The 144,179-nt window shown below is 49.2% G+C and overlaps 1 protein-coding gene across 1 annotated transcript; it reads left to right on the forward strand.

The window, feature by feature from the left end:
* The first annotated feature begins 379 nt into the window (after positions 1–379).
* thbs2a (thrombospondin 2a) lies at positions 380–85,397 on the forward strand. The gene is made up of 22 exons (XM_072513149.1): positions 380–516; positions 948–1,025; positions 1,181–1,728; positions 2,326–2,404; positions 24,388–24,584; positions 24,755–24,895; positions 35,248–35,341; positions 37,099–37,269; positions 38,653–38,829; positions 41,109–41,282; positions 41,609–41,736; positions 41,831–41,983; positions 45,341–45,559; positions 50,420–50,527; positions 50,659–50,818; positions 57,528–57,646; positions 59,712–59,946; positions 62,168–62,395; positions 63,316–63,587; positions 74,245–74,342; positions 79,929–80,068; positions 83,259–85,397. Exons 2-22 carry the CDS (start codon positions 953–955, stop codon positions 83,264–83,266), a joined length of 3,522 nt encoding a protein of 1,173 aa, XP_072369250.1. The 5' UTR covers positions 380–516; positions 948–952; the 3' UTR covers positions 83,267–85,397.
* Positions 85,398–144,179: the final 58,782 nt, after the last annotated feature.

Below are 144,179 nucleotides of genomic sequence, written 5' to 3' on the forward strand. Positions count from 1 at the left end.
CGGTTGGGAATTCTCTGCCAGTCATGTCTTTCTGTTGTTTAATTTACAATTGATGTCAGAATGTGTGCCTGCCCCTCACACGCGAGGGGCTCTCCCTTGTCCAACACTGTGGTGTCCAGGCCCGGGGGTGGTGGGGGGGGGGAGATGGAGACAGGAGGTGGTGGGGGTGAGCTACAGGAGGCTGGAACCCAGGGTGTCCCCGCAGGGAGGTCCAGACAGGGTGGGTTGTGTCTGGGGCGAGCAGGCTGGGCGGGGAGCATTATGTAAGTTGGCTGAGAGAGGGGGTTGAATGAGGAGCACTGCCTCTCGGGCTGATTGACAGCAGCCTGACATCCAAGTGTGTATAAAGAGGCGGGCGAGGTGCGGTCCCGCCACTTTAAGCTGCTTCAGCACAGCAGCGCCTCACCAGGACTGGGAGTAACCAAATCCTTTCCCACTCTCCCTCCTCACTGTCACAGCACAACTGCACTGCAACAACTGGATACAAAGCTGCTTCTTAAAGAGATCCGACGCCAGGTGAGACAGTTACATCTGTATGTATGTTATATAGAGATAGATAGATATGCAGAAGGACTTTATACATAAACTAATATTGCACTCTACTTTTTTGTGTTTCCAATTTTGTTTTTTTGTCCAGCTCACTGAAAAAGTTTTTTGCAAAATAATAACCTCCAATAATAACCTGTCCGCCGTTAATGTCTGCTCTCTAAAAGTCCCAGCCAGATATTGCTGAAGGATTAAAATACCTCTGTAGCTCTGAATTTTCGCTGCCCTATTCCAGCTGGATTACTGTCACCGTCCCTGGAATATATATTTTTTAAAGTGCAAGTTTCAAAACACACAGAATTGTAGCTCTCGTGGTCTTGGTTGCTTCATGTTGTCTGCTCCTTAAGCCGGGTTTAAAGGGTTTCTCTGAAGATCCCCTCTCTCTCTCTCTCTGTCTCCAGGGCTGATGTTGCTGAGGAATGGACTGTGGTGGTTGCTGTCTGTGTTACTGGCTTTGGGAGTCAGGAGTCAATCCCTCGGTAAGGAACAACCCCCCCGCCCCCCCTCCTGTCCACCTCTTCATTTACAAATCTCACCCCCCTGTGTGGGGTGAGCACAACTCTGACTGTCTCTTGTTGGGATTTTTTTACTGTTCCTCTCTCTTTCTCTCCTCTCTTTCCCGTTATCTCTTAAGCTCGGGAAGAGGAAGCTGTCTTCGACCTGCTGGCCATCAGTAACGTGAACAGGCAAACGGCCGGGGTGAAGCTGTTCCGAGGTCCCGACCCCTCCACTCCGGCTTACCGCTTCTCCAGGTTCGACACCATCCCCCCTGCCGCGGGGGACAAGTTGCGGGACATCGTGCGGCTCATGCAGTACTACGAGGGCTTCATCCTGGTGGCTAACCTGCGGCAGGACAGGAGGAGCCGGGGCACCTTGCTGGCCATCGAGGGCCCTGGCTACAAACGCCAGCTGGAGGTCATCTCCAATGGGCTGGACAACACGCTGGACTTGCAGTACTCCGGGGAGCAGTCCCAGAGCCTGGTCTCCTTCCAGGACGTGGACATCGCTGACTCGCACTGGAAGAATATCACCATCCATGTCAATGGGGAGAATGCTTACCTGTACGTGGGCTGTGAACTCGCCGACAGCTTCATCCTCGATGACCCCTTTTATGAGCAACTAAGTGCGACCAACAGCAGACTGTATGTGGCCAAAGGATTAACACCGGGGAGGAACTTCAGGGTAGGTGAATTCTGAATTCGCTCTCTGTGTACCTGAACAGGCGCCGGAACGTGGCGACTCGGGGCTTTTCACAGTAACTTCATTGCAGTGTTAATGTAAGCCTACTTGTGACACTAATAAAGATTATTATTCCCCCCCCCCCCCCCCCCACACACACACCATGGGACCCTTTGACTAACAGAGTTAGCAACAAACTAACCTCCAGAAATCAGACGTGTGATCACAATAAGCAATGAGAATGTATTAGTAATTGGTGTTGAATCCTGATAATTACACATGATAGATTTGTCCATTATTCAATCATTCCAAATGTTTTATCTGACACTCTCCAAAATTGGCAATAATATACAGCTGGCTGAAAATGAAATGAAAATCGCTTATTGTCTCAAGTCAGCTTCAAATGAAGTTACTGTGAAAAGCCCCTAGTCGCCACATTCTGGCGCCTGTTCGGGGAGGCTGGTACGGGAATTGAACCGTGCTGCTGGCCTGCCTTGGTCTGCTTTCAAAGCCAGCTAATTAGCCCAGTGCTAAACCAGCCCCTGACTGATTTGGTTTATTCATATCCCACCACTAATCGGTATGAATTGTTGTCCTCAGGGCTTCCTGCAGAATGTCCAGTTTATATTTGGTACTTCCATCGTGGATATTCTCCGGAATAAAGGTTGCCTCCAGACAGGTAGGGTTGTATTTTCAGTCCGCTCCTAAGATCTGTTTGGTGATGGTGGTTTTGAATTGTTTTGCAGTTCCATCATGTTAACCCTACCCTCACGTCTCAAAGGGTGGCACGGTAGCACAGTGGTTAGCACAGTTGCTTCACAGCTCCAGGGTCCCAGGTTCGATTCCCGCCTTGCGTCGCTCTCTGTGCGGAGTCTGCATGTTCTCCCCATGTCTGCGTGGGGTTCCTCCGGGTGCTTCAATTTCCTCCCACAGTCCTAAGATGTGCAGGTTAGGTGGATTGGCCATGCTAAATTGTCCCTTATTGTCCACAAAAAAGGTTAGGTGAGGGTTACTGGGTTACATGGATAAGTGTGGGTTGCTCTTTCCAAGGGTTGGCGCAGACTCGATGGGCCGATTGGCCATCATCTGCACTGTAAATTCTATGTTCTGATCTGAAATGCACCAGGAATAACATACAAGACACGGGGGGCACGCGGGGGGGAGTTAGTAGTATGGACTCTGGGAGGTTGTCCCCCACTGGATAGCAAACCTAGAGCATGGGGGACACAGTCTCAGGATTAAGGGGGGGGGGGCGATCATTTAGGACTGAGCTGAGGAGAAAACTCTTCACTCAAAGGATTGTGAATCTTTGGAATTGTTGATCCCCGAGGACAGTGGTTCTCCATTATTGAATGCATTTAAGGCCGGGGTAGATTTTTGGTCTCTTGGGGAATCCAGGGGTACGGGGAGTGGGCAGTGCCTAGGATCAGCCCCAAATAGTGGAACAGGCTCCACACCTGCAAAACGAAAGGAGTTCGCTGCCTCCAGATCAGAACGAACGAATATTATCGAAGGTCTCACTTGTTTAAGTTGCTTGAGTAAAAGACGTTTGAATTGTTACATTTTTGCTGGTGGTTTGATCGTTGCAAAGAACTCGATTGGAACAATATTTGAGAAAAAATATGTGGTTTGCTAACTGGATCATTTACATCAGAGTTTTTTTGATAATTATGCCTGAACAACGTTAATGGCAGAATATAGAATATGGATGTATTGCAGAAACCTCCAGCTGTCTTAGGCTTACACCTTGGAGAACAATCTCTGCAGCCATAATAGCTTTGCTTCTGTCTCAATAAGGGAAATATTAGCAAGTCACATATGGTGAGGTAATGAAGGATCAGCAATGGTGACGGGAGGAGAGAATGATGTGGAGGGCAGGATATTTATGTTGTTTTCAGTTCAGGCAGCTCAGATAGGTCCTTGAACAGGAGCTTGCTTGGACTTATTTCACCTCCCGCCTCTGAAAACGAGGAACACAATCATTAATCTTCCCACTGGCTCAGGAATTAGGCTATTTATTGTTTTTTTTAAAACTGCTTTAATCATTCCCTGCGCTAGGTGGCAGTCAACTCCATAAAGACAGAGCAAAATGCTGCAGCTGTTGGAAGTCTGCAGTTGAAACACCCAACATCTGTGGCATGGGAGGGTAGGGTTAACATTTCAGGTCCATTTCTGATGAATGGTCATCGACTTGAAACACTGACCCTCTGTCTTTCACTCTAATGACACTGCCTGACCTGCAGGGTGCAGCGAGCGTTCTTCTGAATAGCTCAAACCTTCATTAGATTCTATTGATGTCTGATTGGTACTTTCGGGTGGGTATCGTTTCCAAAACCTGAACCATGTTGTCCTTTTTGGGATTTTTAAAATCTTTCCCCAACGCGAACAAACTTAACTTCCTTTATTCGCACAAGTACACAGCACCGAGGAGGTCCATCCTGTCTGTACCGGCTCTTTGAACACATTTCCACTCTTTTGACTCATTTTCCTGCACTTTCCCTACAGCCTTGGAATCATTTTAGAAACAGTTGAATGATGTGAGGAGGGCCTGGTGCTCTTCCAAGGTCAGAGGTTGGGAATTCTGCGGTGAGTAACTCCCCTCCTGACTCCCCAAAGCCTGTCCACCATCTACAAGGCACAAGTCAGGAGTGTGATGGAATACTCTCCACTCGCCTGGATGAGTGCAGCTCCTACAACACTCAAGACGCTCGACACTATCCAGGACAAAGCAGCCCATTTGATCAGCATCCCAGCCACCCCACCTTAAACATTCACCCTCTCTACCACATGCAAGGTGCATTGCAGAAACTCACCAAGGCTCCTTGGTGGCACGGTAGCACAGTGGGTAGCACTGTTGCTTCACAGCGCCAGGGTCCCAGGTTCGATTCCCGGTTCGGGTCACTGTCTGTGCGGAGGATGCACGTTCTCCCCGTGTCTGCGTGGGTTTCCTCCTGTCTTTCACTCTAATGACACTGCCTGACCTGCAGGGTGCAGCGAGCGTTCTTCTGAATAGCTCAAACCTTTCCGGTTTCCTCCCACAAGTCCCGAAAGACGTGCTGTTAGGTAATTTGGACATTCTGAATTCTCCCTCAGTGTACCCGAACAGGCGCGAGAAAGTGGCGACTAGAGGCTTTTACACAGTAACCTCATTGCAGTGTTAATGTAAGCCCACTTGTGACAATAATAAAGATTATTGATAGCGACCTCTACCACCCAGAAGGACAAGGGCAGCATGGGAACATGACCCCCCTGCAAGTTCTCCTTCGAACCAAACACCATCATGGCTTGGAACTATATCGCCGTTCCTTCCCAGCCGCTGGGTCAAAATCCAAGAACTCCCTCCCTAACAGCACAGTGGGTGTACCTACACCACTTGGACTGCAGTGGTTCAAGAACAGTTGAGCGGCTCACCATCCCCTCCTCAAGGGAAAAATAGGGCGGGCAACAAAATCTGGCCTTGTCAGGGATGCTCACATTCCATGAAAGGACTGTTAGAAATGGTGGAATTCCCTCAGCCTATACACATACCGTGTGGACTTGTGATTGGAAATATTTAGTCTTGTACCTTCTCATAGGCTGCATCATCGATTGTCACTAAGTTTGAAGATGGCAAGATGGGGAAGGGGTCAAGCAGAGACTATCCCCCAGGCTTCAGGGGCTGAATGGCCTGCATCTTTAAAATAGTGTGAAATTCATTGATGGACTTTTCAGGGTTAACCAGGAAAACAAATCACCTCAGAGATTGAGTAAAAACAGAAGATGCTGGCAATACTCAGCAGGTCTGGCAGCATCTGTGGTGACAGAAACAGGTTAACATTTTGAGTTGAATATGTAACTCTTCACTTTAGAGATGGTTTGGGGTATGCCAAGAGTTCAATAATACACAATTTATAATCTCAACTAAATCCATTAAGTTCTCAACATTCTCAAAACAAACTCCCAGCTGTCTGTTATTCTTTACTGTAGAATGCTGTGTTGGTTCTTTACAATATAATTGAAAAAGATTCCCGATTGTATCACTGTAGTCACACTTGATGCCATTATTTTCTGGGTCAATGTCACCAATTGCTGTATCTGTGTTTATATCAGTTATATTTCTGCTAAGTTCACTACAGTAAAAGGAGCAGACACTATAATGCTCAGTCAGGGAGATTTTAAAAATCACCAATGACCTCCAGATATCCTCAAGGACTTTCAACGTTTTATTTTTCTTGTGAAACCAAGGTGACACCTGACTTGCAACACATGAAGCAGAAAATCTGCATGACCAAGAAACTGCTGTGGGCAGGTCCTCGGTCAAAACAAATGACACCAGATTAAAGTCCAACAGGGCAGCATGGTAGCACAAGTGGATAGCACTATGCTTCACAGCGCCAGGGTCCCAGGTTCGATTCCCCGCTGTGCGGAGTCTGCACATTCTCCCTGTGTCTGCGTGGGTTTCCTCCGGGTGCTCCGGTTTCCTCCCACAGTCCAAAGACATGCAGGTTAGGTGGATTGGCCATGATACATTGCCCTTAGTGACCAAAAAGGTTAGGAGGGGTTATTGGGTTACGGGGATAGAGTGGAAGTGAGGGCTTAAGTGGGTTGGTGCAGACTCGATGGGCCGAATGGCCTCCTTCTGCACTGTATGGTCTATGTTCTATGTTTGTTTCAAATCACTAGCTTTTGGAGTGCTGCTCCTTCAGGTGAATCACTCACCTGAGGAAGGAGCAGTGCTCCGAAAGCTAGTGATTTGAAACAAACCTGATGGACTTAAACCTGGTGTTGTAAGACTTCTGACTGTGCCCACCCCAGTCCAACGCTGGCACCTCCACATCAAAAAGAATGACAGAAAATAGCTGAATAGGTCTGTGATCATCCCCAATGTGGACAGTTGCCTGTTAGTTAGAAAATACAAAGACTTGGATTTGATTCAGGCTTAGGGCCCATTCAAACTTGGACACTCTTTGATTACCATTCAATCGAGTGACTCGGTGGGCCACCATGTCGGAGGACAAACCCTGCAGGAGTTAAGCCCTGACAGCAGAAACCAGCGAAGGGACATGGATGATTAAGTGAATGGGCAAAACTGTGGAAACAGAGTTCAACGTGGGTAAGTATGAGGTCCTCCATTTTTGGCCCCGGAAAGGGTAGGTCAGGTTAGGCAGTAGCTGTGGCTGATTATCTCTGAGCAGATTATTTCACACTCCCTCAATCCACAGTACTTTGAGTCATAGAGTTTTACAGCACAGAAAGAGGCCCTTTGGACCATCGTAGCTGCGCCGGCCCATCGAGCACCTATCTATTCTAATCCCATTTTCCAGCACTTGGTCCATAGCTTTGTATGCAATGGCGTTCCAATGCTCATCTAAATAGTTGCGGAGAGTTGGGTCAGAGTATTTTCTAAAAGGAGGTAATGGGGAGCTGTAGAGGAACAGAGGGATTTTAGGAGTACAAGTACAGATGTGATTTCAAGCTAATGGACAGCTACAAAAAAAATGAAATGCCTTCATCTTACGTGGGCTGGAAAACAAATAAGTGAAGGTTGTTTAATCTAAAGCTCTGGTTAGACATCCACTGGGTTACTGCGTCCATTTCTGGGTGCTGCACCTAGAGAAGGATATACTGACCTTAGAGGGAGTGCAGCTACTGGGGCTGGGGTTTTCTAATGGGCTGTTTGCAAACCGCTACTTTACTTGTCTCAGGGGTCATGTGAGTATCCCTCATGTTAGCAGCTGGCTGAGTTGCTTCATGAGTTCTATCAGTCTGTGCCTGGGATGCATATATTTATTTTCCTTTCTTTTGCTGGTGCTATTTTGTTCTTTTTTTCCCACATTCTGTTCTTCCTTCAGTGATTATACTTTGTCGTGCTCCCCCATCTCCTGTTTTCCCCTTTGATTTCCATGGCCCATGGTTCCTAATCCTGAGGTTTGACCCTCCAAATCTTCAGTGCAGGACTGAGGGAACTCAGCAATGCCAGAGGTGCTGTTTTGTGATTGAGATGCTAAACTGTCTGCGTTCTGGTTTGGACATAAAGGGCTGGATTTTCCGATTTTGAGGCTATGTCCGGGGGGGAAGCGTCTGGTTTTACGCCGAAAACGTTGGCGCCGCCCCGCACTGATGTTCCGAATGGTGAGGGGCTAGCAGCCACGCCACTTAAAACACATGGCCTCCCCGATATAAACGCCTGGAGAATTGCTGGGTCCGTGGCCACGCTTGTGCACGGTGATGACATGCAGCGGTCGTGCCATACAGCAGGGCGCCAGCCGCGCGCGGACCTGACGTGCCATATAGTGCCCCCCTGGACACCCCTTCGCCACCCCTGGCCCACTTCCCACCAGTCCCCCCAGCCCTCGCCGAAGTCCCCCCCACCCCCAACCCCCCAGGCCAGCAGCATGGCTCCCCCCACCGCCTGATGTGGCCGCTCTGGACTCAGTCCCAACGGTGTGTAGCGTGCTCCTTGATGATGTCGTTTTGGAGGGGACGAAGCATCCAAAAACATGCACCTATTTGGTCGTAAATAGGGATTCTTCGCCCGATCACCAATTACGATATCGGCGTTGGGCAACAGAGAATCCTGCCCAAAAGATTCCGGGGAACTATTTTAGCGAAGAGCAGGGGAGTTGGGAGGAATTTAATGGAGGATGATAAACAATTGGAAGATTGCTGTGAAAGACAGCTGAGGCCAGAGTATTGGACATCCAGGTAGAAGGTAGTTAATGGGAGGAGAGCATGCTTGATATTGTGGAAAGATGTGGTCAAATGGACTTTGGGCCTTCCTGATTCAACCCATCCTGAAATCTCACTCACTCCGCTCAAACGCTGTGGAACAAACCGGGAAACGGCCAGGTCCGCAAAGCTCAGTTCCCCGTTGGGTGGTGTGCTCAGCAAGTGAGCTCAGTGACGTTCCTGAAACCCACCGAAAACAAGAGGGTTCGAACCGCCACCCACAGGCAGTAATTAGACAGCTCTGCCTGAGCGCGATTGCCAGGACCCCATCAGGCACATGTGCATCTGAAAGAGACACCAGTTGTGGCCAGCGATTACTCAGAGTGTCATTCTTTGCGGAGATCAACAGCAGTTGGTTACCAGCTCGTGCCTCAGCTGTGGTGCCCGGGAACGCTTCACACTGCGAATTGGAGCGCGTGCTCACCACACTTGCTGAAAGGGGGGCTGTTCTTGTGGCAGTGTGGGAATGTAAGACAATACTTTACGATGCTGTTCGTGGGTTCCAGTGATGGAGCTCGTGCCAGGAAGAGAACAAAGCTGTCTTGTTTTGTGTCTTTTTTTTTTGCACTATGCCATACCAGCCTCTCCCTCTGGCAGAAGATAGGCTGCTTCAGTTCAAAAGGTCAATAAAAGGAAATTGCTGCCATTACAGGGAGGGAAAGCCCATTGGCCCTTCCTCCCAAACAAGTACTGACTCAAGTCACAAGATTATCTCCAAATATGTGACCTTTTATTTTGCGCCAGGCAGAACTTTGTCAAATGCCTTTAGTAAGTCCATATAGACAGTGACCAGAAATACTTCCCTGCCCATTTGTTAGTGATGTCCACAAAAAAAAACAGACATGGCTCTACGTGTCACAAATCCAGGCTCAGAACAGAGTAGAGAACCAAGCCAAACACAGAAATAGAGACGAGAGCTCAAGGAGGAATCAAGAAGGGAGGAGATAGTATGCAAGAATAGATCAACTTTAAAGGGAATCCCTAAATCTTTTATAAATATATAAATAGTAAAAGAATGGTCAAAGTGTGACCAAAACGAGATTGATCTTCTGGTGGAGGCAGAGGTACAAACTGAATACCTCACATCTGTCTTAATTTATTATTTCACGGGCTGTGGGCATTGCTTGGTAGGCCAACATTTGTTACCCATCCCTGAATCACATTGAACTGAGGGCAGTTAAGAGTCAACCAGATTGCTGAGAGTCTGGAGACACACATAGAATTTACAGTGCGGAAGGAGGCCATTCGTCCCATCGAGTCTGCACTGGCTCTTGGAAAGAGCACCCTACCCAAGGTCAACACCTCCACCCTATCCCCATAACCCAGTAACCCCACCCAACACTAAGGGCAATTTTGGACACTAAGGGCAATTTATCATGGCCAACCCACCTAACCTGCACATCTTTGGACTGTGGGAGGAAACCGGAGCACCCGGAGGAAACCCACGCACACACGGGGAGGATGTGCAGACTCCGCACAGACAGTGACCCAGCAGGGAATCGAACCTGGGACCCTGGAGCTGTGAAGCGATTGTGCTAACCACAATGCTACCGTGCTGCCCCTTAACATAGGCCAGACAGGGCATTAGTGAGGCAGATGGGCTTTTACAACAATGGATTTGTGGTCACCATTACCAAGACTAGCTTTTAATTCCAGGTTTTATTCATTGGATTTGAATTCCACCCTGGTGTGACCTGAACCCATTTCCCCAGAGCATTACTCAGTCTCCACATTACTAGCTTCACAGAAGGAGATGCTGCCCGTGTCGCATTAAAGGAAGAATTAGGAGAAAATTGGACAAGATAAAAAGCGATACAAGAGGTTGTGCTTATAAGACAGGGAGTACTCAAGGTAGAAATGTTATCTTGATGCGATCTATCCTAGATTGGAGGGGTAAATAAAAGTTGACGGTGATGGAAGCTTGAGCAACAATTTTCCACATCATTGTTAGGTACGGGAGCAGTACCAGACAACCAGATAATTGCAATGTAGCACTGCTACTGGTGAATCGGTTACTACATGGTCACTAAGGTGATTCCATATTAAATTTGTGAGAATAGTGTTTGGAGACAGCGAAATGAGCATCCCAGTGAATTCTGATCATGGAATTCTGAAACAATTAGAATTCCTTTGTGTGTGACGCATTCGAAATGGAAATCTTTTAAAATCTTAACCAGCTCTTCAAAGCCCAATCAGCACGGGCACAATCCTAATTTTCACACGAGCCCAGATAATATTGGGAAAGAGGGGATCTGACATTCGAGAATGCTGAGTTTGAGTTCTGGCTCATCAGAATTTCTACATGCACATTTAAAAAAATCTATATTTTTATTAAAATCTACATTCACGTTTGCCCAGGTACCAGGGCAGGGGCGATTCACCCAAGTCCGACCCCAGGGATCATGCGCTCACACAGAGCACACACGATTGGCTTGGCCATCGAGACACACTGGACACAACCTTAGAGGCAGTCGGAGGTTATAATGGGAAAACAATAGAGTTGGGATACCAGCAATTGGAACAAATTTAGCACTGCTGTCAGGAATAACCTATTAACTCAAAGATCGATCAACATCATAATGGTCCTCTAACTAGGTTAGCGATAGCAAAGGTTAAATCAAGATCAAACAGATGAGCTAATGGCACTGTGCAAATTTGATCTTTATGATAGATAAATTGGACCTGCAATGTCTCATCCTGTAAATGGACTAAGCCTACCTACTGGACACCCAAGGCTTCAACCCATTGCAATGATTTATGAATGTCAAGTTATACTCGTATACACAGGGTACTTTCCTCTAGTATACTTCCTTAGGTCTTTGAATACCAAATACGACTGAGCTCTGTTCAGTAATCGAGGCTTTTTGAAGACGAATTCAGCAAAGTTGCACTCTTGGAGACAGAAGTACACATTGGAGATCAGCCTCTAATGACAAGAGACCTGATTCTCTGAATGGTCCTCCCAAATGGGAGACTTTGATCCAAGAGCACAATATCCCTGAACTAGCTGTTTGTTATTAACTTGCTTCATATGTTAACTGCTCTTCAGTGGTTTGGTCCCCTTACTTGAGGAGGGATGTAGAAGCATTAGCAGCAGTTCAGAGGAGGCTCACTAGATTGATTCCAGAGAGAAGGGGCAGGATTCTCCCTTTTGGGGACTTAAGCCCCCCTGCGATGGCTGCAAGCGGGTCCGCGCATGCGATCGGGGGCCACCGATTGGCGGGCCATCGCGATCTGGGGGGGACCTGCCTTCCTCCGCGCGGCGGCCCACTTTGGCGGGTGCGCCGCCGACATGGCGGACCCAGACAGCGGGCCCCTGCGGATTAAGGTAGGTCCCCCCCAGATCGCGATGGCCCGCCGATCGGTTGCCCCCGATCACGGGCCTGGCCACTGCTGAGGTCCCCCCCCCCCCCCCCCCCCCGGAGTCAAATTCCCCCCGCCCCCCCCACCAGGCCCGCCACCGCGGCCGCAGGTCTGAGCTCCCGCCGGGTGGTACCAGGTGCGAACAACGCCGGCGGGAACTCGGCCGGTCGACCGCGGAGAATCGCCACAGGGGCCTCTTCCAACGGCCCCCAAACCGGCGCCGCATCGACGCACACGACTGGCGGGTCCGCGGGGAGTTCGAAACGTCGTCGTGCCGGATTTCCGGCGGGTATGGCTATTCTCCGCCCCCGCCCCGGGCACGATTCCGCACAAGGGATCTTATGAAGAGAATTGCAGCAGATTCGGCCTATACTCTCGAGTTTAGTCAAGAGATCTAATTGAGGTATCTAAGATGATAAAAGGCATGGATAAAGTACACGTGGAGCGCATGCTTCCTCTTGTGGGGCAATATAGAACGAGAGGCCATAGTTTTAGGAGCAGGAGTAGCAGATTTAAAACAGAGATGAGGAGAAATAACTTCTCCCAAAGGGTTGTGAATCTGGAATTCACTACCCCAAAGTGCAGTGGATGCTCGAACAGTGAGCACATTTAAGAAGGAGATAGATAGATTTCTAATTAGAAATGTTATGGAGAACAGGCAGGAAGGTAGAGTTGAGGCCAAGATGGGATCAGCCATGATCCCATTGAATGGTAGAACAGGCTTGAGGGGCTGAATTTCCTAATCCTGCTCATAGTTCCTATGTTCTTAAAAAACATTGGGCAGGATTCTCCGATCCCCCGCCGGTCGGAGAATCGCCAGGGGCGGCGTGAATCCCGCTCCGATGCCGGCTGCCGAATTCTCCGGCACGGGTTTTCGGGCGGGGATCACGCCGCGCCGGTCGGGGGCCGTTGGCAGCGGCCCCCCCGGGCCCCAATGGGCTGAGTGGGCGCCCGTTTTCGGCCAGTCCCGCCGGTGTGGATTAGACATGGTCCATACCGACGGGACCTGGCTTGGAGGGCGGTTAGCGGAGTCCTCGGGGGGGGGGGGGGGGGGGGGGATCCAGCCCCGGGGTGGGGGGAGGGTGGCCTGGCCCGCGATCGGGGCCCACCAATCTGCGGGCGGGCCTGTGCCGTGGGGGAACTCCTTCCCTCTGCGCCGGCCACTGTAAGGCTCTGCGATGGCCGGCACGGAAAAGAAACCCCCTGCGCATGCGCAGGAATCACGCCAGCGGTCGGCGGAGGCCCTTCGGAGAACTTCCGGGCGCCCGACGCCGGAGTAGTTCACGCCGCCCTTTGGTGCCGGTAAGGGCCGCCCCGCCAATTCCGGGAGAATCCCGGCCATTATTTGTTGAAAAGTAACATATTGGGCAGGATTCTCCCAACGGGAGTCTAAGTGCCGACGCCGGAGTAACAACCGGAGTGTTTTACTCTCGTGTCGGTGCCTGTTCCCAGACCCCATCCTGGGGCCCCTGTGGGACTGGCAGGGGCGTGGTGCGATTTGCGGGGGCGGGGCCTCGGTGCGGCGTCGGAGACCCAGCACCGCGTAAAAGATGCGGCGCTTTGGGGCCCGCGCATGCGCAGTTGGGCAGGCGGCAACTAGCGCATGCGCAGTGGCCGTCCTCCCCCAGGCCGCCCCGCACAAAAATGGCGCAGGGATATAACATTGCCGGCGGAAGAAAGGAGGCCCGTCGACAGAGAGGCCGGCCCGCCGATCGGTGGGCCCCGATCGCCGGTCTGACACCATCGGAGACCCCCCCCCCCGATTAGAGAGTCCCCCTCCCCACCCCCTCACAGGCCGCCCCCTGAGCGTTCCTGCAGAGTTCCCGGCACCGACCAGGGGTGAACGGCGCCGGCAGGACTCTGTCGTGTCAGAGCGGCCGCTCGGCCCATCCGGGCCGGAGAATCAGCGGCCCCGCCGATTCCAGCGGCTGGCGCCGTGCCAAACACGCCAGCGCAAATGGCGCCGATTCACCGCACCTCAGAGAATCGCGCGCCGGTGTCGGGGCGTCGTTGCTCCGATTTTCCGGCCCGGCGCGGGGCTCGGGGAATCGCCCCCAAGGCATGTCCAAAGAGGTATGAGTGATAACTTTTCTTGGGAATGGCAATATCTGACCCTTGTGCTTGTCTGATGTTTGCTTCATGCCCGGCCCAGAAGACAATCACCTCGATTGTTGCCCACTAACTTCATATGAAACCCAGATTGTTTTGGTGAGATTGGAACAGTTGCGAAATTAGGATACCTTTATCTGTACGCTGTTTATAAACCAGTTTACAATTTCATTTCAAGTAAAACAAAAAGGGATGTTCCCCTGAATGTTATTGTGACATTAGCATTATCTCAGGATTTTGTGATGTTATCAATACCCCAGGATATCATTGGGATTTACATAGTAAAAGATGTTACAACATGGAAGCTGGTCAGTAGATGAAGCTAGTCCATGTTTGATTAAATAGGTCCGATCACGCTTACTCAGTTTCTGTATCCTTTCAACCCTTTTTCCTTCATCTACCTGGCCAATCTTACCGTCGGTGTTGGAAGTTTCCTTGGTTCTGTATGAGTTCCACAGGCGGAAGCAGTCTGCATTTTTAATCTCCGAAATCGGAAACGCTCCCAGGAAATTCCGTCACTGTGTTTCCCCCCTCAATAATTAACCCTGGAAGTGAATTCCAGATTTTCAGAACACCATCCGTAACGTCCTCTGAGCCAAATCTCGTACATTTAGTCTGGTATCCATGGTGATTCATCCTACACGCCTCAACATCTGGAAACAGTGTGCTCTTAGCTACCCTGGTGAATTCTACCTTCTTGCTGCAGAATTTGCTCTAATAAAAAAGACCTATGTTGGTGTTTCAGCTCATTACTCTTATAAAGCCTTGGTTTTCTCATTCCCCCGGGTTATCATTGTGATAGCAGCATTGTGATTCAATAAATGGCCCGAATATTGACCAGGGCCGATCACTTCTATTTCAGTCCATGCCCATGTGTAGGAGTACCCAGATACCTGTAAGGGCAAAGTCCAACCAATCAAACCCATGTACCAGCGCCCTCCCACCTGATGAAACCCTTGCTGCTCATGTGCACTGCATGGGGTCTTCCTAAAGCAACACGCTGCTCATTTGACTGGTACACCCTGGCTGCCAGTCCTCAGCTCATCGTCATCAGAAATCCACTCATACCTAAACTCATAAGTATTGTGCTTTATCCTGTTAGCACTGTTATCTGAATATAGGAGGGTTAGTAATGTGCATTGTCCAATCTCATGAATGTCAGTGCTGTGCATTGTCCTAACTCAAGAGTATCATAGAACCCCTAAAGTGCAAAAGGTGGCCATTTGGCCCACCGAGTCTATACCTACCCTCTGATTGAGCACCCTACCGAGGCCCATTCACCTGCCCTATCCCCATAACCCTGTAATTCCACCTAACGTTTGGACACTAAGGAGCAATTGAGCACGGCCAATCCACCTAACCTGCACAACTTTGGACTGTGGGAAGGAACGGGAGCACCCGGAGGAAACCCACGCAGACACGGAGAGAAAGTGCAAACCCCACACAGGTCCCTGACATTGTGAGGCAGCAGTGCTAATCACTGTGCCACCATGGTGCCCACATTAACAAACTGTGTACTACATTGTTAGTTAAAGAACAAAGAAAAATTACAGCACAGGAACAGGCCCTTCGGCCCTCCAAGCCTGCGCTGATCCAGACCCTCTATCTAAAACTGTCGCCTATTTTCTAAGGATCTGCTCCCTGCCCATTCATGTATCTGTCTAGATACATCTTAAATGACGCTATCGTGCCCGCCTCTACCACCTCCGCCGGCAATGCGTTCCAGGCACACACCACCCTCTGCATAAAGAACTTTCCATGCATATCTCCCTTAAACTTTTCCCCTCTCACCTTGAACTCGTGACCCCTAGTAATTGATTCCCCCACTCTGGGAAAAAGCTTCTTGCTATCCACCCTGTCCATACCTCTCATGATTTTGTAGACCTCAATGAGGTCCGCCCCTCAACCTCCATCTTTCTAATGAAAATAATCCTAATCTACTCAACCTCTCTTCATAGCTAGCGCCCTCCATACCAGGCAACATCCTGGTGAACCCCCTCTGCACCTTCTCCAAAGCATCCACATCCTTTTGGTAATGTGGCGACCAGAACTGTTAATGTGGCGACTAGAACTGTACGCAGTATTCCAAATGTGGCCGAACCAAAGTCTTATACAACTGTAACATGACCTGCCAACTCTTGTACTCAATACCCCTTCCGATGAAGGAAAGCATGCCGTATGCATTCTCGACCACTCTATCGACCTGTGCTGCACATTGTACCTTCAGGGTACAATGGACCTGAACACCCAGATCTCTCTGTACATAAATTTTCCCCAATGTCATTAAACACAGCCTATTAATAATCCCCCACAGTCCCATTGTGTTAAGTGCATTCCTTAAGCATATTATTGGAATATTTACAATACCCCAGCATATTATTATGACTTTGAATAACATTGAATAATTCATGAAGGCTCTGCCTTCTCAACCTTGCCCCCTCACCTGAGATGTGGTGATCCTCAGGTTAAATCAGCACCAGTCAGCTCTTCCTGTCAAAGGGGGGAGGTAACGTATGGTCATCAGGGACTATTGCGACTTTGCCTTTACGTGTTATGACATTATAGCTCCCTAGAGTTTTTGTGTTATATTACTTGGGGCAAAGTATCATTGTGATATTTTCAATTCCCCCAAGTATAATTATTCTTCATGCAAAGTTGACTTTTCCTGATTTATTTGTAAATCTCAATATATCCGGTCGCTACCAGAGACACGGAAACATTTCTCTGCCGTCTGATCTGCTGCTATTGAAAATCCTGCATGTTACAAAGAGAGAGAGAGAAAATACTCTTTTTTTTCAGGTGCAATAGTGGACATTAGACGCCTCTATTTGTTCCATACAATTCTTTCAACATTCCCGGCTAACCGACTAGAAGCCGATGAACAGAAATTGGAAAGACCTTGGCAGGAAGAAACTCCAGCTCTATAAGTAACACTGAAAAATCTGCATTGTAAAATCTGCAGGAATCTAAAAGGGACAAGAAAGTCCGAGGGCAACATGCAGGGAATGGCAAACAGGATGGAAGGACTGGATATGGCAGCACAGTGGTTAGCACCGTTGCTTCGCAGCTCCAGGGTCCCAGGTTCGATTCCCGGCTTGCGTCGCTGTCTGTGCGGAGTCTGCACGTTCTCCCCGTGTCTGCGTGGGTTTCCTCCGGGTGCTCCGGTTTCCTCCCACAGGTCCCGAAAGACGTGATTGTTAGGTGAATTGGAAATTCTGAATTCTCCCTCCGTGTACCCGAACAGGCGCCTGAATGTGGCGACTAGGGGATTTTCACAGTAACTTCATTGCAGTGTTAATGTAAGCCAACTTGTGACTGGATTTGATGAAAAGGAAACATTATTGAGGCGTGCAGTAATGGGAAAACACAACCGCTTCAGCCAAGTAACATAAGAATATAAGACATAGGAGCAGGAGGAGGCCACTCAGTTTCTCGAGCCCACTGCGCCATTCAATATGATCAATGGCCAGTCCTCTACTTTCCCTTCCTGTACTATCCCCATACCCTCTAATGTCCCTATCATGTTGACCCTGGTCTTGAATATATCCAATGATCGAGCACCCACAAGTGATAACGGAAGGTGCTTGGTGCGATGTCAAAGCAGGAAGAAGGATTGAGATAGCCAGGAGTAATTTTGTGAAGATGAAGGATGTTTGAACAACTGGAAAGTTGAAGCTTGTGACAAGGGGGAAACTCGTAAGATGCTGCATTCCCCCCACTTTCCAGTCTGCCTCAGAAACCTGGACAATAAATAAAGATCTGTGGAAGAAAATAGAAGCCACTATTGGATGCTTTGACGGATGCTAAAATGTCCAAATACAGACCAGAAGACCAATGAAGAGGTGTCTGAAATTGCACAAAGAACTCTTTAAAACGTGACATCCAGTGGTGAAAATGTTAGTGTTTTGGCCATTTGATCGGAGGTGAAAAGTTACAAAGATCTCCTAGAAGGAAAAATGGAGGGCAGCAGAAAGAGGGATCAACTGTGGTGTAGTTGGATGATGAATGTCAGAGTGGCTGTAGCTGAGCTACAGTGGATATGTGACGATGCGCAAGACAGACGAGTGTGATATACGATGGCGCGATTCAGCGAACTTGTTAAACTTCTTGACAGGCGTGTTTAGCGGGGCGTTTCTTGGCGCCTGCAGCACTGGGACACATCTCGCTATTCAACGTCACTTAGCCATTTATTTTGGCCTCAGAGAGATTCTCTCCACTTAGGCCGCACTTAGAGGGATTTCCTGTGGGCAAACAGGAAAGGCTCCTGGCAGATCAGGTCACCATTTTGGAAGGCTGACCCAATCGCCCAACCTCTCTCCTTTCAGACCCCCTCCTGTTTTCAACTCCCCAAGCTTGGGGAGGCCCTTGGGAACCTCCCCTTTACCTAGTAAAACGCCCCCTCGACCCGATCTCAGGCACCCTGGCACTGCCAACCTGGCACCATGACAGTGGCCCTGCCATCCTGGCAGTGCCATCCTAACACCCTGGAAGTGCCAGGGTGACACTGCCAGGGCTCCCAATGGCGCTGACAGGGTTCCAGGCAAGGTGCATGGGTGCCAATGGAAGAGCCAATATGCCACCCTGCCAGGTACTCGACCACCCGGGGGTATCCAATGTCCTGGGAGCCCCCCCCACCCCAGTGACGTTACACCTGGTCCACTTTTGCATGCCTTCGCAAGGTCTCCCAGTCGTGGCCGGTTGAATCCCAATGGCTCATTTAAATATTCTGAACTGGATCACGACCCGTGAGGGCAAGATCCAGATTGCAACGATGTTTTGAGCGTCGCAAATCTCGCGAGGGGAGAGTCAGCGGCCTTGTCCTGACACCAAGTCGGTCGCGACGATGCCGCTGAATCACAACCCATGTCAACAGATTGACCACCATACAGGGTAAGGAACGCCAAAGATCCACAAGCCTTTGAATGAAAACATTTCTGTCATTTTTGTGCTAAAAGGCTGACCTCTTGTTCTGAGAATCCAGGGTATTGTTATGCTACTATCATTCCCTAGAGTATCATTGCGATATCATCATCCTGCAGAGTATCATTCGGACATTAATAATGCACCAGGTTATCATTATGATATTACCAATTCCTTAGAGTTATATCCTCGAGTAACATTGAGATATTACCATTCATCCAATTCTCCAGAATATTATTGTCATTCCCCAGAGAATTACTGTCAGATTATCATTCGCCAAAATTATCATTGTGACATTCACAACCTATCATTGAGGTATTAACAATTTCCCAGAATGCCATTGTGATATTCTTATTTCCCCAGGATATTATTGCGAATGTGCCAGTTGCCTCGGTTGTTTAGCCGCAGAAAAGAAAAGGAAGAAAATCTGTGCCCACAGTTTACACTTTGACTTCTCTCAATGCTTTCACACCTTTTTTATTTGTACAAATTTCTTTTATTGTGTTGAGGAAGTCTCATTAATACAACACTTATCAATAAGACAAGTGCAAGTCAGTGAGAAACAACAGCACCACTTTAACTTAACACAGGTTGCGGGATCCATAAGGACCTAAGGATATAAGAAATAGGTTCTGAAGGACACCGATCGGCCTGTCAATACTGCTCCCGATTTAGTATGGTCATGGCTCCCTAATCTTCAGTTTCATCTCCACTTTCTCACCTGCTTTGCACATCAATGTCAGCCCCCCTAAGATAGTAGCCAACCCCCAGCCTTCCTTCCTACATGCCTGCTCTCCAAAGCCCACCCATCCCGACTGCCCGCCCTCCTCCCTCAGCTGACCAAACCCTTCCCGCCCAATACCCCAGACTTGTCTCACTCCGGGATCCATTGGGCCTTCTCCTTGGGACTGGGTTGTAATCCCAGCAGCGGCCACTGATGTAGCGTTGGCGCTGCCTGAACTGCTGGATCTGATGGCCAATGGCAGAGGTGAGAGCGCGACCAGTTGAGCCGCAGATGACAGACACAGGAACAGATGTTAATCCAGCTTTAGGTTCTGCTACGTTGGTGTCAGTACAATGTTTGCACCAACATGTCTAAGCGTTGGGGGCATTATTTAACCAGTTATAAACCTACCTGGACTCACCCAAATCTCCAGGAGGGAACAACCCATGGCTAGTAGATGTTGAGAGTCATTGTGGATTTACACTTGGCCTGCAGCTTGACACTGGTGGACCCCGTTGCAAACAGCTCACAGACACCAATATGAAACTCGCTTCTGACTCAGTCAACCTAATCTCTCTGTCTACTTTCAGCTACAGGATGAAGGCCAATTCTTCAGCAATAAGTTGGTAATAATAATAAAACAATAAATAATAAAAATCCTGAGGGACCTTGATGGGGTGGATGCTGAAATGATGTTTCCCCAACAAGGCCCAGGATTCATGGCCGCTGGTGAGGCAGGTCCACTCTCCCACAAGGGGTGGTGGTGGGCTTTTCAACTTCCATCCACCCCAGCGGGACCGGAAGGTCCCACCAACAGGAGAAGCTGGAAAATTCCGGCCTGGAATTAGCTGTTAAAAATTAGGGGTCTCCCATTTAAGATGGAGATTAGAAGAATTTTTTTCTCTCAGAGAGTTGTTAGCCTTTGGAACTCTCTTCCCCAGCGAGCAGTGGAGGAAGGACAATGGATCGTTTTAAGTCAATGGTAGATAGATTCTTGACTGACAAAGGATTCAAAGGTTATCGGGGGTAGGCGAAATGTGGAGTCGAGGCCACAATCAAATCAAACGTGATCTCATTGAATGACGGAGCAGACTCGAGGGGCTAAATGGCCAACACCTGATCCAAATTCGTATGTCAGCATTTTTTGAGGCCTTGCCTTCAGGCTGTCTACTTACATCATCAACTTGGCAGATAAGTTTCACTCACCATTGGGATAATGGACTTATACCGTGCTGCATGTTTTCCATTTAGCCTGTTGAAGTTGGCTCGATAATATATGGAGAAGGGAGCGAGTCAACGAGTTCACAATCACATGACACTTCACATCATCCTTCAGAAGATGCATAAAGAGGAAGACTTACATTTATATCAGACCTTTCACAACCTCAGAAAATCGTAGAAACATGTTGCGGACAGCATAGTGCTTCATTGAAGTGTAGCCACTGTTGCAAAAGAGGAGGCACAGCTGCCCAATTTGCGGACAGCAAGATCCCATGAACAGCAAAGTGATCATGGGCAGATACTCTATTCTTTAGTGATGTAGGAAGAGGGATCTGTGTTGCGCCAGGCCACCAGGGTGAACTCCTCGATTAGCCAAATATTGAGATGGAATCTTTTATGGCTAGTTGAGGGAGCAGACAGGGTTTAACGAGGTTAGATGTAATGTCGAGAGGAGACTGAAATTGTGCGAGATAGAGAGAGAGAGAGCTGGATGTCGTGCTGGGTGGACCTGGAACCTTTTCTTGTGGGGATGGATTGAATGCTCCTCCTGATCCATTTTTAAAATCTCGTGGTTTCATTTTCGCTCTGGTGTGGAAGTGGCTCAAAAATAATAACCTTAGCAAAACAACAATCCCTCTAAGTAAAGAATTTGGTGGTGTTCCTTCTCTCCGAGGGGGCCCAACAGCAACAGTGTAATATTCTGTCAGTGGTAATATTTCAGATTTAGCAAGGGGACTGTAGTGTCGAAAGGATGGTGTGTGTAGGGTTTCCAGCCATTGGCAGCGCGATTGTCTTCACATCTGGGCTGCACTTACCTGCCATCGTTTTTCCAGCATCGTTACACTTTCCAGTCCCCGGCCGTGATTTACTTTGGATGCATGCTGACTCTGGAATCTGTTCCCTAATGATTCGACGCCTAATGTGAGAATTTTATTTGTGAAGTTGGCGGTTTTGAAGGCCAACGAAGTTTTCGCCACATATTGGTCCTGCTGAGCCCATTAAAATTCTGCTGATTCGGCTCACGAGCATGCCCCTTAAAGCAAATCGCCTAGCAACTGGGTAGGAAACACCGACAACTGTTGCCCGGAGACCATTTTGAGGATTTAGAAGATTAATAATTTTTAAGATGTGGCAAGACAAACATCTATTGCTCGTGCCTAATTGCCCTTGAGAAGGGGAGCCACCTCCCTGAGCCAGGGCTGTATTTTGTAACAGTTACAAGAGTATTGACAGTCAGAGAGATTATCATAGATTATCATAGAATTTACAGTGCAGAAGGAGGCCATTCGGCCCATCGAGTCTGCACCTGCTCTTGGAAAGAGCACCCTACCCAAGGTCAACACCTCCACCCTATCCCCATAACCCAGTAACCCCACCCAACACTAAGGGCAATTTTGGACACTAAGGGCAATTTATCATGGCCAATCCACCTAACCTGCACATCTTTGGACTGTGGGAGGAAACCGGAGCACCCGGAGGAAACCCACGCACACACGGGGAGAATGTGCAGACTCCGCACAGACAGTGACCCAAGCCGGAATCGAACCTGGGACCCTGGAGCTGCGAAGCAATTGTGCTATCCACAATGCTACCGTGCTGCCCCACAATGCTACCGTGCTGCCCCTAGGTGTACAGGTCCACAGGTCACTGAGAGGGGCAACACAGGTGGAGAAGGTAGCCAAGAAGGCATTCGGCATGCTTGCCTTCATTGGCCGGGGCATTGAGTATAAAAATTTGCAAGTCATGTTGCAGCTGTATAGAACCTTAGTTAGGCCACACTTCGAGTACAGTGTTCAATTCTGGTCGCCACACTACCAGAAGGATGTGGACACTTTAGAGAGGTGCCAAAGAGATTTACCAGGATGTTGCCTGGTATGGAGGGCATTAGCTATGAGGAGAGGTTAAATAAACTTGGTTTGTTTTCACTGGAACAATGGAGGTTGAGGGGCGACCTGATAGAGGTCTACAAAATTATGAGGGGCATAGACAGAGTGGATAGTCAGAGACTTTTTCCCAGGGTAGAGGGGTCAATTACTAGGGGGCATAGTTTAAGGTGCGAGGGGCAAGGTTGAGAGGAGATGTACGAAGCAAGTTTTTTACACAGAGGTGCCTGGAACTCGCTGCCGGAGGAGGTGGTGGAAGCAGGGACGATAGTGACATTTAAGGGGCATCTTGACAAATACATGAATAGAGGGATACGGACCCAGGAAGTGTAGAAGATTTTAGTTTAGACGGGCAGCATGGTTGGCACGGGCTTGGCGGGCCGAAGGGCCTGTTCCTGTGCTGTACTTTTCCTTGTTCTTTGTACAGATACAACTGGGTGGTTTACTGGGACATTTCAGAGTCAACCCCACACACAGCTGGATGGTGCCTGGACTGCGTCATTTCAATTGTGATGACAGGCTGATTAGGCTGATTGGGGTTGTTCGCCTTAGGGCAGAGAAGGCTGAGAGGGAGGTGTTTGTGGCGTACAAACATTATGAGGGACATAGATAGGCTGGATAAGAAGGAACATTTCCCCATTGTAGAGGGGGGGGGGGTGCTGGGGGGGGGGGGGGGGGGGGGGGGGGTGGGGGGGGGGGCGGGGGGTGGGGGGGAGGTGCATAGATTTAAGACTTGGAGGCGATTTGAGGAAAGACTTTCTTCGCCCAGGGGGTGGTGAGGATCTGTAACTCATTGCCTGAAAGGGTGGTCACAGTAAGAAGTCTTACAACCCCAGGTTAAAGTCCAACAGGTTTAGAACATAGAACATAGAACATTACAGCGCAGTACAGGCCCTTCGGCCCTCGATGTTGCGCCGACCTGTGAAACCACTCTAAAGCCCATCTACACTATTCCCTTATCGTCCATATGTCTATCCAATGACCATTTGAATGCCCTTAGTGTTGGCGAGTCCACTACTGTTGCAGGCAGGGCATTCCACGCCTTTACTACTCTCTGAGTAAAGAACCTACCTCTGACATCTATCCTATATCTATTTCCCCTCAATGTAAAGCTATGTCCCCTCGTGCTAGACATCACCATCCGAGGAAAAAGGCTCTTACTGTCCTCCCTATCTAATCCTCTGACCATCTTGTATGCCTCAATTAAGTCACCTCTTAACCTTCTTCTCTAGCTTTCGGTGCACTGCTCCTTCCTCAGGTGATCTCCACATCAAAGGGTGGTAGAGGCGTGAACCCTCACAACACTAAAGAAGCATTTAGACGAGCGCTTGAAACGCTATAGCATTAGAATAGATAGGTGCCTGATGGCCGGCATAGACATAATGGGCCGAAGGGCCTCATTGTGTGCTGTAAAACTCTATGGCTGCTGTACCCTGGAGTTACATGTAGGCTTAACCAGGTACGGATTGTAAATTTCCTTTTGGGTAAATTTCCCTAAATGGTTTTTTAGAACAATCCAGTGGTTGAATGATCATTATTAACTAGACTAGTGCTTATTCCAAATCTTTAAGAAAATTAAATTAAATTCCCCCGGCTGCCATGGTGGGATTCGAACGCCTATCACCCGAGCGTGAATCCACAACCGTGCCACCATCACAACCTCCGATCTAATTTTGAAAACGGCTTCAGTGCGGCGCGTGGTGATAATTCTGTTGTTCCGTTTCCACCGCACAGCCGAGACAGCGGGCAGCAAAGAAAGCCAAGAGTTTGCCGGTGTTGGCCCCGCCATCAAGAGCGATTTCATCGGCCACAAAACCAACAAGGTGGTGGATTTCTGTGACCACTCCTGCAGCGACATTGGGGAAATGTTCAAGGAGCTGCACGGGCTGAGGGTTCTTGTCAGCAACCTGGCCGACGGACTGGTCAAGGTGGTACGTGTCACAACACTTATTTATAATTTATAATTTTGTACCTCGCACTGTTGGCAAAGGGAGAATCAAACGCCGGGTAATATACCTCACAGTAAAGTGTCATGAACTTGAAATGACGCACGTGGACAACTTAATAACGCTGCAGTACCGGGAAACATTTTTTTTTGCAGACGGAAGAAAATGCAATCATTCGTGATACCCTGGATGCCACCATAAAGAAGATGCCGCCAGGCCAGTGCTGGCACGGTGGCCGTCTCTTTGACAACAAGGAGGAGTGGACGGTCGACAGCTGTACCAAGTGCACCTGTCAGGTGAGTCCAGTGTCTACAGGGCCCCCCTGGCTTTTGAATCCATTCTGTGCAAACGATTAGATTATTGATACGTTACTTTGCTTTGACAGTAAATATTGTATTGCTGAACAGGGAGGCATGCTGCCAAAGTTTCCCATCTTGCACTCATCAGGACAAACACAAGAATGCCAAATTTCATACAATCTCGACAATTTGTACTGCAGGAGGAAAAGGGTGCTGATTGGTTGGCAAGTCACCGCTTGAAATTTGCCATTCTCGTGTTTGTCCTGATGACTGCACGATGAAAAGTTTTGACAACATGTACTGTTCAGCAAGATTTGAGTTCTGCACTTCCCAAGTGACAATTTGGGGAATTATAATTACCAAAATTGACTAGGTAGGAATTGTTCAAAGTTTGTGAACAACCACAAATGCAGTTCATGGTGTAGGCAGGAAAAGTAACTATCTTGTGCAAATTTTATACAGTCATTGCTAAGCATTCGTCAGTGTTATTTCAAAATTATTCAAAGGTGTTATTACCATTGGGTCAATTATTTTAAAAAGAGTTTCTTAATGGAGATCTGTTGTCAGGACGAAAGCGTTTAACTCGGTTTCTTTGGTTGAGGGTGTTCAATTCCTGCCACTATGCTGAATTAGCTGGTCTCAGCTGAGTTCGTCATTGGGCTCAGTGTCTTTAGGCAGGGGAAGAGGAGGCAATGGGAATAGGGGTTAGGGATGCGGGGGGGGGGGGGGGGGGGGGGGGGGCGGGGGGAGAGCGGGTAAAGAAAAATCCCTTAGATTTGTTGGAGAGTGTATTTTTGTGCAGATCAGGTGGAGACGCAATTAGGCTCAGCTGTGATGCCCTCCACATTAGACCATAAGACATAGGAGCAGAATTAGGCCACTCGGCCCATCGAGTCTGCTCCGCCATTCAATCATGGCTGATATATTTCTCATCCCCATTCCCCTGCCTTCTCCCCATAACCCCTGACCCCTTAATGATCAAACGCCTATCAATCTCTGTTTTAAAGACACTCGGTGATTTGGCCTCCACAGCCTTCTGTGGCAAAGAGTTCCACAGATTCACCACCCTCTGGCTGAAGAAATTCCTGCTCATCTCTGTTTTAAAGGATCGTCCCTTTAGTCTGAGATTGTGTCCTCTGCTTCTAGTTTTTCCTACAAGTGGAAACATTCTCTCCACGTCCACTCTATCCAGGCCTCGCAGTATCCTGTAAGTTTCAATAAGATCCCCCCTGATCCTTCTAAACTTCAACGAGTACAGATCCAGAGTCCACAACCGTTCCTCATACGACAAGCTCTTCATTCCAGGGATCATTCTTGTGAATCTCGTCGGGACCCTTTCCAAGGACAGCACATCCTGGGATCATTCTTGTGAATCTCCTCTGGACCCTTTCCAAGGCCAGTCAACAAGTATCGCCTGGGCTCGGTCATGAAACAGGGTTACTGGGACAGGCCCACATAACAAAGAGGTAACAGTCCAGGGAATGTCCAGGGAATCTCAATAAAGCGTGGCGCATTAACAACTGCAGAGAAATGGCATTCGTATGATCCCAATGCATTTTACCAGTCAAAGGGGAAGTGGGCAGCAGAAAAAAAAAAATTGGCAAACATATTTTTTCATATCAGCCAGAATGCTCCAGGATCATTGCTGAAATTCAGGGAGCTGTGACACGAGAAAGCCACTGAAACCTCATCCCATTTGTCAGAATATGACCCAGCTTGGTGTCTGACACCCTTTGAGATCCCTTCACATCCCTTCACATTGCACTGGCCCTAAACTCTCAGCTGTAAAATACTTGTTAGGAGACTCATAAAATGCAAATAATAACAAATTACAAGCTATCATCCCTGGACTGGATTTGATTAATGGTGCTGTGAATGATCATTCTCCTGTAGATTTCAGCAGTTTCTTTCAAACTAATGTGAGAAAGTTATTTATCAAGATTTTTGCTTGGTATTGAGGCACTCCAAATGAAGATGAATTCTGAATGACAACCCAACTGTTTGGGACCAGGGCCACCATTTTCCCGTCTCCAATGCAGCCCTGTTACTAAAGCTCATCTATTTCTATTTACTGCGTTCACATTAAAAGGCATCGTAGACTGCCGTTATTGACACAGCAAGAAGTCTTACAACACCGGCTTAAAGTCCAACAGGTTTGTTTCGAATCACTAGCTTTCGGAGCACTGCTCCTTCCTCAGGTGAATGAAGAGGTGGGTTCCAGAAATAGGAAAGGATGTCCCGAAGTGTGGTACATTGGCGAGACCATGCAGACACTGCGACAACGGATGAACGGACATCGTGCGACAATCGCCAGGCAGGAATGTTCCCTTCCAATTGGGAACACTTCAGCAGTTAAGGGCATTTAGCCTCTGATCTTCGGGTAAGGGTTCTGCAAGGCGGCCTTCAGGATGCGTGTCAACGCAGAATCGCCGAGCAGAAACTTATAGCCAAGTTCCGCACACATGAGTACGGCCTCAACCGGGACCTTGGATTCATGTCGCATTACATTCACCCCCCACCACCTGGCCTGCGAAATCCTACCAACTGTCCTGGCTTGAGACAATTCACACCTTTTTAACCTGTGATTATCCCTCTCTCCAGTTGCTCGACCTGGACCTGTAAAGACTTAATTACCTGCAAAGACTCTCATTCAAAGTATCGTCTTGCATCTTTGACTTTGTCTATTTAGGGGCAGCACGGTAGCATTGTGGATCGCACAATTGCTTCACAGCTCCAGGGTCCCAGGTTCAATTCCGGCTTGGGTCACTGTCTGTGTGGAATCTGCACATCCTCCCCGTGTGTGCGTGGGTTTCCTCCGGGTGCTCCGGTTTCTTCCCACAGTCCAATGATGTGCAGGTTAGGTGGATTGGCCATGATAAATTGCCCTTAGTGTCCAAAATTGCCCTTAGTGTTGGGTGGGGTTACTGGGTTATGGGGATAGTGTGGAGGTGTTGACCTTGGGTAGGGTGCTCTTTCCAAGAGCCGGTGCAGACTCGATGGGCCGAATGGCCTCCTTCTGCACTGTAAATTCTATGTAATATATGTTTCTGGAACCCACCTCTTCATTCACCTGAGGAAGGAGCAGCGCTCCGAAAGCTAGTGATTTGAAACAAACCTGTTGGACTTTAACCTGGTGTTGTAAGACTTCATACTGTGCTCACCCCAGTTCAAGGCCAGCATCTCTACATCATGGGTATTGACATAGCATGACTTACAGGCAATTCAGCCCAACAGGGCCATGCTAATATTTATGGTTCACATTAACCTGACCTCACGCCTATTCATCCAACTCCATCAAATTATCCGTTATTCGCTTTCTCCCTCAGGACTTTATCCAGCTACCTAAGTGTTGTGATGTTATTTGCCTCGATCATTCCCTGCGGTACTGATATCCACATTCTCAGCACTGTTAGGGATAGACAAGTGAGAATGTGGTGACAGAATGATAATGCCACTGAACTAATTATCCAGAATAATGTGCTGGAGAACTTAAATCCAAAGAATTGATAAATCTGGAATTGAAAGTTAGTAATAGTAACCATCATGAATCTGTTATCAGAGAAAACTCCATCTGGTTCAATCGAGTCCTTCAGGGAAGGAAATCTGCCATTTTTACCTGGTCTGGCCTACATGTGACTCCAGACCAAAAAGGACAAGCAATGTTGTTGACTCTTAACTGCCGCTAAATTTGACTAGGAAGCCATTCACTTCAAAGTCAATTAGGATGGGCAACAAATGCTGGCTTTGCCAGTGATTCCACTGCCCGTGTGGGACAGTTAGACACTTATATTCTAATTAACATGCAACTTCTCTATTCCAACTCCCAGTTCCTGCAGATGTTTTGGCATAACGTGACAAGGAATCCTGTACCTTCTCTGGCCTGTGCGAAACCTGCAACTGATCCACTCTGAGAGATTCCTGTACCCTCTCCACTCCGAGAGATTCCTGTACCCTCTCCACTCTGAGAGATTCCTGTACCCTCTCCACGCTGAGAGATTCCTGTACCCTCTCCACGCTGAGAGTTTCCTGTACCCTCTCCACTCTGAGATATTCCTGTACCCTCTCCACTCAGAGAGATTCCTGTACCCTCTCCACTCAGAGAGATCCCTGTACCCTCTCCACGCTGAGAGATCCCTGTACCCTCTCCACGCTGAGAGATTCCTGTACCCTCTCCACTCTGAGAGATTCCTGTACCCTCTCCACTCTGAGATATTCCTGTACCCTCTCCACTCTGAGAGATTCCTGTACCCTCTCCACTCTGAGAGATTCCTGTACTCTCTCCACTCTGAGAGATTCCTGTACCCTCACCATTCCGAGAGATTCCTGTACCCTCTCCACGCTGAGAGATTCCTGTACCCTCTCCACTCTGAGAGATTCCTGTACCCTCTCCACGCTGAGAGATTCCTGTACCCTCTCCACTCTGAGAGATTCCTGTACCCTCTCCACTCTGAGAGATTCCTGTACCCTCTCCACTCTGAGAGATTCCTGTACCCTCTCCACTCTGAGAGATTCCTGTACCCTCTCCACTCTGAGAGATTCCTGTACCCTCTCCACTCTGAGAGATTCCTGTACCCTCTCCATTCGGAGAGATTCCTGTACCCTCTCCACTCGGAGAGATTCCTGTACCCTCTCTATTCTGAGAGATTCCTGTACCCTCTCTATTCTGAGAGATTCCTGTACCCTCTCCACTCTGAGAGATTCCTGTATCCTCTCCATTCTGAGAGATTCCTGTACCCTCTCCACTCTGAGAGATTCCTGTACCCTCTCCATGCTGAGAGATTACCCTCTCCATGCTGAGAGATTCCTGTATCCTCTCCACTCTGAGAGATTCCTGTACCCTCTCCATTCTGAGAGATTCCTGTACCCTCTCCACTCTGAGAGATTCCTGTATCCTCTCCATTCTGAGAGATTCCTGTACCCTCTCCACTCTGAGAGATTCCTGTATCCTCTCCACGCTGAGAGATTCCTGTATCCTCTCCACTCTGAGAGATTCCTGTACCCTCTCCACTCTGAGAGATTCCTGTACCCTCTCCACGCTGAGAGATTCCTGTACCCCCTCCACGCAGAGAGATTCCTGTACCCTCTCCACGCTGAGAGACTCCTGTACCCTCTCCACTCTGAGAGATTCCTGTACCCTCTCCATTCTGAGAGATTCCTGTACCCTCTCCGCGCTGAGAGATTCCTGTACCCTCTCCACTCTGAGAGATCCCTGTACCCTCTCCACGCTGAGAGATTCCTGTACCCTCTCCACGCTGAGAGACTCCTGTACCCTCTCCACTCTGAGAGATTCCTGTACCCCCTCCACGCTGAGAGATTCCTGTATCCCCCTCCACGCAGAGAGATTCCTGTACCCTCTCCACACTGAGAGATTCCTGTACCCTCTCCACTCTGAGAGATTCCTGTGCCCTCTCCATTCTGAGAGATTCCTGTACCCTCTCCGCGCTGAGAGATTCCTGTACCCTCTCCACGCTGAGAGACTCCTGTACCCTCTCCACGCTGAGAGATTCCTGTACCCTCTCCACTCTGAGAGATTCCTGTACCCTCTCCACGCTGAGAGACTCCTGTACCCTCTCCACTCTGAGAGATTCCTGTACCCTCACCACGCTGAGAGACTCCTGTACCCTCTCCACTCTGAGAGATTCCTGTACCCTCTCCACTCCGAGAGATTCCTGTACCCTCTCCACTCCGAGAGATTCCTGTACCCTCTCCACGCTGAGAGATTCCTGTACCCTCTCCACTCCGAGAGATTCCTGTACCCTCTCCACGCTGAGAGATTCCTGTACCCTCTCCACTCCGAGAGATTCCTGTACCCTCTCCACGCTGAGAGACTCCTAACAATGATAGCAGACCTGAGACGATACACTTACTAAAAAAAGAAACTGAACAAGCTCCAACGCTTTCTTCATGGTCTTCAGAATAAGAACGGCAGCTGATCGGATCGACATCCGTGAATTGTTTCCACTTGTCGGGGGAGACAATAAACTCGAGGCCAGAAGTATCAGATAGTTACGAATAAATTCAGGATAATCCTTATCCGGAGAGTGATAAGAATGTGTAACTTGTAGTTGTGGTGAATAATATGGATGCATTTAAGGGAAGGCAGGATAAATACATAAGGGAGAAATCAATGCCAGGATATGCCGGCTGCGTTTACTGAAAATGGGACAGATAAACGTCAGTTGGGCTGAATGGCCTATTTCTGTATTTTAGACTCCATGTAATCATACACAATGACATTCCCAACCTCTGGCTCTCGAAATGACTTTCCCTCTTCTTGCTACCCAAGCCGGGTTTCCTACACATGTTTCATGCTCGGTTCTAATTTCAATAAATGGGCAAGAATCGGTTTCATCTGAATCATCGGCCGCGCTCCTCGGAGTTTTGAAGATTCGCTGTGAAGCCGGAGCTGGGTGGCAGAGTGGAGAGTCTCGTGCAACACACACACCAGCAGCTCCTGGCCTCGAACGGAAAACCACACCAAAGAGTGGTGAATAATGACTTTTAAAATCAGATTTGTAACAGATGTAATTGAAGCCTGTGAAAGGTTTCAATCACGATGGTTCGAATCAGTCTTCTCGAGAGAGTTCTGGAGGAGGCAGCCCCTCGATTGACTGTGCGCTTAATCATTCCTGGGGTGGAGATCTAAACGCATCTGTTCCCCAGTGTCTCGGACAATATTTATCCTTCGACCGACAGATGATCTGGTCCATTATCTCATTGAAGATTGTGACAGCTTGCTGTGCACAGATTGGTTGCTGTGTCACTTCACTTCAAAGGAGTACTTCATGCACTGAAGCCCTGAGGGGGCCGACTGAGGTTATGAAAGGCGGGTTATAAAATGCAATTCTTTCTTTCTCTCTTCTTAGCCCCCTGTGCATTAAGGCCGGGTCTGCAGTATGGACGGGGCCCTCCAGCCCTGTAGAACTGACAGACATCATCTGTTCTTGCTTGAGGTCTCGTAGTTTCAAGCAGTGCCAGAAGTGATGGTAAGTTGCTCCTCTGTGGTTTCATCCACGAGATGGGCGAGCAGCCAGAGCGAGTGCTGATATTTTCTTAGCCCTTGTCCATGAACATGTGGAAACGGACTCTCATAGAGAACTATAAAAACATTACAGCACAGAAGGAACCCTTTCAGCCCGGTGCTGGCCCTTCAAAAGAGCTGTCCAACTCACCCCACTTCCTCCTGTTATTTCCCCCCATAGCCCTGCACATAGAATCATAGAATTTACAGTGCAGAAGGAGGCCATTCGGCCCATCGAGTCTGCACCGGCTCTTGGAAAGAGCACCCTACCCAAGGTCAACACCTCCACCCTATCCCCATAACCCAGTAACCCAACCCAACCCAACACTAAGGGCAATTTTGGACACTAAGGGCAATTTATCATGGCCAATCCACCCAACCTGCACATCTTTGGACTGTGGGAGGAAACCGGAGCACCCGGAGGAAACCCACGCACACACGGGGAGGATCTGCAGACTCCTCACAGACAGTGACCCAAGCCGGAATTGAACCTGGGACTCTGGAGCTGTGAAGCAATTGTGCTATCCACAATGCTACCGTGCTGCCCCAAAATGTTCTTATTTTAAAATGTCCCCTATTCGACTGAACAGCAAGACATTTGGCCCAAAGAATTCATGCGGCCATTTACCATCAGCGATTGCAAATAACCTGCCATATTCTCACACGTGGCTGATCCAGAGGGCAAGTAAAAAACCTCGGCCATGGATTTCCCAGCTTTCCGCATTCCAGCTCTCTCCCCAGGTCTTCACCAGATGGAGCCTTGAGCGCACGGTCACCCACGCGAGTGCATGGCCTCGCCAGTTCCGTTCTCCTCCTGTCTCATCTACGTCAGGTTCGCTGCCCACATAAGCTCAGATTCAGTCCATGTGAGTTGTACCACACTGATCTTCGCCCATGAGCTGACAGTATTATCGCACCTTATGGCCAGGAGTTCAACTGCAGACTTCCAATTGTCCAGTACAGAACTTGAGTATTGCTGACAACTGAGACAGGCTGTTGAAACTTTTTGTCTTGCACTCAACAGAACAGATTCACAAAAATACCAGATTTTCCTCTGAAATTTGGTGTTCTTGATGAGTACAACATGAAAAACTGCGACAACATGTCTATTTATTTAGCAGACTCCAATTATTGGATTCAGCTCCTTTATCCACTGAGCTGCTACTCCCTTAAGGCAGGTAGTGAAGGTCTCAATATTTAAGCCAAATGCTGTGGCCTTGAATTTCATACCTGGGAACATCCCAGATGTTGAACCATTCTCAACAGGCACTGTCAAACTACTTAGCCTGAAAGATGGGCATACATTAGGGAAAATATTCCGGCTCCCGGAAAAGTGCCGAACTCACCGAGTCTAATTCTTGTTCCCGTGTGCAAGCGGAAAATTCCAATTCCTTCAACTGTCAGTCACACAGATTAGGCACCCCGCATGTTTGAGAATCGGGGAAGCGTTACAATTTTTTAATGTGTCACGTACCGACACCATAAAAATCTCATTGAAAGAAACGGATAATACGGAGCAGATCTCAACAGGGCTGAGTTTGAGAGAGAGAGAGATCTTGTTTCCTGTCGGGCCTGAAAATCTGGTGATAATTTCAGGAGAGACTCTGAGTGAGTAAAATTATAGGAAAGCAGAGTATGCGACTCTGTACTCCGGGGTAGGGAGAGTTTAATGGGCAAAGATGCATTAGGATGGGGGGATTGACAGGCAGTCATTGATGAGATTTAGGAACAGTATACTTGCATACACAAAGCACAAATTCCACGATTTTCTAAGTGGCATATTTGATTTGGAACCTGAATGTACTTGTTTCCGCGCTCGGCTATATCAGAAATCTGGGCCTCTCTGGTTCTACAAAGATCGTCTACATTTCTTCTTCTGAGATTGTTTTGGAAGTGGAGCTCTTCCCATTACAGCCAACCCATTTCAGCATTCCCCCTCTGGGGAATAGCAGAGTCGGATGCAGACTGGAGCTCCCCCGAGCTTGCCCCAACAACAAGCCTGTGCACCAGCGTCAGGAGCACGCTGGATCGCACAAGCGTGATGGATTTCCCTCCGTTTCCCACACCAGCCATCCTCTGGGCTCTCAACAACAACAACAATGGCGACTTGCGTTTGCATAGCACCTTTACCGAGGCACTTCACAGAGCCGTTATCCAGCAAAATTTAACGCCCGAGCCCCATTTTCTTTTATTCATTCTTGGGATGTGGGTGTCGCTGGCGATGCCAGCATTTATTGCCCATTCCTAATTGCCCTGGAGAAGGAGGTGGTGAGTCACCTTCCTGAACCGCTGCAGTCCACGTGATGTAGGTACACCCACAGTGCTGTTCGGAATGGAGTTCCAGGGTTTTGACCCAGCGACAGTGTAAGAACCAGAATGTATTTCCAAGTCAGAAGTGTGTGTGTGGCTTGGAGGGAGACTTCGAGGTGGTGGTGACCCCGTGTGTCTGCCACCCTTGTCCTTCTAAGCGGTAGAGTTTGCGGGTTTGGAAGGTGCTGTCGAAGGAGGTATTAGGACAAATGACCAAAAGCATAGTCTGCGAGGTGCATTCCAAGTCCTTCAGATGGAGAGGTTTAGGGACGAAATTCGAACGCTAAGTCTTTCGGCAGCCAGTGGTGGTGTGATGAAAATCATGGGTCGGCAAGAATCCAGAATTGGAGAAATGTGGATATCTTGTTGGGCGGCACGGTAGCACAGTGGTTAGCACTGTTGTTTCACAGCGCCAGGGTCCCAGGTTCGATTCCCGGCTTGGGTCACTGTCTGTGCGGAGCCTGCACGTTCTCCCCGTGTCTGCGTGGGTTTCCTCCGGGTGCTCCGGTTTCCTCCCACAAGTCCCGAAAGGCGTGCTGAATTCTCCCTCGGTGTACCCGAACGGGCGTCGGAATGTGGCGACGAGGGGCTTTTCACAGTAACTTCATCGCAGCATAAGCCGACTTGTGACAATAAAGATTATTATTATCTCAAAGGACGATAAGGCTGGAGGATGTTATTGGCGGGGGGGGGGGGGGGGGGGGGTTGTGGGGAGTGGTCTAGGGAGCACAAATTCATGGGGGCTTTTGAACCCCAGATAAGAACTTAAATTGGGGCAATATGAGGTTAGCGAACATGGTGGGGTTGGGGGGGTGCAGGGGTGATGGGTGAACGGGGCTTGGTGCGGGTTAAGACTCGAATAAAACATGAAGTGCTCCCCTCAAGTTACAGTGTGGCCAGAGAACGGTGATGTAAACGGCTTTCAAAGCTTCGGAATAACAATGTTCAAAGACTCACATTCAGGATAAAAGTGTTTCTCAAGCTTTCGTTGAAAGTTTTATTTTCCCCCCCTTGGCAGGATTTCAGCATCATCTGTCGGCGGATTACCTGTCCGCCTGTCTCCTGTGCCAACCCCTCATTTCTCGAGGGTGAATGCTGTCCCTCCTGTCTCCGTAAGTATACACTTGAAAGATTTGCATTTTCAAATTGTGTTGCCATGTCTCATGCTCTGCGTGCCCGGGGAGGGAATTGAAGCAAATACCTCAGTTTGGGGTGAGCCGCGGGGGAGCAAACTACCAGTTCAGTCTTAACAGGGAGCTGCCCAGTGACGTGACCTTGCTAGATGTGATTCTAAATCCTCCGCACTGTCAGGTTGGATGTAATAAATTCCATGACAACATCCGCAGAGCATGCACATGACCCGCAGTGTCCTGATTGTGGTATTATCATAACAATCAGCACTGCAAGGGTTAATGAGGTGTAGCGAGTAGCCACTAGAGGGAGCTACAGTTACAACTGTATAAGGAGTGATGCTAAGCCTTGGGGGAGAGTGTGCAGGAGGTAGCTAAAGAGAGTCAGAAGTACAAATAGTGTGAGTGCAGATCATAGTTTATATCAGTCGTGAGATTAGCTGTAGATGAGTGTAGTTTAGATGTTATTAATCAACTGTGCATTCTTTAGGAGTACGTGTCGAATCCAAGTTAGTAGTGTTAATATATTTATAGCTTTGTTTAAGTTGAAGCTATTATTTTGTGGTCTTTGTGAACACTACGCCAACCATCCTGAAATAAGCAACACAAAGAACACCACACTGATCAATATTTATCCCTCAGTCATCATCATTAAAGTAAATTATCGGATCATTTATCTGTGCAAAATCCTCCCCCACTCTGTGAGGCTCAAGGAGCTTTTAGCTTTGGCATTTATTCCATTAAAAGTTTCAAATTGCAGCACATTTGCAACTTGAGCAATGCTGTTTGCGCTCTTGTTACAGATGTCAAAGTTTTCAATAGGAGTTTATTTTAATTGCAATAATAAATGGTTTCCAGTGGTGGTGGTGGTGGTGGGGGTGGGGGGGTATTTGTTGTTTGCAGGGGGGGAGGTGGAAGTCAGTGGAAGTCATGAGGGGTCCGTGGAGAATGTTGCTGTGCTGGCAGTTTTAGAGGTTTTTAATTTCTGAGCGCTGTCTTTGAGCCAGGGCGAGAGTCACAGAGAGCTGGTTACGCCTGCAGCATTCCTGTGTTTTATCAACTCGGGAATCACAGGAGTAGCAGACAGCTTTTTGGATTGGATTTGTTTATTGTCACATGTACCGAGGTACAGTGAAAAGTATTTTTCTGCGAGCAGCTCAACAAATCATTAAGTACATGAAAAAGAAAATAAAATAAAAAGAAAATACATAGTAGGACAACACAAGGTCCACAATGTAAATGCATAAACACCGGCATCGGGTGAAGTATACAGGGGTGTAGTGTCAATCAGGTCAGTCCATAAGAGGGTCATTTAGGAGTCTGGTGACAGTGGGGAAGAAGCTGTTTTTGAGTCTGTTCCTGCGTGTTCTCAGACTTCTGTATCTCCTGCCCGATGGAAGAAGTTGGAAGAGTGAGTAAGCCGGGTGGGAGGGGTCTTTGATTACGCTGTCCGCTTTCCCAAGGTAGTGGGGGGTGTAGACAGAGTCAGTGGATGGGAGGCAGGTTCGTGTGATGGACTGGGCGGTGTTCACGACTCTCTGAAGTTTCTAGCGGTCCTGGGCCGAGCAGTTGCCAGACCAGGCTGTGATGCAGCCAGGTTGAATGCTTTCTATGGTGAGTTCAGGTGGTGTCTTGCACTGTGACCACTGGCCTTTCACCTTAGTTTCTCAATAATAAAATGATGTTGAGTTGTTGTTCTGTCATTGACTACACAGCATTGTTTTGTCTTCCCTCTCTAGTTAAGGACAGTGAGGATGGGTGGTCTCCTTGGTCTGAATGGACGGAATGTTCTGTGTCCTGCGGCACTGGAACGCAGCAACGTGGAAGGTCATGTGATCCCACCAGCAGCCGTTGCGAGGGCCCATCCATCCAGACTAAATCTTGCCAGTCAGCGGAATGTGACAAACGGAGTAAGTTTCACTCGGTAGATGTCTGAGATGCCTCTCGGGCAGTCAGTCATGCCCACTGTAACAATTAGTAAGGTGTAGCAGATTTTGCAACTGTGCTAACCTTAGCTTCTATCAGGACAAAATCGATATGTCATATGTTTACCATAAACATATCACACGCAAACTATAAGTGGTGAGATTGCCTATGAAGTTTGGCTGGGAGAGGTAACATTCATGGCATCGCTGAAAGCTGCAACTTCTGTCACTTACAAGGATGAGGGCAGCAGATGCCTGAGAAGACCATCACTGCCCAATTCACCTCCAGGTCAAACTCAATCCTGACTTGGGAGTATATTGATTGTTTCTGGGTCAAAGTCCTGGAACTCTCTCCTGACGGTGGGAGCACGGTGATTCAAGCAGGACGATGACCACCACCTTCTCAAATGGCAATTCAAGGCAGGCCATAAATGGCAGCATTGCCAGTGGCGCCTACATATATAAGTTTCTTTTCAACTGAACCATTCAAGCCACGAGTTCACATGCCCAGTTGCTGGTCTTGCCGTGTCTGTCACCCGAGGTTGGCAGCCGGACCATGGCGATGAAAGATGGAAATTTCCCAATTGGTTGGCAAGCTTGTCTGGGCACATCCATGAGAATTGGTCACGTGGGCAAGCGAGTGCCTGACATTCTCAAAACTGCACCCCCGCGAAGGGTAGTCATGCCACATGAGGAAGATGAAGAAGAAAACGATGGGATGATATGAGATTGAAAAGTGTCTGGGGGAGATCTCAACTTTGCGCAGTGGTGCGAAACAGGTGATAGTGAACTTGTACAGCGCTTGCAATTTTAATATCCATTAACGTCAAGGTAGACAGATGTGAATCATACTGCTGTTGTCTTGCTCCTAACAGTTTTACAGTTTTGCCTTAAGTCTAAGAGCCACCCCCTCCTGTTTATCCTCAATGTTAGCTCCTTACCTTTGCTCTCAGATATAATTGGTGTATCTGATGAATTTGGATAGTGTGGAGTCCCTCACTTTTGAATTTTTGTATAGAGCCCGAGGCGACACTGTCAGACCTTCAGGCCTTTCACATAGCTCTCAGGCTCTCGTGGCAGAGCTGATTTGGAGTGTGATTGAGTCCTGTCAGAGAGGAGTTCCAGGATTTCTACCCGGCAACAGTGATATATGTTCAAGTCGAGGCAGGTGTCTTCCTACTCATGGCTGGGATATAACCCTGCGTGTGAAATAAAGGTTTGGGGAGTTTTAATGATCAGCCAGTTCCCATTGTCTATCGGTCGATCCGTTATCAGCCCCATTTCTTTCAATTAGGGGGGTGGTGTGGGGGGCACTGCCATTTCTCACCGTCTGATTCCCTCTGCTGATGTGAATTTTTGCCTCTTCAGTTCGTCAGGATGGCGGCTGGAGCCACTGGTCACCGTGGTCTCCGTGTTCGGTCACTTGTGGTGACGGCATCACCACCCGCATCCGCCTCTGTAACTCGCCCGTGCCACAGCTCGATGGCCAGGACTGCCAGGGTAACGGACGGGAGACAAAGCAATGTATGAGGACTCCATGCCCCAGTAAGTTCACTCGCCCGGCTCCTTGGCTGGTGTCCGCCTGCCTCTTTACACATTCGTTTGGAACTAACAGATTGGTTTTAAATAGTCGTTTGGTAGCACAGAACTTGAGCATCGCTGAGAAAGAAGCTTTTCGCCTTGCACTCGTCACGAATACCAATAAAAGGGGGGAAGTAACAATTTATACTGGCCAGAATTCTCTGGCTGTTGGGATTCTCTGTTCCCGCCGGCCCCGCTTCCTTAGCCGTGAGTTTCCCGGTGGCGTGGGGTGGCTTAATTGGGAAACCTCGTTGACAATCGGCGGGAGTAGGGAAACCGGCCGCCAGCGAATGCCGCTCTGCCGAGAAACACACGGGTGGGGGACCGGAGAACCCCACCCACTGTACAAGAAGAGAGTGCTGAATGGTTGGCAGGTGGACTCTAATTGGTAGAGTCATGGAGAATGCACCATTAGATGGTAACTGACAGTTAACTGCCAAGCATTCTTTGAAATTTAAACCAAGCAGCTTGACTCTGATTGGTTAAGGCATTCCCCTGGGGAGTGAATCAGCAAATGGTTGTTCCTGATATAGTTTAACTGAAACAGGCGCAATGTGTGTACATGTTCTTTCTGCCTGTAAAGAACAGGACCCTGTGCATTAATATATGTAGCTTCCAATACATGTAAATGCAACACACTGCGAGCCTGATTGATAATCTTTTGTTCTGATGTTTTCTGCCATGGGCTGGCAGTTACCCCTACCACATAAGAGATGACCTTATTAGTTATGGGCATCATGGTCTGTAAATTTGCTCATGGGCACACTGACACAATTCCTGGCACCACTCTTCTTAAAATATGTCAAGACCTGGGTGTGGGTGCAGGGGAGATTTACCGGAATGGTATTCGGGATGAAGAACCCCTTTTATATGGAGAGACTGAGGGAGTGCAGCGATTCCAGGCTGATTCCTGGGATGGCAGGACTGTCATATTTAGAAGAGTGAGAGGGGATCTCATGGAAGCTTACAAAATTCTAACAGGATGCGACAGGGTAGATTCAGGAAGAATGTTCCCGATGGTGGGAGAGTCCAGGACTAGGGGGTCATAGTTTGAGGATAAGGCGTAAACCTTTTAGGACTGAGGTGAGGAGAAATGTCTTCACCCAGAGAGTGGTGAATCTGTGGAATTCACTCCCACAGAAAGTAGTTGAGGCCAAAATGTTGTGTAATTTCAAGAAGGAATTAGATGTAGCTCTTGGGGCTAAAGGGATCAAGGGATATGGGGGGAAGGCAGGATCACGGTATTGAACTTGATGATCAGCCATGATCATAAAGAATGGCAGAGCAGGCTCGAAGGGCCGAACGGCCTCCTCCTGCTTCTATTTTCTATGTGTGTTTCCATGTAAGCCGGGGTGTTCTGCTGAGAGCAGAGTTTGATAGACGTATCCAAAATTAGGGGGCTTTTGATGGAGCAAAGCGAAGCCTCTGGCAGGAGGAGCAGGAACAAGAGGGTACAGATTTAAGATAACTGACGGGTGATGCGGAGCGGAGATGGCAGAATCTGTTTATGCAGCGAGTTATTATGGTCTGGAATGTGGGTCAGGGTTTTCTGGTCCAGGCACCATTGTGGGTGCGTCAGGAAAATTTGGAGAGTAGCACAGCTGCCTCACGGCGCCGAGGTCCCAAGTCCGATCCCGGCCCTGGGTCACTGTCCGTGTGGAGTTTACACATTCACCCCGTGTCTGCGTGGGTTTCGCCCCCATAACCCAAAAATGTGCAGAGTAGGTGGATTGGCCACGCTAAATTGCCCCTTAATTGGAAAAAAAAATTGGGTACTCTAAATTTATTTTTTAAAAAGGAAAATTTGGAGAGGTGTCGTTTTTTTCCCCGTACTTTTTGAAAGGTTGATGGGAGCAGATTCAATAGTGATTTTCAAAGAGGAATTGGATAAGTATCATCAGGGCTGTGGCGGAGCAGGGAGGGTGGTACTATTTGGATAGATCTTTCAAAGAGCCGGAACAGCTATAATGGGGCCGAATGGCCTTCTTCTTCTTTGCCGGAACGTTCTATGTTGGAAAATGCTGCGAACACACAGCAGACCTGCCAGCGTCTGAGAAGAGAAACCTAGAATTTTGATCATGTTTCTAACATTTGTCAGAAAGCAACATTTGGGAAAGATTCAGGTCAAGGCAAGGGCCAACTGAAGATAATGTTAGCCAGGCTTTAATTTGAAATGCTTCACGAGCCCCTTCCCCTCACTCCTTTCCCATGTCCGGCTGACTGACTGCCATGTTCCTTTGCAGTTGACGGCAACTGGAGTCCCTGGTCTCCGTGGTCATTCTGTACGGCCACATGCGGCGGCGGACTGCACGAGCGCAAACGAAACTGCAACAACCCAGTGCCCAAGTACGGAGGGAAGAAATGCCTGGGGGATGCCAAGGACATTAAAATATGCAACAATGATCCCTGTCCGATCGGTAGGTGGAAGCACCTGAGATGTTAGTTTTTGTGAGGGAACATGCAAATTTTTTTGTGCGGTTTAACTTGATTTATTGGAAGGCATCGAAGGCCTTGATTCACTTGCTCAGCTGAGGCCAGTAAAGAGTCAGTCACGCTTACGTGGGACTGGAGTCACACCAAGGCCAGGCTTCCTTCATGAAACGTGATTAGTAAACCAGTGCCTTCCAACAATCCGACACGGTTCGGTGGATGAACCAGTGAGATGCTTGTAACGATATGGTTCACTATTGTTAGTCCTGATTACTGCACTGTCACTCGAGCTTTTACCTATATCTATTGGCAGATGGGTGTCTGTCCAATCCATGCTTTGCTGGGGTTGAGTGCAGCAGTTCTGCGGATGGCTCCTGGGATTGCGGCCCATGTCCTTCAGGTTACCGGGGCAACGGCACATTCTGTGAGGACATCAATGAGGTAGGAGCAGATATTAGCTGCACAGTTTGGATTCTAAATATATCGGCCAAAGGTCCCTTGTCGGAGTACTGATTTTGCCTGTCTGTTTTGCCAGTGTCAAGAAGTCCCTGATGTCTGCCACCAAGTAAATGGAGTTCAGAGGTGTGTCAACACCGAGCCTGGGTTTCACTGCCTGCCCTGCCCACCACGCTACCGAGGGAACCAACCCTTTGGTCTGGGAATTGAAGCAGCCAAGACTGACAAGCAGGTATGGAGCACATAAAATGAGACTGTTAAGTTTGATCTTCAGTATTACTGTCGGGGAGATTAATATGGCCTAGAAACTGGGTCGGTTTTTCAGGCCACTAGGCAGCTGACAAAGTCCCCAAAACGGACAGTGATGTTGTGCATACTTCAGATCAATCGGATATGGATTTCCCGTCATATTGGGCAAAGACAAACGAGCTGTCACTTTTTTTTTGGTCGTACTTCAGCCTCACTCTCCAGGCACCTGGTGCAGGGGGGCGGTGGGGGGCGGGGGGTTGGCAAGGATGGAGCTGGACCTCCTCATGGGCCTAGCCAAGCGTCTATTAATAGGCCCAGGCAGCGAGCGGTCATGTGGTCATCTGACCCCACTGTCTGCCCTTCTTCTGTGGCTATGTTCGCTGTAAAGGGAGCATGTGGTGTTTGCTGGCACTATCGAGGCTTTCTCTGCCCAATGGACACTGCAGGCTCTGGGTGTTTTCTCAACCTCTTTTTGTCACAGTTTGTTTTTCTGTATTAAGCTTCCTTTGAGATTCCGTTGACTTTGATGCAGTTTCTCTTTAAGAGGCTGCTTTTTAATTTATCCCTCAGTTTGTTGTTTTAGTGTATGTGGTTACCCCAAAAGAAACAGCTCTGATGTCTTCAAGCTTTACCCCTGTGTATAACTGTTCTCATGTGCCTAGTCTTAATAAATGAACCCACAATGTGATTTTGATTGACCTGAATAATACGCTGCCCACAGCCGTGGCACTTGGCAGGCCAGCTTTTGGAGCCTAAATGAGAAAGGGTGGCACCGGTAGGGGCATTTCATTTGGAGGGTGCCCTGTGCACATCAGGGGCAAGTTCGCCAAGACACCCATCTTCCTTGCCACCTTCCCTACAAAACCCAACATACCCCACCTCTCCCCTCACCCTGGGCACTAGGATGCCCCACCCCACTTAAAACGCTGGAACTTACCATACTGGATAGCCGTGTTCATCTTCACCATCCTTCCTGCAGTCCCAGCAATGCCCACTACTGAGCTCTGGCACTGCCAGGACATCAGATTGGCTAGCATCCCCCGAGGACGGGTCCTCCGCCTACCGAAGGGCAGAGTAATAGAACATAGAACTGTACAGCACAGTACAGGCCCTTCGGCCCACGATGTTGTGCCAAACTAGTCTGAAACTAAGATCAAATGAACCTACTCCCAATCATTCTAGTGCACTCCATGTGCCTATCCAATAACTGCTTGAAAGTTCCTAAAGTGTCCGACTCCACTACCATAGCTGGGAGTGCGTTCCACGCCCCAACCACTTTAGCCCACCTGCAGTGTGTTATGGCCGTGGGGCAGGCTCTTCGGTGTGAGTCGACTTTTCGACTGGGTGGGTGGGGGGGGTGGGGGGGGGGCGGTGTGGGTGGTGAGCAGCTTCCTCCTGCCCTGTGAAATGCAGTCGGATGTGTCAGCCTGGGCTCGGTGGGTACAGTCACATCTCTAGGGCTGAATGTTATGTGTTCAAGTCCCACTCGGCAGGAGAAAGGGACACTGATTGGTTGATAAGTCAATGCTGATTGGCCAAGATGTTGCCATGGAGTAAGTGATGGGAACTATAGGCTCCCAAACCTTCGGGTAATTAAAAAAAAAAGGAAACAAGGCTTGAACATAGTCTTTTTATTTGCAGAGAAGTAGTCCCTGCCTATGAATAAGTGTCACTTCTAGCAAGCATAAATTAGCCGTGTTCGGAGCTCAAATGATTAGCTTACGTCAGTTGTCAATGTAGCTATTAGCGCACACATGATTGTTCAGCAATTGCTGCCCAATTGCCTGTTTTTAATTACCTGGGAGCTTGGGGATATGTTTCCCCAGTGCTTTCTCCATGGCAATATCTCAGCCAATCAGAACTGACTTGCCAACCAATCAACACCCTTTTCTCCTGCAGTGTAACTTGTGAACTTTTGAAACGTGGCATTCTTGTGTTTGGCCTGATAAGTGCAAGATGAAAAACTTCAGTAACATGTCTCTCTTTTCAGTAATGTCGAAGGATGGGGACGTCATGGGTGAAAGGTCAATTCAGGGTTAATGTCAGGAAGATCTTCTTCACACCAATATGGCTGGCCCTTTGGATAATGTGGTGAAAGCAAAACTTACAGATCCATTTACAATCCAGGGGGGTGATATGAGGAACAATGTGAGGCGGGTGAATGTAAAATGGCCACTCTCCACCCCAGCTCTGACAAAGAGTCATCCGGACTTGAAACGTTAGCTTTGTTCTCTCCCCACAGATGCTGTCAGACCTGCTGAGGTTGTCCAGCATTTTCTCTTCTTATTTCAGAATCCAACATCCTCAGTAATTTGCTTTCACTCTCGACTTTACTTGGATTGTGACTTTATTACCTCCAGAATCAACTTAGTCGTGCCCTTCTGTCCAGCCTTCCATCTAACATCAACCATAGTCTTGAGTTCATCCAAACCCATGTTGCCTATATCTTATACTGGAACCAAATCGTGTTCACCTCCAGGCTTACTGACTGACGTTGGCTGGCAAGTCTTCTATCTTAAAATTATCATCCCTTTTGCTCAGTGCCCTTCATTGTTTCATTCTCCCCTATCCCTACAACCCTCGGAGATATCTACACTCCTCTAATTTTAGCCTCTTGGGCATCCCCAATTTTTTTCCTCATTGGTGGCCATGCCTCCCGTTGCCTGGGGGCCCAGCTTTGGAAGTTTTTCCGTAACCTCTACGCCTCGTTAACTCCCCTCTCCTTTCACTTACTCCCTAAATCCCACCTCTTTGGCCACGTGTGTGCTCACCTGTCCTGCTATCACCTTACATAGCTCTCCTTCACATGAGGATGTGAAGGCAGAAGAGAGGGTGCAGAAAAGATGGACGAGACTGGTTCCAGGGATGAGGAACTTCAATTATGAAGGTAGATCGGAGAAATTAGGACTGTTTCCCATGGAGAAGAGACGGTTGAGAGGAGATCTGACAGAAGTATGAGGGTTCTGGATAGAGTAGATAGGGGAAACTGGCCTCACTCGTGAAAGGATTGAGAACAACAGGACAAAGATTGAAGGCGAAACCTTTTCACACAGGAAGTAGTTCGGGTCTGGAACGCAATGCCTGAGAGTGTGGCGGAGGCAAGTTAATTGAAAAGGGAATTAGACTGTTATCTGAAAAGGAAGAATGTGCCGAGTTATTGGGAAAAAAAGACAGGGAATGACACTCGGTGAGGTGGTGCAGACACAGTGGACCAAATAGCTTCCTTTTGCACCATATGATTCTGTGTCAATTTTCATCTGACATTGTTCTTTATGACCATAAAGGCTCGATGCAAGTTGTTGCTACTGTTTGTGACCCTGCATGATTTGACCCCCTTTAGGTGTGCGAGCCCCATAACCCGTGTAAAGACGGGTCACACAACTGCCACAAGTACGCCAGGTGTATCTACCTGGGCATCTTCAGCGAACCCGTATACAAGTGCGATTGTCGGATAGGGTATGCCGGGGACGGCATTGTTTGTGGAGAAGATTCCGATCTGGACGGCTGGCCTAATGAACAGCTGACGTGCACAGCCAATGCCACTTACCACTGTCAGAAGGTAAGGGAAGGAACAGTCAGTATATAAGAATAAGATGTCTCAATAAGCACGCGGTGGTTGCATTGTAGAAGGAGGAAGAAAGAAGTCTCCAACTCCACGGATAATAAAAGTCAATGGAGCAAATGGTTCTAGGGCGATGGTGGGAAACCTGTGGCCTGGAGGCCACATGCATCCCATCTGGGTTCAGAGTGCGGCCCACCAGACATTTTGTTGATGGCTGTCCACCCTCAGGTCTGCCAGTTCTGCTGATTTCTGTTCACGTAGTTTTTTTTCCTACCGGTCTGACTGAAGTGATTCACAAATAAAGCGAGGGTCAGGGACGTGAGGTGTGTGCTGATTGCGCACATCATTGACTGAGAGAGTCGTGCGCTCCCTCTGCGTCCAAAGTGTAAATATTTATTTTGCTTTTACCACTTGGGGTTGATGATAGTTCTATTAATCTATGAATGATTGAACATTTTCGATAATTCATTTTGAAATAGTTGGTGTGTATTAAATGTATTTAATCTAATTCACGGGGTCATGGGGCGTCATTCTCCGACCCCCCGCCGGGTCGGAGAATGGCCGTTGGCCACCGTGAATCCTGCCCCCGCCGAAGTCTCCGGTACCGGAGATTGGGCGGGGGCGGGAATCGGGCCGCGCCGGTTGTCGGGACCCCCCGCTGGATTCTCCGGCCCGGATGGGCCGAAGTCCCGCCCAGGAATTGCCTGTCCCGCCGACGTAAATCAAACCTGGTATTTATCGGCGGGACCAGGCGGCGTGGGCGGGCTCCGGGGTCCTGGGGGGGGGCGTGGGGCGATCTGACCCCTGGGGGTGCCCCCACGGTGGTCTGGCCCGCGATCGGGGCCCACCGATCCGCGGGCGGGCCTGTGCCGTGGGGGCACTCTTTCCCTTCCGCCTCCGCTACGGCCTCCACCATGGCAGAGGCGGAAGAGACTCTCCCCACTGCGCATGCGCGGGAAACTGACAGCGGCCGCTGACGCTCCCGCGCATGCGCCGGGAAACTGACAGCGGCCGCTGGCGCTCCCGCGCATGCGCCGCATTTCCGCGCCAGCTGGCGGGGCAACAAACGCCATTTCCGCCAGCTGGCGGGCCCTCAATGTTGGGGCTAGGCCGCCAAAGATGCGGAGCATTCCGCTCCTTTGGGCCGGCGCGATGCCCGTCTGATTGGTGCCGTCTTTGGCGCCAGTCGGCAGACATCTCGCCGTTGGGGGAGAATTTCGCCCATGGTTAGTGAACAAGCCCGATTTCAATCTTGCAGCCCACTGAGATGAAGGAGGGCCATTCATGTGGCCCACTCACCGGCCTCGGTTGCCCATCACCGTCTGGGAGCATGGATGCACAAACCATTAAAAGCAGTGAGACAGGTTATAAAGGTCATAAAAAGTCAAATAAAGCTCTGAGGTTCATCGGTAGGTGGGGGTGGGGTGGAGAGAATTGAAAAGCAAAAAGGTTTTGCTGGATCTGCACAGTTTTGGTTGCACCATATTTGGAGTCCTGTGCACAATTCTGGCCTCCATATTGCCTCTTGAGACACTGGAGAAAGTGCAAAGATGATTTGCAAGCATGATATCAAAATTGAGAGGTTACAACTGTCAGGAAAGAGTGAACAGGCTCGGGCTCCTGACAAAAGACCGAGATATGACCTCTAAATTACCAAGTGGGTAGATACAGGGTAGATATAGAGATGTTTCCACTTGGGGGCAAGATCAAAACTCTCGGTGATGAATTATAGTCACAAGTAAACCCTATGGGTTCGGGAGAAGCTTCTTTGCCCAGAGGTTGGTTAGAATGTGAGACTCACTACTGCGTGGAACACCCGAGGGACATAGAATAGATGCCTTTAAGGAGAAGTTGGATAAAGACTCCAGGGAGAAAGGAATAGAAGGATATGTTGAGGGGTTTAGGTGGAGATGGGTGGGAGGAAGCTTATGTGGGACATAAGTACCAAAATTCACCAAATGGTGTCCACTCATGGTGGCGATCCGTTACAACAACAGACAGAGTAATTACACAAGAGCGCATTCGGAGATTCTGCCTAGCCCCAATTTGATGGTGGCCATCAATGGGCTGCTGCACACACTACACAATCAATATCGTACTCGGTGTGTATTTTGGAATTGGAATTATATTCACAGATTGACTTCAAGGTAAGACATTAACTACAAGGCACCCCCAGTGACAATGGACATGCACACACACAGCACGCAATCCCGACTCGACTATCGGGGTTGAATCCTAAAGAGCATTCATAATTTATTGTTTTTCATCGTTCAACTCTTCTGTTTTTGGAGAAAACGTGCCTGGGGTTTGAGAAATTGAAAAGAAAATTCACAATTCCTTTTGTAATCAGGGGAAGGTCGAAATATGTTTCCAATTTGAATGGAGCGTTTTGACCTCAAACACATCACTGGAGAATCTTACAGACGGCTCACAAATCTTCCTCAAGCAGTAATCTTACACCCAGCAGTTACATCAGAAAAAGCAAAGTGTATGCACAAGCATGATTTAAAAAGAAATCCCCACTAGATTTTTCATCTGTTAATGATTATGACTCTCTCTCTTGCTTTCTCCCTCTATCTCTCTCACTCTGTTTCTCTCTCTCGCCGATACCCCCCTCACTTTCTCTATCTTTCTCTCTCCTACTCTTTTACCCATCCCTCTTACCTTTTTTCCACCTCTTTCTCTCTCCCGCTATCTATTCTCGCAACTCCGCCCCCCCCCTCCCCCCGCTCTCCCCCCGCACCCCCCCGCTCTCCAACTTTCCTTTCTTTGGTCGGAATTTTCCAGCTGTTATCGCCAGCGGGATCTTCCAGTCCTGCCAATGGCAGACCCGTACCCTGGAATTTCTGGCGCTGGGTGTGCAGAGCATGGGAAACCCCGTTGACAACGGCCAGAATGGAAGATCGCACCACCAGCCAATGGCAGGCCGCGAAACAAGAGCGCGGAGCGCAGGAATTCCCGTGTCTATCTCACTTCACTCTTTTTCCCTGTCTCCCTCGCGCCCTCTATCTGTATCTATTCTCACTGCCCCTTTCCCTCTATTTCTCACTTTATCATCTCTCTGGATGGCTCTCTTGCACTCTCTTTATGACTTTGATTACCCGCTCCTTCAGGCCGGTGGGATTTTCCGCTCCTTCAGGCCAGTGGGATTTTCCGCTCCTTCAGGCCGGTGGGATTTTCCGCTCCTTCAGGCCAGTGGGATTTTCCGCTCCTTCAGGCCAGTGGGATTTTCCGCTCCTTCAGGCCAGTGGGATTTTCCGCTCCTTCAGGCCAGTGGGATTTTCCGCTCCTTCAGGCCAGTGGGTTTTTCCATTCCTTCACGCCGGCGTGATTTTCCATTCCTTCACGCTGGCGGGATTTTCCATTCCTTCACGCCGGTGGGATTTTCTGTTCCCGCTGTAGTGAATGGAGATTTGGCTGAGTGCCAAATTCTCCGTCCCCGCTAGCAGCAGTAGCGAGGCAGTCTCGCAACGGAGAATCCCGCCCTTTATCTCTCACAGACTCCCTCTCTCTGTCTCTCTCTTTCTCTCTTTATCTATCTCTCTCACACGCCTCAAATTTATTTAAGCAAGTTTAGCTCCCCTAATTTACTAAAATGAGAGGTTAATGCTGGTGATGTCCTCTGGATGTTTAATGAATTTACATAAGACCATGAGATGTGGGAGCAGAAGTAGGCCATTCAGCCCAATCAAGTCTGCTCCACCATTCAATGAGATCATGATTAATCTGTATGTTCCTCTCTTTGAAGCCACATTGCATATTGATGGTGACCTCTACCTTGTGGATTTTCACAGTTAATATCTACAAGGGGATTAGAGCAGATGTTCCCAGTTCAAGTTCCAACTCGGACATCAGAACAATGATCTCAGTGCTAAATTTCTATGAATTCTGCCATATGCATTTCTCCAGTATAAAAAATAAAATCTTGCCATTAAAATACTGGGATCCACGAAGCTGTCGATTGTTGTAAAACCTCACATGGTTCACTAATGTTCTTACCTGGTCTGGCCTACATGTCACTCCAGACCCACAGCAATGTGGTTGAGTCTTAACCACCACTCAGTTGTATCTGGGGGCACCACAGATGGGGCAATAAATGTCGACATTTCCAAAGGGTTCACGTTCCCAACAATGAGTTTAAAAAAATACTTTGCCAATGGCTCTCAGTCAACTGCCTCATGCTAATGAGTTTTATGACAATTGTTACTGTCCAGCATTAAGCTTTGAACTTTAACTAAGTGGATGGGGTCTGATGACTGTCAGCTGCAGGAGGAAGAGTCAGAGGAAAAGGATTTTACATTCAGCTGTTCTGCCAAATAGAAACACGGCTGACACACTTCATTGATGGGTGAACAGAATCGGTGTTTCTGCGAGATTGATAGACTGCCACATTTTCACATTTGAAGAAGGGAGGATGTTTATGGATTGTATCAAAGCTGAGGGTTCAGATTCTGATGGATGGGCCTTGGCTGTGCATTGGGACTAAAGCCCTCCTCAAGGCATAACAGCGAGCACTGCAGATAATGGCAGCAATAATCATCCATTAAAATGTCCCCAGTGCTGGAAAAGCTCCCTGAAGCAGGCCCGACCGATGCAGAAAACTCTTACAGTGCAAGGTTCCCAAGGCAGTTTTTTTTCCCTCTCATTGAGCTTTCCAGAACATTTTGGGCAAATCAGCTGACGGGCCTGCAGAACTTCACAACTTGAAACGTTCACAATGAGACAATGTTTGGGCTATTTTCCCAGCTGCTGATCGACAACGAACCTGTTTTTTCTGACACGCGGGTTCTTTGTGTCAATACAGTCACCCATACCTGATGTCCTGGTAACTATCCTTTTTTTTAATCCCGTGAACAGGATAATTGCCCTCACCTGCCCAATTCTGGACAAGAGGACTTCGACAAGGATGGAATGGGTGACGCTTGCGATAAGGATGACGACAACGATAACATAAATGATGAGAGAGTGAGTTCTGGAACCCTTTTGTTTCCCCCCCCCCACCCATCAAAATAAGATACAGTAATTGTGATGTGCCTGCCAATGCGCATATGTGGGGATAAAATGGGGACCATTCCCTCCATCTTTTTTTCTTCCAGGACAATTGCCCTCTGCTCTACAACCCACGGCAGTTTGATTATGACAAGGACGATGTGGGTGACAGCTGTGACAATTGTCCCTACGACCATAACCCGGCACAGATCGACACGGATGGAGACGGCGAAGGCGATGCCTGCTCGGTTGACATTGATGGAGACGGTGAGTGTGGTGGCAAAGCATCTCTCTCGGAGCTGGGTCGAACCTCATCCGGGTTCTATACACCGGAATGGGACATCATTGGGTGTTGAGAGAAAGTATATCTGATTCAGCCAACTGATAGCAGAATTGAAGGGTTATCAAGAAAGAATAGGCATCCTTGCTCCAGAAAAATAAATGCCAATCAGTGACTTGATAAAAGTCTTTAAGATTATGGAAGAATTGTATAGAGTAGACAGAGAGAAGGTGTTCCAATTCCAATTCTCTTCTCACACTTCGTGGTGCACTAAAGCAGACTTTCATCTGTTTCCATCGCTAGTAATTCCTGGAAAAGGTTGCTAGTCTGTCGCCAGAGGCTTGTAGCTTGATGGGCACCACTCCACATCAAGCCTGGCTGACCAGGAGTGTATCCCGCTCTTACCACCAGCCACTGGCATGTTTGGAAGGATTTTGAAGGTTGATGCTCAATCTGTTTGACTGCGTTATGCATCCACGTTCCTTGGCCATCAAGTGTTGGGCTGGGACAAGAAGCCAGAGCTTCTGGCACAGAGGTAGGGATGCTACCTACTGTGCCACAAGACCACAGAGAAAGCGTAACAAAGAGTATAATAAAGGGGGCCATAAATGACCCGGGGCGAAATTCTCCGTTATCGGCGCAAAGTCCGCCGGCCGGCGCCAAAAACGGTGCAAATCCCACCTGCATCACATCGCCCCAAACGTCGCAAAGTCTCCGGCCCGGAATGGGCTAGCAGCAACGTGACGCTATCCGCGCTGGCTCACGTGGTTCACGCCGTGCGGCATCATACACACCGCACGGTGTGACGGCTCGTTCAGGACGCGCTGCTCCCCCCACCCGACCAGAACACCCGACCGGATGGCCGCCCGCCGCTCAGCCCCGAGGTTCCAGTCTCGTGACGTTGAGGCGCTCCTGGACGCAGTGGAGCAGAGGAGGGAGGCCCTGTATCCCGGGTACGGCCGCAGAGTTGCCCCACGCCACAGCCGGCGTCTGTGGAGGGAGGTGGCAGAGGCCGTCACCGCTGTGGCCCTGACACCACGGACAGGCACCCAGTGCCACAAGAAGGTGAACGACCTCGTCAGAGCAGCCAGGGTGAGCCTCCCCCCCCCCCGCCCGATATCCAGATCCCCCCTCCCCCAGATCCCCCCTCCCCCAGATCCCCCCTCCCCCACATCCCCCCCCCCCATACCCCCCCACCCCCATATTCCCCCTCCCCATATTCCCCCTCCCCATATCCCCCATACCCCCATATCCCCCCTCCCCCATATCCCCCCTCCCCATATCCCCCTCCCCATATCCCCCCTCCCCCATATCCCCCCTCCCCCATACCCCCCCATATCCCCCTCCCCCATATCCCCCTCCCCCATATCACCTGATCACTGCCTGCGTGTCTAACCATGCATACTTCATTGTGTATCGCAGGAGCAAACGTCAAGGTACCCACCCCGCAGATGCAGACCGCCCGCATGATGCCCCTCGGAGACCACGGGGGACGGTGAGACCCGGACCCTCTGGCATGCGACGCCCGCAGGATGCCCCTTGGAGACCACTGGAGATGGAGAGACCCGGACCCTCCAGCATGCGACGCCCGCAGGATGCCCCTCGCACACCACGGGAGACGGCGAGACCCGGACCCTCTGGCATGCGACGCCCGCAGGATGCCCCTTGGAGACCACTGGAGATGGAGAGACCCGGACCCTCTGGCATGCGACGCCCGCACGATGCCCCTCGGAGACCACTGGAGATGGAGAGACCTGGAGCAACAGGGAGACGACGCCCCCGTCTCGTGCGGGTGCAACGACGCAGGCGTGTGCCACCCAGCGACGAGAGGGGCAGCCACAGGCCCCCGTCACACCCGAGCCACAAAACCACTACCCAGGACACCACTACCCAGGACACCACTACCCAGGAAACTGAAATACAGGACAGTGACACAGATTGGATGGGCGGAGACGAACTGCCACCCCAAAGTGCCATGGACTCAGAGTGGGACGAAGAGCACGACACAACGCCACTGCTGTCACCAACACCCTCCACCATCGCAGAGCCGCTCACCTCGGTTGGGCACTTTAGTGATGAGGCGTCTGGTACACTCACTGGTGCGCACAACACAGCTGTCCCGGTACAGCAGGTGGAGGTAGGAGCAGCAGAGGGGCCGGGCGGTCGGAGGGCAGCCCAGCCCAAGCGAACATCTGCCGCCCAGATGGATCCCGGGTTCCTGGAGTTACCACACTCACCCATAGATCCGATGCAACCACCGAACCGGAGACGAGCGAAGAGGGTGACGGCCGGCTTGCGGCGGCTGCAGTCGCAGGTGGAGGAGTCCACCCGCGTCCAGGAGCTGGGAGTGGTGCCGGTCATGCGTGCCACCCAGGCCGACACCGCACGGGTGGCGTCCGCGGTGGAGGCAATGGGTGCGACGGTGTCAGACATGGGGAACGGTTTGCGAGGCCTGGGGCTTTCCGTGCAGGCGGCGTCTGTGGCCCAGGACATGGCTGCCCTCTCACAGGAGGCCATGAGCCAGTGCCAGCGCCAGATGGCAGAGGCGCTCAACAGTCCATAGCCCAGTCTCTGCAGGCCATAGCCCAGTCTCTGCAGGCCATGGCCCAGTCTCTGCAGGCCATCGCTGAGGGCATCGCGCCATTGCCCAAGTGCGAGCCGGCGTCGCACTGTCACAGACAGGGTTTGCCAATCCCCTGAGCTCCACGGCTGCAAACCTGCAGACCCCTGTCGATACCAGCACGGGCCACCAGGACTGGCAGCGCCAGGTGTCGGGGGGGCGTCGGATGGCCAGTCCGTTCGCATACCCCCACCCATGTAGAGGCCTGGGGGCCATCGGGCACCCGGAGGGAGGAGGAGGTGGTGTGGTCCGTCCCGGGTCCCCCTGTAGGGGAGGTCCCGGAACACCGCGACACCTCGGACTCCCCCCCTTCCGTCCGAGGTGCATCGGGTGAGCAACGGGCAGGACAGGCTGGCAGCTCGCCATCCCAGTTGCCCGGGCCGCAGCCTGGCCCATCTAGGCCAGGACGCCCCAGGAAACGACCGCCAAAGGGATCCCGTGTCGGAGGGCAGGAATCACAGGAGGCCACCTCCAGTTCTGCTGTACCATTTGGGGAACCACGTAGACGTAGTCATAGGGTCCGTAAGGCCAAACAATTAGACACTGAGTAAGTTGGCACGGATGCAGGGCACAGAATAGTTTTAGGGGCTAGGGCACGTGCATGAACTCCTTTGGTTATTAAAGTCAATGTTACACCTACAGAAGCTGCCATTGTTCTTTGTCCAAAGTGTGCGGGGGTGTCATGTACGTTGAGCGCAAGTGTGTGTGTGAGGGGTGGTCTTACCTCAGCCCCAGGTGAGTCTGCCCCCTACCCCCTGGGCCGCCATCAACATCCCCCCGGGCAGAGGATGGGACCGTGCGCTGCAGTGTCACAGCCGCATGGAGGGATGGTCCAGGTGGATGGTGGTACTGTGGCCATGGGTCAGACATAGTCCAACGATGTGGAGCCAGGAGCTCATCGCAGGGCGGGTTGTCATCATCCTCCATGGCCTGCAATAGACACGCGTCCACCCGCAACTGTGAGCCCGGCCGTTGTGCCGCAGGTGGATCGGCGATGGGGGTGGGGGGTGGTGTGCATGCGGGTGGGGTGGGTGGGGTTGGGGAGGGGGTGAGTGTGCTGGGTGGGTGGATGGGTGGGGGGTGTGGGTGGTCGTCTGTTGCCATGGTGTGCGGTCTTTGGCCATACTACCCGATTCCCATGCCCATCTAGTCAGTGAAGCGGGCGGCTATCAGCCTGTCCTGTGCCCGCTGGGCCAGTCGGTGGACAGCCACCCGCCCGTGTCTAGCCCGTCTGCCCTGACCATTGCCCCCATCCTCCTCATCTGGGGAGGACTGGGCCTCTTCCTGCTGCTCCTCCACTCCGCCCTCCTCTGCCTGCGGCACATCGCCCCTCTGCTGGGCTATATTGTGCAGGACGCAGCACACCACAATGATGCGGCCGACCCTATCTGACCGATACTGGAGGGCGCCCCCAGAGAGGTCCAGTCACCTGAAACGCATCTTCAGCACGCCAAAGCACCTCTCTATCACTCCCCTTGTCGCTACATGGGCATCATTGTAGCGGTTCTCCGCCTCATTGCGTGGCCTCCGTATAGGCGTCATCAGCCACGATCGCAATGGGTAGCCCCTGTCGCCCAGCAACCAGCCCCTCAGCCGGGATGGCGTCCCTCGTACATGCCGGGTATGGATGACCGCGACAACACGTATGAGTCGTGTACACTGCCCGGGTAACGGGCACAGACGTGCAGGATCATCATGCGGTGGTCGCAGACCACCTGTATGTTCATCGAATAGGTCCCCTTCCTATTGGTTATCTGCAGGTGGCCGCACGGCGACGTGCATCCCATCAATCGCGCCCTGGACCATGGGGAACCCGGCCACGGCAGAGAAGCCCACGGCCCGGGAATCTTGGCTGGCCCGGTCCACAGGGAAGCGGATGTGGTGGTGCGCCATGGCATATAGGGCATCTGTCACTGCCCGATGCACCGATGCACCGATGTCTGCGATATGCCGGACAGGTCCCCACTCGGTGCCTGGAATGACCCCGTTGCATAATAGTTCCGGGCCACCGTAACCTTGACGGACACGGGGAGAGGGTGTCCCCCGCCAGTGCCACGCGGTGACAGGTGCGCCAGCAGGTGGCAGATGTGTGCCACGGTTTCCCGGCTCATCCGGAGTCTCCTCCTGCATTCTCGGTCCGTGAGGTCCTGGTATGACTGCCTGGGCCGGTACACACGGGGCGCCCTCGGGTGCCTCCGTTGCCGTGGGGCCGCGACGTCCTCCTCCCCCTCCTCGTCCTGTCGGTCAGGTGTCCCTCCAGCCTGGTCGGCTGCCGCCTGCCCCTCTGCGGCAGCCTGCGCCGCCTCTCTGGCACGCTCCTCCTCCTCCTCCTCATCCAGGGCAACATGGACATTAGCGGCTGCCGCCACGGCAGCCAATATCGCTGGCTGATCGGAAAACATATGACGACCTGGGGGTGGGGGGGGAACGACGGCATGTCATCATTGCCCATACCCCCTCCTCCCCCCAGCCAGGTGGCATGGACCGCATGGGTCCGACTGTTGGAGGCTGGCACCTGGCCAGGTGGACCAACTCACTTGCACCCCCCCCCCCCACGTCCCTCCCCGGCACGGACCCCGTCCCCCCAACCCCCTCCGTGGCACGGACCCATCCCCCTCCCCGGCACGGACACCATCCTCCTCCCCGGCACGGACCCCATCCCCATCCCCCTCCCCGGCACGGACCCCATCCCCCTCCCCGGCACGGACCCCCCCCCCCATCCCCCTCCCCGGCACGGACCCCATCCCCATCCCCCTCCCCGGCACGGACCGCATCCCCCTCCCCGGCACGGACCGCATCCCCCTCCCCGGCACGGACCCCATCCCCCTCCCCGGCACGGACCCCATCCCCCTCCCCGGCACGGACCACACCCCCTCCCCGGCACGGACCCCATCCCCCTCCCCGGCACGGACCCCATCCCCCTCCCCGGCACGGACCCCATCCCCCTCCCCGGCACGGACCCCATCCTCCTCCCCGGCACTCACCACCCCCCCCCTCCCGGCACTCCCCCGGAGCCCAGCCCACTCTAACCACCCCCCCCACCGCGCACACACACACAAAACCCTACACACACCTCTCCCCCACACATTCAGACTGCGGCCACGCCATCGCCTCGCCAGCGGCCAACCCCCCAGGCCGTCACCCACCTCCACGCTGGTCGGCGTAAACCTTGAGCACTGATTGACGCCGATTGAAAGGAGGTTTGATTTACGCCGACGTGACCCGTCATCACGTCGGCGGGACTTCGGCCCATCCGGACCGGAGAATATCGGCAGCCCCAAAATCCATTGCCTTGCGCCCACCCATGCCATTCTCCGAGGTGTGCGGCGGGCGGCGGGGGCGGAATTCACGGCGGCCAACGGGTCGGAGAATCTCGCCCATGATTGTCGTTGCTGAACCCAATAAAGAATTCAGGAGCAGCTCCTTTTCCCGGGGAGTGGGGAGAATGTGGAACTCGCTAGCACAGGAGTAGCTGGTGTGAATAGTGTGGATGCATGAAGGGGAAGCGAGATGAGGGAGAGAGGAATAGAGAAATGTACACATCTGGGTATCTGAAGTAGGTGGGGAGAGGCTTGTATGGAGCTTGGGTCAACCGGCCTGTATGTCCTCTGTCCATGTTGTAAATTCTACATAAGTGTTTGATAAGGGTGAGGAGTGAAGTGCATTCCCATTTGGGACTGCATGTCAACATTTGACACTCTCAGGCCAGAGAGAGCACACAAAGAAATGCTCTTGGCACCATAGCCCAATAATGTGCCAGTTGCCCTCCCTCAGCAGGGTACTTTCTGTATGTGTCCTCTTGACTAATTCTTCATCATGTCAAGATCTAAAATAATTTGGAATGGATCTCCAGATGGATTCCTGCATACGTTAACCCTGGAAATATTTAAGATATATTTGTACAGAGTGGGAGGTTGATGAATGGGCCTATAGAATTGATGGGAGGGCCGAGAGGTCTTCCTCAGATGCATGCAGTCAATCTGTGACCAAAAGGTATATTAAAACCTGGAGCTGATTGAAACTTCATGTTGAGATGCTGAGTGCTGTTCTTAATAATCTTGTTCTGACGTCAACAGATATCTTGAATGAGAATGACAACTGTCCTTACGTTTACAATACTGACCAGAGAGACACAGATGAGGATGGGGTTGGGGACATGTGTGACAACTGCCCTCTTATGCATAACCCTGACCAGGTAAGAAAGAGCATTTGCTGCTATTGTTGTTGTACCTAGAATAGAAGTGTAATACATTGGTGATGTGACAGGCATCAGCAGTGTAATGGGCATCAGCAGTGTAATGGGAATCAGCAGTGTAATGGGAATCGGCAATGTAAAAGGCATCGGCAGTGTAATGGGCATCAGCAATGTGATAGGCATCGGCAGTGTAATGGGCATCGGCAGTGTAATGGGTATTGGCAGTGTAATGGGTATTGGCAGTGTAATGGGTATCGGGAGTGTAATGGGTATCGGCAGTGTAATGGGCATCGGCAGTGTAATGGGCATCGGCAGTGTCATGGGCATCGGCAGTGTCATGGGCATCGGCAGTGTCATGGGCATCGGCAGTGTCATGGGTATCGGCAGTGTAATGGGCATCGGCAGTGTAATGGGCATCGTCAGTGTAATGGGCATCGTCAGTGTAATGGGCATCGGCAGTGTAATGGGCATCGGCAGTATAATGGGCATCGGCAGTGTAATGGGCATCGGCAGTGTAATGGGCATCGGCAGTGTAATGGGCATCGGCAGTGTCATGGGCATCGGCAGTGTAATGGGCATCGTCAGTGTAATGGGCATCGTCAGTGTAATGGGCATCGGCAGTGTCATGGGCATCGGCAGTGTCATGGGCATCGGCAGTGTCATGGGCATCGGCAGTGTAATGGGCATCGGCAGTGTAATGGGCATCGGCAGTGAAAGGGCATCGGCAGTGTCATGGGCATCGGCAGTGTAATGGGCATCGGCAGTATAATGGGCAGTGTAATGGGCATCGGCAGTGTAATGGGCATCGGCAGTATAATGGGCAGTGTAATGGGCATCGGCAGTGTAATGGGCATCGGCAGTGTAATGGGCATCGGCAGTGTAATGGGCAGTGTAATGGGCATCGGCAGTGTAATGGGTATCGGCAGTGTAATGGGCATCAGCAGTGTAATGGGCATTGACAAGATCCCACTACATGGTTGGCTCTTAATGCCCTCGGTACAAACAGGGGTTGGCAACACAAACTGGTGTGCCAGCAATGTCCACATGACAATCTCAAGTAAAATCTGCTTTACTGCTAAACCTGCACCAGACCCGCTGTGATTCCATGTCAGCTGTGGGTCAGTTGATAACATCATTGCCTCTGAGTCAGAAAGTCATGGGTTTGTAAGCTCAGTCCAGAGTGTAAACATGTGGGCTGACACTCCTGTGCAAATCTGAGCGAGTGCCGCATTGTCAGAGGTGCTGTCTTATTGAACAAGTCATTAAACTACTCCTTACCTCTCCTCTCAGTTGGGTGTAAAATAATTTGACAAAGAACAATGGAGTTCGGCTGGATTGGGCAGCATGGTAGCATAGTGATTAGCACTGTGGCTTCACAGCGTCAGGGTCCCAGGTTCGATTCCCTGCTGGGTCACTGTCTGTGCGGAATCTGCACGTTCTCCCCGTGTCTGCGTGGGTTTCCTCTGGGTGCTCCGGTTCCCTCCCACAGTCCAAAGGCGTGCAGGTTAGGTGGATTGGCCATTCTAAATTGCCCTTAGTGTCCAAAACAGGTTAGGAGGGTTTATTGGGTTACGGGGATAGGGTTGAAGTGAGGGATTAAGTGGGTTGGTGCAGACTCAATGGGCCGAATGGCCTCCTTCTGCACTGTATGTTCTATTATTCTTATCCCCCATACTCTTGGGGCTTTTTCTCATGCGTCCCTGCTGCGTGTTTCTCGGTGGTGGGATGCGGCCCACTGTTGGCCGGGAACGAAATCTTCTGAACGTACCCTCCAACACCGGGAAATCTGCAGCGAGGGTTTGCAGGCGGTGGGACCGGACATTCCCGCTGGTGAGAATGGCCGGAATCCCCCCCACCCCGCTATCACAGATTACAATGTCACTGTCACATTGCTGTTTGTGGGAGATTGCTGTGCGCAAATCGGCTGCTGAGTTGATCACACTTTGGAAATGCATGGTTGCTTCTAAAGTGTCTTGGGATGACCTGAAGTTGTGAAAGGCGCTATATGAATGCGAATTGTTCCATTCTCTGTAACAAAGGCTACTCATGTAATATTGTCCTGTAGGAAGACTCTGACTCGGATCTGGTGGGTGATCAATGTGATGACAATCAGGATATTGACGAGGACGGGCACCAAAACAACCTGGATAACTGCCCGTACGTCGCCAATTCCAACCAGGCCGATCATGACAAGGATGGCAAAGGGGACGCCTGCGACCCCGACGATGACAACGATGGGATCCCCGACGGGAGGGATAACTGCCGTCTCGTCCCAAACGCTGACCAAATCGACTCTGATGGTAAGAGGTTCCTTTTATTGGTCTGACGGCGGACCCAGTAACAGTCTCAGGAATGGTGATGGTAGATGAGAATCAACGTGCGAACGCTATGTTGGGGGCCACCTACTGGTGGGTGCCCGAAACAACTGCCTGTTTGAAGTGGTGGACCCCTTTAAATATGCAAATGAGGCTTCTACACCATGTGGGGAGATGATGGGGTAGCGGTAATGTCATTGGAGTCGTCATCAAGAGGCTGGAGACACAAGTTCAAATCCCACCACAACGGCTGGAGGAATTTAAAATCAATTAATAAGTCTGAAATATCAAGCTTGTCTCAATAATGGTGACCATGACAACTATTACTTTTTGTGGTCAAAGCCCATCTGTTTCATTAATGTTCCTTTTGGGAAGGAAATCTGCCGTCCTTACCTGGTCTGGCCTACTGGTGACTCCAGAGCCACAACTAATGTGGTTGACTCTCACTGAAATCGCCCTCTGAATGCTCCGCGCCTGGGCCCAGGTGTGAGGATTGGCCACATAATAAAAGTATTGAATCGAGTAAATTAATTAAGGATAACTGCTTTGAAGGTGGCCATTCAGCCCATCGTACCTGTGATAGCTCTTTGACAGAACTATTTAATTCGTCCTCGCTCACTCATTCTTTTCTCGTGGTCCTGCAATATTTTCCTCGTCAAGTATTTATCCAATTCCTTTTTGAAGGTTACTGTTGAATCTGCGCCCACCTCCCTTTCAGAAAACGCAATCAGACCAGATAAAGAAAATTCTCCTTGCCGCCCCTCCGGCCCGTTGCCGATTATTTTAAATCTGTGTCCTTTGGTGACCCGCCGCCCTCCCTGCCAATGAAAAGAGTACCTCTCTATTTTCTCAAATAAAACTCCCTGTTTTGTCCTGAATGTCTCCGCGTATTAGTGGGTGGATACGGGGGATAGGGGGCGGCAGCCGTTTGCACGGCTGCCTCACAGCGCCAGGGACCAGGATTCAATTCCAGCCTTGGGTGAATGTGTGGAATCATAGAATCCCTACAGTGAAGAAGGAGGCCATTCGGCCCATCAGGTGCACACCGACCCGCGGAAAGAGCATCCTACCCAGTCCCCCACCCTACCCCGCAACCCCTAGGGGCAATTCAGCACGGCCAATCCACCTCACCTGCACATCTTGGGAGTGTGGGAGGAAACCGGAGCACCCGGAGGAAACCCACGCAGACACGAGGAGAACGTGCAGGCTCCTCACAGACGGGGCTGGTCACGCTAAAATTGCTCCGCAGTGTCCAGGGGTGTGCAGGTTTGGTGGGGTTACGGGGATAGGTTGGGGGAGAGGGACTTGGTAGGGGTCAGTGCAGGCTCGATGGGCTGAATGGCTTCCTTCTGCACTGTAGGTATCCTATGGATTCTATGGGTAACTGGCTGTATTCAGCAGGTAAAAGGCAGGTATGGAGGTGGGGCCAGGAACAAATCCAGAAAGTTGCGCAGAGGTCAGCTCCCTGACGCATTCCCACACGCGAGCGATAGTGCCAGTGCCGGGGTCACCCTGGCAGGGGATACTCACTAGCAGAGGCAACTATATAATTAACTCAAATAACGGCCCATTTTGTGGCAGGTTGGGGCCACTGCTGGGATCTTGAGCTCGTCCTCGGAATCAGCTGACCAGCGACATCCTGGAGGCCCCTCCCAGCAGGAAGCTGGAAGGTCATCAGGGTGTTATCTTATTTGCCCCACAAAGGGGTTGCAAATGTCAGAAGCCCACAGCCTCAGCCATAGCCTTTCCTGTCTACAATGATGGCCCTTTGAGCTGTAGATCCTCCACATTTTAACATGTTTCTAAAGCTTCCAAGGGACCTTCCATTTTGGACGCCCTCGTGTCCCCTACCGGCTTCAGCATTGTCCACCTTTGTTGGGGGGGCCGCCAGTGCTACAAGCCCTCTGATTGGGCCTTGCACCATGGGAACCAGTCCGCCATCCTTAATTGGATGGCTAACATGGAGAGGTCGCCTCCCTTTGAGATTCCAACTGCCGGCACGCCTCCGACCCATGCAGCTTGACTCCGAGGAATGATCCTGACAGGACCCTAAACGTTCAGCCCAATGTTTTCTAATGACACATCCTACACACATGATGGGCAATCATTCCCCTGCGCCATTTTGAAGTCTTTGACCTTTGACTCCTCTTTCTCAGCAGGTTGGTCTGGGCACCAGGAATTAACCCCTTTTGAATGTTTCTGGCAGGTGACGGCAGAGGGGATGCATGCAAGGACGACTTTGACAACGACAGCATCCCGGACATTTACGACGTGTGTCCTGAGAACAACGCCATCAGCCACACCGACCTGAGGAAATTCCAGATGGTCCACCTGGATCCAAAGGGGACGACGCAGATCGATCCTAACTGGGTGGTGCGTAACCAGGGCAAGGAGCTGCTGCAGACAGCCAACTCTGACCCTGGTCTAGCCGTTGGTAAGCAATAATGAGGAGCCAGTCTGAGGTGCTTCAGGTGCCTGGGCCCCATGTCAGTGGACATCGAGGCTTGAGGCCTACTTGGTGCCTAATTAACCTCGTGGCTAGCAAAGTAGCTGACATTGTGAGTGGAAAGTTTTGTAGTATCAATCGCGCCAAGGTTGTGGAGGTATCAGAGCTCAGACCAATTAAGGGTGCTTCTCATGATCTAGTTGCTATTCCTGAACTGTGCACCAATCACTCAGCAACCATTAGCAACAGGCACTGGAGGAGACGCCTAGCATAAATCTGTCTCCTGGGCAGTTTTGGTTTTCTCCTACGACCCTTCGCTCCCCCCAACAGCCTATAAGCTTTTCTCCTAATGCAGCAGGAGTCTTTAAAAGGTTCATCATTTCTTGGGACTGTGTCCCATTTCCAATAAGCACCCTGCGCAGATCCCCACCCACCCCCAGCACACATGAGTATTTTCGAGTTTAAGCTGCGCTGAGCTGTAGACACAGTTCAATATGTTAATGAGACACCCTTGTATTTTGGGATGTGGTTGATATCTTCAGACCAACAACCTCCCAGGGCAGCACGACCCGAATAGTGTTACTGGGCTCAGTCTGTGAGAGCTCACTGATGGGGGTTAGGAACTCTCCGACACATCTCAGAGTGAAAATCCTGGAACACCTCATCCCTCTCCCCCAAATATCCAACAACACTATGGGAGCAACTTCACCGCATGTACTGCAGCCGTTCAAAAAGATCTCCCACCACCGCCACCCCCTCCAGGGAAGGACAATAAATGCCACACGCCCAGAACGAGTAAACAAAGTGTCACCCGTCACCCATTTCAAATGAATACATTGAGATGACCTGTTCTGCCTTTTGCATTGCGATTGTACCTGAGGGGAAATATCTCCCTTGATAATCCGCAGGCTTCGATCAGTTCAATGCTATCGACTTCAGCGGAACATTCTATGTCAACACGGACCGAGACGACGACTACGCCGGGTTTGTCTTTGGCTACCAGTCCAGCAGTCGGTTTTACGTGGTGATGTGGAAGCAGGTCACCCAGACCTACTGGGAAGAGAAGCCCTCCAAGGCCCATGGTTACGCCGGCGTTTCCCTTAAGGTGGTGAACTCCACCACAGGCCGGGGAGAGCACCTGCGGAATGCGCTCTGGCACACCGGGAACACCCGTGGACAGGTAAGCACTGCCCAGTTACAACCAGCTGGCTGCCACCTTCAGATCTTCCTGTCTCTTTACTCACCAGCACTGCATGGGTAAAGGGTCACGTTACACAGGATATACAGCACTGAAGCAGCTCGAGCTGTTGGGGAGAGTTTAAACTAATGTGGCAGGGGGATGAGAACCAATGCAGGAAGTTGGAAGGTAGTAAAACAGGGACAGGGACAGAAACAAAAGGCAGTAAGGGGGAAAGTGTAAGGCAGAGAAGCCATAGTCAAAAATCAAAAAGGGCGACAGTACAAGGTACAGTGACTGAGGGGAGCTCAGTGAATAGGACCAGGAATACTAAAAGGAATAAAACGGGAAGTAAAAACATTAATGGTAAGCGACGCGGCAGGTTGTTACATGAAGATATGGGTTCAACAACAAGGAAAATTAGGAGAAAAGGTAAGAGGAAATATAACTTAGGAGAGGTTACTGATCGAGGTGTTAAGATTCAGAACAGAGGTAAAAAAGCCAACATAAGTGTACTTTACCAGAATGCTCGTAGTATTCGGAATAAGGTAAATGAGTTGATTGTGCAAATCATCGTGAATGATTATGATTTAGTGGCCATTACTGAAACATGGTTAAAGGATGGTCACGACTGGGAGTTAAATATCCCAGGGTATCAAACTATTCGGAAGGACAGAGTGGATGGTAAGGGAGGTGGTGTAGCTCTGTTATTTGAGGATGACATCCGGGCAATAGTAAAAATGAAAAAAAAATGAAAATCGCTTATTGTCATAAGTAGGCTTCAAATGAAGTTACTGTGAAAAGCCCCTAGTTGCCACATTCCGGCGCCTGTTCGGGGAGGCTGGTACTGGAATTGAACCGTGCTGCTGGCCTGCCTTGATCTGCTTTAAAAGACAGCTATTTAGCCCAGTGTGCTAAACCAGGGATGATATTGGTGCTATGGAGGATAAGGTTGAATCCATTTGGGTGGAAATCAGGAATAGTAAGGCGAAAAAGTCACTGATAGGAGTAGTCTATAGGCCACCAAATGGTAACATTATGGTGGGGCACGCAGTAAACAAAGAAATAACTGATGGATGTAGAAATGGTACAGCAGTTATCATGGGGGATTTTAATCTACATGTCGATTGGTTTAACCAGGTCGGTCAAGGCAGCCTTGAGGTGGAGTTTATAGGATGTATCCGCGATAGTTTCTTAGAACAGTATGTAATGGAACCTACGAGGGAGCAAGCGGTCCTAGATCTGGTCCTGTGTAATGAGACAGGATTGATTCAGGATCTCATAGTTAGGGATCCTCTCGGAAGGAGCGATCACAATATGGTGGAATTTAAAATACAGATGGAGGGTGAGAAGGTAAAATCAAACACTAGTGTTTTGTGCTTAAACAAAGGAGATTACAATGGGATGAGAGCAGAACTAGCTAAGGTAGACTGGGAGCAAAGACTTTATGGTGAAACGGTTGAGGAACAGTGGAGAACCTTCCAAGCGATTTTTCACAGTGCTCAGCAAAGGTTTATACCAACAAAAAGGAAGGACGGTAGAAAGAGGGAAAATCGACTGTGGATATCTAAGGAAATAAGGAAGCGTATCAAATTGAAGGAAAAAGCATACAAAGTAGCAAAGATTAGTGGGAGACTAGAGGACCGGGAAATCTTTAGGGGGCAACAGAAAGCTGCTAAAAAAGCTATAAAGAAGAGTAAGATAGATTACGAGAGTAAACTTGCTCAGAATATAAAAACAGGCAGTAAAAGTTTCTACAAATATATAAAACAAAAAAGAGTGGCTTAGGTAAATATTGGTCCTTTCGAGGATGAGAAGGGAGATTTAATAATGGGAGATGAGGAAATGGCTGAGGAACTGAACAGGTTTTTTGGGTCGGTCTCCACAGTGGAAGACACAAATAACATGCCAGTGACTGATGGAAATGAGGCTATGACAGGTGAGGACCTTGAGAGGATTGTTATCACTAAGGAGGTAGTGATGGGCAAGCTAATGGGGCTAAAGGTAGACAAGTCTCCTGGCCCTGATGGAATGCATCCCAGAGTGCTAAAAGGGATGGCTAGGGAAATTGCAAATGCACTAGTGATAATTTACCAAAATTCACTAGACTCTGGGGTGGTCCCGGCGGATTGGAAATTAGCAAATGTAACACCACTGTTTAAAAAAGGAGGTAGGCAGAAAGCGGGTAATTATAGGCCAGTGAGCCTAACTTCGGTAGTAGGGAAGATGCTGGAATCTATCATCAAGGAAGAAATAGCGAGGAATCTGGATGGAAATTGTCCCATTGGGCAGACGCAGCATGGGTTCGTAAAGGGCAGGTCATGCCTAACTAATTTAGTGGAATTTTTTGAGGACATTACCAGTGCGGTAGATAACGGGGAGCCAATGGATGTGGTATATCTGGATTTCCAGAAAGCCTTTGACAAGGTGCCACACAAAAGGTTGCTGCATAAGATAAAGATGCATGGCATTAAGCGGAAAGTAGTAGCATGGATAGAGGATTGGTTAATTAATAGAAAGCAAAGAGTGGGGATTAATGGGTGTTTCACTGGTTGGCAATCAGTAGCTAGTGGTGTCTCTCAGGGATCAGTGTTGGGCCGACAATTGTTCACAATTTACATAGATGATTTGGAGTTGGGGACCAAGGGCAATGTTTCCAAGTTTGCAGACGACACTAAGATGAGTGGTAAAGCAAAAAGTGCAGAGGATACTGGAAGTCTGCAGAGGGATTTGGATAGGCTAAGTGAATGGGCTAGGGTCTGGCAGATGGAATACAGTGTTGACAAATGTGTGGTTATCCATTTTGGCAGGAATAACAGCAAAAGGGATTATTATTTAAATGATAAAGTATTAAAACATGCTGCTGTGCAGAGAGGCATGAGTCGCAAAAAGTTGGTTTACAGGTGCAACAGGTGATGAAGAAGGCAAATTGAATTTTGTCCTTCATTGCTGGAGGGATGGAGTTTAAGACTAGGGAGGTTATGCTGCAATTGTATAAGGTGTTAGTGAGGCCACACCTGGAGTATTGTGTTCAGTTTTGGTCTCCATACTTGAGAAAGGACGTACTGGCACTGGAGGGTGTGCAGAGGAGATTCACTAGGTTAATCCCAGATCTGAAGGGGTTGGATTACGAGGAGAGGTTGAGTAGACTGGGACTGTACTCGTTGGAATTTAGGGGGGATCTTATAGAAAAATATAAAATTATGAAGGCAATAGATAGGATAGATGCGGGCAGGTTGTTTCCACTGGCAGGTGAAAGCAGAACTAGGGGGCATAGCCTCAAAATAAGGGGAAGTAGATTTAGGACTGAGTTTAGGAGGAACCTCTTTACCCAAAGGGTTGTGAACCTATGGAATTCCTTGCCCAGTGAAGCAGTAGAGGCTCCTTCATTAAATGTTTTTAATGAAGTGAATGGGCTAGGGTTCCCTTCATAATTTTATATGTTTCTATAAGAGACCCCCACATCCTCCTAGATTCCAGCGAGTACAGTCCCAGTCACCTCAACCTCACCTCGTAATCCAACCCCCTCAACTCTGGGATGTCTTTGCTGGTGTTAATGGTTCTCTTACCTTACGCCAATCACTTACGTCAACATGTCCTTTTGTTCTTTTTCTTTAAAGCCATCTCTGCTATTCACCTCACCCACTCCATGATTGAGTACCACATTTTAACCACACGTTTCGTTGATGTTTCTCCTGAATTCCCCATTGGGTTTATTATAGATTTATTGGAACATAGAACATAAAGTGCAAAAGGAGGCCATTCGGCCCATTGAGTCTGCACCGACCCACTTAAACCCTCACTTCTACCCTATCCCCGGAACCCAATAGCCCCTCCTAACCTTTGTTTTGGACACTAAGGGCAATTTATCATGGTCAATCCACCTAACCTGCACGCCTTTGGACTGTGGGAGGAAACCGGAGCACCCGGAGGAAACCCACGCACACACTGGGAGAACGTGCAGACTCCGCACAGACAGTGACCCAGCGGGGAATCAAACCTGGGACCCTGGCGCTGTGAAGCCACACTGCTAGCTACTTGTGCCCCTTAGTGTTACATCCACCCAATCAATCCTATTACCAGGTCATCCATCAGCCTTAGTTTTACTGGAGAAATTGAGCACGGGGTTTGTGGCGGGGTGGGGGGGGGGGTGGGGGACCACTTCCCCAGCTTTTCCCTGCATATCATTTTGGAATCTTCCAATTCCCTTTTGAAAGCCTCAATTGAATCTGCCTCCTCCACACTCAGAGGCAATCCTAACCACTCGCTGTGTGAAAAGGTCCCCCCTCGTACTCCTGTATCTTCTTTCGCAAATCACCTTAAAATCTCTGCCCACTGGTTCGCAACCCTTCTACCAGTGGAAACAGTTTCTCCCTGTTGGCTCTGTCTAGATGCTCCTGTGATTTTTGAAGACCTCTATAAAATCTACTCTGAGGAGGACACTGTCAGAGCTTCTCCAATCGATCCGCGTAGCTGAAGTTTCTCATTCCTGCCGCCATTATCATAATTATTTTCTGCACCCACTGTAAAGAGCTCACATCCTTCCTAGTGTAGTGCCCAGAATTGGACACATTAGTCTAGTTGTTTATAAAGGCTCCCAATAACCTCTTTGCTTTTGTGCTGATGCCACTCTTTATAAACCCAGCCTCCTGTGCACCTTATCACTTCCTTTCTCAGTCTGCCCTGCCCCTTCAACAATCTCTGCACATGTAACCCCCATTCTCCTCTGTTCCTGAACCCCCTTTAGAATTATACCCATTATTATATATTGCCTCTTCTCATTCTTTCTGTCAAAATGTATCACGTCACATTTCCCTCCCCATTCCATCAGCCTATCTATGCCCTCTTGAGGTCCAACATCTCAGAGAATTCCGACAGCAGAAAGAGGCCATTCGGCCCATCGAGCCTGCACCGACCCTATGAAAGAGTACCCTACCTAGGCCCACACCTCCACCCTATGCCCGTAACCCAGTAACTCCATCAAACCTTTTTGGACACTAAGGGGTCATTTAGCATGGCCGATCCACCTAACCTGCACATCTTTGGACTGTGGGAGGAAACCGGAGCACCCGGACGAAACCCACGCTGACACAGGGAGAATGTGCAAACTCCACCCAGACAGTCACCCAAGTCTATGTCATTAATATGGACCAAAACAAGCAGTGATCCTAGTCTGGCCCTTGGAGGAACCACTGTAACCCTTCCTCCAGCCCGAAAAAGAACCATTCACCATTACTCACTTCTTCCTGTCACTCGGCCAACTTTCTTCCACGGGCTTCAATCTTTCTGGCAAACCTGTTACCTGGTACTTTACCTTCTGGAAGTCCATGTACACCACATCAACTACATTACCCTCATCAACCCTCTCTGTGACCTCATCAAAAAACTCCAGCAAGTTAGCTAAACATGGTTTACCTTTATTAAATCTGTGCTGGCTTTCTTTTACTAATTCACAATGATATTTAGGACCAGGCCACCGTGGGGGCACCTCCCAGGGCCAGATCCCCCCGCGCCCCCCCGAGAACCCCGGAGGCCGCCTGCGCCGCCATGCCCTGCCGGTAAGGACCTACTCCAATTTACGCCGGCGGGACTGGCAAAAAACGGGCGATCCTTAGGCCCATCGCAGGTCCCCGCCATTCTCCGAGGCGGGCGACGCGACTCACACCAGGGCGATTTTTGGGGGGCCGGAGAATTCGGAGGACGGCGGGGGCGGGATTCACGCCGACCCCCGGCGATTCTCCAACCCGGCGAGGGGGCCGGAGAAACCCGCCCCATGTGTAGATCAGCCAGGTGAACAGTAGTTCACGCTCGAAGGGCTGCATGGTCTCCGCTTTTCCTGTGCAGACTGGCCTGCCTTGAGTAAGTGTCGGAGTCCACCCAAGATGAGAGGAAATGCCATTGATTTAGGCGACTGACTGTCTTTCATTTGATGTTGGCATCGCTGGCAAGGCCAGTATTTATTGCCCATCCCTAAGTGCTCTTGAATGGCTGGCTCACTCGGCCATATCATAGTCATTCACATTGCTGTGGATCTGGAGTCACATGTAGGCCAGGCGGCAGATTTCCTCCGCTAAAGGATATTGGTTAACCAGGTGGGTTTTTAATAACAGACACTGCTGCTAGCTACCTTTATAGTCCAGGTTTTTGTCAATTGAGATTAACTTCCATCAGCTACTTCCATGGTGGGATTTGAACACATGTCACCAGAGCACTAGCCTGGGTCTCTGGTCCAGTGACATTACCATTAAGCTACCGTCTTCCCTGAAGAAATGACCCATATAGAGACTTGGTGGAGAGACATGTCTGTACATGATGGTTGCAGTGAATTGAGTTTGGCTTTTTCTATATGAGAGGGAGAGAATGGGGAAATTGCAGCCAAGGGCAGTTGGATCCTCTTGGCTAGTGCCTGTATCGGGTTCAAATGTGACTTTATTGGGCTGACTACTGACTGGCTAATTCCGAGCTTTTCGTCTCAGTTAAGAGACATTGTCCAATGATAGGTGCATTTGAAATGAAAAGAGAACGTGCTCAGCAGGTTTGTCAGCACCTGTGATGGGAGAAACAGAAACAGAGTTTGTGTTGCAAGTCCAATCTGAATTATGTTCGGAACTTCAGAAATAGATACATCTTTGTGCATCTCCCTTCAACTCAGATTGTCAAGAGCTGTTGTGATTGTGCTCCCGTCCTGTGACACCAGCACGAGGTGTCCCATCCCCACAGTGACCCAGTCCAAGGGCGGAGAGGTTCGAGGGTGCGAGTGAAATGGGTCCCATGGTGCGTGCTCAATACAGACCTGTCTCTGGTCCCATTCGCCCATCACCATCCCTCCAGATCTCTACGCTCCTCTAATTCTCCCCTCTTGATTTTAATTGCATCACCATAGGCTGCCATGGCTTTGGCTGCCTAAACCCCAAGCATTGGAGTCTCCTCCCTAAACCTCCACCTCTCTCTGACTCTCGCTCTCTTCTCCTTAGAGAATCACCTTAAAGCCGACCTCTCACTAAGTTTTTGATCACCGGTCTATAAAATGCCTAATGAAATTCTGTGTCAAATTCTTCTTTGATAACGCGTCTGTCAAGACTTCCGGGGATGTTGTACTGTGTTCTAACTGCTGCGTAGATGGAAATTGTTTTTGTTGTCACTTGGGCACGTGTACACAAAAAAGGTGTTTGTACGGGCAAACCTTCTGTTTTAAAACCGCAACCAAAAAAGGAAGATATTTTACCATCGTGCTTTCATTGAACAAAGCTGATAATGAGCCATTGGCCACAGAGCGGGTACAGGAGGTGATTGCGGGCAGAACTAATTGGCATATCTATCTGAACAAACACACGGCCAGTCATTGAATAGAACTTTCCTACGAAGTAACTTAAAGCCAAGCTGACTGTAAGGGCACAGATCCACCATAGTAATTTAATCCGAGGTTGCCGCCCATTTGGTGCAGAGGGATCTGGGTGTCCTGATACATGAATCATAAAAAGTCAGTATGCGGGTATAACCCGTGATTGGGAAGTAGGGAGGCAAACGGAATCCTGGTGCTTAATGCAAGGTTAATGGAATATATTAGCAGGTAAGTGTTGCCATAGCTGGAAAGGGCCTTAGTTAGACCGTGTCTGGATTACTGTGTTCAGTTAAGGGGGGGCGATTCTCCGAGCCCTGCGCCGGGCCGGACAATCGGCGCAACCGCCCCACGACGCCCTGACGCTGGCGCGCGATTCTCCGAGGTGCGGAGAATCGGCGCCATTTGCGCCGGCGCGTTTGCCGCGGCGCCGGCCGCTGGAATCGGCGGGGCCGCTGATTCTCCGGCCCGGATGGGCCGAGCGGCCGCGCCGATACGACAGAGTCCCGCCGGCGCCGTTCACCCCTGGTCGCTGCCGGCGGGAACTCTGCGCGAACGGTCAGGGTGCGGCCTGTGGGGGGGGCCGTGGCTCCTTCACCGGGAGGGGGGGCCTCTGATGGGGTCTGGCCCGCGATCGGGGCCCACCGATCGGCGGGCCGGCCTCTCCCCCCCGGGCCTACTTTGTTGCGCGGCCAGGCCCCTGAACACCAACGCCATGTTGAGTCAGGGCCGGCGCGCTAAAGAAGTCCCCCACGCATGCGCAGGTTGGCGCGGCGCCCATTTGGCGTCGCGAAAGGAGGCTGGAGCGGTGTGAACCGCTCCAGCGCCGTGCTGGCCCATTGTGGGGGCTAGAATCGGTGGTACCCGGGCCCGGTTCGCACCGTCGTGAAATGCGACGGCGTTCACGACAGCGCAAACACTTGGGTTCCATATTGGAGAATCGCTCCCATGGTCTCCTTGCTTCAGCATGGATATAAATAGCTGGTTTAGCTCAGTGGGCTAGATAGCTGGTTTATAATGCAGAACAAGGCCAGCAGCGCGGGTTCAAATCCTGTCCGGCTGAGAATTCTGAATGTTCCCTCTGTGTACCCGAACAGGCGCCGGAATGTGGCAACTAGGGGCTTTTCACAGTAACTTCGCACTTATTTATTTAATTGTATCAGAACCAATTCGGAGAAGATTCACTCGAGTGATAAGAAAAGATTGAGCAGGTCGGGCCTATAGTTTAGAAGAATGAGAGGTGATCCTTTTGAAACATAAGATCCTGAGGGGCACTGTGGCGCAGTGGTTAGCACTGCTGCCTACGGTGCTGAGGACCCGGGGTTGATCCCGGCCTCGGGTCACGGTCTGTGTGGAGTTTGCACATTCTCCCCGTGTCTGCGTGGGTCTCAGCCCCACAACCCAAAGATGTGCAGGGTAGGTGGATTGGCCATGCTAAATTGTTCCTCAGTGTCAAAATGGTTGGGTGGGGTTACTGGGATGGGGTGGAGGTGTGGGCTTAAGTAGGGTGCTCTTTCCAAGGGCTGCCGCAGACTCGATGGGCCAAATGGCCTCCTTCTGGATTGTAAATTCTATGATTTCCCCAGAGAGCAGTTGGAGGCTGGTTCATTGAATATATTCAAGGCTGAGTTCGACAAATTCTTTGATCGACCAGTGAGTCGAGGGTGGTAGGGGAACAGGTTGGAAAGTGGAGCTGACGCCACGGTCAGATCAATCTTGATCCCCTCGGATGGCGGAGCTGGTCAGAAGGGCCAAATAGCCGACTCCTGCTCCAAATTATCGTGCTCATTTCTAGTTACGGTGAGAGTTACGCACAGAGTGTGGAATTGGGGCCCACTCTTCAGCCAGACTGGCTCAGGAGGGGCCAGTTCCCTCGACAAATTGGATTTTTTACGACAAGCCAGCAGATGTCATGACCATTCATCTGGTGCCAATCCACAAGTTACCACATGTCCTGAACGCACCAGCACACATTGGCAATCGGGGTGGGACTTGAACTCGCGGCAGTTGCGCTCCCATAAACATTGGGCTCGCCTGGCCCCGTTTCAACCCACAATCTGTGCTGAGCTAGCTGATCCCAGCTGGAATGGCCTCCCCCTGATTCAGCCCAGATTTGGGATTTATTGTGCCAGTGATGATGGAGAGCAAGTGCCTGAGGTTGCGCGTCAGATATGGGTAGGGTAGGACTGTCTGTGATTGATTTTTGTTCCTGGATTATTATGGGACAGGGAACCAAGTCAAGTAAATAAAGGTACAGACCATCCGTGATCTAAAACAATGGCGGTGAAGTGGAAGGTGTGTTAACATCAAAGAAAGTGCACCTGAACCGCAGGTCGGGGATGCTGAGGTGCGATGTTTTGCCAACCAAGTTATTTGCACTGGAGACATGGATATCGCACAAAGAGGCTATTGCTAAGCTGACCGCATTCGGGATGTGGGCATGTAGGAGAATGTTCCCCAGGCCCTCCATGGACAGAAAGACTAATGAGTGGGCAGCACGGTAGCACAGTGGTTAGCACTGTGGCTTCACAGGGCAAGGGACCCAGGTTCAATTCCCCACTGGGTCACTGTCTGTGCGGAGTCTGCACGTTCTCCCCGTGTCTGCGTGGGTTTCCTCCGGGTGCTCCGGTTTCCTCCCACAGTCCAAAGGTGTGCAGGTTAGGTGGATTGGCCATGATAAATTGCCCTTAGTGTCCAAAAGGTTAGCAGCGGTTATTGGGTTACGGGTATAGGGTGGAAGTGAGGGCTTAAGTGGGTCGGTGCAGACTCGATGGGCCGAATGGCCTCCTGCTGCACTGTATGTTCTATGTAATGCTGGAAACGGCTGGAGGAAAGAGGAAATTAGTCCCGTAGGTTTTTATATGAAGAGCATTATAATTTATCTCAATTTGTAATTACTCAATTATCTGACTTCAAATTACCCCAATAAAACCAATTTGGTTCAGCCATAAGCTGAGGCGTATCCAACGGCAACTTAAAAGAGATAGGGTGGGATTTTCCAGACCCTCCCACAGGTGGGATTTTCCGATCCCACCGATGTCAACGGGGATTTGAATGGCTCGCCGCATCTGCTGCGGAAAGCGGGGGGGCGGGGGGGGGGGGGGTGCGAAAAATCCCGGACATGCTTTATTTTAGAAGGAAAAGGTATAGTTCCCAACACAAAACAGACTTTACAGCTTCACGTAGGTGATAAGTCAACCTTTTGGGAAGAATTTGCCACCAATTCTTTATGAACTTTGTGAACCTCAGCCACTTTGGTGCAAATGCATTTCCTGCGGGAAAGTCTCCATTGACGTTAATGTGAATCTGTTAATGTTTCAGGTACGAACATTATGGCATGACCCCAAGAATATTGGCTGGAAGGATTACACTGCCTACAGGTGGCACTTAATCCATCGACCCAAAACAGGTTTCATCAGGTAAGCAGCACATTATACCAACACTGCTGGTCGGGAACTGGGGCGAAGGTAACTGAATTACGGAAAAATTGTATGTACGCCCAGGACATTTCCTCCTCTGGGTAAATAGTGCACACAGATCGCATAGCGGCAGACGCTTGGGGAAGTTACATTATGCTGGAATGGGAGAGACTTGGGCTGGTCCATTCTTATTTTCTTTGTTGGCTGGTTAAAAGTCTTGCCGGGAAGAATGAGAGAGGGGATTTTGCTAAAATAATATCAGAGATAAGAGACTGCAGTTACATGGACAGACTTGAGCAAAGTGGCATAATGACGGGTTTTGAGAGGGTAAATCGAGGAGACCTAATCTCACAAGCCCATTGGCTGACAATCAGAGAGGACAGTTTGGATGACCAAGGAACGGCTCGTGAGGACCTGAAATGCCTTCGCAGAATTGACGATGGCTGCAGAATCCACGATTGCTGGCAAAGGGAAGCGGAATAGATATTTTGAAAATGAAAAGAGTTAAAAGAAATAGAACCATAGAATTCCCACAGAGCTGAAGGAGGCCATTCGGCCCATCGAGTCTGCACCGTCTTTTCGAAAGAGCACCCCACCCAGGTCCACTCCCCCGGCCCGATCCCCATGATCCCACCTAACCTGCACATCTTTGGACAATAAGGGGGATTTCAGCATGGCCAATCCACCTAAACTGCACAGCTTTGGACTGTGATGGGAAACCGTAGCAACCGGAAGAAACCCACGCAGACACGGGGAGAACATACAGACTCTACAGTCGCCCAAAGCTGGAATTGAACCTGTGTTCCTGGCGCTATGGGGCTACGGCGATAACCACAATGCCAGCGTGCCGTCCCAGGGCAGATGAATGGGCATGGGTGGGTAGCTTTGGAACAAGTTCCATTTCAAAGGAACAACATTTTTAAACTATGGTGTAGCAATGTGTGATTATAATAGCAATTGTATTTATAAAGAAACATCCCAAAGTATTTCACAGGAACATTATAAAATAAAGTATCACACCGAGATACACAAGGCGGCATCTAGTCCGGTGACCAAAAACTTTGTCAGAGGTAGGTTTTAAGGAGAGTTAGGGAGGTGTAGGGAGGGAATTTCAGAGCACGGTGCCTCGGCAAATGAAGGCCCGGCTGTCAGTGGTGGAGCGATTATAATCAGGAATGCTCATGAGGCCGGAATTAAAGGAGCGCAGGGTTGTGGGTGCTGGAGGAGATTGCAGAGATTGGGAGGGGTGAGACCCTGGAGGGTTTGAAAACAGGGATGTAAACTTTCAAATCAAGATGTTGATTGACTAAAAGTCAATTCAGGCCAGTGAGCACAGGAGTGATGGGGTGGATGAGATTTGGCTGCAAGTTAAGACATGGGCAGCAGGGTTTAGGATGACCTCAGGTTTTTGGAGGTTTGAATGTGGGAGATCAGCCAGGAGACCATTGGAATAGTCGATACCGGAGGCAACAAAGGCATGAAGGAGGGTTTAAGCAGCAGGTGAGCTGACACACGGGACAAGTCAGGTGATGTTACTGAGGTGGAAATAGACGGTCTTAGCGATGGTCCAAATGTGAGGTTGGAAGTTCATTTCAGGATTGTCATGATATGCATTCACACACATAATATACAGACAAGCAGCTAATGGACACAGAGAACAGGATATGACCAATAAGCAGGCAGGACACTCAGGGGTGAGATCTGACTATAAAAGACACGAGGCACTCACACTCTGCCTCTTTCCACTGATGAACACCTGGAGAGTCAATCAAGGGTGTTGTTACAATCTCACACCTCCACCTGGTTCAGTCAGACAGAGTAACCAGGCAGAGAGTTGAACTCACAGAGAACTGTGCTAACTGTGCTATTAGTCCAATAAACCTGATTGAACTAACTTCAAGGTCTGGAGTATCTTTCTGATCTAAACTGCATCCAGTTGCAGCCAGTGTTAGACCAGTGTACCTAACACGACAAGGATCAACTGTGACACCAAGGTTGCAAACTGATTGGCTTAATCTCAGACTGTAGCCAGTGAGAGAGATGTACATATAAGTGACTGTACTGCAGTGGGTTAGCCCTGTTGCCGCACGGCGCCGAGGTCCCAGGTTCGATCCCGGCCCCAGGTCTCTGTCCATGTGGAGTTTGCACATTCTCCCCGTGTTTGCGTGGGTTTCACCCCCACAACCCAAAGAGGTGGGTGGATTGGCCACGCTAAATTGCTCCTTAATTGGAAAAAATGAATTGGGTACTCTAAATTTAAAAAATAAATAAGTGACTATACTTCTTTCGTCAACAAACACCTGGCACAGTCATATGAAATTCTTCTGCTGTAGTCTTAACAGAGGTGCTCAGCTATTGATTTTAACTAGGTTGACATCTCTATTGAAATAGTGGACAGAGGAATTTCATAGGAATGCACTAAATCCCTTCATATCACAGCACTGGTTCAAGGCCAAAATAGCCAAGGTGAAAGGTGAAAGTTTCAGTCTGCGTCCAGAAAATAGACCAGATGAACTATTACTATTAGATTAAAAAGTGTTTGGAAAGCTAAAACAGTTCAACAAAAAGTAAGTAATGTGAAGCACAAAGTAAAATTATTTTCCTTCCCCCTTTAAGATGATCCTTAAGATCCACTTCTGTGCCAAGCTTTAGACTAATGTCTCAGTGTGTGGCTCGATGTCAGTTCTTGCTCAATAACACTCCCGCGAGGCACCTTGGGGCAGCTTATTGTTAAAGGTATTATATAAATCCCAAGTCGTCATTTTTGCTGAAGCCTTCACAAGCCACTCTGACACATGACTCGCAAACGAGACCGAGGGAGTGATCCTCGTGTGTGGGCAGTTTCCTGATTTCCTGTAGAAAAATTACCAATAAATATTTAATACTTTAGCAACGCGAGGAAGCCAGCGGTTGTAGACTGAAGATTTATTGAACTATATACAATATTCTGCCCACAGCCGTAACTCTCTCCCAGTCCAGTCCTTGCTGGGGGAATTGAGCACGCCAGGCCCTGCCTGGGCCGGCTTTCACGTGTAGTCTTTTAACGAGCTCCAGCTGGGTGGCCTCCGCCAAATCTGCTCCCAATAAGCCACTCAGTTATTTTCAATAACAGTGCTTATCACCGCCTTCTCAAGGGCAATTAGGGATGGGTAATAACTGCCGGTCTTGCCAGATGATGCCCACATTCCCTGAATGAATAAGAAGATGAACTGTAATTGAGGTAAAGGCCATTTGGTGTCACCATTAAGATAGCGGCATGTGTGATGCCATTTCAATACATTATGGGGGTGAATGTTTTTTAAATATGTGTCCTCAGTGGACTAGTCATTGCCAACAGCTCGCTCTCTGAGTGTTGTGATTCCATTTAGTTCATCAGCAATATAACCTAAATCTGAACCCAAACTACAAAAACTAGAAACCAACAGTAAAGAGAAACCCCGGAAGGTTGTCTGCAGGCTCATACATAAAATAATAATCTTTATTGTCACAGGTAGGCTTACATCAACACTGCAATGAAGTTACTGTGAAAAGCCCCTAGTCCCTATATTCCGGCACCTGTTTGGGTACACAGAGGGAGAATTCAGAATGTCCAGTTCACCTCACAGCACGTCTTTCGGGACTTGTGGGAGGAAACCGGAGCACCCGGAGGAAACCCGCGCAGACACGGGGGAGAACGTGCAGACTCCGCGGTGACCCAAGCCGAGAATCGAACCTGGGTCCCTGCCGCTGTGAAGCAACAGTGCTAACCACTGTGCTACCGTGCTGCTGATACTGTTTATCAGTATCTGTAAACAGTGGGGATGACAATGATAAATATTTCCCTTGTCTGCATCTTAAGATGGTGAAGAGCAAACCTTCTCTTTAAAAGAAAAGCAAAATTAAAAGCGAGTACACTTCACTTTAAATACTGCCCTCAGTATGCTGACATACTCATTTTTCTTGGGATGTGGGCCAGCATTCGTTGCCCATCCCTAATTGCCCTTCAACTGAGTGGCTTGCTGGGCCACTTCAGTGGAAGCAGTTAAGAGTCAATCGCATTGCTGTGTAGGTCTGGAGTCATATGTAGGCCAGACCGGGTAAGGACAGCAGATTTCCCACCCTGAAGGACATCAGTGAACCAGATGGGTTTTTACAGCAGCTCATCGTTAGACTTTGAGGGCGGGATTCTCCGACCCCCCCGCCCCCCCCGCCCCCCGCCAGTTCGGAGAATCGCCGGGGGTCGGCGTGAATCCCACCCCCGCCGTCCTCCAAATTCCCCGGCCCCCCATAAATCGGCCCTGCGTGAGTCGCACCGCCCGTCTCGGAGAATGGCGGGTACCGGCGCGGCTCAGTGGGCCCCGGCGCTGCCGAATTCTCCGGCCCGCGATGGGCCGAAGTCCCGCCCGTCTTTTGCCAGTCCCGCCGGCGTAAATTGGAGTAGTTTCTTACCGGCGGGACCTGGTGGCGCAGGCGGCCTCCGGGGTTCTTGGGAGGGGGGGCGCGGGGGGATCTGGCCCCGGGAGGTGCCCCCCCGATGGCCTGGCTCGCGATCGGGGCCCACCGATCCGCGGGCGGGCCTGTGCTGTGGGGGCACTCTATCCTTCCGCACCGGAGGCTGTACCGGTCCGCCATTCCCGGTGCGGAAACAAAGCCCTCTGCGCATGCGCGGGAATGACGCCAGCACGCCCGGTGCTCCCGCGCATGGGCCAACTCGCGACGACTGGCAGAGGCCCTTCGGCGCCAGCTGGCGTGGCGCCAAGCCCCTTTCCCGCCGGCCTGCTGGGCGCAAACCACTCCGGGGCCGGCCTAGCCCCTGAAAGTGCGGAGCATTCCGCACCTTTGGGACGGCCCGACGCCGGAGTGATCCACGCCACTCCGTCCCGCCGGAGTTGCCTGCCCCACCGATTACGGACGAATCCCGCCCCAATTCCAGATTTTGTTTTAATTGAATTCGAATTTCACCAACGGCCCAGTTGGATTTGAACTCGGGACTCCAGAGAATTACCCTGGGTCTCTGGATTACTAATAGGGCAGCACGGTAGCATAGTGGTTAGCACAGTTGCTTCACAGCTCCAGGGTCTCGGGTTCGATTCCCGGCTTGGGTCACTGTCTGTGCGGAGTCTGCACGTTCTTCCCGTGTGTGCGTGGATTTCCTCCGGGTGATCCGGTTTCCTCCCACAGTCCAAAGATGTGCGGGTTAGGTCGATTGGCCATGATAAATTGCCCTTAGTGTCCAAAAAGGTTAAGTGGGGTTACTGGGTTACAGGGATAGGGTGGAAGTGTGGGCTTGGGTAGGGTGATCTTTCCAAGGGCCGGTGCAGACTCGATGGGCCGAGTGGCCTCCTTCAGCACTGTAAATTATTTGAATACGACTACGCCACCACCTATCCTTTTGAGATACGTGAGTTAGAGAGAGAGGGACATCTACATCGAACATAAATAGTCTAGTTCTCTGTCACGCATTCTCTACAGACTCCGTCTTGATGCAGCTACATCTATGCTCCATCTACACACACTTGCTGACATTTGAACTCTGTTTCAGATTGTTTTTGACATTTTGTAAGTGTCGTTGTGGTGGGATTCTCAATTCTGTTTCTGTGTCTGCAGGGTGGTAGTTTATGAAGGAAAGCAAATCATGGCTGATTCTGGCCCAATCTACGATAAGACGTTAGCCGGCGGACGATTAGGGCTCTTTGTCTTCTCCCAGGAGGCCCTCTACTTCTCTGACCTCAAGTATGAGTGTCGAGGTAAGCCTGCCCTACCCTTTGTCTCCGCATGTCCATATTGTAATCCGTAACATGCACAGGGCATCGCATATCCCTCGAATTATGGCACCAATCACAATAGTTGGCTCAATGTAGGTATAGAATCATGGAATCCCTACAGTTCAGAAACAGGCCATTCGGCCCATCACGTCTGCACCGACCCTCTGAAAAAGCCCTCTGCCCACATCCACAGCCCCGCCCACCCCACACTATCCCCATTACCTCACCTGCATATCCCTGGATACTAAGGGGCAACCATTACAGGTGCACCACAGACAGCATCCTGTGTGGCTGCAACACAGACAGGTATGGCAACTGCTCGGCCCAGGACCGCAAGAAACTTCAGAGTCGTGAACATCGCCCAGTCCATCACACAAACCTGCCTGCCAGCCATTGACTCTGTCTACACCTCCCGCTGCCTGGGGAAAGCGGGCAGCATAATCAAAGACCCCTCCCACCCGGCCTACTCACTCTTCCATCTGGCAGAAGATACAAAGTCTGAGAACACGCACGAACAGACTCAAAAACAGCTTCTTCCCCACTGTCACCAGACTCCTAAATGACCCTCTTATGGACTGATCTGATTAATACTACACTCCTGTGTGCTTCACCCAATACCGGTGCCTATGTATTTATATTGTGCACCTTGTGTTGCCCTATTCCGTATTTTCTTTCCATGTACTAAATGATCTGATTGAGCTGCACGCAGAACAATACTTTTCACTGTTACCTCGGTACACGTGACAAATCCAATCCAATCCAATGGCCAGTTTCAGATTTTATAAATTTAGAATACCCAATTCATTTACTTTTCCAATTAAGGGGCAATTTAGCATGGCCAATCCACCTAACCTGCACATCTTTAGACTGTGGGAGGAAACCGGAGCACCCGGAGGAAACCCACGCACACACGGGGAGAACTTGTAAACTCCACACAGTCACCCAGGAATTGAAACTGGGTCCCTGGTGCTGAGAGGCAGCAGTGCTAACCACTGTGTCTCCCCGCCGCCCTGAGCTGGGGCTTCCGGTCTTGCCTGGGGTGGGAATGGGCGCGAACGGGACTGGAGAATTTGGAGTGCAGCCAAAAAGTCCATTGACTAGAAAACGGGACTAGAAATCCCATCAATGGTGTTCGCAGTAGCACTGTCTTGTCACAATGGTTGAAGCAACCTGGACTAAGTTGGAAGAAATTTTTTTGCAGTCTATTTACATTAGATAAATGTACATATACATATTACATTTACGCTGTAATGAATTTTACTTCTATATGTTTTCATATATATGTGTAGTAATGTAAATATGTAATGTGAAAGATTGCAAACAAATAAATGCCCCTCAGTCATTCAGCTGTCCTATGGCTGTGATCCAGAGAATAATTTCATCACAATGTTTAACATAGGAACAGGAGGAGACCACTCAATCTCTAGAACCCGTTTTGCCCCCATTCAGTGAGATCCTGACTGGTCTGTGACCAAGCCCCCAGATACCCATCTTTGATCCTTATCCCTTAACACATTCGATCACAAAAATCTCAGTTTTAAAATAAACAGTTGAGGAAGAGAGTTCCAAACCTCTACAACCCTTTACATTGTTTCCTAATTTTACTCCTGAAGTGTCTGGGCCCCGAACACGAATATAAAGGTTCAACCACATTTATATTAAATTAAAAGTAAAGCCGCACCCACTGCGTACGACACGGGTGTCCCAGCCCGGGACTAACAGGAACTCCCGGTCTGCGTCTGGGACGGTGTTTAAATTGGCTCGATAGCGAGTCCCATCTGGAAGGGTCTCAGCCCGTTACCATGGGAACTCGCACTCCACAAACCCCAGAGGCAGATCAGCGAGTGACCCCTCGTGGTCCTCCTGAGGGTTATCGCACCTTGGAACCCAGGTACCATTTTGATGGATCCAGGTTGCATTCCCTCCAAGGTCAATGTATCTCTCCTCAGACGTGGTGCTCAGAGCTGCTCACAGTACACGAGGTGTGGTCTAACTGGGGCGAAACATACCCATCCCTTCCTGTCACATGATTTGACCTTTGATTGGATTGGCAGCTAGGCTTAAGAACCTTCTAACTGTCCGTGCCACATTCCAACAATCATTGCATGACCTAAAGAGTAATTATATAACAGCATTTCATTGGGAGTGTGCCAATCAACGTCCGTGTTATATGCGCATGCGCGGTTGCAGCTGCCTTGTTCCGGTTAAATGCCACGCATTGGGAAAAGAATGTTCATGGGGTAACAACTAACTTTTACTGAGAACATTAGTCACACTGGTCAGTTCTGATGATTCAGCATTGGTCCTCGGAGCTCCTTGATTCTAATAGAAGGCCTCTGTTATGCTCCAGGCTTGTTTACTCACATGGGTCACTACACTATAACACGCATGTTACATATAGCAGTGAATTCAGCAGAGCCACTTACCTCAGCACGGATTCCCCGTCGGTGGGATTCTCTGCTTCCCCAGCAGCGTACTCACACCCGGGAATTTCCCGATGGCGTGGGGATGGCCACAATGGGAATCCCCATTGGCCGGCGGCTAGGTCAGAGATCCTGCTGCCGCGTCGCGCCAGAAAACGGGTCTGGCGGGACGGAGAATCCTGCCCATGGAGTTTTACAGCAAAGAATCCCATTTACCCATTCACTTCTCCCTCCAGAAGCACATCCAGTTGTCCCTTGGACCCGTTAATACAGCTCACTTCGATGGCTATCCCGCTCACGCAGTCCGCACTGCCGGAGAACCCTGAGGCCTTCCCTGTCGGCTGGTTTAAGCCACATCAGGCAGCGCAGATATCAAGTAAAACCTGCTGAGGGAACCTGAGGAAAAGCATATCCAATCTGCCAAAACGTCCGCAGCCATCTAAGAGTGGGCGCAAATTTTTCCTTTCGGGGGCATGGGCATTGCTGAAAAAAGCGACATGCTGTCAAAACTTTTCACTTGCACTCATCAGGCCAGGCGCAAGAGTGCCAAATTTCAAAGGGAGCAACTATTTACACGGCACGGTTGGTTGGGGAAGAACGCAGCAGAGAACTATCGCCCGGGCATTTTTGAATGTAACAAAAGTGTGGGGAGTGGGGGCGGGGGAGACAATAGTTATAAAAGTCCCGGCCTCCAAACAGAAAGAATTTAGACGTAACGTCTCTTTTTTTTTTCTCCCTCCCCCCGGCAGATAACTGAGTACCTCGCCTGCAGCGCGCCTCGTGGGACCCTTGAACATGCTGCGCAGCCCTCGGGTCACCTCAGTCCGACTGGCGGAGTCCCGATTCCCGCCCACTCTTTTCTCGCTGGCTTCCTGAGTGTAACCTCTGACCCTCACCCTTCCCCCTCCCCTGCCCCTCCTCCCTCAGCCAACACCCGCCTTTGGCCGACTGTGGTGACTCGCTCTCAGCTCTGTGCACCGGCTCTCTGGACAGCAGGGCAGAAATGTGGCGACGGGGATGCTGAATCGGCCGGAACTCAAACAAGTCCCAGCTACCCGTGACTATACCTGCGTGGAGGGATTAGTGATCACTTAACAAACTTATCGTGCTGCAGTGTAAGCCTGCCGTTACTATTTTTCTAATAAGGCTGTTGTCAAGGAAACCGAGCAGTGGACTGTTTTTTTTTTAAATGAGACAGCTGATTTAACAATGTTTTTTTAAAAAAAATGACACCTTCTGGGATACATTAATGAATTACAAAAAAAAATGTTTTAAAACCACTTTGTTTACAACTTTTTCTATCACATTTTGTTGTGTGTATATAGAAGCTTTTCAGCTCTTGATAGTACAGGATGGCACATCTATCGCAGCAATGGTGTACGAATCCTATAAACACTCTCTTATGTACCATTTAATCGATTAACTGACAGACCAGTCAATTCCTTTCTCCCAACTGAGAAATGGCTATGACTGGTATTCGGGTAGGGCCGAGGGACAAAGTAAACCGCAAACCAATAATGTATGGGCTTAATCTGAATATATGTAGATGTGTATCTATATATATTCTATATATCGTATATCATTTTTGTTCTTTTTTTTTTTACACACATTGCAGTCTTTCAATGTTAGTAACGGCTATATAAAATTATTTCTGACTTGAGAAGCAACCAACTCCTTCCTCATGTGATCCCTCTCCTCCCTCTCTCCTTCCCCTCCCTCTCTCCCTCAATCCACCTCCCTCCCTTTTTTTTGGACGAGGAACATCGGTGTGGTTCCACAAGTCATCGCAAAGTGCGACCGTCTTTCCAGGAATGAGAGACCCAAGTTTGCAGAGGGCGAGGGGGCAAAAAAAGATGTGAATATTTAGATTGTATCATATTTTGCTATTTAATTTATTTATGGTTTTATTCTCTCTCTCTCCTCCCCCCCCCCCACCCTTTTCTTTCTTTAAAAAAAATGTTTGTGGGAATCAGTGAATTTTGCCAAAGATTGTAAATAATTTATTTATTTGTTTACACTGAAGCAATATCGAAATTTGAAAGAGGAACTTGGCCGACAAACCCTAGTCTATATTTTTTTGATTAATATTAGGCAAATAAACTATCAAAAAAAGGCTGAAACAGTGTTCTGTGAGTTAAACCAATTTGTGTTTATACGCCATATTTGTTAATTAAATCAATTTGCTCTACCTTGTTTCCTTTTAAACTGTAAATAGCTCTGGTATTCTGTATAGCAGGAGAGGCCAAGGCTTTTGGCCTGGCCTGGATGTTCCCTTCAGTACCGTACAGCCCCCTCAAGACACCTACAACATTTAAATCAACCTCTCCATTAATCTGCTCTGTACCTGAAATGCAACAAAAACCCCTTTTTCCTAATGGCCCAACCTCACCAGCCCGCCCCACTTCTTCCTGGCAAATTCAGGCTGGGCAAGCCTGCCATTGTCGAGCGTGCCCTGTTGGACCAGGCCTCGCAGCCTGCACGTTGGGTCAAAGGTCACCGTTGGGCCGCCCCCGTTGCCGGCGGCAGTCAACTCCCGCATCTTTTGTCGCTCCACTCCAGTGGTATTTTGTTACCTCAAATGCTTCACAATGTATATGGGAATATCCCCCGCCCCCCCCCCCTCCTTTAGAACTGCAGGATAACTGTGTTGCTTGATCCAAAATCTTGCCACGTCGATGCATGCGTTCACATTGTATAGCTGTTGAGTACTGCAGAATGATTTGATTTCCTTTACTGGGTTTTGACCCTTGTCGTGTTTGTTGTGTTATTTTTTAAATGTATAAATATATATATAAGCACACTCGAGTTTAGCACATTAACTGTACATAGCTAAAGAGTGCAGTTTGCCAATGAAGCATTCAATAAAATTACTCAGCTTTATGTTTCAACATTCTTGTATCAGAGTTGCAGCAGATGTGTGCAAGAAATTACTGTGGCTTCAGCGGCCCCGTCCTGAACAAGGATACGGTCAAAAAAGCTGATACACCAAACTGGAGCCAATCAGCAGTTTTTCCTCTCTGATACTGACAGCATGCCTCTGTGATTGGGCTAATCATCCAGAGTATGGTGGAGGAAAACATTGACAAACGCTAGCAACTGTGTCAAAGGCCTTAAGAGAAAAGACTCAAATTGAATTTATGTAGCAACTTGAGGATGCCCAAAGGCGCTTAACAGCCTTTGTACTTTTCAAGTGTAGCCACAAATGCAGCCAATTTGCACACAGAGCAGTCCTTCAAACAGCAACTTGGTAACAACCAGGTCATTTGTTGTAACCATGGAGCTTGAGGCCAAGTATTGGCCAGGACATTAAGAGAACTACCCCACATTTCTTCGAAATAGTGCCATTGGATCTTTTGTATCTACAGACGGTCCTCAGGTATCTATGACACAATTGGTTCCTAAAAACTGTGTCGAAAGCCAAAACGTCATAAGTCAGAACCGCTTTCCCCTTAGGAACAATGGTGGATTGATTCCTGAACCAAGGCTGCAAATAGCTTGTGGGGTGCCTGCCAATGTTAAGTGCTCTCAACTCTTGTCCTGTCGAGGTGACTGCTGATGCCTGCACGCCTTAGTACAAGTTCTTCGGTTAGTGTGAGGGATATGACGGTCAGTAGCCTGCTTAATTGTCTGACTCTGAGTGCATGTTAGGCAATAAGTTGACCACTGTCGCAACTATTGTGCCAACGAAAGCCTGACAGGATAAACTCGCTCCCAACCTAATAAAGACGATTCGACTGAATAAAGATGTTACAGTGGCTGGAGTGACATTATCCAGTCGGACAGACAGGTGGTGCAGAACGTTGACGGGTACGTACAGATGTGCTGGCATGGAGTCGTAAAGTCAAAACTGCCGTTGTAAAGGCGAAACGGGTTGTCAATTTATAAATAACCGGAACGCTGTTTGTCGTAACTCATCTGCCATAAAGTTGAGGACTGTCTGTATTTAGAGGGTAAATAGCGCCTGAGTTGAACATTTCATCTGAAAGATAACAGGTGCTATTTTCTGGACATGCCCAAATCGGTGACTTGACGAGGTCGTTGAATCTCTCGCCAGATTCACAATGCTTGGAATTCAGCTCCCCAGGGATGAAAAATATTCCAAGTGTGGGCTTGACCGGGTAGAAACTCCCCAAGTCCGAAAACAACGACCAAGGGCATGATCTAACCAAAAGAAAATAGTCTGTTTTCGGCAGGATTAGCAAGCGCCGGGGACCACCCTGCTATCTAACGGAACTCTATTTATTTTTAGTGCCTTGATGGGGAACCACCCCCCCGCACCCCATCCCGAGGCCACACTCAGCATCATTTCCTGCACTGAGGAGCTCCGATGAAATGGCATCCCGATCCCTCGACCCCCTGACGCAACCATCGGACCTCCCCCAACTCACCTGCCTGTGTGTTGTTGAGCCCACCCCCCACCCCCACTCACCCACCTCACATGGGCATGGCACCCTGGGCCCGATCCCTGTGGCAGGCAAAGTACCAGCCTGGCGCTCTGGCAGTGCCCCTGCCAGGCTGGCACCCGGGTGGCACTACCAGGTGGCACAGCCATGGTGCTAGGCTGGCAGTGCCAAGGTGCCCAGGTGGCACCAGCAGTGGCAGGGCATCACCCTTCCCAGAGGCCAAACACCCAGGAGCCTCCGATCGACTGAGACCCCCCCCCCCAAGTACCGTTCCACCGTGTCCCTGTTTGTGGAGACCAGTACTGAACGGCAGTCGCCTGCGGTCTCAACAAGGTCAGTAGATGCTGGGAGGCCGTTAGATCCGGCGCGAGCCAGGCTAAATGGGTTCTTATACTCAATTAGCCGTGCGAGACTGGGCGGGACCCAGATCATGACATCTCGTGAGATCTGCTTAGATCTCGCGAGGCGTAACGGCCATCGGGAATCCCAGGTCAGGCCTCTCCCGGAATCTAAAGCCCACGTTGCACCACGGTTCTGGCAGAATGAGGCCAGCGGATCGCGCCCCGAGAGGTAAACACTGGTGTAGATCTCACCTCAAATCCGGTGACAAACATTTCGCCAAACGCGACCAAAATAATACTTCGGGCGCGATTCTCCGGCCTCATTACACCTTCGCTCAAACGAAACGAGGCTTGTGAACAGCGGGAGAGGTCAAAACGAATACCGGGCCAGGCGCCAAACGGTTAGCGATGCAGCCGTCCCGCTCTCGTAGGTGAAATCAGGATCTTGCCATAGCGTGGCGAGAAACCATTTATCACCACTTAAGCCCCATTTCCATACAATTAACGAAAGCCACCCCATATCCAACAGCCTCCCATCATTCTTCGGCCTCCCCAGCAAGTGGTCACGCTGGCGCAGATTAGTATTCCTTTTGAAAACTGTGAACATGGCTGTAGGGACTCAAGGAGGTGAGTAGCCACCTTTGCTCACAGGCAAAGAGACCAGGGGCGCTGGGATTTCCACCCCAGTGCTCGGTGGGAGGTAGGAGGTGGGGGACCCTCTGCAGGGGTGGGCTGCCCTTGGAGGGTGGGGTGATATGCTGGGGGGGGGGTGGTGGCAACTACTCGCAGCACCACCATGCCAACCGCTGGATTGTGTTTACCCACTCCAGGGGCAACCCTCGTCCCTGTCCACCTGCCACACTGACCACCCATAACCCCCACCGACAGCCGAGGTCTTTGATCGTGCAGCTGAAGGCAATCGCCAATAGGGAATTGGCGAGTGTGGTTTAATGAGCACTTCACACAACCCAAGAGGATTTCCGTGGGTGGGCGAGCCATGTAGCATGTGGGAGTCATTGCCAAGCATCCCAATCACACATTTATGCCTGGGCACTGTGCTTGAACACTGTGGGCGGCACAGTGGGGGTGGCACGGTCACACAATGGTTAGCACTGTGGCTTCACAGCGCCAGGGTCCCAGGTTTGATTCCCTGCTTGGGTCACTGTGCGGAGTCTGCACGTTCTCCCCGTGTCTGCGTGGGTTTCCTCCGGGTGCTCCGGTTTCCTCCCACAAGTCCCGAAAGACGTGCTGTTAGGTAATGTGGACATTCTGAATTCTCCCTCCATGTACCCGAACAGGCGCCGGAATGTGGCGACTAGGGTCTTTTCACAGTAACTTCATTGTAGTGTTAATGTAAGCCTACTGGTGACAATAATAATGATTATACTACACACGCAGCAGCCAACATCCGAACACCCAGGGGATGGAACACAGTTCCGGGGACACGTCCACGGCCGGAAGATGGGTGGGTGCCACGGGGAGGGGGAGATACCTGGAGAGATGAACCAAGGATTCAGAGGTCAGCCCTCTGGGATGAGTGGCTATGCGTTCTATATATTTCTATATGATGGACAGTAACAGCCTTCACATTTTCACTGTGCACAGATTGTGCTTTTGGTCTGAAGCACAACCTGTGGGAAAATATTGCGTGACGAGAGCTTTTTTTGGAAATGCAGCCAATTGCTTTGGTCTGGAACGTGCTGCCCAAAAAGCTGGTGGAAGGAGTTTCCATGAAAACGTTCAGAAAGGAATTGGATGGGTAATTGAAAAGCAACAAGTTGCTGGGCTAGTGGGGAAAAGAGCAGAGGAGTGGGATTCATTGGATTGTTCTTTCAAAGAACTAGCACAGGCCTGATGGGCCGAATGGCCTCCTTCTGTTTTAGAACATAGAACAATACAGCGCAGTACAGGCCCTTCGGCCCACGATGTTGCACCGAAACAAAAGCCATCTAACCTACACTATGCCATTATCATCCATATGTTTATCCAATAAACTTTTAAATGCCCTCAATGTTGGCGAGTTCACTACTGTAGCAGGTAGGGCATTCCACGGCCTCACTACTCTTTGCGTAAAGAACCTACCTCTGACCTCTGTCCTATATCTATTACCCCTCAGTTTAAAGTTATGTCCCCTCGTGCCAGCCATATCCATCCGCGGGAGAAGGCTCTCACTGTCCACCCTATCCAACCCCCTGATCATTTTGTATGCCTCTATTAAGTCTCCTCTTAACCTTCTTCTCTCCAACGAAAACAACCTCAAGTCCGTCAGCCTTTCCTCATAAGATTTTCCCTCCATACCAGGCAACATCCTGGTAAATCTCCTCTGCACCCGCTCCAAAGCCTCCACGTCCTTCCTATAATGCGGTGACCAGAACTGTACGCAATACTCCAAATGCGGCCGGACCAGAGTTCTGTACAGCTGCAACATGACCTCCCGACTCCGGAACTCAATCCCTCTACCAATAAAGGCCAACACTCCATAGGCCTTCTTCACAACCCTATCAACCTGGGTGGCAACTTTCAGGGATCTATGTACATGGACACCTAGATCCCTCTGCTCAGCCACACTTTCAAGAACTTTACCATTAGCCAAATATTCCGCATTCCTGTTATTCCTTCCAAAGTGAATCACCTCACACTTCTCTACATTAAACTCCATTTGCCACCTCTCAGCCCAGCTCTGCAGCTTATCTATATCCCTCTGTAACCTGCTACATCCTTCCACACTATCGACAACACCACCGACTTTAGTATCATCTGCAAATTTACTCACCCACCCTTCTGTGCCTTCCTCTGGGTCATTGATAAAAATGACAAACAGCAACGGCCCCAGAACAGATCCTTGTGGTACTCCACTTGTGACTGTACTCCATTCTGAACATTTCCCATCAACCACCACCCTCTGTCTTCTTTCAGCTAGCCAATTTCTGATCCACATCTCTAAATCACCCTTAATCCCCAGCCTCCGTATTTTTTGCAATAGCCTACCGTGGGGAACCTTATCAAACGCTTTGCTGAAATCCATATACACCACATCAACTGCTCTACCCTCGTCTACCTGTTCAGTCACCTTCTCAAAGAACTCAATAAGGTTTGTGAGGCATGACCTACCCTTCACAAAGCCATGCTGACTATCCCTGATCATATCATTCCTATCTAGATGATTATAAATCTTGTCCCTTATAATCCCCTCCAAGACTTTACCCACTACAGACGTGAGGCTCACCGGTCTATAGTTGCCGGGGTTGTCTCTGCTCCCCTTTTTGAACAAAGGGACCACATTTGCTGTCCTCCAGTCCTCTGGCACTATTCCTGTAGCCAATGATGACATAAAAATCAAAGCCAAAGGTCCAGCAATCTCTTCCCTGGCCTCCCATAGAATCCTAGGATAAATCCCATCAGGTCCCGGGGACTTATCTATTTTCAGCCTGTCCAGAATTGCCAACACCTCTTCCCTACGTACCTCAATGCCATCTATTCTATTAGCCTGGGGCTCAGCATTCTCCTCCACAACATTATCTTTTTCCTGAGTGAATACTGACGAAAAATATTCATTTAGTATCTCGCCTATCTCTTCAGACTCCACACACAATTTCCCATCCCTGTCCTTGACTGGTCCTACTCTTTCCCTAGTCATTCGCTTATTCCTGACATACCTATAGAAAGCTTTTGGGTTTTCCTTGATCCTTCCTGCCAAATACTTCTCATGTCCCCTCCTTGCTCGTCTTAGCTCTCTCTTTAGATCCTTCCTCGCTACCTTGTAACTATCCATCGCCCCAACCGAAACTTCACACTTCATCTTCACATAGGCCTCCTTCTTCCTCTTAACAAGAGACTCCACTTCCCTGGTAAACCACAGTTCCCTCGCTCGACGCCTTCCTCCCTGTCTGACCGGTACATACTTATCAAGAACACGCAGTAGCTGATCCTTGAACAAGCCCCACTTATCCAGTGTGCCCAACACTTGCAGCCTACTTCTCCACCTTATCCCCCCCAAGTCACGTCTAATGGCATCATAATTGCCCTTCCCCCAGCTATAACTCTTGCCCTGCGGTGTATACTTATCCCTTTCCATCATTAACGTAAACGTCACCGAATTGTGGTCACTGTCCCCAAAGTGCTCTCCTACCTCCAAATCCAACACCTGGCCTGGTTCATTACCCAAAACCAAATCCAACGTGGCCTCGCCTCTTGTTGGCCTGTCAACATATTGTTTCAGGAAACCCTCCTGCACACACTGTACAAAAAACGACCCATCTATTGTACTCGAACTATATCTTTTCCAGTCAATATTTGGAAAGTTAAAGTCTCCCATAATAACTACCCTGTTACTTTCGCTCATATCCAGAATCATCTTCGCCATCCTTTCCTCTACATCCCTAGAACTATTAGGAGGCCTATAAAAAACTCCCAACAGGGTGACCTCTCCTTTCCTGTTTCTAACTTCAGCCAATACTACCTCGGAAGAAGAGTCCCCATCTAGCATCCTCTCCGCCACCGTAATACTGCTCTTGACTAGCAGCGCCACACCTCCCCCTCTTTTGCCTCCTTCTCTGAGCTTACTAAAACACCTAAACCCCGGAACCTGCAACATCCATTCCTGTCCCTGCTCTATCCATGTCTCCGAAATGGCCACAACATCGAAGTCCCAGGTACCAACCCACGCTGCCAGTTCCCCTACCTTGTTTCGTATACTCCTGGCATTGAAGTAGACACACTTCAAACCACCTACCTGAACGCTGGCCCCCTCCTGCGACGTCAAATCTGTGCTCCTGACCTCTATACTCTCATTCTCCCTTACCCTAAAACTACAATCCAGGTTCCCATGCCCCTGCTGCATTAGTTTAAACCCCCCCAAAGAGCACTAACAAATCTCCCCCCCAGGATATTTGTGCCCCTCAGGTTCAGATGTAGACCATCCTGTCTGTAGAGGTCCCACCTTCCCCAGAAAGAGCCCCAGTTATCCAAAAATCTGAAACCCTCCCGCCTGCACCATCCCTGTAGCCACGTGTTTTGTATGGTTCTGTGATGCTACATGTCAGTCTTTGAAAGCAGGGACTGGATGCTTGGGGGGTGGGGGGCCGGTGGGGGTTGCGGGGGGGAGACAAAGCTTTTCAAAAACCAGGTGCCAACCATGACTGCAGTGGAATAAAAGCTTGAGTTCTGAACTTGGGCTGGTCTGGCGAGTACGATTGTCGGGATGCAATTCAGGAATAAGCAGGACATTTGGGAATAGCCTGCATTAGATCATTTCACCTCTGGATACACCATGAGGAACTGTCACCTGGAACATATCGTGAAGGGATTTCTGCCAGAAACTGACCCTGGGGTTAGTTACAGAATCATAGAATTTACAGAACAGAAGGAGGCTATTCGACCAATCGAGTCTGCACCGGCTCTTGGAAAGAGCACCCTATCCAGGCCCACATCGCCACCCTATTCCCAAAACCCAATAACCCCACCCAACACTAAGGGCAATTTTGGACACTAAGGGCAATTTATCATGGTCAATCCACCTAACCTGCACATCTTTGGACTATGGGAGGAAACCGGAGCACCCGGAGGAAGCCCACGCACACACAGGGAGAATGTGCAGACTCCGCACAGACAGCGACCCAAGCCGGGAATCGAACCTGGGACCCTGGAGCTGTGAAGCAATTGTGCTAACCACTATAAGAATATAAGAACATAAGAACTAGGAGCAGGAGTAGGCCATCTGGCCCCTCGAGCCTGCTCCACCATTCAATGAGATCATGGCTGATCTTTTGTGGACTCAGCTCCGCTTTCTGGCCCGAACACCATAACCATTAATCCCTTTATTCTTCAAAAAACTATCCATCTTTATCTTAAAAACATTTAATGAAGGAGCCTCTACTGTTTCACTGGGCAAGGAATTCCATAGATTCACAACCCTTTGGATGAAGAAGTTCCTCCTCAACTCTGTCCTAAATCTACTTCCTCTTATTTTGAGGCTATGCCCTCTAGTTCTGCTTTCACCCGCCAGTGACCTTTAAAGGTGGAAGTCAGCTATCCTTACCTGGTCTGGCCTACACATGACTCTTAACTTCCCTCCTACATGGTATAGCAAGCCATCCAGTCAAAGGGTAACTAGGAATGGGCGACCAAAGCTGGCCCAGGCAGCGACACCCACATCTCATGAAAGAATAAAGAGAAAACTGTGCTTTTTCTTCCACGTGATCTTGGCTCGAGGTATAAATATTAGCTATGGAAACCTCTGCTCTTCTTGAAGAGCTTGCAAGGCTTTTGAAATCTGAGGGAGAGATGAAATGCCAGATGTAGTTGGAAAGATAGTTCTCAAAGGTGGGAAAAGTGGTATTACACAAGGAGCAAGATCCAGGGTTGGAGGACTACTTGGATTTAGAATGCTGGAAGTGAGATAGAGAGATGGGTGAGAGTGGTGAAGCCATGGCAGACTTTCTCTTGGACAAACACTAACGCACTTTGTGAAAAGAACTCCACAGACACTCAGGCAAAACTCCTGCACAATCAATTGCAATGGACTGGACACTGTGTCTGAATGGCTCAGAAACATCTCCTGTTTTAACTCACAAACTGTCTGCATTCCAGGGGAGGACAAAGAAAACACTTCAAAAACATTCTGAAACTCTCCTTGAAGCGCGAGGCAGCACTGAAATTAATAACTGGGAGGAGCGCGACTACCAATTGTTCAAAATGGTGACAACCTGCCCATCAAGCTTCATCACGCTCAGATTCCAACTGCCTAAATGATAAGGTGGGGTGGGGGTGGCTGCGAAGGAAAGAAAAGGAATAAAGTCAGGCATTCCAGATCCCACAACCTCATGGGGCACCCTGCCCCCTCAACGTGCCCATTGATCCGCGGGTCGGGAATCGGCAGGTTCGGTCACAGAAACCCACCACCCTGAGTAGGCGTCACACTCAAATTGAAGGAGAGTGGATGAAGGGCCCATGGTAAGATGTGAGATTTAGCGGGGTCTCGTACTTCAACATCTACTGCTGGAGGTTAGGTGGTTCTGGGCGGCATCCTGTTTTATGACCGGAGAAGGAAGAATGGGGGCTTCTCCCCAAGGCTATGGTGGGATGTGAGATAGTATACACAGAGTGACTAAGAGGTGGAGGCATGGGAGCCACAGCCTCAGACTGAAGGGACGATCCTTTAAAACGGAGATGAGGAGGAATTTCTTCAGCCAGAGGGTGGTGAATCTGTGGAACTCATTGCCGCAGAAGGCTGTGGAGGCCGAGTCACTGAGTGTCTTTAAGACAGAGATAGGTTCTTGATTCGCAAGTTGATCAAGGGTCATGGGGAGAATGCAGGAGAATGGGGATGAGAAACACATCAGCCATAATTATATGGCGGAGCAGACTCGATGGGCCGAATGGCCTAATTCTGCTCCTCTGTCTTGTGGTCTTATGAGGACACTGATCCTATGATTGATCTTTCGGGTGGGGGGTATGCAGTGGAGCCGTGCAAGGAATGCTCAGGGCGATGAGGGTGAAGGAGTTTGCACATTAAATGCATTTATTTGCGAGTAAGCAATCGCTGGCCCTTGTTATTGGCAATCCAGTGACACAAATGTCAAAGTTCTAATTGACAAGTAATACCTTTCATTCAAAATAATTCTTACACGACTGGTGAATATGTCAAACAAAGTTCTGGCACGTTGTAAACCAAAGGTTTTAACAAATGGGGGCGGGGGGGGGGGGGGGGAGAAAAAACCCGCTTGACTTCCGATGTGAAGATAAAGAGATCCAGGAGTGGGCACTAATCGATAGTTTGACGTTCCTGCGGTCCCTCACTACAACCCCCTCTCAGAAAACAATCATCAAATTCATCTTCAGAATTTATGAAAAGAAAAGAATACCAAAAGTGTGTTGCCCTCCTCACCTCCTCTTCCCCCAATAACGAGGCCCAGATTGTCTGTGCACTTTACTGAGGGTGAAGCAAACTTTCCCTTGTCTTTGAATTCACCTATTGCACACGTTAATCCATCTGCCCAGCTACATCCTAAGGGACCCACATTAGCTGATGTACATTTTGCCTGCACAGGCAGTTGCTCTGTGCTGTCAGGATTGAAGAGCAGAAATACTAGTTCTGCCAGTGACAAGCCAGGCCCCTTTGACCTCCGCTAATTAACAGTTGGCCAGTCTAAAACAATTTCTTGTCAGCCATTTTGCCACGGATGAGAGTGAAAGACGCAAAGGTTCGTCACGATATTAAAACACAAATTGTCTATTTGCTTCAAGAACAGTCAGTACATTCATTATTGCAGCTGCTCCAGGGGAGAGCGAAGCCAACTGTTTAAAGAGGCAGATAATGCCAGTTAAGAATTTAATTTATCGAGGATGTTGGACCCCAGTGAAACATCCCCCCCAAGCATTTCACACGCTCAGTGACCTTGGCTGGGAAGTGACTGTTCGATGCCATAACATCTCACAACCATCATAAAACAGCCAGAGGCTACACGAGGAAGAACCTTTCTATAAGAGGTAGGAATGCAATACCTGATCGGGTGGTGGATAGAGCAGCTTTCAAAGAGGATAAGCACGTCAAGCAGAAAAAATGCGAAGTTATTGGGAGTGAAGCAGCAAGCGGGGGTTAACTGGATTGCTCTTCAAAAGAGCTAGTGCCGACTCGATGAGCTGAATGGCCTCGTACTGTGCTACTCTTCTATAATTCGAAACAGGTTGAATGTTCAATGATCGGGAGGGGCGGGCCATGGCGGGGCTGGCTGAGGGAGGAATTTTGGTCCAGGGAAATTTGCTCCACTTTCAACAACAACAGCAGAACAATGGACTATCTTTAACGAGGAGGTGGTTTGGGTCCAGTCTAGGTCCACTCCCAGAAAGGTGGGGCAACTAAAGCCTGAACTCTTTGGATGACGAAAGAGATAATAAGAAGATACAGAATTAAGGGACACAGAATTCAGGTTGATAATACCAGTGAGAACCAGGCTGAATATAGAAATTTCAGAAAAACGAAATAAGAGAAGCACAGAGAGAGTACGAGAAGAGATTGGCAGCTAATGTTAAAGGAAATCCAGAAAGTAATCCCTTGACGTATAAGCGAAGAAAAAAAAAAACTACAGCACATGAGCAGGCCCTTCGGCCCTCCAAGCCTGCACCGACCATGCTGCCCATCTGAACTAAAAACCCCTACCCTTCCGGGGACCATATCCCTCTATTCCCATCGTACTCATGTATTTTTCCAGATGCCCCTTAAAAGTCACTATCGTATCTGGTTGCACTACCTCCCCCGGCAGACAGTCCCAGGCTCCCACTACCCTCTGTGTAAAAATACTTGCCTTGTACATCTGTTTTAAACCTTGCCCCTCGCACCTTAAACCTATGCCCCCTAGTAATTGACTCTTCCACCCTGGGAAAAAGCTTCTGACTATCCACTCTGTCCATACCCCTCATAATCTTGTAGATGTCTATCAGGCCGCCCCTCAACCTCCGTCGTTCCAGTGAGAACAAACCAAGTTTCCCCAACCTCTTGGCACAGCTAATGCCCTCCATACCAGGCAACATCCCGGTAAATCTTTTCTGTACCCTCTCCAAAGTCTCCACATCCTTCTGGTAGTGTGGAGGCCAGAATTGAACACTATACTCCAAGTGTGGCCTATAAAGGTTCTATACAGCTGCAATATGACTTGCCAATTTTTAAACGCAATGCCCCGACCAATGAAGGCAAGCATGCCGCATGCCTTCTTGACCACCTTCTCCACCTGCGTTGCCACTTTCGGTGACCTGTGGACCTGTACACCCAGATCCCTCAGCCATTTATTGTATATTTCCCACCTGTATTAGACCTCCCAAAATGCATTACCTCACATTTGTCCGGATTAAACTCCATCTGCCATCTCTCCACCAAGTCTCCAACCGATCTATACCCTGCTGTATCCTCTGACAGTCCTCATCGCTATCCGCAATTCCACCAATGTCCGCAAACTTACTAATCAAACCAGTTACATTTCCTCCAAATCATTTATATGTTCTAAAAACAGCAAAGGTCCCAGCACTGATCCCTGAGGAACACAACCCTCCAAATAGAAACACACCCTTCCACTGCTACCCTCTGTCTTCTATGACTGAGCCAGTCCTGTGTTCATCTTGCCAGCTCACCTCTGATCCGATTAGACCTCATCTTCTGTACCAGTCGGCCATGAGGGACCTTGTCAAAGGCCTTACTTAAGTCCATATAGACAACATCCACCGCCCTGTCCTCATCAATTATCTTTGTCACTTCGCCGAAAAACCCGATTAAGTTAGTGAGACACGACCACCCCTTCACAAAATCATGTTGCCTCTCGCTAATACGCCCACTTATTTCCAAGTGGGAGTTAATCCTGTCTCCGAAGAATCCTCTCCAATAATTTCCCTACCACCGATGTTCACCAACCTGTAATTTCCTGGATTGCCCTTGCTACCCTTCTTAAACAAAGGAACAACATTGGCTATTCTTCAATCCTCTGGCACCATGTAGCCAGTGAGGATACAAAGATTTCTCTCAAGGGCCCAATAGTTTCCCTCCCTTGTCTCTCTCAGTATTCTGGGGTATATCCCATCAGGCCCTGGGGACTCGTCTATCTTAATGTTTTTCAAGACCCCCAGTACCTCCTGCTTTTGATCTCAACATGACCCAAATTATCTACGCACCCTTCCCCAGACTCATCATCCATTAAATCCTTCTCTTTGGTGAATACAGACGTAAAATACACATTTAATACCTCGCTCATTTCCTCTGGTTCCACGCATTGCTTCCCTCCCCTGTCCTTGAGTGGGTCAACCCTCTCCCTGGCTACCCTCTTGCTCGTTATATATGTATAAAAAGGCTTTGGGATTTTCCTTAATTCTGCTGGCCAATGACTTTTCGTGATCCCCTTTAGCCCTCCTGGCTCCTTGCTTAGGTTTATTTCTACTTTCCTTGTATTCCACTCTTGCTTCATGTATTCCCAGCCTCCTAGCCTTGACAAATGCTTCCTGTTTCTTTTTGACTAGGCTCACAATATCTCTTGTTATTCAAGGTTCCCGAAATTTACCATATTTATCCATCATCATTACAGGAATGTGCAGGTCCTGAACTCCTATCAACTTACACTTGAAAGCCTCCCACATGCCAGATGTTGATTTGCCCTCAAACATCTGCACCCAATCTACATTCTTCAGTTCCTGCAAATATTGTAGTAATTAGCCTTCCCCCAATTTAGCACCTTCATCTGAGCACTACGCATCATTATCCATCAGCACCTTAAAGCTTACTGAATTGTGGTCACTATTCCCGAACTGCTCCTCTACTGAAACGTCAACCACCTGGCTGGGCTCATTCCCCAATACCAGGTCCAGTATGACTCCTACCCTAGTTGGACTATCTGCACACTATTTCAAGAAGCCCTCCTGGATTCTCCTTGCAAACTCTGCCCCATCCACGCCCCTAGCACCAAGTTAGTCCCAATCAATCTAGGGAAAGTTAAAATCACCCACCACAACAACTCTGTTACTTTTACACCTTGCCAAAATCTGCCTCCATATCTGTTCCTCTATCTCCCGCCGGCTGCTGGGAGGCCTATAGTCAACCCCTAATATTGAGACTACACCCTTCCTATTCCTGAGCTCTACCCATAATGTCTCGCTGTATGATCCCTCCGAGGTGTCCTCCTGCAGTACAGCTGGGATATTCTCCTTAACCAGTAGTGCAACTCTCCCACCCCTTTTACATCCCCCTCTATCCCTCCTGAAATGTTAAGCTGCCAATCTAGTCCTTCCCTTAACCAAGTCTCTGTAATGGCAACAACATCATAGTTCCAAGTGCTAATCCAAGCTCTAAGTTCATCTGCCTTACCTGTTACACGTCTCGCATTGAAACAAATGCACTTCGGTCCACCAGACACTCTTTGATCAGCAACCACACCCTGCCTGCCCTTCTTCTGAGACTTACTGGCCCTACTCTCTCGTTCCTCTTCAGTTAATTCACCTTTGCTTTGGTTCCCAGCCTCCTGCCAAATTAATTAAAACCTCCAAAATAGTAAGCTGTGGTAAAAGGAGGGTGGAGTTGATTAGGGGCCAAAAATAGGACCTATGAATGGAGACAGAGGGCATGGCAAAGGTACTAAACAAATACTTTGCACCTGTCTTTACAAAGGAAGAAGATGTAACCAACGTTAGAGTGAAAGAGGACGCGACTGAGATACTGAAAAGGCTAAAAATTGACAAAGAAGAGGCATTGGAAAGGTTGGCTATATTTAATATGGATAAACCACCAGGATCAGATGGGATGCATCGAGGAATGCTGAGAGAAGTAATTGTGGAAAGTATGATAAGTGCATAAAAGTCAGATCAGCAGTAGACCATTCGGCCCGTTGAGACTGAACCACTTACGTGGCTGATCTGATCATGACCTTAAATCCATTTTCCTGTCTGACCCCTGTGGAAGTCATCATAGTCCCTGAGGACTGCAGGCATTTTTGAGAGCGAGCTGCCTGGTGGTGATTTAGCCTGGATAACCTCAGCCGGTATGGGAAATGAATCACACACCAGCCATCCAGCCAACTGAACTAACCGACCCCCGTAACCCTTGACTCTTGTATAGATCACAAATCTGTCGAATGCAGTCTTAATTATGCCTAGTGACCCAGCAGTGTCCACTGCTCCCAGTGTAAGAGAATTTCCAAGGCTAATGACCTTCTGAAAGTAAAAAATTCCCCCTCGTTTCTGTCTTAAATGGGATATCTCTTATTTTTAAATGGTGCCCCCATTCCCCCATGAGGGGGACGATCCTCTCAGCATCCACCCTGTCAACTCAATCTGCCTAATCTTTCCTCACCAATGACCTGTACAAATGTAGCAAGAATTTATTTTATTTATACTCCATCCTCCTTTCAGAGACACTGACCATAATCTTCCAATCCTCCTTAGGTAGAGGGGTGGTGCCAGAGAACTGGAGGATTGCAAATGCTCAACCACATAACCTACTCCAAATTGATCCCCCAGCTCGTCGACCCTAGTGGAGTCCATCCTTTCCGTGTCTCGTTGAATACCAGCAGTTTCCTCGTTATATAATTGGATCATTCTCGACACTCAGTCAGCCTAGATCGCTACGACCACTATTAAACAAGGAACATGCAAAAAGATATTTGTTTTTAATGCCGGCAGCATTATCCCTGGAGTCTCCAAGCTAATCCTAGCGGGTTGGGTACACTGGGTGGTGAATTTTCCCAAGTTACAATGGGACAAGGAAGAAGAACTTTCTGATGAGCATGTGATTTTGATCCCAATAACTTAGCAATTGGGGGCCCAGTTGAGGTGAGCATCAACAGAGAGAAAACAGAAGTATAATTAACAATCAAAATTTGACACCAAATCATGTCAGCAAATATTAGGAGAGGGGACCGAAAGGTTTGGTTGGAGAATTAGGAAATAGGGAGCGTCTCAAAGGAGGAAAGTGAGGTGGAAAGATTCAGGAAGAGAATTCAAGGCTTGGGGCCGAGAAAGCTGAAGACGAGGCGATGAAGGTCGCGGATGCACCAGAATTGGCGAGGAGTTGAGGTGTTGGACTGGAGAAGCCTGCAGAGATAGGGAGGGGTGAGGCCATGGACGTTTTAAAAATTGAGGATTGACTGGACTCACAAAGACAGGGACGATGGATAAACTGGACCTCAGTCGGGACAGGAAGTGGCCGACAGAGGCTTTGAACGAGTGAGATTTAATGAAGAGAGGGCTGGTGAAATTGAGATTGGATTTAGTCAGGTGGGGGTAAAAGTGACCGTACCAGTGGCAGTGAGGTAGGGATGGAGTATAACCGCAGAGAATGCAATTGGTGCTCTTAAAGACATGAGGAAAGTCAGCCTGTCATTTCTGTATTTAATTACATCTAAGTTGTTTCTACCCTGGCTTTATAGGAGTATTAAGAGTTGTCAGTGCCCAATAGGTGGAGCTTGTGCTCACTGCAGCAGTCCCAATGTGAAACCACTGCTCCCATTTGTTCACATAACAGGTGCAGATAGTTCATCTGCTGTTACCCTTTCCAATCCCTCTAGATCCATCTCTTATTTCTTTAGCCGACCTGCTGAGTATTTCCAGTATTATCTGTCACAATATACACCAGTATATTATGGTGTAGACACACACACACAGACACTGATGGACATGCAGTGGGACCAACCAGCATACACAACACCGCAGCCAATCACCAGTGAGAGCACACGCACTATAAAGACAGGGGACAGGAGAGTTCCCGTTCATTCTAGTAGCAGCCAGCTCGGAGCACAGAGCTCACAGCCTGCAACACAGACATTCACCAGTGCTGAGTGCAGCACCTGGTTAGGACTAGTTAAAGCTGGTATTGAATTTACCCACAGTTCGAGTATGTTAATATAGTTAACCTTATAATAAAATAGAGTTGCACCACTTCCAGTGTTGGTGACCTGTTTGTGATCCAGAACACCCAACACATCATTATCTGTTTTAATTACCAGTGTAAAACTGTCTTATCTATCAGATCTAGACAGACCCTAAGGAAACAAAACTGTCTCCACGGTAACTGGATCTAGCAAATCCGACGTGTTTACATTGGCGTTTCCATTGGCTGCACAAGATGCGTATATGCTTGGGAACAAGTGGATCAAACACTCCTTTAAAGTCTACATTACAAAACAGTCAAAAGACTTGCATTCAATTAAATTCTGGCAGCAGACTATAGTATGCTTGCGTGTCCTCGTAATAAGTCCCAGTCATTACAGAAAGTGTTTTTCAGTTGCAGGATTGTGCGAGACAATGTCAGTCTCTGTTTCTGGCAGGTCCACTCTTCCTGGATGAAACAGCATGGGGATGCCAAGTAATCATCTCCCCCTCCTCGTCTGCCAGTTACCGACCAAACCATTAACACTTCCATGGAGCCCGAAAGCAACCTCGTCTCAATGCTCACCCGCAGGTTGGAAAGTCTGAGCTGCATGAAGATGTAAAGGGATTCTTTGACATGACGTGACAGCCAACCCTCTTTAATATGATTGATGACTGGCCTCACATTAACTTCACAACTTGGACACAGAGTGAAACCTGCCTTTGTGTTACAGCTATCGCATTGAGGTATCACCTCATAAGCAGGATGAGGTCTTGTGACAGGGTTTATATTGAAGCCAACACATCTTACTATCTGTATCAGAAAGTTAACATTGATACTAATTAGCCCTGATCTCCCAGACCTCACTCATTTCCAAGGCCTCAGGTCCAGGGGAAAGCATTAACCCTTTTTGTCCTTTCTTGGCTTGCTGCTACCTCTTATCTGAAGGTTGGTACGGACACTAAACACACAGGAAAGTGAAGAGGATAGGCCGGATCATCATAGAATCATAGAATTTACAGTGCAGAAGGAGGCCATTCAGCCCATCAAGTCTGCACCGGCCCTTGGAAAGAGCACCCGACTTAAGCCCATGCCTCCACCCTATCCCCTTAACCCAGTAACCCCACCTAGTCCTTTTTTGGACACTAAGGGGCAGCATGGTAGCACAAGTGGCTAGCACTGTAGCTTCACAGCGCCAGGGTCCCAGGTTCAATTCCCCGCTGGGTCACTGTCTGTGGGGAGTCTACACGTTCTCCCCGTGTCTGCGTGGGTTTCCTCCGGTGCTCCGGTTTCCTCCCACGGTCCAAAGTTTAGATGGATTGGCCATGATAAATTGCCCTTAGTGTCCAAAAAGGTTAGGAGGGGTTATTGGGTTACGGGGATCGGGTGGAAGTGAGGGCTTAAGTGAGTCGTTGCAGACTCAATGGGCCGAATGGCCTCCTTCTGCACTGTATGTTCTATGTTCTATGTTTAAGGGCAATTTCTCAAGGCCAATCCACCTAACCTGCACATCCTTGGACTGTGGGAGGAACCCGGAGCACCCGGAGGAAACCCACGCACACACGGGAAGGACTCCGCACAGGCAGTGACCCGAGCCGGAATGGAACCTGGGACCCTGGAGCTGTGGAGCAACTGTGCTAACCACTATGCTACCGTGCTGCCCACATAATGGAAGCAATGACCTGGAACTCGCAGCTGATGAGGGCAGTGGGAGCAGAGTGGCTGCATCATTTCAAAAGGATATTGAACGGGCTGGTGAGGACAATACAATTGCAGGGTTAGATAGGGCGGGGAAACTGCACTGATGGGATTGCTCTCCGATGAGACGACATGGAACCAAAGGGTCGAATAACCTCCTTCCATTACTCGACTGCCTCCATTAAAACAGCAGACATAGCGGTTTTGGGACTGACACAATGAGCTTTCACCATCCAATAATAGTGTGCAGCAGAGTTTAGTTTTGGCATCTATTAATTGCTGCTTTATATTTATCTTATCATCTCTCTGTACTGTTCAAGCTTTGTGCGCTGTGCAAAAGGGCTTGGGTCTTCACTCTGGCCTCGACATATTTTGGCACACTGCGTTCTGCGTCAGCATCGTCCCAGTGATTGAGAGCTATCTCAGAAGCATTCCGCACATCGCGTTCCCGATGCTATTACTTGCGTTCCAAACTTCCAAGGCTGCCGTACTGGTGATTGAAACTCAGAAACTTTTGGAGAAAATACAGTAACGATCGTGCATCCAGATTTTAAAAATAGGCCCAAACTGAATGGGTGAGTGTCAGTCAGGCCAAGACTGAATAGTGCTTGTCCAAAGATCTTGGGCTGCATTCTCCGCTGTCGGGATTCTCCATTGCGCCGGAGGCCTGGGGATTTCTCGACGGCGTGGAAACCCCATTGGCCAGCTGGCGAGACGGAGAATCCGGGGACATCTCGAACCAGGAATCTGGTGCGGCGGGACGGAGAATTTGCCCCTTGACTCTCTTAGAATAAGATTAAATCCTTCTATCGATGTAATGGATGGATTGGCACTTGTGAACCTGCACCTAAATACACACAAATGTAAAAGACATGTATGCACCTGAATGTTCAGGATGGAAGGGTCCAGCGGGTTGGCGGGAAACACACCCCTGCCTACTCCGTCTGCCCCACAGCTATTTTACACTCTAACGAGCGTTGATTGGCATAAAGCTGGACTTTCGATCTCACTCGGGAGGAGGTCCCGCCATGGAGAGCTGTTAGCTAATCTCCAGTCCCTCTGGCACGGCACTAGCACAAGTCCTAGGTCCAGGAGGACCATGGTAAGTGGCAGGGGTCCCAGGGCGGGAAGGGTAGGGAATGCCTGGGGGACCACGAGGGGGACAATCGAGCTCTTGGGAGATAGGCCATGCCAGCCTAAAAATTGGAGCTGGGCGGGTATCGGCCCTTAAGTGGTCATTAAATGGGCAAGGACGGGCTTCCAGTCCAGCGTAAAAACTCTATCAATAAATTCAATCAATAAATCTGGAATATTAAGCACCCTGTATGCTTCATCCGGTGCCAGTGTTATGTAGTTACATTGTATACCTTGTGTTGCCCTATTAAGTATTTTCTTTTCTTCCCTTTTCTTCCCATGTACTTAATGATCTGTTGAGCTGCTCGCAGAAAAATACTTTTCACTGTACCTCGGTACACGTGACAATAAACAAAATCCAATCCAATCCAATCCAATCCAATCCAAATGCTGGCCCTGCCAGCAACGACCACATCCCGTGAAAAAAAAATGTATATGTCGCCACAGTCTCAGGGGGCCATAGGTTGCTCTCTCTCCTCTTTGAGGGGGAGAGCTGACTGGTGGTGATTTGACCTGAGTGTCACCACACACCAGGCGAAGGGCAAGTTTGAGAAGGAGAGGCCTTCGTGGATAACCTCAGCCTGGCCTGGCTCTGCATCACGAACCAGCCGTCCAGACAACTGAGAGAACAAACTAGCATTTGTACACATAAACAGACATATAAATACACTCATAAATATGTATGAAGTGTTAACATTGTTATGGTTGTGTTGTGGTAGCTCATGGATGAGGAGGAATTTCTTCATTCGATCTAATTATGTGGATTATGTCTAATTTCCTCAGTTAAGAACTGTAGTTTTGCCAGCTGTAACACATATCTTTTATTACACGCCTGTATTATCTTTTATTACACTTCTCTGTGTGTCTTGATATACTACGGAGTGTAATATGTGTTACTCAAACCTCGGTTACTGATGAGGTCTTCTGAATCTCGATGAAGAAGATTCAAACTCGTCCAGTAGTAACAAAAGGTTTATTGAGTAACTATAACAATAAATGCATGAGTTCTTTACTTTAACATTGATACTCGTGATAAGGTTAACAAGATCTAACTACAGTAACTATGCTTGACTCCACTAACCATCTGAACTAATCTGATACTGCCCTGGTCACAGTACAACCAAAAGAAAGAGAGAGAGACCCAATATGGTTTCTTTTATACCCCTGTTGGTCCGGCCCTCTAGTGATCATGTGGCGCTACTGATTACATATTAACCCCTTATGTACATGCACATACAGCGATCACTACATCCCCCTTTTTTTCTTGTGTTACATATTTTCTGTTTGTTGTAAAGAAAATTGAACAAACATAATGGATGCAGTTTGCATATGCATTCCATAAAATCAATGAGTTAAACAGTCACATTTTCATACATTTAGTCTTTTAGGTTTTTTTTCATTTGCTTGAAACTGGAAAATAAATGATGAAATGTACAAGTTGTGATGATTATAATATTTATGAGTCCAATCTTAAATAAGAAAATTTATGAGTTCAAACTTTATGAATTTATTCAGTTGAGTTGCTTTCTTCTTCTGTTGTTGAAGTGGTGATGTTGATGTTGTCATTTCTTTGTGAACGTCGTCAGTGTTCTTGTATTTAAGTAACCAAGAAGTCATCATGAGGTGTTCGACTGGTTGAATCACTTTCTTGTCTGATTTTGACTTTTTTTCTATGATTGTGGTAGCGATTCTGTATGTCATCTTTGTTGTCTGACCTGGATTTTTTTCCTGTGCTTGTGGTATTGATTCTGTATGTCATCTTTGTTGTCTGACCTGGACTTTTTCCTGTGTTTGCGGTAATGATTCTATATGTCATCTTTCTTGAAAGCTGGTTTGCTTGTTTGCTGTGGAGCAAGTGTGAATTTGTGAGATTCGTTGTCATGCCATGGTATGTTTGTACTCTTGCCATTGTTTTGAGCTGTGCTGTTACATTGTCCTTCATGTGCAGAGTTGTACCATGTCGTACAAGTTGTTGTTTCATTGTTGTTGTTTTTGTCGTTCCTGTCTATGTTGTTTCCGGTGTTGTTCTCGTCGTGCTTGTTGCTTCTGTTTTTGGTGTTTTCGTTGTTGGTCATGTTGTTTTTGTCATGCTTGTTGTTGCTGTTGTCGCTTTTGTTATGCTTCTTGTTGTTGTTTTTGTTGTTCTTGTAGTTTTTGTTGTTGTGCGCATAGTTTTTGTTGTTGTGCTTCTTGTTGTTTTTGTTTTTGCTGCTGTTGCTCTTGTTTCTGTTGTGCTTCTTGGTGTTTTTGTTGTTCTTGTTGCGCTCAATGACTGTTCCATGTGGCTAATTCGAATCATTCTCAAGGTTATTTGTGTCAGTGTCCTTTTTGGTATCAGATGTTTCATTGAGCGTTTCTTCTTGAGGATTGTGAGAGTGATCTGAAGTTGCATTGATCTTGGTGACATCAGTCATTTGTGGTTGATGTGATTCCTCTTTGATTCCTTGGTGCTCCGCTCCTGGAGTCATTTCAGGTTCACTGGAATCATCATTGATTTCTTGGTGCTCCTCTTCTGGAGTCAAAATCTTCAACATTTTATTTTACTAGTGGGTAGGTTCGAGTAGATGAGGTTTTAATTGGCGTGGTCTCACTGGACTCAAGAGTAGTTTCACTTTGATTGTTGAGTGCTTCTGTACATACGAGCTGAGGTCTGTCAGTCTCGCTGTGATCTTGCACATCTTGTATGTCGATCGTGATCACATTGTCACTATTCTCACATACAGTGGGTAGACATTCAGTGTCTTCTTGTTGGTTAAATGGGCTGGGCAGATTTTCAGAGTCTTCTGATGGCTCAAATAAACTGGGTAGACTTCCATAGTCTTTTTGTTGTTCGCGTGAGCTTGGTAGACTTTCATAGTCTGCTGCTCGTTACTCAGATAAGGTGGATAGACCTTCATAGTCTTCTTCATGCACGGTTGTCACTCTGAAGTCTTTAATTGCTTCCATTCTGGAGTCTGTCAGCGAGCTCTCAGTGGAGGCTTGCATCGCTCTCTCTGTGGAGTCTTTCATCGCTCTCTGTGTGGAGACGTGCAGTATTCTCTCTTTGGACTCGATCTGTGCTCTCTCAATGGTGTCGTTCTGTGCTCTCTGTGTGGCGTTGTTTTCACCTTGGCTGATTGACAGGTTGCTGTCATCCAATGTTTCAACGATCTGCCATTGCATCATGGTATTGGATTCATCTACCATGAGTAGATTCGTATTGAGCTTTTCAACCGTGTTGCTGATGTTATGATTATTGTATCCGAAGAACTCAGCCATGTCTGAGTGGTATTCTTCAATAAACAAATCAGCTCTTTTTGTTTCGGATTCGTTATTGTGCTCTTCATGTTCAATGAACAAATCATCTTCTTTGGTTTCGGATTTCACTTTGGGTGGTGCAAACTGCTTGTTCCAGGGTGCTGTGGAGGTTATTTTCAACTGCTGGTAGCAGTTCAGGCATTGTTCGGTCTTTCGAAGAAAAGAAATTGGGTTCTGTAGCTTTAAAGCTCTTTTTTTTCAATTTTCGAGCATTTCCCTTTTAAGTGGGCGTGGTCCGGGTCCTCCGACGTCATGACGCTCGTGACATCATGCGTAGTACTCGATTGCGCATGCGCAATCCGAGAAACCTTTACTGTGCGTTCTTTTCGTAACTGCGCATGCGGGGCTTCTCGCGCATGCGCAACACACTGTTTCCTGCACATGCGCAAAATGGCTGCCACTCACAACTTCCGTCTTCTTCTGTTTCAACCCTGCCTCTGCCTCGTGGTGAGTATTCGTGCCATTTTTACGGATTTCGTTTTCTGGATACTGATTCTTTGTTTGTAAAGACTCAAAGTATTGATTTTGTTTTTGTTCATAAGCAAGGCATTTTTGTATAGCGATTTCTAGAGTTAGATACTTATTTTGTGAAAGTTCTTCCTTCAAATTTTTATCAGATAGTCCAGAAATTAATTGATCCATTACCATTGAGTCTCTGAAATCAGCAAAATTACAGCCTTGTGCTATTACCTTGAGGTCTGTAATAAAATCAGTGATGGGCTCTCTGTTTCTCTGGCATCTATGACAAAAGTTAAATCTTTCCAGCATCTCACCAAACTGACTTTTACAGTGTTCATTAAATTTTTTGAGCATTACTTCTAATTTGGTGTTGTCTAAGTAATTAAAGCAATTATAGATTTCTCTAGCTTCATGCGCTCCTGTTGAGAGTAGCAGTGGTATTTTCATTGTGTCAGAGGCCGTGCTCAAATCATTAGCTGCGATCCATATTTGGAACATCTGTTCAAACATTTTCCAGTTATAACTTAACTTAAATTACCGGTTGTTTCCAGCTGCCATGGAGCTCCAACGAGTTCCATCGAATCAGTTGGTCATTCAAGATCCATTTGCTGCAAAGTTTTCCACAGTCGAATATCCGGTTTGAATTTTCTTCTCTTTTTGTCTAACCTAATCTAACTAGTTCTTTTAAAGCCAACACGCCTGGTACCATCTTTCATTCCACTCCTGTATTATCTTTTATTACACTTCTCTGTGTGTCTTGATATACTACGGAGTGTAATATGTGTTACTCAAACCCTGGTTACTGATTAGGTCTTCTGAATCTCGATGAAGAAGACTCAACTCATCCAGTAGTAACAAAAGGTTTATTGAGTAACTATAACAATAATTGCATGAGTTCTTTACTTTAACATTGATACTAGTGATAAGGTTAACAAGATCTAAATACAATAACTATGCCATTCACAGTTAGCTTCAATCACGTGCACATCCAAAGTTAGGAAAGTGTCAAGATGCACAAGGACTTTATATACATAATTATGGACAACCAATTTAAGATAATCAGTTAGCTTAACACATGGTGCATTTACAATTGTTGGAGGCTTCATATATTCATACAATGGAACCACTCGTCTGCAAACAAAAGGAATATGTTCAAGCCATGTGCGTTTTTTGAATTATCTGGGAGTTTGGGGAGCCCATAGTTCCCGTTGTTTTCTCCATGGTAACACCTCGGCCAATCTGTGTCCACTTCTCTCCTGTAATATAAATTACAGGGCAATAAGCAAGTGACCCAGTTAGATAAGAGGCAGTTATCTGTCAATCCATTGAAGACTGTTTAGGGCCTCAATTGGGGTGATTGCGTAGGGATTTTAAACTGGTGTGGGAGTCATCCAGCTCACCTCAGCTGTATATAAGGCAGAAGGTTAAGCAAGCCCGAGTGAGATTTCAGCCAGAGTGAGGGTATTGAGAATTTGGAACTGAGTGGGAATTTGGTGCTGAGGAGAAAGGGGTGTTCATCATCGAGAGGAGTGGAGAGGCGGACAAAAGAGGGAGACTCGAGGACAAATGAGAAGTAGAAAGAAATTGAACCATGATGTCACAGCCAGTGGGTAAGTGATTGGCTGGTGGCTGGTAAGTAGTTTTTCTTTTCTTTTTTCTCCTTTTCTCCTGGCATTGTAGTTGTTGTAAGTTAACTTAAGGCTTAAGTCATGGCAGGAGATGCCAGGCCCGTGTCCTGCTCCTCTTGTGCGATGTGGGAATTCAGCGACCCTTGCGGTGTCCCTGGCTCCTTCACGTGCAAGAAGTGAAGGGGCGGCACTGTGGCACAGTCGTTAGCATTGCTGCCTCACAGCTCCAGGTTCCCGGGTTCAATTCTGGCCACGGGTTACTGTCTGTGCGGAGTCTGCACTTTCTCCCCGTGTCTGCGTGGGTTTCCTCCGGGTGCTCCGGTTTCCTCCCACAGTCCAAAGATGTGCAGGTTAGGTGGATTGGCCATGCTAAATTGCCCCTTAGTGTCCAAAGATTAGGTGACATTGCTGGGTTACGAGGATGAGGTGGAAGGGTGCTCTTTCAGGAGTGTAGACTTGATGGGCCGAATGGCCTCCTTCCGCACTGTAAATTCTATGATTCTATGATAAGTGTGGCCCATTGCAGCTCCTGTTAGACCGCTTGACGGCTCTGGAGCTGCGGATGGACTCACTTTGGAGCAGCCACGATGCTGAGGAAGTCGTGGATAGCCCGTTTTGCGAGTTGGTCACACCACAGATAAAGAATACTGAGGGAAATAGGGAATGGGTGACCACCAGACAGAGGAAGAGTAGGAAGGCAGTGCAGGTGTCCCCTGCGGTCATCTCCCTCCAAAACAGGTATACCGTTTTGGATACTGTTGGGGGAGATAGCTCACGAGGGCGAGGTTCATGGCACTGTGGCTGGCTCTGCTGCGCAGGAGGGCAGGAAAAAGAGTGGCAGACCTAAGTGATAGGGGACTCAATGGTTGGTAATGGTTGGACAGGCGTTTCTGCGGACGCAAACGATACTCCAGGATGGTATGTTGCCTCCCGCGTGCAAGGGACAATGATGTCTCAGAGTGGCTACAGGACATTTTGGAGGGGGAGGATGAACATTCAGCTGTCGTGGTGCATATAGGCACCAACGATATAGGTTAAAAAAACGTGATGAGGTCCTACACGCTCAATTTAGCAAGTTAGGAGCGAAACTAAAAAAAAGGACCTCAAAGGTAGTAATCTCAGGATTGCTACCAGTGTCACATGCGAGTCAGAGTAGGAATGTCAGTTTAGGTAGGATGAATGCGTGGCTTGAGAGATGGTGCAAGAGGGAGGGATTCAAATTCCTGGGGCATTGGAACCGGTTCTGGGGGAGGTGGGTCCAGTACAAACTGGAGAGTCTGCACTGGGCGGGACTGGAACCAATGTCCAAGGGGGAGTGTTTGCTAGTGCTGTTGGGGAGGGTTTAAACAAATGTGGCGGGGGATGGGAACTGATGTAGGATGTTGGAGGGAAGTAAAGTGGGGACAGAAACAAAAGGCAGTTCGGGGAAAGGTGACAGGCAGAGATCAAAATCCAAAAGGGCCACAGTACAAATGTGAGGTAATGCATTTTGGAAGGTCTAATGCAGGTAGGGAATATACAGTGAATGATAGAACCCTCAAGAGTATTGAAAGTCAAAGAGATCTAGGAGTACAGGTCCACAGGTCATTGAAAGGGGCAACACAGGTGGAGAAGGTAGTCAAGAAGGCATATGGCATGCTTGCCTTCATTGGCCGGGGCATTGAGTATAAGAATTGGCAAGTCATGTTGCAGCTGTATAGAACCTTAGTTAGGCCACACTTGGAGTATAGTGTTCAATTCTGGTCGCCACACTACCAGAAGGATGTGGAGGCTTTAGAGAGGGTGCAGAAGAGATTTACCAGAATGTTGCCTGGTATGGAGGGCATAAGCTATGAGGAGCGGTTGAATAAACTCGGTTTGTTCTCACTGGAACGAAGGAGGTTGAGGGGCGACCTGATAGAGGTATACAAAATTATGAGGGGCATAGACAGAGTGGATAGTCAGAGGCTTTTCCCCAGGGTAGAGGGGTCAATTACTAGGGGGCATAGGTTTAAGGTGAGAGGGGCAAGGTTTAGAGTAGATGTACGAGGCAAGTTTTTTACGCAGAGGGTAGTGGGTACCTGGAACTCGCTACCGGAGGAGGTAGTGGAAGCAGGGACGATAGGGACATTTAAGGGGCATCTTGACAAATATATGAATAGGATGGGAATAGAAGGATACGGACCCAGGAAGTGTAGAAGATTGTAGTTTAGTCGGGCAGTATGGTCGGCACGGGCTTGGAGGGCCGAAGGGCCTGGTCCTGTGCTGTACATTTCTTTGTTCTTTGTACAGAGTTCAGAGACTGTGGAGCACTCAGTGAATGGGTCCAGTAAGGCTAAGAGAAATAAAACACAGGGAGAGGGTACAGAACATGACCGGACAGATGGTCTGAGAAAGCAGGGCAGAGAGCAAGGGAAGTCTAGACTAAACTTCATTTATTTCAATGCAAGAGGCCTGGCAGGGAAGGTAGATGAACTCAGAGCATGGATGGGTACATGGGACTGGGATATTATAGCTATTACTGAAACATGGCTAAGGGAGGGGCAGGACGGGCAGCTCAATGTTCCAGGGTATAGATGCTATTGGAAAGATAAAAACAGGAGGTAAGAGAGGAGGGGGAGTTGCCTTTTTGATTAGGGAGAGTATCACGGCAGTATTGAAAGGGAAAATATCCAAGGGTTCAGCCACTGAGTCTCGAAGTGAAAAATAAGAAAGGAGAGATCACTTTGATAGGACTGTACTATAGGCCCCCAAATAGTCAGTGGGAAACTGAGGAGCAAATATATAGGGAGATTACAGATAGCTGCAAGAATAATAGGGTGATAATAATTGGGGATTTTAACTTTCCCAACATTGACTGGGTCAGCCATAGCATTAAGGGCTTGGATGGATAGAAATCTGTTGAGTGTATTCAGGAGGAATTTCTCATTCAGTATGTGGATGGCCCGACTAGAGAGGGGGCAAAACTTGACCTCCTCTTGGGGAATAAGGAAGGGCAGGTGACAGACGTGTTAGTGAGGGATTATTTTGGGGCCAGTGGCCATAATTCCATTAGTTTAATGATAGCTATGGAGAATGATGGGTCTGGACAAAAGTTAAAATTCTAAATTGGGGCAATTTTGATGGTGTTAGACAGGAACTTTCAAAAGTTGATTGAGGGAGTCTGTTGTCAGTCAAAGGGACGGCTGGTAAGTGGGACGCTTTCAAAAGTGTGTTCACCAGGGTTCAGGGTGAGCACATTCCTTTTAGAGTGTAGGGCAAGGTTGGTAGAAGTAGGGAATCCTGGATGACTCGGGATATTGAGGCCCTGGTCAAAAAGAAGAAGGAGGCATTTGACATACATTAGGCAGCTGGATCTATACTTGAAGAGTATAGAGGTTGTCGGAGTAGAGTTAAGAGAGAAATCAGGAGGGCAAAAAGGGGACATGAGATTGCTTTGGTAGATAAGGCAAAGGAAAATCCAAAGAGCTTCTACAAATACATAAATGGCAAAAGAGTAACTAGAGAGAGAGTAGGGCTTCTTAAGGATCTACAGAGGCATCTGTGTGCGGATCCACAAGAGATAGGTGAGATCCTAAATTAATATTTCTTATCAGTATTTACTGTTGAGAAAGGCATGGATGTTAGGGAACTTGGGGAATAAGTAGTGATGTCTTGAGAGGTGTACATATCACAGAGAAGGAGGTGCTGGAAGTCTTAAGTGCATCAAGGTAGATAAATCCCCGGGATCTGATGAAATGTATCCCAGGACGTTGTGGGAAGCTAGGGAGGAAATTGCAGGTTCCCTAGCAGCAATATTTGAATCGTCGACAGCCACAGGTGAGGCGCCTGAAGATTGGAAGGTAGCAAACGTTGTGCCTTTGTTTAAGAAGGGCTGCAGGGAAAAGTCAGGGAACTACAGACTGGTGAGCCTAACGTCTGTGGTGGATAAGGTATTAGAAGGTATTCTGAAAGCCAGGGGGCGGGATTCAATCAGCCCGGAGCCGGGCCGGAGAATCCCCGCGACCGCCGCGAATCGCGCCATGCCACCCCGATGCCGGCACGCGATTCTCCGCAGGGTGGAGAATTGGCACCGGCGTAGTTGGCGCGGCGCCGGTCGGGGGCCGCTCCATGCGGCCGGCCCGCCGATTCCCGGCCCGGGGTGGGCCGAGCGGCCGTCGAAACAACGTCAAGTCCCGCCGGCGCTGTCCACACCTGCTCTCAGCCGGCGGGAACTCGGCATGAAGGGTCGGGGAGCGGCCTGCGGGTGGGGAGGGGGTGGTTTCCGACCCCGGGGGAGGCCTCCGGTCTGGCCTGGCCCGTGATCGGGGCCCACTGATCGGCGGGCCGGCCTCTCTGGCTGGGGGCCTCCTTTCTTCTGCGCCGGCCCCTGTAGTCCTGCGCCATGTTGTGTCGGGGCCGGCGCGTTGAAGGGAGCCACTGCGCATGCGCAGATCCCACAGCCCCAGTTGATGCTGGGATCAGCAGCTGGAGCGACGTGAACCACTCCAATGCCGTGCTGGCCCCCTGTAGGGGCCAGAATTGCTGATCCTGAGGCCGTGTTGATGCCATCGAGAAACGCGACGGCGTTTCCGACGACGTCAACACTTACCCTCAGGATCACAGAATCTACAGGCACTTAGAGAGGCAAGGACTGATTAGGGACAGTCGACATGGCTTTGTGAGTGGAAAATCATGACTCACAAATTTGATAAAGTTTTTTGAAGGGGTAACCAAGAAGGTAGGTGAGGGCAGTGCAGTCGACGTTGTCTACATGGACTTTCAGCACGGCCTTTGACAAGGTATCATGGTAGTGTTGCATAAGGTTAAATCTCACGGGATCCAGCGTGAGGTAGAGAATTGGATAAAAAATTGGCTTGGCGATAGAAGACAAAGGGTGGTTGTAGAGGATTGTTTTTCAAACTGAAGGCCTGTGACCAGTGGTGCCTCAATGTCCACTGTTATTTGTTAGTTATTTTCATGAGAATTTCGGAGGCATGGTTAGTGAGTTTGCAGATGGACAGTGAAGAAAGTTATCTCGGATGGCAATGGGATCTTGGTCAATTGGTCCAGTGGGCCGATGAATGGCAGATGGAGTTTAATTTAGATAAATGTGAGGTGATGCATTTTGGAAGATCGAATCGGGGCAGGACTTATTCAGTTAATAGTAGGGTGTTGAGGAGAGTTATAGAACAAAGAGATCTTGGGATCCAGGTTCGTAGCTCCTTGAAAGTGGAGTCACAGGTGGACAGGGTGGTGAAGAAGGCATTCAGCATGCTTGGTTTCATCGGTCAGAACATTGAATAGAGGAGTTGGAACGTCTTGTTGAAGTTGTACAAGACATTAATTAGTAAGGCCATACTTGGAATGCTGTGTACAGTTCTGGTCACCCCTATTATAGGAAGGATATTGTTAAACTAGAAAGAGTGCAGAAGAGATTTACGAGGATGCTACCAGGACTTGATGGTCTGAGTTATAAGGAGAGGCTGGAGAGGCTGGGATTTTTCCCTGGAGCGTAGGAGGCTTAGGGGTGATCTTATGGATGTCTATAAAATAATGAGGTACATAGGTAAGATGGGTGGCATAGTAGCTCAGTGGTTAGCACTGTTGCTTCTCAGCTCCAGGATCCTAGGTTCGATTCCCGGCTTGGGTCGCTGCCTGTGCGGAGTCTGCGCGTTCTCCCCGAGTCTGCGTGGGTTTCCTCCGGGTGCTCCAGTTCCCTCCCCTAAGTCCCGAAAGATGTGCTGTCAGGTGAATTAGACATTCTGAACTCTCACTCCATGTACCCGAACAGGTGCTGTAATGTGGCGACGAGGGGATTTTCACAATAACTTCATTGCAGTGTTAATGTGAGCCTATTTGTGACAATAATTATTATTATGGTTTTAATGTGGTAACTGAAATACTGGCACAGATTGACTATTGCCAGAACAGTGCTGAACATGGTAGATAGGCAACATCTTTTCCCAAAGGTAGGAGAGTCTAAAACTAGGGCATAAGTTTAAGGTGACTGCTCTTAAACGTGATAATGATGCCATCGGAGGAGGGAGAGGCGGAGATAGTGGCAGCTATGGATGCGGAAAAGGCCTTTGACCGAGTAGAGTGGGAGTACCTCTGGGAGGTGCTGCGTAGGTTTGGCTTCGGGGGAGGGTTTATCAGCTGGGTTAAGCTCCTTTACAGAGCCCCGGTGGCGAGTGTAGTGACGAACCGGCGGAGTACTTTCGGCTGTACCGAGGAACGAGGCAGGGGTGCCCCCTGTCCCCACTGTTGTTTGCATTGGCGATCGAACCCTTGGCCATGTCATTAAGGGAGTCTAATAAATGGAGGGGGGTGGTCCAAGGGGGAGAAGAGCATCGGGTGTCGCTATATGCGGACGGCCTGTTGTTATACGTGGCGGATCCAATAGAGGGGATGGTGGAGGTCATGCAGACTCTAAGGGAGTTTGGGGAGTTTTCGGGCTATAAGCTCAATGTAGGGAAGAGTGAGCTCTTTGTATTACAGGCACGGGACCAAGAAAGAGGGATAGGGGACCTACCGCTGAGGAGGGCGGCGGGGTGTACATAAACTGAATCTGACGAGGTTGGTGGAGCAAATGGAGGAGGACTTCAAAAGATGGGACATGTTACCGCTCTCGCTGGCGGGTAGAGTGCAGTCGGTCAAAATGGTGGTCCTCCCGAGGTTTCTGTTTGTGTTTCAGTGCCTTCCCATTGTGATCACCAAGGCCTTTTTCAAGAGAGTAGGCAGGAGCATAATGGGGTTTGTGTGGGCGAATAGGACCCCGCGGGTAAGGAGAGGGTTCCTGGAACGAAGTAGGGACCGAGGAGGGTTGGCGCTGCCAAAACTAGGGAGCTATTACTGGGCAGCAAATGTGGCGATGATCCGCAAGTGGGTGATGGATGGAGAGGGGGCGGCATGGAAGAGGATGGAGATGGCGTCCTGTAAAGGAACGAGCCTGGGGGCGTTGGTGATGGCACCGCTGCCGCTCTCGCCGACAAGGTATACCACGAGCCCAGTGGTGGCGGCAACGCTAAGGGTCTGGGGTCAGTGGAGACGGCACAGGGGTGCAATGGGAGCCTCGGTGTTGTCCCCGATCAGGGGCAACCACCGGTTTGTCCCGGGGAGGATGGACGGGGGGGTTCCAGAGCTGGCATCGGGCGGGGATTAGAAGAATGGGGGACCTGTTCATCGACGGGACGTTTGCGAGCCTAGGGGCACTAGAGGAGAAGTTTGAGTTACCCCCGGGAAATGCCTTTAGATATATGCAGGTGATGGCTTTTGTGAGGCAACAGGTCGGGGAATTCCCGTTGCTCCCGGCACAAGAAATTCAAGACAGCGTGATCTCGGGTGTATGGGTCGGGGAGGGCAAGGTGTCGGCAATACACCAGGTGATGAAAGAAGAGGGGGAAGCACTGGTAGAAGAGTTGAAGAGCAAATGGGAGGAGGAGCTGGGGGAGGAGATCGAGGAAGGTCTGTGGGCTGATGCCCTAGGTAGGGTTAATTCCTCCTCCTCGTGTGCCAGGCTTAGCCTGATACAATTTAAGGTCGTTCACAGAGCTCACTTGACGGGGGCGAGGTTGAGCAGGTTCTTTGGGGTAGAGGACAGATGTGCAAGGTGCTCAGGGAGCCCGGCGAACCATGTCCATATGTTTTGGTCATGCCCGGCACTGGAGGGGTTCTGGAGAGGAGTGGCGGGAGCAATATCTCAGGTGGTGAAAGTCCGGGTCAAGCCAAGCTGGAGGCTAGCACTATTTGGAGTAGTGGACGAGCCGGGAGTGCAGGAGGCGAAAGAGGCCGGCATTCTGGCCTTTGCGTCCCTAGTAGCCCGGCGAAGGATCTTGCTAATGTGGAAGGAGGCGAAGCCCCCAGCCTGGAGGCCTGGATAAACGACATGGCTGGGTTCATAAAGTTGGAGAGGATTAAGTTTGCCTTGAGAGGGTCTGCGCAGGGGTTCTACAGGCGGTGGCAACCATTCCTAGACTGTCTCGCGGTGCGTTAGAGGAAGGTCGGTCAGCAGCAGCAGCAACCGGGGGGGGGGCGTTTTGGGAGGGGGGGAGGAATGGGGGATTGCTTGGGGGGGGGGGCGGTGGAAGAGCCAGTGCATAAAGCTATGTAAATATACCATTTTGCCATGTATATATCTTGCTCAGTGCGATTTAATGTTGTTTGGTTACAGGGGGGGGTTATTGTAGGTAAGGGAGAAAAATTGTGTTGTTAAAAAACTTTAATAAATATATTTTTAAAAAAATATAAGTTTAAGGTGATAAGGGAGATATACAGATATACAAAAGGGTCCCGAGGAGCAATTTTCCCATACAGAGGGGGTTAGTGTCTGGAATGAGCTGCCAGAGGCAGTAGTAGAGGCGGGTACAATCTTGTCTTTTAAAAAGCATTTAGATAGTTACATGGGTAAGGTGGGTATAGAGGGATATGAGTCAAATGCGGGCAATTGGGGCTAGCTTAGTGGTTTAAAAACTGGGCGGCATGGACACGTTGGGCTGAAGGCCTATTTCCATGTTGAAAACCTCTATGACTCCGTGAGTCTATATGAAGGTAGAGCAGATGTTCAAGGAATCCTTATGGAAATTATCCCCGAGTATTCTTGCATCTGTCTTCACTCCTTCACTCTTTACTGGAAGGCAAGCTGCTTTGCACAATGTGTGGATGGTCTGTAACTTTAAATTTAACTACGGATAGAACAAAGTAGGTCTGAATATTTCAAGGAAATATTATTCCGTTATTACTCATGAACCTCTTACAAGAATCTCAGCCAGCATTATGCTTGCTAGTATTGCTGTTTCATTTTTAGGCATTGCAGATGTTCACAGTGTGTGTGGTCATGTGCAATTTTTCCATAATATTTTCAGAAAAAGAACTTAATCATTGCTAGTGTGGCTTTAGATGGGAAGGAATGGTTCGTGACAGGAAGGCCAACTCGACCATGTCTCGATTGCGTTGAGCTCTGTTCTTAATAAATACGCAAATGCGCATTTTGAAAAGAGCCTAGCCCTACCAGAAATGAGAATGTTAACTCTGAGGCAATGGGTGAAAGGATCAAAACGGGGCAAATGAAAATTCAAACTCTTTAGTTGTTGAGCAGCTGCTCTACCGTATCACGTGAGGAGGCCCACCATTATCGGCAGTTCCCTCCCTCAGCACCTTTAATAGTCCTGGTTTGGTCATCAAATCTGCCCAGAGAAAGTGGAACAGGTTTGTGTTGTGCACCTAATTTGGTCCGAACTGGATGGGGGGCAAATCAAACGTCCCATCCCAACCCCAAGGTCATTCTCAGCAGGCACATTCGGGTGAAGTCAGAGCTGATGGAAAGGTCTGTCAGTTTGCACTGTTCTCTAAAACCGCTTCCACCCAGAAGGATAAGGGCAGCAGATGTTTGCAAGTTCTGCTCCAAGCCACACGCCACCCTGGTTTGGAAGTCTTTGACTGTTCCTTCACTGTGGCTGGGTCAGAATCCTGTAACTCCATCCCTAACAGCGCTGTGAATAGTCCTGCACCACAAGAAACGCAACACTTCACAAAGGCGGCTCACCACCACCTTCTCAAGGTCAATTGGGGTGGCGTAATAAGCAAAATACAAGAACAGAGGATGCTGGGGAAACTCAGCAGGCAGGTCTGGCAGCATCCATAAGGAGGGGAAACAGATTCAACATCTCGAGTCCTTCGGCTCTTCGTCAGAACTGAAGAAAAGGAGAATGCATTAGAGCTGCGAGAGATTGCAGCAAAAGTGACGGTTTAAGAACAAAAGACAGTGGCCTGGTGTGGGGGGTGGGGTGGGGGAGGCTGGTTCTGTTGAGGCAATACGCGTGTGGGATATTTTATGAAAAGGGTGTTTAAGATGGAGGAGAAATGAATTGAAATGAAAAATGAATGAAAATCGCTTATTGTCACGAGTAGGCTTCAATGAAGTTACTGTGAAAAGCCCCTAGTCGCCACATTCCGGCGCCTGTTCGGGGAGGCTGGTACGGTCACAATCTAACGTTGCTGAACTCAGCGTTGTGTTCCCAGGGCTGCGGCACGCCCGACCGGAAGATGAGACGCTGCTCCCCCAGCCTGCGCCGGGCTTCACTAAAGAGTTCCAGCAGAAGACTGTGAAGTGCCCAGTCAATAGATGAGATGCGTGCTGCCCCTCATGCTGGTGTCAACCTTCAATTGGAACATTGCAGCAGGTCAAGGTCAGGCTGGGAGCAAAGTGAAGAATAAAATGACAAACGTTGGAAGCTGGGAGTCATGCTTGCAGCATGAACAGAGGTGTTTTGCCAAGTGGTCACCCAGTCTGTGCTTAGAATCATAGAATCATAGACTTTACAGAGCAGAAAGAGGCCATTCGGCCCATCGAGTCTGCACCGGCTCTTGGAAAGAGCACCCTACTCAAGCCCACACCGCCATTCCGTAACCCAGCAACCCCACCTAACCGAAGGGCAATTTAGCATGGCCAATCCACCTAACCTGCACATCTTTGGACTATGGGAGGAAACCGGAGCACCCGGGGGAAACCCACGCAGACACGGGGAGAACGTGCAGACTCCGCACAGACAGTGACCCTAGCCGGGAATCGAACCTGGGACCCTGGAGCTGTGAAGCCACAGTGCTAACCACTGTGCTGCCGTGCTGCCCACAATGAATATGGCTCTCTCTACTGTAGCGGCAATGACATCATGAGCAGCGAACACAGTGCACTAAATTGAAGCAAGTGCAAATAAATGACTGTTGCACTTGGGAGAAGCGTTTGGGGCCTCGGGCAGTGAGAAGGGCAGAGGTAAAAGGATTGGTGTTGAATCTGTCTCACTTGCTTGGAAAGGCACCATGGGTAAGGGTTTAGGGGTGACTGAGGAGTGAAACAAGTTGTTGCTCAGAGAGCAATCCTGTAACCCTGTTTCTGCTGGTCCCAATGGAAACTGTTACTCCTCATTAGCTCGATCATAGCCCCTCATAATTTCGAACACCTCAGTGAAATCTCTCTTAACCCTCCGCTGTTTTAAGGAGAGCAGTCAGTTCAAGTGTTAAACGTGGGATTGCAGCAACGTTTTGAATGTCTTTTGTGAGCAACTTTTATGGCCATGAGGAAAGCACAGCTGGACTTAATTCCCTCTTCTTGGGCAGACTGTAAATACCAGTCAGAACGAACCACGCGTTGTTATTTCAAATTCGGTCTTGTAGCAACACCACTCTTAGGACGAGCTGCAGGGTCAGACACTTCAGCAATTCCCCATTGAAGTAGTTCTGTTATTTTTGGAAGCTTTTATCGATGACTTGAAAATACGTTTGATCACTCCAAGCCTGAATGCTTCATCCCCTTGTTCCTGCTGCGTGTCCCATGAGTGTTAGCGATGGTAAGACATTTGCAGCCGGTTGCATTTTATCCTAATTTTCAAAGCCATTTCTTCCAATAAACAGGAACAATCCTGCAGCTTCTTCGTCAGTTTAGGAATTATATTGGCTTTGTTCTGCGGAGCTCCAAGTTTCTCTTAAAGCACTAGCGGCCTTACCTTCAAACTGCGTTTTATAGATCATTTTTAGTTTGCTGCTGCCTGTGGGACAAGCAATGAAAACAAAACATGGAATAAATAGCTGGGAAAAGCACAATGGGCTGAAGGAAGAAGATCGGTGAATATTTCTGCCAAATACATCCGACCGCAAAACTGGCCTGTCCAAGAAAGGAAATTCCCCAAAACTCAGTCAGACGTTTTTCAGTCAATTCCGATTCTACATTTCCATTTTATTGTAGGATATTGGCCATCTGATCCATTGGTGCCCCTCTAGAACATAAGAACATAAGAACTAGGAACAGGAGTAGGCCATCTGGCCCCTCGAGCCTGCTCCGCCATTCAATGAGATCATGGCTGATCTTTGTGGACTCAGCTCCACTCTCCGGCCCGTACACCATATCCCCGAATCCCTTTCTTCTTTAGAAAGGTATCTATCGTTATCTTAAAAATGTTTAAAGAAGGAGCCTCCACTGCTTCACTGGGCAAGGAATTCCAGAGATTCACAACCCTTTGGGTGAAGAAGTTCCTCCTACACTCCATCCTAAATCTACGTCCCCTTATTTTGAGGCTATGCCCCCTAGTTCTGCTTTCCTCGACCAGTGGAAACAACCTGCCCGCATCTATCCTATCTATTCCCTTCATAATTGTATATGTTTCAATAAGATCCTCCCGCATCCTTCTAAACTTCAGTGAGTACAGTCCCAGTTTACTCAACCTCTCGTCATAATCTAATCCCCTCAACTCTGGGATCAACCTAGTGAATCTCCTCTGCACTCCCTCCAGTGCCAATATGTCCTTTCTCAGGTAAGGATACCACAACTGAACTCAATACTCCAGATGCTGCCTCACCAACACCCTATACAATTGCAGCATAACCTCCCTAGTCTTGAACTCCATCCCTCTAGCAATGAAAGACAAAACTCGATTAGCCTTCTTAATCACCTGTTGCACCTGCACACCAACTTTTTGCGACTCGTGCACCAGCACACACAGGTCCCTCTGCACAGCAGCATGTTTTAACATCTTACCGTTTAAATAATAACCCGTTCTGCTGTTATTCCTCCCAAAATGGATAGCCTCACACTTGGCAACATTGAATTCCATCTGCCAGACCCTAGCCCATTCACCTAACCTATCCAAATCCTTCTGCAGACTTCCGGTATCCTCTGCACTTTTTGCTTTACCACTCATCTGAGTGTCGTCTGCAAACTTTGACACATTGCACTTGGTCCCCAACTCCAAATCGTCTATGTAAATTGTGAACATCTGCGGGCCCAACACTGATCCTTGAGGGACCCCACTAGTTACAGGTTGCCAACCAGAGAAACACCCATTTATCCCCACTTTCTGCTTTCTGTTAGTTAACCAATCCTCTACCCATGCTACCACTCTACCCTCAATGCCATGCATCTTTAGTTTATGCAGCAACCTTTTGTGTGGCACCTTGTCAAAAGCTTTCTAGAAATCCAGATATACCACATCTATTGGCTCCCCATTATCTACTGCACTAGAGAGGCTGGAAATGCCGCACTGAGTAACTCTTGACTCCCCAAAGCCTGTCCACCATTTACAAGACCCAAAGATGTGCAGGTTAGGTGGACTGGCCATTCTAAATTGTCCCTTAGTGTCGGGCAGGTTGTTTCCACTGGTCGTGGAAAGCAGAACTAGGGGGCATAGCCTCAAAATAAGGGGAAGTAGATTTAGGACCGAGTTTAGGAGGAACATCTTCACCCAAAGGGTTGTGAATCTATGGAATTCCTTGCCCAATGAAGCAGTGGAGGCTCCTTCTTTAAACGTTTGTAAGAAAAAGATAGATACCTTTCTAAAGAATAAAGGGATTCGGGGATATGGTGTACGGGCCGGAGAGTGGAGCTGAGCCCACAAAGATCAGCCATGATCTCATTGAATGGCGGAGCAGGCTCGAGGGGCCAGATGGCCTACTCCTGATCCTAGTTCTTATGTTCTTATTAAGTTGAGGTGAGGTTACAGGTTTAGGGCGGGGGAGTGGGCCGAAGTAACGGTTCTCTTTCAGAGGGTCGTGTAGTCTCGATGGGCTGAATGGCCTCCTTCGGCACTGTAGGGATTCTAAGATTCTATGTCAGGAATGTGATGGAACATTCCCCACGTGCCTGGATGAATGCAGCTCCAACACTCAGGAAGGTCTGTACCACTCAGGTCAAAAGAAAACAGCTTGATTCACACCCCATCCACCACCTTCAACATTCACTTTTGTCCAACACCAACACCAAGTGGCAGCCGTGTGTACCATATACAAGATTCACTGCAGCAACTCACCGAGGCTCCTTCGACAGTACCTTCCAGACCGTGACCTCTACCACTTAGAAGGGTGAGGACGATGGTGCATGGAAACCACCTGCCACCACCTGCAACGTCCCCTCCAAGACACCACCTTGACTTGGAAATGTGTCGCCTTTTCTTCACTGGAACTGGGTTCAAATCCTTGAACTCCCTCCCTAACAGCGCTATGGATGTCACATGGAGTGCAGCGGTTCAGGAAAATGGCTCACCACCACATTCACAAGGGTATGAGCAACAAATACTGGCCTAGCCAGTGACATCCGCATCTATGAAAGAATTATTTTTTAAATGGTGTTCTAGATAGGATGTAAATGCCTTGGTTTCAGTTCCTAGCTCACTGTCTACACACAACTGAGCGAACACCCAATATCATAGTCCTTATTTTGCATCCTTTTGGGGGGCCGACTCTGGGTAAGAACATGAGACATAGAAGCAGGCGGAAGCCATTTTGCCCCTTGAGCCTGATCCACCATTCAACCAGATCATGGCTGAATTCTACATCAACCTCACTTGCTCATCCTAGCCCCAAATCCCTTGATTCCTGTAGTGAGCAAAAAATGATCAATCTCTGTCTTCGGTGTAGTCAGGCAACCGCTTTAAACGACCACGCAACCTCAAACAAACCGTTGTTTGCAGCAAAGTACCCAGCCTTCAGAACAGCGCCCAAGACACCACACAACCCTGCCATGGCAATCTCTGCAAGACGTGCCGGATCATCGACATGGGCACCACCATTACACGTGAGAACACCCCCCACCAGGTCCATGGTACCATGATACATACTCGTGCGACTCGGCCAACGTTGTCTACCTCATACGCTGCAGGAAAGGATGTCCCAAAGCGTGGTACATTGGCGAGACCATGCAGACACTGCGACAACGGATGAACGGACATCGTGCGACAATCGCCAGGCAGGAATGTTCCCTTCCAGTCGGGGAACACTTCAGCAGTCAAGGGCATTCAGCCTCTGATCTCCAGGTAAGCGTTCAACAAGGCGGCCTTCAGGATGCGTGACAACGCAGAATCGCCGAGCAGAAACCATATAACCAAGTTCCGCACACATGAGTACGGCCTCAACCGGGAACTTGGATTCATGTTGCATTACATTCACCACCCCACCATCTGGCCTGGGCTTGTGAAATCCTACCAACTGTCCTGGCTTGAGACAATTCACACCTCTTTAACCTGTGATTATCCCTCTCTCCAGTGGCTCCGTTTGGACCTGTAAAGACTTAATTATTGCAAAGACCCGCATTCAAAATATCACCTTGCATCTTTGACTTTGTCTATATATATGTTGCTGGAACCCACCTCTTCATTCACCTGAGGAAGGAGCAGTGCTCCGAAAGCTAGTGATTCGAAACAAACCTGTTGGACTTTAACCTCGTGTTGTAAGACCTCTCACTGTGCTCACCCTAGTCCAACGCCGGCATCACCACATCTTCGGTATAGTCAGTCACCGGGCATCCACAGCTCTCCAGGACAGGAGAATTCCAAATATTCCAAAGCCTCTGAGTGAAGAGATTTCTCCGCGTTCCATCCTGTCCAAAATGAGCAACTCCTTATTCTAACCCTGGTTCGAGCTTCTGTGGCCAGTTAATTCAGCCTCTCCACATCTATCTTACTCGAGGGTAATTAGGGATGGGCAATAAATGCAGACCTTGCCAGTCAGACTCAAACCCCGTGAATAAAAAACCCTGCCAGTCCTCCAGATCTTGTGTCTTTTGATGATACTGCCTCATCCTTCTAAACTCCAGAAGATATAGACTTATACTCATCCCCTCCTCATTGGACAGGCCTCTCACTATGAGGAATCAATCAGCCAACCAGAGAAGAGGCCAACTCCACCGACACATCACCTCACCTCAATGTTCAAACCCATCCTTAAACCTCAAGCGTGAAGGTGCACGGACCGCACTCTCGGCCTTTTCCAATTCCACCAGATTTCCGCCCACTTTTCCCTCAAATTGTTAGGTGCGGTCGGAGTGCCAAACACGGCTGGGAAGGCCAGCGGCACCAGGAAACTGCAGCGAGTCCAGCTCAGTTTGCAGCAGATGGGCAGGGCTGAGATTGGAGGGAAGAAATCATCGTCAGTTTCGACCATGGGAACTGCCGGCATGGTAGCATGGTGGTTAGCACAGTTGCTTCACAGCTCCAGGGTTCCAGTTTCGATTCCCGGCTTGGGTCACTGTCTGTGTGGAGTCTGCACGTTCTCCCCGTGCCTGCGTGGGTTTCCTCCAAAGATGTGCAGATTAGGTGGATTGGCCTTGATAAATTGCCTTTAGTGTCCAAAAGAAAGGTTGTGTGGGGTTACTGGGTTAAGGGTATAGGTTGGAAGTGTGGGCTTAAATGGGGTTATTAAATGGGGTCCATTAGCAGGGGAGACTAGGACCCGGGGCACAGCCTTAGAATAAAAGGGAGTCACTTTAGAACAGAAATTAGGAGAAATTTCTTCAGCCAGAGAGTGGTGGGTCTGTGGAGTGTCTTTAAGACAGAAGTTGATAAATTCTTGATTTCTCGAGGAATTAAGGGCTATGGAGAGAGAGCGGGTAAATGGAGTTGAAATCAGCCATGATTGAATGGTGGAGTGGACTCGATGGGCCGAATGGCCTTCCTTCCGCTCCTAGGTCTTATGGTCTTATGGGTGCTCTTTTGAAAAGGGCCGGCGCAGACTCGATGGGCCGAATTGCTTCCTTCTGCACTGTAAATTCTATGATGTTTAAGCTGTATTTGTTCACACTAGCCTGCTTGGACAAAGAGAAAAGGAGGTAGCCTCACGCGGGCATTATTACATCGCTTGTTTGTACCTTGGAGTGATAGGATGTGACTTTGCGCCTGTGACACCTGGACTGAGAGCTCAGAAGTTTGACAATGTTACCGTGACCTGTTGACAAGCGGAGGCCAACAGTCCAAAACTGGGAGAATAAAAGAAAGGAAAGAAAAAAACAAATTTAGAGTCCCTGATTTTAACTCACTCAAAACCCAATCAGAGATAAATTTGGGCTCAAAATCTTTCACCACAGCAGGATGTCCCAAAGTGTTTTCCAGCCCACACACTGGTTTATCACTGTAATGTTGCAAAGACAGTGCACAGCAAGCTCCCAGAAACAGCAGCGTGTTAATGGCCAAATCACCTAGGTATCCGTGGGTGTTGACTGACCCAAGGATACAAGGGATAACACCCCTGCTCTTCATCGAAGTATTGTCATGGGATTACTTTTATATCCAAGGAAGAAGGCAGACAAGACCTCCCTTTAACATCTAATCCAAACAGTAGCAACTCGGCTCTCCCAGTACAGCACTGAAGCATCCTAGCTCATCTCTGAAGGCATTGTAGATCCACACGTTCTATTAAATTGTTTTGTTTTAATAAGCTCCTTTGTAAGTTCTGTTGATACTGGATAATCCCTCTCCCAACGGCATTGTCCTCGGTTCATCGAAAGTAAGCAAAGGACGCAACAACTCTGTTAAGGGCTATCCATGAAAAGAAGCCATTATTTGTGCCACCGAATTAGCTGGGAGAAAGACAATGAAGTGGCCAGAATGAATCATAGAATAATGCAGCAACAGAAGCCTCTTTGAAAGAGCTATCAAATGAGTTCTACTTCCTTGCTCCTTCCCCAATGCCCTGCGAGTTTGGTTCATTTTCCCTTCAAGCATCCATTCCCATTTCTAAAGCTCTTGACACTGCTTCTACCAAGGGTTCAGCCGTCACCATCACAACAAGAATGTGAATCGTAATGGGCGGGTTTCTCGCTCCGATCACGCTGGAGGATTCTCCGGTCCCGTTGCAGTGAACGGAAGATTTGTCCGCGCGCCAAATTCTCTGTTTGCCCTGGCAACGGTAGTGGGGGGAGTGGGGGGAGTGGGGGGAGGGGGGGGGGGGGCGTCTCGCAGTGAAGAATCCCAGCCAACAACTTGCTGCATCAAACAAGATTCTCCTAATCTCCCCTCAGATTCCTTTGCCATGAGTAATTGGTACAATTTGGATCTGAGATTTATTTTGGGATGATGTGTTACCTGAAGGGGGGTGGGGAAAGAGCGAGTCTAGATCGGCTGCAATTTAACCTTGATTAGAACAGACCATGTTTGAGGGGCTGAATGGCCTCTCTGGTTTCTACATTCTCCCTTTGCATGCTCATAATGTCGCTTATTATAGATTTGTATTTCTCGGAGATCTTATGGCACAGTAGTAGCGTCCCTGCCTCTGAGCCAGAAACTCCGTGTTCAAGTCCAACCCCAGGCCTTGATATCCAAAGAACATTTGTGTTTATAGCACAGCCAAACAGATTGAACATCACTTTATAAATTCTCCCAACGCGTACCTATGCCAAGTGGTGAGAGTGGGAGAGACTCCATGGCGGGGATTCTCCCCTACCCGGCGGGGCGGGGTTTCCCGGTGGGATGGAGTGGCGGGAACCACTCCAGCGTTGGGTCGCCACAAAGGTACGGATTTCTCCGCACCTTTAGGGGCCAAGCTCTCACCTTGAGGGGCTAGGCCCGCGCCGGAGTGGTTGGCGCGCCGCCGGCCAGTGGTAAAGGCCTTTGGTGCCACGTCAGCCGGGGCCGAAAGGACTTCGCCGGCCGGCGGAAGTCCGCGCATGCGTGGGAGCGTCAGCAGCTGCTGATGTCATCCCCGCGCATGTGCAGGGGGGGTGTCTCTTTGCGTCGGCTATGGTGAAGGCTGTGGACGAGGTGGAGGGATAAGAGTGCCCCCACGGCACAGGCCCGCCCGCGGATCGGTGGGCCCCGACCACAGGCCAGGCCACCGTGGGGGCACCCCCCTGGGCCAGATCGCCCCGTGCCCCCCCCAGGACCCCGGAGCCCGCCCGCGCCGCCTAGTCCCGCCGGTAAGAGAGGTGGTTTGATTCTCGCCGGCGGGACAGGCATTCCAGCAGCGGGACTTCGGCCCATCGCGGGGCCCGGAGAATCGCTGGGGGGGCCGCCGACCGGTGCGGCGCAATTCCCGCCCCCGCCGAATATCCGGTGCCGGAGAATTCGGCAACCGGCGGGGGCGGGATTCACACCAGCCCCCGACGATTCTCCGACCCGGCGGGGGGTCGGAGAATCCCTCCCCATGTGAGGAAAAAACATTGGCGACTCCTACCAACACTTATCCATAGCTCCAGGCTACAACATGCATGTGGTTACTACTGTTGCTTCACAGCACCAGGATCCCAGGTTCAATTCCCGGCTTGGGTCACTGTCTGTGCGGAGTCTGCACGTTCTCCCCGTGTCTGCGTGGGTTCTCTCCGGGTGCTCCGGTTTCCTCCCACAAGTCCCGAAAGACGTGCTTGTTAGGTGAATTGGACATTCTGAATTCTCCCTCAGTGTACCCGAACAGGCGCACAACTCGGGGATTTTCACAGTAACTTCATTGCAGTGTTAATGTAAGCCTACGTGTGACAATAAAGATTATTAATTATTAAAAAGTGCATGTTTGCCCTTAGGAGCCAGTTGGCTCGCTGGGTGGTGCCAAGAATAAGGGGTTTGATCCCTGTCCTGGGTTTGGCACCTGCCTCCTTGCCCTACCAGGAGCAGAGATTGTGACCTGGAGATCGGACCTATCTACATTGCAAAGTATTATGGAGATGGAGCTTCAGAGATTACTCTCCCTTCAGTGTTGAGCCTTTTGTTGGGAGGATTTACATGCAACTACCTAGGGTCAGGGTGCATCCATCAAACCAAAACTCACAAACTTTGTATAAACTCTATGAAACAATGTGCATTGATCTCGCAAACGTTTAAAGGTGTTGCAACAAAAAAAAAGGCCAAAGCGAAAACAGATATCAAGTCAAAGAAGGGTTGACCAAAACTGGGATTTTTAAGAAAAGTCTTCAAGGGGAATTAGGAAATGGGTGGACTTTATGGGGGAAATCCTGGAGGTCAATGACGGTGTTTTTTAAAAATAAATATTTTTATTCTCCCCCTTTTTCACATTTTCTCCCAAACTTACACCCAACAACAATAAACAATAATCAGCAACAGATATGTCAATCCCCATAACAATAACAACGATCCCATCCTCCCACCAATCCACAAACATTAGCCCGCATGTTTACATAAACAAATGACAAAAAGGAATCAGGGATTACCCATAGTCACCCTTAATACACATAGCCCCCCTCCCCCCAACCCTCCCACCCATCCCCCCCCAACTAATGATCAATGTTATCCAGTTCTTGAAAGTGCATAATGAATAATGCCCATGAATTGTAGAACCCCTCCATCCTTCCCCTCAGTTCAAACTTAACCTTCTCAAGGGTCAAGAATTCCAGCAGGACCCCCGCCACGCCAGGGCACAGGGTGGAGAGGCTGCTCTCCAACCCATCAGGATCCGCCTTTGGGCAATCAATGAGGCGAAGGCTACAACATCTGTCTCCGCACCCGTTTCCAACCCTGGCTGGTCCGACACCCCGAATATGGCCTCCCGTGGACCCGGGTCCAGTTTCACATGCAACACCTTGGAAATTACCCTAAAAACCTCCTTCCAATAGTCCTCTAGCTTTGGACAGGACCAAAACATATGAACGTGATTAGCGCCCCCCCCCCCCCACCCCCCCCCCCCGCAACGCTCACACACATCTTCTACTCCTTCAAAGAATCGGCTCATCCTCGCCCTTGTGAGGTGTGCTTTGTATACCACTTTCAGCTGTATCAGCCCCAACCTCGCACATGAGGTGGAGGCATTTACTCTCCGGAGCACCTCACACCAGACCCCCTCCTCTATAACCTCTCCCAACTCTTCCTCTCACTTTGCTTTGATCCCTTCCAGTGGTGCCTTATCCTTTTCCAAAATATCTCCGTAACCGCCGACACTACCCCCCTCTCCAGTCCCCCTGTCGTCAGCACCTCCTCCAGCAATGTGGTGGCCGGTTCCTCCAGGAAGCTCTGTATCTCCTTTCTGGCAAAATCTTGAACCTGCACATATAGATTACATAGATTACATAGAACATACAGTGCAGAAGGAGGCCATTCGGCCCATCGAGTCTGCACCGACCCACATTAATCCCTCACTTCCACCCTATCCCCGCAACCCAATAACCCCTCCCAACCCTTATGGACACTACGGGCAATTTTTAGCATGGCCAATCCACCTAACCTGCACGTCTTTGGACTGTGGGAGGAAACCGGAGCACCCGGAGGAAACCCACGCAGACACGGGGAGAACGTGCAGACTCCGCACAGACAGTGACCCAGCGGGGAATCGAACCTGGGACCCTGGCGCTGTGAAGCCACAGTGCTATCCACTTGTGCTACCGTGCTGCCCAATCTAAACGTATGCTGCACGTATCTAAACATTTCCCCCTGCTCCAGCCCATACTTCGCTTCCAGCTCCTTCAATCCTGGAAACTGACCCCTAAGAAACAAATCTTTTAGTATCTTAATCCGCTTCTCCTCCCATTTCCGAACATTTCCATCCCACCTCCCTGGCTCAAATCTGTGGTTCCCCCGAATCCCTTGACCCTGCCCCCAACCTGAAGTGTTGGCGAAACTGCCTCCAGATTTTCAATGAAGCTATTATTACCGGACTCTCTGAGTATTTCCCCGGAGCTATCTGGAGCGGCGCTGTTGCTAGTGCTTTCAATCCCGACCCCCTGCACAAACTCTCCTCCATTCTGACCCATTGGGAATCAACCCCTCTAACCCAGCTCGGCACCTTCTCCACATTCGCCCGCCCAGTAGTAATACATCAGGTTCGGAAGACCCAAACCCCCTGCCTGCCTTCCCCTCTGCAGCAGCACCTTTAATGACGGAGTTGATGGAAATGGAACTGCAGTACATTAGAATCCGAGACAAAAGAACTAACATGCGCTCATGTAGTGTCTTTTACAACCTTAAGCATTTCAATGCAGTCACTTCTGTGGTGTGGTCAGTGTTACTTTGTCGGCAAACACAGCTAATTTGTGCACAGATGGAAAGTGTCTTAAATGTCTCTTCCTGGTCATTGGCCAGGACTATGGGGGAACTCTGCTGCTCTTCGTACTCAACGTCAGTCAAGTGACCACAACATTTTCCATAATGGTGAAAAGAATGATCTGCCCGCTGGGAAGATAGACAATAAATATTGGTCAGACGGAGAGGTGACCGTTAACTGATCTATGGTCCATATTGAAATGCCTCGCTTCCTGCGCTGGCTGGCCGCTCCAGGTTGACCACAAGGACATAACTCATTCCTCCAACTCGTCAGATCCGCAGACAAACATAAAGCTGGAATTGTAGGGAAAAGGAACACCAGCCGTTCTTCATTTTTGTGGCTTGGTTAAAGCAACTTAAACTTCTCAAATGCTTTTTGCATTTAGCTAAAAAGACATTGCACATCGCAAAAGAATGACAGGAACATTAACGCGATTAACTTCAATTATTATTTATGGGGCAAAAATGGATATTCCACATGCACTATTACCAGGGTGCATTGGTTTTTGTAAGACACGGGCATTTACCACAGGACGTCCCATTTGTTCAACGCTCCCTACAAAAGATTGCTCAACAAATTAGTACGGCTATGATTTGTGGAGGAAACTGGAAGGAAACTAGAGTCCTTATTTATTTAAAGATGGCTTAACAAACAGCAAAGCTGCAATACATCTCCAGCTTGCAGAACACAACATTCAATCACTGGAAGCTCCACACGCACACACACACACACACACACACACCAAAAAAACCCAAAATGTTTCTGCTAAAAAATGATCTTGTTAGCCAACAAGGGATTAAAAGCTTTCAGTGAAGTTGAAAGTTACGGTTAAGTATGGAGATTGGGTTCTGCTATGCTGGTGAATCGTAGCACAAGACAGTGCTGTAGGAGGCCTTTCGGTCCATCAAGTCCATGTCAGACCTTTCAAAGAGCAATCTAGTTGGGCACACTCACCCCCCTCTTTTCCCCATATCACTGCAATGCTTTCTCTTTCAAACGTTCATCCCATTACCTTTCGAAGGTGACCATTGCAAGTGTGTCCCCCACCCTGTCTGGACAAGCATTCCAAATCCTAGTTGTCATAATATGCACTCATGTTTATAATGAGATACAGACAGGCAGTGATGGACGCACACAGGAACCAATCACCACACAGAATACAGAACAACCAATCACCAGGCAGGACACTACAGGGTACATGACCAGTATAAATCACACGAGGCAGAAAGGCTCGGCCTCTTCGTACTGGTGATAGCTGTACCAACAGTCAGGGTGCAATGTACAGTCAGCACCTACTACACATGGCACAGAGCAAGGCTGGGCAAGCCAGACCAAGGTTAGCAAGCTTAGATTAATAGAGTGTCGATCCACAGGGAACTGTGAACATTACACGGCAAGTTCAATAAAGCAGTGTTGAACCATCTCCAACGTTGGAAGCCTGTTTTCAAGTGATACTGCATCGAGTTGCAGTCCGTGTTAATCCAACATACATAATACATCACTAGTCACTCATTAATAGTAACCCTTCAGTCTCGTCTTTTCATCAATGAAACAGTTCATTTATTATCCATTCCCTCTTGTGATTCCTTATTCCTATTATAAATTACTTTACATTTCTCCACACTGAGCTGCTTTTCCCGATGGGTAAATTAAAGATTAAATAAAGAAAGAAGAAATATATTGCATTGTTTAGCACTTTTTGTATTCTCGGCATTGAATATTTTATATCTCTCGGAGATTACACTAGTTTCTATGTGTGCGATGGGTTTATTAACAAGACGTTAAGACATCTTTACAATCACAAAATGACTGTACTCATGCTTACTGCTCATCTTCTAATAGGCTCAGTGGTGTTTACTTTGCTCTGAGTCAATACCCAGGCTTAACCGATCAAGCACAGTGAGCATAGATCAGTTACCAGACTCACCCAATCAAACACAGAACAATTGAACGATTGAACACTCAGGATGTCCTAAAGTGCTTCGCAACCAATCAATTACTTCTGGCAGGCAGTCACTTCAATATTGTGGATACATATTTCTGAATCCAGTCGTGTTATTCCTCATTATTTGTCTTCCCTTCTATTTTTTTGAATTTCATGAAGTTTGTCTCATCCTGTTGCACAAGTTTAAATGCTGAGAAATTCTCAAGCGCATCTTAATAACGTATTCTGCTGAATATAGGGCAGCTCTAAACTCTCAACAGTTATGAACTGTTTATTGCGTATGGCAAGGGAACCTTAGAAGCAAATCTGTACATTGAGACTAAAACAAGTTCTGCACATAATGGTGATAAGTGCCATGTAATATTCAGCCGATGTAATAAACAGTGAAATAGGAAACTGCAAAATTACATGTTGCGTTTGTCCCTGCGAAGCTCTGCTAGCTTCCTGTGCCTGCAAAAAGAGCTCGCAACAGTCCTTGCCCTTCAATCCCCTCCGCTGCCTTGAATCCTACATCCCCTTCTGATCGCGGTTTCCTGTTTATTCCCCACCCATTCCATTCCATCATGTCAATTTTTCAGTTCTTATGCCTCTGTCCTCTGGAACTCACTAAAAATTATTCCATGGGATGTGGCTGTTGTTGGAGCCAGCATTGGAGCCAACTTCTTGAACTGCTGGAGCCCCTGTGGTGCAGCTGCGCCCACAGTGCTGTTCGGAGTGTAACCTTCACATGGACTGCATAAAGATTATAAAAGAGGGACCCTTTATACCAGTGGCACCAAATCTTTACAAAAATGAATTGAAAAACCGTAACTTAGAGGAGCAGACTATTTACAATGGATATTCGCAATCAAGACTCCAGATCCACCCGGAGGCCGTTGCGCGCTTAACTCAAGATCTTTAACGGTTGGACAGCATGGCTCACTGGTTAGAGGTCCTGGGCGGGATTCTCTCAGCCTGGGGCCGGAGAATCCCCGCGACCGGCCCGAATCGCGCCACAGGCGTGGTTAGCACGGCGCCGGTCGCGGGCGTCTCTACGCAGCCGGCCAGCCGATTCTCGGCCTGGGATGGTCGTGAAAATGCCAAGTGTCGCCGGCGCGGTCCACACCTGCTCTCAGGGGCTGGTTTAGCTCAAGGGGCTGGTTTAGCACAGGACAAAGGAGGGAGGGGGGGGGAGGGGGGGTCCGATCCCGGGGGGGGGGCCTCCAATGTGGCCTGGCCCGCGATTGGAGCCCACCAATCGGCGGGCCGGCCTCTTTGGCTGGGGGCCTCCTTTCCTATGCCCCGGCCCCTGTAGTCCTGCTCCATGTTGCATCGGGGCCGGTGCGTTGAAGGATGCCACTGCGCGTGCGCGGATCACGGCGTGATCCACTCCAGTGCCATGCTGGCCCCCTGTAGGGGCCAAAATTAGTCGTGGGGTCGGCCCGTTCACGCCGTCGTAAAACGCGACGGTGTTTACAACGGCGTGGACGCTCTGCCGCGGGATCAGAGGATCCTGCCCCCTATTGCTAATTTCCCGTGACGAGCCAGAATACCGTGTCTCCCGGGCACGAGAGGAATCTGCCTCCCTCTTGGGGCTCTCGCACTCAGGGTTGCTGCCGAAGCGCTAGATCTGGAGCCCACTCCTTCTTCCCAACTGGATCAAAATCTGGGAACTCCCTCCCTAACAGCACTGTGGGTGTACCTACACCACATGGGCTGCGATGGTTCAAGAAGGTGGCTCACCTGAGGGCAATTAAGGTTGGACAATAAATGTGGGCATCGCCTCGCCAGCGACACCCTCATCCCCTGAAATAATTTGTGAACAAGTGGTTTTGGTGAATTTGGTAAATTCTGCTGTAGCAATAGGGACAGAAACTAATGTTTGGTGATAGGTGAAGATGAGCATTTTGTGTTCAATTTTCAGTAACGTCAGTTTGAAATGTTAAGCGCTATTTTCCATTTTGATGTATCCCCTGAGAAACATTTTACTCTGGTGACCAAATTTCCTCAGGGTGTCACATGTCAAATGTTGCATAAGTGGGATTTGGGGGTCAGTCATTCCCACCAGTAGGATATTCCGGTCCCGCTGATGATGCCGCCCCCCCCCCCCCCCCCCCCACCCGAGCTGGGTTAGAGGGGTTGATTGTGCGAACAACAGGAAATCCAGTTGACAGCAGCGGGGCTGGAAGGCCCCACCGCAGGCCAATGGGTGGGCACCTCTGCTACCACTGAACATGCCACGGGGGAGGTGGAAAATCCCACCCACCGAATCAGAAAGAGGTTAGAGCACAGCAGGAAACCATTCAGCCCATTGGTTCCACAGCAACTCTCTGCATGAGTAAATCAGCTCGTCCCACTTGCCCACCCTTTCGCCGTAATCCCGGGTAACGCCGATATTTATCTAATTCCCTTTCCAGTGCTGCAGTTCAATCCCCTCCCCGCCCCCCCAACAGAAGCTGCTAGAACGCCTGAGAATTCCCAACATTCTCTGCTTCTGCTCCAGATTTTCAGCATCTGCAGTATTTTGCTTTCGTGTTGTTGGATGTTTGTTCGGTAAAGATGTCAAGGGGATATGAACCGAAGTGGGCCGAAGTAAATCGAGTTTGGGTACAAACCAGCGATGACCTAACTGAATGGCGCACTAGGCCCGAGGGAGTGAATGACCTCTTCCCATTGCTACGTTTTCTGTAGTTTGTCCAATTCTGCCCATTTTGAGGAGGTCCCCACCAACTTCCAGGCTGCAAAAATTAACCTTCTCTCGCCTTCTCTCATACTCGATCGCTTTTAAACCAGAATTCAGTCTGCTGCTCTTCACCCACCCCCCCCCCCCCCCCCCCCCCCCGCCTTCTGTTTTTCAATTCAATGTAATGTGGTGACGCTGGCAAAGGGCACGACACACTAAATATAACTAAAAGCTGGCTCGTCCCATCCAGTCTGGCCTCCATTACTAACGCTGAATAACCACTTAACACTGGTGTGTGAGGAGAAGTCCTGACAGGACTTTCTGTATGCTCAGTACATTCTGTAAGAAACAACTCCAATACTGCGGTCTTTTGCATGACCTATTTTTTTTTTAAAAGAAAAGCTTGCCTTTGTATTGTGCTTTTCACGACCACCAGATGTCCCAAAGCGCTCCACAGCCAACCCAATAATTTTGAAGTGTAGGCTCAGCTGTAATGCAGGAAACACAGCAGCCAATTTGAGCACAGCACGCCCCCACAAGACAGCAATAGGATGATGATTGGTGATGTTGACTGAGGGGAAATATTGACGAGGGCACCAGGGATAAACTCTTTCCCACCCCCCCCCCCCCCCCCCACCTTCAAAATAGTGCCAAAGGACTGTTTCTATCCACCTGAGAGGGCGAAGGGATCTGGCGCAAAGGTGTTGGCTGGAAAATAGCACCTCTAATGGTGCAGCAATCCCGCATTACTGTACAGGTATGTCAGCCTTGAGTTTTTGTGCTCAAATCCATGGATCTTATGAATTCTGTGGAAATCCTGGAGTGAGAAATGAACGGGAATCTTCTGACTATGGGACAGCTGGAGTGCCACCTGCGTGGCCACAGCTGACACAAAAGCTATGGCATCTATCCCTCAATGTTGCCCCTCGGTGTCTAGAAAACACAACGACCACCCAGGTCATTGTTGGAAACAAGCGCCAAGGGGAACAGGGACTGTTCAATCTGCCTCACACTTGCCTCCGTCTAGGTGCATAAGCCACTTACAGCGAGTCATTGCATCTTCAAACCAATGGGCTAAGGGTGGCCGGTATGGAAATACAGGGTGTACGTTTTTAAAATAATGTTGTTCAAATGCCACAAATAAATTTTTTAAAACCCATCTGGAATACCGGAACATTGAGGGAGTGCAAGTACACCAAATACACCAAATAGAGCAAAGCAACAACCAATTAGATGCTTTGCTTCCAATGGGAGACCTCTGAGCTTTTGCCCAAAACAATAGTTTGGATTTTATGATGGTGGTGTTGCAAGAACTGCCCGTGTTCATCCCGATTACTCTGATACTAACAGCACCTGCTGGAATCTACACTGTGCAGTTAAATATGGAAATCCAGAGGTTTTGGCCACTGATGCTGCCCTTCTCTTGCTGCTAGAGTCCCCCAAGAATGCAGTCAATTGGAAATCTTTGAAGTGAAGGGAGCGTGCCAACTCACAGGGAACGGGCCGGGGATGGCGACGGGGCCCATAGAATGGTGAAGGAAGGCAGGGTGGGTGGAGGGTGTGCCCTAACTCTAACTCTAATCCTTCCTCCCCTCACTTGATGGCCTACCTGATTGGCCCTGGTGCTCTCAGGCACCACTTACCTGGCTAGGAGGGGGGCACGCTCTCCTGGCGTGATCCGGGTGCAGTCCGCGCTGCTCCTGGTAATGCTGCGGAGATTGTTGAACCGCAGGCCCTCTGGTTGGGGTGAGTTCCCCGGTAGCACAGTGGTTAGCACTGTGGCTTCACAGCGCCAGGGACCTGTGTTTGATTCCCGGCTTGGGTCACTGCCTGTGTGGAGTCTGCACGTTCTCCCCATGGCTGCGTGGGTTTCCTCCGGGCGCTCCGGTTTCCTCCCACAAGTCCCGAAAGACGTGCTTGTTAGGTGGATTGGACATACTGAATTCTCCCTCAGTGTACCCGAACAGGCGCCGGAGCTTGACGACTAGGGGCTTCTCACAGTAACTTCATTGCAGTGTTAATGTAAGCCTACTTGTGACACTTATTATTATTATTGCCTGACCAACCCCCCCCTAAAATATGGCTGTCGCCCTGGCTTCAGACCCCTTACTCGGGTCTCCCACTAAAAACTGAATTCTGGCGGTCATATCCGCATGGCGGGCCAACGTGAGTCACGCTCACTCCAATACTCATTGCAGTCACAAATCAGCAGAAAAATAATACTTTTTTAAAAAATGGTCACAGAAAGAGTGACCAACATTTGGAATGGATTTTGAAGTAAGGAACTGGAAGCAAAAATCGTGAATTAATTGGGATCAGCTGACTGCTATGAATGGGCGGATTCTCCTATATTCCTGAATGGAATTAAGACAGCCTCCTTCATCTGTGTTATCCACTGGCATGGCGTGTGTGATATCTTGGTGGGAAAAAGGATGATTCTATTCAGATCTAATGGCACACATCCACAGCTTAGGTTTTCGAAGTAACAAAGTGGCCATGGGAGATGATTATGACCATATGCTGACTGAATGAGAGATTTATCCATTGACAAATGTCATGAAATGTGAATGCATCTGAAACCTGTAATATGGATCTCTGCATAGAGATTGGATACAAGTTATTTCGCTCTTGTACACAGTCCGCCTGTACAGGACACAAACTCCGCATTGGGAGTGGCCTGGTTCACGCCATCGCAAAACGCGATGGTGTTTACAACGGCGTGGACACTCTGCCGCGGGATTGGAGAATCCCTTGGGCAATCACAAAGGCCAGGAACAGAAACTGTCTCATGAGGTCCTGGCTGGAATCGATACTGGCCATCTGCAGAAGCACTCATGTCAAAGCATATACCTGTTATTGCTAAATGGACTTTGTGATTACCCACTCCAAAGACAATGGGCGAGATTCTCCACTCCCGCGCCGGTTGCGAGAATCACCTGGGCCGCCAAAATTTCCCGGGACGCCGGTCCGACACGCTCACGCGATTCTCCCAAGTGGCGGGAATGGCCTGGTCGAGTTCCGCGGGCCGCAGGTCGGAGAATCGCCGGAGACACCCAAAATGGTGATTCTCCGGCACCCCCGCTATTCTCAGGCCCGGATGGGCCGAGCGGCCAGGCCAAAACGGCGGGTTCCCCCGGCGCCGTCCACACCTGGTCGCTGCCGTCGTGAACGGTGCGTGAACCCTGGGGGGGCGGCCTGCGGAGGGGCAAGGGGGGATCCTGCACCGGGGGGTACCTCAAATGTGGGGTGGCCCGCGATCGGTGCCCACCGATCGTCGGGCCGTCCTCTCTGAAGGAAGACCTCCTTCCTTCCGCGGCCCCGCAAGATCCGTCCCACATCTTCTTGCGGGGCAGACTTAGAGAGGACGGCAACCACGCATGCGCGGGTTGGCGCCGGCCAACCCATGCATGCGCAGATGACGCCCGTTATGCGGCGCCGGCCGCGTCATCTATGCGGCGTCGCCTTTACGCGGGTGACAAGGCCTGGCGCGGGTAGATGACGCAGCCCCGATCCTGGTCCATTGTCAGGGCCTGAATCGGTCGGGATCGGGGCCGTTTCGCGCCGTCGTGAACCTCGACGGCGCGGCCACTTCAGCGCGGGAGTGGAGAATCCCGCCCAATGAATATGCAACAAACTCCCATACAGGTGATCAACTTTGCAGCAGGATGAAGAACAGACAAAAGAAGCCATCAGACTCCTTAATGAGCTGATGGCTGGTCAGACAAAGGGAGTTTCAGAGGACAATGGGTCTGGATTGAACCACCATGGATAAACAGGAGTATCCCGTATTTCCCATTAACCAGTTGGGGCCTGGCTAGGACAATGGCCGGTGGTGGGTGTATACCTATGACTCAATCCAAGCTTCCCAGTATAAAGAAAGGAACATCGAACAGATCTTCAGTGATAACCTGGGAGACCTCCAGGCACAACCATCGCAAGAAGAAAGGACCCTGGGTTTCGAACCCAGAGAAGACACCCACATCGAGTGATCGTAGCCTGCCAGCCCCCTTTACGAAGTGTGGGTAAAACCCCAAAGCTCAGCAGTGAGTCTGAGTCATATTTTCTTGAGTGATAGAATTGTGAATAAAATTGCGTTAAACTGTGAACCGGTTTTGTCTTTTGTTCATCTCGCAAATAAGGGCACCTGGGTAAACTTTTGAGTAAGTGAACTGGTCGAACGTATCAGACGTTTTAAAGGTACAATAATGTGTCCTGCTCTGATGATGCATCATATTCAGTATGAAATTATTTTGTGCCTGTGGTAAACACCACTAGTGATATATTGTATGTATTACGGACTGCCCGTGTATTACAAGTACTATGGTAAATCCCTGCCAGCTGGCTCCACCCAGTAGGCGGTGTATAAAAGTGTGTGCTCTCCCGAGCTGCAGCCATTCTGGTTCCAGCTACAGGAAGCACAACATCTTGTGCAATAAAGCCTCGATTGTTCCACCATTCTCGTCTCGTGGTAATTGACAGTACATCAATTTATTGCACAAGACTTTAAAAGATGGATATCCTAATCAAGCCTGATCGCCTGCAGCTGAGCCCGCACGCAACCAACGCCACGTCCACCTTCGAGCACTGGCTAGCCTGCTTCGAAGGCGACCTCAGAGCAGCCACTGAAGAACTCTCGGACCCACAGAAGCTCCAAGTCCTCTACTCACGGGTGAGCCCTGAAATATTTCCCCTCATCCGGGATGCGGCCACCTATACAGAAGCGATGACGCTACTTAAGGGACATTACATTAAGCCGGTGGATCAAATGTACGCCAGGCACCTCCTGGCCACGAGACGCAACTCCCGGGGGAGACTCTGGACAATTTCTTGTGGGCTCTACAGATTCTCGGTAGAAACTGTGACTGCCAGGCAGTTTCGGCAGTCCAACACACCAAACTATTAATCAGAGATGCTTATGTCACGGATATGAAGTCCACGTACGTTCGCCAGCGACTATTGGAAGGGTGGACGCTTGATCTTGCAGTGACTAGGCAGCTTGCAAATTCACTAGAAGTGACCTCCCGCAATCTGGAGGCCTACACCCCCGACCGCGCGGCACCCTCGTGGGCATCGCGGGCCCCACCAGCTGCCGACTCAACCTCACTGCAAGCCTGCGCCCCGTGGCAGCCAGCCAACTCCGGGGGGCCCAAGTGTTATTTTTGCGGCCAGAACAAACATCCCAGGCAGCGCTGCCCGGCACGGAGCGCGACCTGCAACGGGTGCGGGAAGAAGGGCCAGTTTGTTTCCGTCTGCCAGGCCCGGTCGGTCGCCGCTGTTTCCAGGCCCGGCATTGCTACACATCAGTGCTATTTTACCCAGCCCAGGGAGTCACATTGGCTGATACCATATCCAATGCTCTCACTCGCAGTTTCCCATCGTACGGGGGACAAAGAACAAACAGGCTCGGGTTTCTATCTGTGGAGTGGAGTCGAAGGAGATTACAGAGGTGGAGCCCTGATTGAACAGATCTGGACGCTAGACTGCTGCCTGCGATGGAGATTAATATGAGCTCTGGAATATTGGGAACAGATGGCCCTTTCTAACAGCAAAATGAGTGCCAGATCGCAGTGTGATATCAACACCTTGCAGGCTTGAATTTTAAAAGCTCTCCGCTTGAATTAAACTTCAGCACACTGTTGAAAAGTACAAAATACTTCCTCAGTAATTGCAAGAAGAATTGTATGTGTTAACGTGTTAGTGGAGTTGAACTGGACATCCTTCTCTTTACATATATGGATGTGTTGCAATTATTTTCCAGATTCCTCCAAGTGGCTGTGCCCAGTACACACTGAGATTGTGCAGCAAGTACTGCCTTCAATATTTAATTTCATCTTGTTGTTGGAGATATGATGCATTGGGCAGTGATTGGGCAGCGTTTCTTGGCGCTCTCACGAGACCTCAATGCATTCTGGTCCACAATTCCAAGATCTCTCCTCGGACCACGCTGCCATGTTAACACTACTCCTGTTGTCAACTGCGCTGCCTTTTAGAAGTGATTCATTAATTCTTATGCATATCTCCCACTGGACCTCTGGTTTGCGGATGTCATAGTGGAACTGCTGTGATATCTCCTCTTGTGACTTCGCTAAATGTCATAAGGTTTAAGATATAGGAGCAGAATTGGGCCATTTGTCCCATCGAGTCTGCTCCGCCATTCGATCATGGCTGATCTCATCCTGGCCTTAACTCCACCGTCCTGCCTGTTCTCCATAACCCTTCAACCCATTACCAATTAAAAATCTGTCTAACTCGTCCTTAAATTTACTCACTGTGCCAGCATCCACCGCACCCGAGGGTAGCAAATTCCACAGATTCACAATCCTTTGAGAGAAGTAGTTTCTCTTCATCTCTGATTTAAATTTTCTACCTCTTAACCTAAAGACTTGGACAGCACGGTAGCACAGTGGTTAGCACAATTGCTTCACAACTCCAGGGTCCCAGGTTCGATTCCCGGCTGGGTCACTGTCTGTGCGGAGTCTGCACATTCTCCCCGTGTCTGCGTGGGTTTCCTCCGGGTGCTCCAGTTTCCTCCCATGGTCCAAGGATGTGCGGGTCAGGTGGATTGGCCAGGCTAAATTGCCCTTAGTGTTCAAAAAGGTTAAGTGGGGGTTACTGTGTTACGGGGATAGGGTAGATACGTGGGCTTGAGTAGGGTGCTCTTTGTAAGGGCTGGTGCAGACTCGATGGGCCGAATGGCCTCCTTCTGCACTGTAAATTCTATGATTCTATGACAATGACCTCACATTCTAGAATGCCCCACAAGAGGAAGCATTCCCAATCCATGTTCCATCTCTGCTTAGCCACTTGGTCGAAATTTGGAAAAATCTGACTTCTTTTGTCAGTCAGTGAGTTGACTAATTGGCCAGGCTATGACTCGAAGGGGGGCATTGTGGGTCAAATGGCAGCGGCTGTAGCCTCTGGGCTAGGAGCTCTGGGTTCAAGCCCCACTTCCTCAGGATTTGATGACCATGAAATGTGTGCTCATAGCACGGCTAAACAGGTTGCTGATCAGCTGGTAAATCCTTCCAATTATGCCTGTTGGCAGGTGGTAAGAGGGGGACCGATTCCTGGTAAGCCATACCGCACAAGGCAACAGCAAATCACTGCAGTACTTTGCCAAACCTAATCGTGGATCAATACAGTGGACGTCCATGGTCACCAATGCCCTCCTAGGGCCTGGTACCTGATGGAGGAGATTGACTTTAAACTGTCTGATGTGCATGCAGTCACCAATTACCAAGATCCAGGTTAATCGGTGCTATGGGCAAGAGAGGGACAGGCTGGTGTACTGATTTTCTCTGACCACTCGACTATAAGCAGAAGGTTTTGAATTGCTTTTTAACATCGACGGTAGATGTTTTCCAATTCCTCAATTTTTGTGATCCAATTTACTAATAACCCACAGCTAACTAGAGATAGGATTAACTAAGAAAGTTAGTTTATTTTCCACATTAAAAAGCCGGGGGGGGAGAGCGTTTTTAAAGTCCCGTTCTGCTATACACACACACGCACGCACACACATACAAACGCACGCACACACATACAAACGCACGCACACACACAAACACGCACACACATGCGCACACGCATGCGCACGCGCACACATACAAATGCGCACACACACACAAACACGCACACACATGCGCACACGCATGCGCACGCGCACACATACAAATGCGCACACACACAAACACGCACACACATGCGCACACACACACACATACAAATGCACACATGCACACACACAAACACACACAAACACACACACACACACAGTTCTGCTATACACACACATGCACACACATACAAACGCACGCACACGCACCCACATACAAACGTATGCACACACACGCGCACACATGCACACCCACACACACATGTGCGCACACACACACACAAACACACACACACGCACACACACACATGCACACACGCACACACACACGCACGCACACACACACACACATGCACACACACAAACACACGCACGCACACACACACAAACACACACGCACACACACACAAACACACACACACACGAACACACACACGAACACACACACACACACAGT

Source organism: Scyliorhinus torazame, chromosome 1, assembly GCF_047496885.1.
Source record: "Scyliorhinus torazame isolate Kashiwa2021f chromosome 1, sScyTor2.1, whole genome shotgun sequence".
Classification (NCBI taxonomy): Eukaryota; Metazoa; Chordata; class Chondrichthyes; order Carcharhiniformes; family Scyliorhinidae; genus Scyliorhinus; species Scyliorhinus torazame.

Excerpts from the sequence above, each read along its gene's own strand:
- thbs2a (XM_072513149.1), top strand. The coding sequence starts at position 953 with ATGTTGCTGAGGAATGGACTGTGGTGGTTGCTGTCTGTGTTACTGGCT. Across the intron at positions 50,528-50,658 it reads ATAACATAAATGATGAGAGA|GACAATTGCCCTCTGCTCTA; the intron begins GTGAGTTCTGGA and ends TTTTTCTTCCAG. Across the intron at positions 59,947-62,167 it reads TGACCAAATCGACTCTGATG|GTGACGGCAGAGGGGATGCA; the intron begins GTAAGAGGTTCC and ends TGTTTCTGGCAG.